Source organism: Impatiens glandulifera, chromosome 1 (genome assembly GCF_907164915.1).
Source record: "Impatiens glandulifera chromosome 1, dImpGla2.1, whole genome shotgun sequence".
Classification (NCBI taxonomy): domain Eukaryota; kingdom Viridiplantae; phylum Streptophyta; class Magnoliopsida; order Ericales; family Balsaminaceae; genus Impatiens; species Impatiens glandulifera.
This window is the reverse complement of record NC_061862.1, coordinates 152,937,177-153,043,469: the sequence shown is the minus strand read 5'-3', so window position 1 is coordinate 153,043,469 and position 106,293 is coordinate 152,937,177. Positions and strand designations below refer to the sequence as shown.

General features: G+C 32.0%; 11 protein-coding genes and 1 non-coding gene across 12 annotated transcripts; 5 read left to right on the top strand and 7 right to left on the bottom strand.

Annotated features, from left to right (window-relative positions):
• Positions 1-24,451: 24,451 nt before the first annotated feature.
• LOC124915925 (CST complex subunit STN1-like) lies at positions 24,452-25,036 on the top strand. Its single transcript, XM_047456675.1, has one exon. The coding sequence runs from the start codon at positions 24,500-24,502 to the stop codon at positions 24,968-24,970; it is 471 nt and encodes a 156-aa protein (XP_047312631.1). The 5' UTR covers positions 24,452-24,499; the 3' UTR covers positions 24,971-25,036.
• Positions 25,037-42,624: 17,588 nt separating this feature from the next.
• LOC124915914 (CST complex subunit STN1-like) lies at positions 42,625-43,241 on the top strand. Its single transcript, XM_047456665.1, has one exon. It carries the CDS (start codon positions 42,664-42,666, stop codon positions 43,132-43,134), a length of 471 nt encoding a protein of 156 aa, XP_047312621.1. The 5' UTR covers positions 42,625-42,663; the 3' UTR covers positions 43,135-43,241.
• Positions 43,242-47,105: 3,864 nt separating this feature from the next.
• LOC124920208 (protein trichome birefringence-like 11) lies at positions 47,106-49,651 on the top strand. The gene is made up of 4 exons (XM_047460643.1): positions 47,106-47,835; positions 47,905-48,294; positions 48,372-48,530; positions 48,600-49,651. The coding sequence occupies exons 1-4, from the start codon at positions 47,441-47,443 to the stop codon at positions 48,961-48,963; spliced, it is 1,308 nt and encodes a 435-aa protein (XP_047316599.1). The 5' UTR covers positions 47,106-47,440; the 3' UTR covers positions 48,964-49,651.
• On the bottom strand, positions 49,105-49,509 carry LOC124920210 (antifungal protein ginkbilobin-like protein). Its single transcript, XM_047460647.1, has one exon. It carries the CDS (start codon positions 49,507-49,509, stop codon positions 49,105-49,107), a length of 405 nt encoding a protein of 134 aa, XP_047316603.1.
• A 7,070-nt stretch (positions 49,652-56,721) lies between the features above and the next one.
• Positions 56,722-57,873, bottom strand: LOC124920209 (protein FANTASTIC FOUR 2-like). Its single transcript, XM_047460644.1, has one exon. It carries the CDS (start codon positions 57,636-57,638, stop codon positions 56,868-56,870), a length of 771 nt encoding a protein of 256 aa, XP_047316600.1. The 5' UTR covers positions 57,639-57,873; the 3' UTR covers positions 56,722-56,867.
• A 2,987-nt stretch (positions 57,874-60,860) lies between these two features.
• LOC124920204 (probable transmembrane GTPase FZO-like, chloroplastic) lies at positions 60,861-68,451 on the bottom strand. Its single transcript, XM_047460640.1, has 11 exons — positions 67,822-68,451; positions 66,996-67,546; positions 66,814-66,882; positions 65,483-65,680; positions 64,391-64,522; positions 63,457-63,543; positions 62,892-63,329; positions 62,621-62,785; positions 61,890-62,123; positions 61,366-61,481; positions 60,861-61,248 (listed from the first exon to the last, which is right to left on the bottom strand). The coding sequence occupies exons 1-11, from the start codon at positions 68,327-68,329 to the stop codon at positions 60,966-60,968; spliced, it is 2,781 nt and encodes a 926-aa protein (XP_047316596.1). The 5' UTR covers positions 68,330-68,451; the 3' UTR covers positions 60,861-60,965.
• Positions 68,452-68,539: 88 nt separating this feature from the next.
• On the top strand, positions 68,540-70,287 carry LOC124920207 (chloroplast stem-loop binding protein of 41 kDa a, chloroplastic-like). Its single transcript, XM_047460642.1, has 6 exons — positions 68,540-69,000; positions 69,085-69,206; positions 69,278-69,380; positions 69,463-69,601; positions 69,680-69,957; positions 70,029-70,287. The coding sequence occupies exons 1-6, from the start codon at positions 68,608-68,610 to the stop codon at positions 70,209-70,211; spliced, it is 1,218 nt and encodes a 405-aa protein (XP_047316598.1). The 5' UTR covers positions 68,540-68,607; the 3' UTR covers positions 70,212-70,287.
• Positions 70,288-70,302: 15 nt separating this feature from the next.
• LOC124920205 (ARM REPEAT PROTEIN INTERACTING WITH ABF2-like) lies at positions 70,303-78,652 on the bottom strand. The gene is made up of 19 exons (XM_047460641.1): positions 78,315-78,652; positions 78,032-78,186; positions 76,254-76,426; positions 76,060-76,180; positions 75,900-75,974; positions 75,725-75,819; positions 75,519-75,594; positions 75,327-75,434; positions 73,807-73,935; positions 73,618-73,686; positions 73,412-73,471; positions 72,803-72,926; positions 72,560-72,699; positions 72,184-72,247; positions 72,011-72,090; positions 71,712-71,776; positions 71,227-71,344; positions 71,011-71,135; positions 70,303-70,629 (listed from the first exon to the last, which is right to left on the bottom strand). Exons 1-19 carry the CDS (start codon positions 78,631-78,633, stop codon positions 70,536-70,538), a joined length of 2,190 nt encoding a protein of 729 aa, XP_047316597.1. The 5' UTR covers positions 78,634-78,652; the 3' UTR covers positions 70,303-70,535.
• Positions 78,653-87,706: 9,054 nt separating this feature from the next.
• LOC124915906 (probable inactive patatin-like protein 9) lies at positions 87,707-88,896 on the bottom strand. Its single transcript, XM_047456656.1, is given in 1 exon segment — positions 87,707-88,896. A coding segment is annotated over 1 exon segment (1,155 nt). The 3' UTR covers positions 87,707-87,741.
• Positions 88,897-90,535: 1,639 nt separating this feature from the next.
• Positions 90,536-90,609, top strand: TRNAV-AAC. The gene has a single exon. It is a non-coding gene; the product is annotated as a tRNA-Val (tRNA).
• Positions 90,610-91,159: 550 nt separating this feature from the next.
• On the bottom strand, positions 91,160-92,695 carry LOC124915897 (fatty-acid-binding protein 1). Its single transcript, XM_047456646.1, has 4 exons — positions 92,262-92,695; positions 91,733-91,964; positions 91,561-91,652; positions 91,160-91,470 (listed from the first exon to the last, which is right to left on the bottom strand). Exons 1-4 carry the CDS (start codon positions 92,692-92,694, stop codon positions 91,331-91,333), a joined length of 897 nt encoding a protein of 298 aa, XP_047312602.1. The 5' UTR covers position 92,695; the 3' UTR covers positions 91,160-91,330.
• Positions 92,696-94,548: 1,853 nt separating this feature from the next.
• Positions 94,549-95,170, bottom strand: LOC124911623 (transcription repressor OFP12-like). Its single transcript, XM_047452130.1, has 2 exons — positions 95,087-95,170; positions 94,549-95,001 (listed from the first exon to the last, which is right to left on the bottom strand). The coding sequence occupies exons 1-2, from the start codon at positions 95,168-95,170 to the stop codon at positions 94,549-94,551; spliced, it is 537 nt and encodes a 178-aa protein (XP_047308086.1).
• Between the last annotated feature and the right edge of the window lie 11,123 nt (positions 95,171-106,293).

Here is a 106,293-nt window from a genome sequence, read left to right as displayed (position 1 = left end):
TTCTGGTATCTACCGTGACATTAGAAAACGCAGATAATATCGTAAAAATTGAAGCAAAAATAAATAAGAATGAGTAATCCGAGGGAGAGGATATGTATGTCATCGGTGGATCATTTTATTAGTTAAGGCTTGTTTGAGTAGTAAGTTATCTTCATTATAATTTTGTGATCTTAAAACATTTAACAAAGGAAACTGACAGAAGAACATGATTAATATAGGGAGTACATCAGTCATATCAGATTCATTTTTAACTAGATACTTCACCAAAATTTAATAAAGAAAGTAACAACGATTTAGGCCCAATATATAATTGCCTTATTCAAACCTTCTAAAATCTACCGAAAGAATTAGACATCACCCACATAATTTTAGTCATGCTCAATGTAGACTCCAAATCTCTGTCCTCCCAAGCCAATATAAAATAATGCGAGATGTGACACGTCTAACTAATCATAATACAATAAATTTTCATGTATCTATCGTAGGTCAAAATCCCACAATTAATATCATTTTAGCCAAAATAATGAAATCTTTGAAAGAAACTTAGACTCTCACAACTTTTCCCAATAGTAATCATACGGAGACAACCCAACAAACAAATTATAACAATTCTTCCACATGGAAAAAAAATCATGTTTTGCCACTATATTATATCATTTTAGGTTTGTGTCACCTCCTTGCACCTTACAATTATCAAAACTTTAAAGGTTCTATCCTTCTATATCTAACGCAAATAACTAGTTCCAGGATTGAACTGTTAGAAATATTTTCAAATTAAAATTGTTTTAATGATTTCAAAAAATTATTATGAACATTAAATTAAATAGAGGAAGCGTGATTGGATTGAGCATTTACCTCCAGATATTGTCGATTAACCTTAGCATTTCTCCGACGAAGGACGTCTTTAATGCAACGTCCAAATTTTTTAGAGGTTCTTCTCTTCCTTAAATCATATTTATAGAATTATTGTCATCAAATAACTCTAAAGACTTATTTGTATAAAATAAACTCAATAGACAAGAGGTGGATAACCCAACCTCTTTGAGAGGTCCTGGGTTCGAGTCCGTCAGACATCAAGTTCTGCGTTTAGTTAAATGGTTAAGTGTGATTGCGAGCTATGTGTTTAACCCCCTTGTGGCCACATTTTAATCCCCTCTTATAGCATAGTAGCAACAAGAGTATGATATCCTCAGTCTCCTTGAGAGGTCCAGGGTTCGAGCACGTCAGGTGACAAGTTTGTGCATAATTAAATGGTTAAGTGTGTTTGCGGGTTTTTGCTTAACCCCTTGTAACTACATTTTTTTAAAAACTCAATAAACAATATTTTATTTAATTCCATTAAAACGTCATTATGGAGATTATTGTAACTATACAATTCAATGTGTAAATTTAATTATAATGAATTAAAATACATTAAATATTATAATGGAGAATAATCTCGTACATTTAATGTGTAATTCCAAATGTTGCAATGTACAAATTATTCCAATGAATTAATTTGTACACATTATCAAATAAAACAATTTATACATTAATGTGTATTTATATTTTATTTATTATATTTAATTAAATTTTACACAAACATTTCTTTAACTGTGACATTCGTGTAAATGGCAATAGACACGAGCTTAGGAAATGTCATTATCATTACATTTAACCTCGCACTAGGCATCGTCTTAGAGGGTATTCGAGTCCCCATCCCTCACATTGAATCTAGATATCTTGCGATAACTCTTTCATATGGATATATTATACTACAAATGTTGTTATAACAAAATGAGTGAGAATAACATAAATAATAAATAGGTACAGATTTTAACATAGTTCACTAAGATAAAACTTGGTTATGTCCATCTAGAAGAGAGATTGTTACAGAGATAATGACATAAGAAACTAGGGTTATAATACAAGTTTATATAACACTCGGTCCCCTAAAACCCTAATATAAAAACCTTAATAAATAGAGAATTGGGTCGACCTATTAAGAAAGCCCAACTATTCAAGTTTATTCAATAAATCTCCACATTGACATGAATTCACTTAGATGTCTCAAATGCATTAGTCAATGCCCATATAGCCCAGATGCATTCGTCGATGTCGGATGTCCCAGATGCATTCATTAATGCTCATATATTATATCTTCTCTCTCTTCTAGAGTTTCCCTTAGGGCAACTTAACTATTTCTAACGTTAAGCAAGTTTAAATAATATTGGAACTTGCAATGAGGAACCAACTTGGTGAACATATCAACAAGATTGTCAACATTTCTTACCTTTTTTACCTTTATTCTCTTCTCACTCCTTAGAAAATGATACTTCATGTCAATATGCTTAGTCTATTCATGATGAACATAGTCCTTGGCTAAGCATGTAGCACTCAGACTGTCACATAAGATAATTGCCTGATCATGATGTAGGCCTAGATCAGTACTAATCCTTTCAACTATATTTCTTCTTTAGTAGCTTTTATTAATGTCATTTCTTCTATTTCTGTTGTAGACAAAGTCATAGTAGGTTTTAAACTCACCTTCCAACTAATAATTGAATCCCCAAGAGTAAATACATAACCAATCATAGAATGAGGATTTACAATGCAATTCGAGTCGAGTTTGAGTAGTATGACACTCGACTCGACTCGACTCGTTTACACCCCTACCTCCATGTATGAGACCAACATTAGATGTTCCTCGCAGATACATGTATATCCTTTTTACAACTTTCTAGTGCTCCTTCCTTAGTTGTACCATAAATCTGTTCACAACACTCACTATTTGTGTCAGATATGGTCTTGTACAAACCATATCATACATCAAACTCCATACTCGCTAGTATAAGGAATTTGAGACATATACTCCTTCTCCTCATCTATTTAAGAAACAAACAGTGTAGTAAGATTAATATTAATAGCACAAGGTGTATCTATAAGTTTAGCTAACGATATCCCAAAACCTTGACAACACCTTTTCAATGAAACTTTTATGTGATAAGAAGAGTTTCTTATGACCTCTATCTCTAAAACTCTACATTCCTAGAATTTTCTGAGCTACTCCCAAATCCTTCACCTCAAACTCAATATTTAGAAGATCTTTATCTTCTGAACATTTATTTCGCTCTTTGTTGATACCAACATGTCATTTACATACATGACTAGGTAGATGAAAGAGTCATCCTTCAACTTGTTGTAGTGTATAACAATCATATGCACTTCTCTTTTAGTTAAGAGACGCCATAAAACTGTCAAACCTCTTATACCACTACCTTGGAGATTACTTAAGTCCGTATAAAGACTTCTTCAACTTGCAAACGCATTTTCCTTTCTTGAAACCTGTAAATCATCTGACTGAGTCATGTATATAATTTTCTTTAACTCTCCATGTAGAACGGTTATTTTCACATCAAGTTGTTCGAGCTATAAATCTTATGTGTCACTATTATTAACAACACCCTGATGGAACTATTTTTATTATTGGTGAGAAAATCTCGTTATAGTCTAATCCCTCTTTTGATTGAACCCCCTTGCAATAACTCGAGCCTTAAACTTGACTCCCTCAACAATTTATATTCCTTCCTTTTTCTTGAGTACTTATTTGCGAGTAATAACATTTTTTCCTTTAGGATACGACATTAGAAGATTCGATGGGATAGATTATTTCTTTTGGAGGATGCAGATTGAAGATTATCTCTATGGAAAGAAGCTTCATGTTCCTTTGAGTGAGAAACTAGAGAAGATGGATGAAACTAAATGGAAACTCCTTGATAGACAAGTTTTGGGAGTTGTCCAATTGATGCTAGCCAAAACGATTGCTCACAATATAGCAAAAGAGAAGTCCACCATGGGTGTGATGAAAGCTCTTTCTGATATATATGAGAAACCATCTACTAACAACAAAATACACTTAATGAAAATACTCTTTTACTTCAGAATGGTTGATGGTACTTTTGTCACTACTCATTTGAATGAATTCAATACAATTGTGAATCCATTTCTATCTGTTGAGATTGATTTTGGGGACGAAGTTAGTGCCCTGATTTTATTAGCATCTCTACCAAATAGTTGGGAACCTATGAGGGCAGCAATTAGTAATTTAGTTGGAAATGCTAAACTGAAATTTGTTAAATTTAGAGATTGTATTCTTGCTGAAGAGATTCGTAAAATTGATTATAATGAAACATTCAAAGGTTCTTCTCTAAATGTGGAAAATAGGGGCAGAGATAATGATATAAATTTCAATCGAGATAATAGTAGATCTATGTCGAAGAGCAGAAGGAATCAGTCCAAGTCTGGGAAGACATTTGAGTGCTGGAATTTTGGTAAACAGGGTCATTTGAAGAGGAACTGCAAAGCACCAAAGAGAAATGGTGATGATAAAAATGATGCAGCCAACGTTGTTATAGAAACTATCATTGATGCGTTACTTTTATCTATTGATAGACCGATAGATTAATGGGTTTTGGACTCAGGAGCGTCTTTCTACACAACTGTCACAAAGAATTAATGGAGAATTATGTGGCTAGAAACTGTGGGAAAGTTTATCTCGCAGATGGTGAGCCATTGCATATTGTTGGCATGGGGACATAAAATTGAAGATGGAAAATGATTCTGTTTGAAAGATTAATAAGGTGAGACACATTCTAAATTTAATGTGCAATCTGATTTCTGTTACACAACTTGATGAAGAAGGTCACAATTTCAGTTGTGGAAATGGTGCATGGAAGGTGACTAAATGAGCAATAGTTTTTTCTTGAGGTCACAAAACTTGAACGTTATACACGACTTCAACTTGTAGAGAAATAGTTGCTACTGTAGTTGATGAGTCGAAGAACAGTGAGTTGTGGCATTGTAGATTAGGCCATATGAGCAAAAAAGAGATAAAAATTCTTTTGAAGAATGGACAAATTCCAGAACTGAAGTCTGTTGAACATCAATTATGTGAAAACTGTATTCTTGGAAAATAGAAATTTGTGAGTTTCTTAAAGATTGTGAAGGAGCTCAAGAAAGAAATGCAAGAGTTGGTACACACTAATGTGTGGGGACCTGCACATGTTTTTTCTATTGGCGGATCACACTACTACATGTCGTTTATAGATGATTCAACGAGAAATGTATGGGTATATTTTATGAAGAACAAATTTAATGTATTTGTGGTTTTCAAAAAATGGAAGGCTTTGGTTGAAAATGAAACAAATTAGAAGGTTAAATACTTGAGATATAATAATGGAGACAAGTGCATCAGTTCAGATTTCAAAGAATATTGTGATGTAAATGGGATATGTATGGTGAAGACTATTCCCCGAACGCCTTAAGAGAATGGAGTATCTGAATGGATGAATCGAACATTGAACGAACGTGCTAGGAGCATGAGATTACATGTCGGGCTGTCTAAAACTTTTTGGGCAGAAGCTATCAATAATATTGCCTACTTGATAAACAAGAGACCCTATGTTCCTCTTGAATTCAGAATTCCTAAATTCTTGAAGAAGTTTGAAGCAATAAAAAGGTAATCTTTATTATTATTTGAAAGTGTTTGGTTGTTTATCATATGTGCATATTAATAAATGTGATAGGAGCAAGCTTGATCCAAAGTCTAATAAATGTGTTTTCATTTGCTATGGTGATATCGAGTTTGGTTATCATTTCTGGGATAATCAAAATCAGAAGATCATTCGTAGCAGAAATGTTATATTCAATGAACAAGTTCTCTACAAAGATTGTATTGGGAAGACATCAGATGGTGATTCCAAGTTAAAAGAGACTGGTATGGTCGATTTGAGAGAATTTCCAGCTGAATATATATCAACTATCGAAGAAGACCAGTATGTTGTTGAAGATGAAATCGTTGAGAACGTGAACCTAGAGGCAAATCAGCAAACACCGGTTATATAGTTGAGAAGATCGTTAAGGAATCATAAGCCAAATGAGATGTGATCTCCATCTCTGAACTATATCTTATTGACAGATAGAGGTGAACTTGAATGATATGAGGAAACAATACAATCTAATGAATCAGTTAAGTGGGAGTCTACGATGAAAGATGAGATGTACTCTTTGACGTTGAATCAGACTTGGGAGTTCGCTAAGCTACCAAAGGGAAAGAAAGTACTTCACAACAAATGGATTTTCAGGATTAAAAAAGAATATGATAAAACCATGAGGTATAAGGCAAGATTGGTTGTGAAAAGATTTCAACAGAAAGAAGGTATTGACTACAATGAGATTTTCTCTACATTAGTTAAATTGATGACAATCAGAACTATTTTGAGTTTCGTTGTGAAAGAAGACCTTCATCTTCAACAAATGAATGTCAAAACTACTTTTCTTCATGGTGATTTAGATGAATATATTTACATGCGACGGCCAAAATGATTTGAAATCAAAGAAAAATATGAGCTTGTGTGTAAGCTTCAGAAGAGTCTATATGGTTTGAAACAGGCTCCAAGGCAATGGTACAAGAAGTTCGATAGCTTCATGAAAACTAACAATTTTCTGAGGTGTGAAGTTGATCATTGATGTTATATCAAGAGGTTTAATAAATCATACATTATTCTGTTCATCTACGTTGATGACATGTTGATTGCTAGAGAAATCTTGTATGAGATTAACAAGCTCAAGAAAGAGTTGTCTGAAAAGTTTGCAATGAAGGATTTAGGTGCTGTAAAACAAATTCTTGGGATGAGAATTTTTAGGGATGGAGAATTTCTCAAGCTTTCACAAGAAGAATATGTGAAGAAAGTTCTTAGCAGGTTCAACTTGTATGATGCAAAAGCAGTTACTACCCCCTTAGCTAGTCACTTCAGACTATCTAAAGATCAGTCGCCTTCAACAGAGGAGGAAAAAAATTACATGGTCAATGTTCTGTATGCCTCTTTCATTGGTTGTATTATGTATTCGATGGTTTGCACAAGACCAGACATAGTATATGTAGTGGAATTTGTTAGCAGATTCATGAGAAACCCGAATAGACAACATTGGGAAGTAATAAAGTGGATACTACGATACTTAAGAGGAAGTACAAGTCTTACTTTGTGTTTTCGAAAGTTTAATATGGGTTTGGAGGATAAGTATATATGCTGACAATGGTGGTGATGTTGATAGTAGGAAGAGCACAACATGGTACATTTATACTCTAGAAGGTACTACAATCAATTGGGTTTCAAAATTGCTGAAGATTGTTGCTCTTTTTAGTTGTGAGGCAGAGTATGTTGCTGTGACAGAGACTACTAAGGAGATGAAGTGGTTACAACTTTTTTGCGAGAATTGGGTCAAGACTACGAGGGAAGTGTGTTGCGATGCAACAGTCATAGTGTCATTCATTTGGCAAAAAATTCAGTTTATCATGGAAGGACAAAGCATATACAAGTTCGTTATCATTTCATCCGGTTAGCTTTAGAAATGGAGTATTAGCTCTTGAGAAGATTTCTAGGAGTGAGAATTCAGCTGATATACTGACGAAAGATGTGACAAATGAGAAACTGAAGTTGTGTGCAACTTCAGTTGATCTTCTTCGTTAAGACACCGGATGGAGAGTCGCTATCGATCGAGAGATGATGAAGTTAGTCTCCAAGTGGGAGATTGTTGAGTTATGGAGCCTACACTTATAATGAACTCTAAAATTATTAATTAGAGTTTATTGGGTTTGTATTTAGTTTTGGGTTTGGGTCTGACCAAGAGTTATTTAGGTTTTATTACCTGAATGTTTACCCTATAAATATGTGATCATTAAGGGTTTACAAAAACAAAACATAACTCTAGAGAGATAAAGTGTAAGGCAAAAACTCTGTATTCTTTCTTCTTCTTCATAATGAAATTTGATGACGGCTGAAGTGGACGTAGCTCAATTTGAGTGAACCACTATAAATCTGTGTCTTCTTGTGTTATTCTTTCTTGCATTTTTACAGATTGTTTCAAGTATGTCAAATTTGGGAGATACAAATTCTAACAACGTTAACTTCGATATTTCTTAATTCTATCATAATAAAATTGAATTAATCTAGGTGTTCTCTGATTTGCATACCTTTCTGTATTTGTAGGGTGAACAAATATTACTTCAGAAGCAACTTGATGGTGAGCGATTTCGTCATGTAGAGTCTCTCCAACTTCAACCATATCCTAGTGTCATTTTCCTACTTTGAGACCTCGATGATGACATCATCTACAAGGAACAACATTATTGTTGAATGTGCATTCTCCTCCAGAATTTTCATCTTAGCGGTTATATCTGCTATGCTCTATTTGACACTTCCAACACCCCATAGGCCATATTGTATTAGTAAATCCCACATCTTAATCTTCTATAAGCTAAAATTGTTTCTCCCCGTGAACTTGTCGGTTTTAATATTTACTGTTGTCATTTCAATTGAAAAAAAATAAACAACCGACTTAACCTAGCTCTAATACCATTGTTATAACGGAATGTATGAAAATAACGTAAACAATAAATAGACACGTATTTTAACGTAGTTCACCAAGATAAAATTTGGCTCGGTCCCTAAAACCCCAATATAGAAACATTAATAAATAGATAATTTGGCCAGTCCATTAAAAAAGCCAACTATTCAAGTCTATTCAACAAATGTTACAATCCACAATGCGATTAGACTTTTTATTTTAAATCATCCATGTAATGATATTATGAAATTACTTGTTATTTAAACACAACAACAAAACCATAATAATTGTAGAGAAAAATAAAATAAATAAATAGAAATTAATGTGTGCGAAGATCCTCCAAAAGAGCAATGAGATCCCGATTGAATTTATTGATTTTCCAAATCGAATCTCATATAATATCAAGATGATAGCATTGTAAAATATTCACAATGAGCGGTTTAATATTGCTGAAAGTTCTATGATTTCCCTCTAACCAAATTATCTAAAAATTAACAAGTATTAACCTTTTGTGAACCCTCTAAACTAATATTGACCATATTTACATATAGTCATTGACGCTCAAAGATTATTTGGCTTTAATGAAAATTTACTTCCACCACCTTGAGAGAAACTATCTTTTTTAAAAGAAATAAGATCCCGGATACATAGACCCTCATGATTCTTGCATCGTTTGACTTTATCTCAACTGACCAAATGACTAAACGAGAAATTAGACGATCCCTAAAAGATTTACACAAAATTCTCTCCAATTGTACCCAACATACATTTTGAGAGAACAAATAATGATCATATAGGTTGACATCATATATGAATTTTTGTGTTTTTGAAAAATATTCATTAATATTATACAAATGAGAGTCGTTTAAGACTAACAATAAAAATACTACAAAATCATGAATTCACAATTTCACAAAACACACTCGAAACCTAACAATATTAACTATTTTAATAAATAAAAATAAAAGCATAAGTCAAATATTTATAACGACAACTAACCCAGAACTTTTGGGGTTAGTTCTTCTCAAAATAACATATTTATAAAAACTAAGACACCAAGTACCCACCCATAACAGAATTATTATTAACCATAAATATTAGGTTTAGCTTCAAGAAAGAAAGAAGGGAATTTCTAGAAAACAAAATTAACAAGGAACGCATATATGGGGATTAGTGTGAAGCTAGAAATTGCCATCGTCCATCTCTATTTTTATTTATGTTCAACATCATGGATTGAGGAAATTATGGAGGTGCACATACTTTTTATTCACTCATTATGAAACAACACATTATTATAATACATGCTTGCTCTTCCAAAGTGACGCGGTCACAAAGGATCACAAAACCCTAGCTAGCTAGGTGAAACTCAAACACTAGATCTGATCTTGATCCTCTTGCTGCTGCCTTTTCTTGTGCTGATATTGCTCAGAGGGTCCCTTGAAGAAGAAGTCTTCGGGTTGGCTCTCGAACACTTCCCTGATTTCTTTCTCCTGTACCCCACCGAAAGACAACTCCAACGCCGCCTTCTCCAGCTGCATTATTATATTCCTCCGTCCAGCTAATGTATATTTCTCGTTCTTCAACCGGCCATTCACTTTCAGGAAGAGACGTTCCAGGTTCTGACTTCCATGACTAACCGTGATGACAGGATGTTAAGGTCTAAGGATTCTTGAGTAAAAGAGAAACCTTTTGCATGAGAATATTTGTCCTTATTAGTACATTTGCGCTGCATGCCAGATTATTTCAGAATTTTGTCAATGTTTTGGAATGAGATACTTGAAAGTACTTAACCAGATAATGATTTTTCCGACCCAACATTACTGGCGCATAATCTAGCGTCGGAAGAGCCATAATATGGGAGCGACACTTCAATTTGAGCCGGTAAAATTTAAATACACGCAGGTAAATTTATTTTACCTTACTATTATTTTCATGGTTATTATTTTATAAATAAATAATGTTTCAGCCAATTTATTTTAGCTCATTATTTTATTTTGTTTGTTTTAAGTTTTTTTTTCTTAGGGATCTATGCCATTATTATTATTATTATTATTATTATTATTTAGAAAAAAAAAAAGAAAGAAATTAATCAATCAAAAAACTCAAAGAAATACTTATTTTTTTATTGTCATCATTTAAATTTAGTTACCCAATTAAAGTGACCCGGTAGAAATAGTCGACTTAAGAGATCAAAGCATTGTTTTAAAACCCGGCCCGATCATCAACTAGGTGAAGAGACTGGTTACTGGTTCAATCAGTGGGTCAACTAATTCGATCAGTGGGTTTCATATAATAATAAAATAATACAAAAGTTCATCAAATTGTTTATACAATAATAGTCAAAGTAAAGGTCAAAATTCAAAATATTGTTTCGCAATTACAATCTGTTCATTGCCTATATTAGGGACAATACAATTAAAATAAATACAAACTCTTAAGTCATGGATTAACACAATTAACATAAATATCAATTACTAAATATTCACAAAACGATCACACCATTCACCAAAATTAGTCTCACCAAAATCATCAGTCACTTCATTGCCTTTAATAGGGACATCAATATTGTTCCATTCATCTTCTTCTCCGGTATCTAATTCATTCAAGTTTATAATCTCAAAATTTGCATCTACAACAAAATTTACAAAATGAAATTTTAGTTCCTTGTATTATTGATAAACTAATAAGCAATACAAGAAAAAAAATTAGTCACAATTATGTCAAGAGAATTCAATGTTGCATTCTACTAGCTCTTTATGAATGTCTCCAATTCATCTATAGTTAAAATTGGGGCTCATCTTCCAAAATCTAATCTTAAGTTAAACTAAACTCCTCCCAATCAATTGTATCGTAATTTCAAACTTTTACATTTTTAACAACAATATAAAAAAAATATCAAGTATAATCATTAAAACTATATATAATCAAAATGTACAAATTAATCAACCAAAGTTGGGTTAAACTCTGTCGGAGTTGGCCGAGTTTAACTGGGTTGATTACATTTCCAATTTTTTTCATCAACCCAGCCTGATTTGATGACTGGTTCACTGGGTTTGTCGGTCTGACCTGCGGGCTGGACTGGATTTCAAGACTATGGATCAAAGAGTCACAGTTCAATTCTTATCGGAATCGCCTTAAATGGAAGAAAGAATAGTTCTAAATGACAAAAATCACAAATTAATTTTCAATTAAAACTGAAAGTTAAATGTGGGTTATGCTAATTCCTTATACTAAACAAAAATGTTTTAAATTATTTTGTAACTTTGATGAGAAACTGATTAATAAATATTATAAAATTTCAAACACATAATGAACAAATTGAAGTATAATACATATTCATTAACCAATCTATATCAAATAATTTCTCCCCAAATCCCATGATGCATTTTTCTTAATATTCCAAATCAGTTAAAGCATTTTCTAATATGGCAAGTCAATACCTAGATACTTAATTTCATAGGATATCTAACCATTTTTTAAAATGGAAAAACTTTTCATTAATCAGTTTTGAGGAACACTCCATTACAATAAAAAAAACAATGAAATGATTCAAGATCATGAAATTGACAAAAAGCAAAAGAACATAAAAAAAATACAATATTACTAAGACATCAGTAATAACTTGTTATTAAAGATGTATATCATTCTTACTTTTTTTCTCATTTGTCTCAATTTGATTTACAGTAAAATCATTCTAGATAGTCTTGATAGATTGATTCTGATACAATGAGTCATTTTATTGTTGTATTTTCATGATATGATCGAATTCATCATAGCTAATATATTCATCTTCATCAAAGAAAGATGAAATATATGCATCTTAGTAAGATGACCAGTAGAACAATGTTTATTTATATAGCATGATCTCTTCTTCGAACAAAATTTCTTCTCAGTTCCTTCCTTCACATACACCCAAATGCAGGAAAAAAAAGTAGCATCTCTATTTTATTTATGTTCATGAAGATCATGGAAGATTACACATGTGTAGAGAAGCTTTCATCAACTAAGAACACACACCACACCCTCTTTATGATTACATTACTACATAGGCTTAAAGGAAAGATCACAAAACCTTAGGCCAAACTCAAACTGATTCATTCAGCAGCAAAACCATCTTCCTGCTGCATCTGCTGAGATTGAGATGGTCCCTTGAAGAAAAACTCTTCGGATTGGCTCTCGAACACTTCCCTGATTTCTTTCTCCTGTACCCCGCCGAAAGACAACTCCAACGCAGTCTTCTCCAGCTGCCTTATTATATTCCTCCGCCCAGCTAATGTATATTTCTCGTTCTGCAAGTCGTTCACTTCGAGGCAGAGAAGTTCCAGGTTCTGACTGCCATGACTAACCGTGATGACAGGATGTCCGGCAGGTACTACATAGATGACACCTTTTCGCAGCTGCCCTTTCACTCTTTCGTAGTGCTGTTGTTGTTGCTGTTGCTGTCCAGATTTGGACAAGTGAGGGCATGCCATTTCGAAGTAACCTTCACCACGGATCACTAAGACTATCTTTGTGGCCTTGGAATTGTAGAATGGGGCTGTCATCGATCCTTTGGTGATGTGTGGCAAAGGATACGCCAACGTTCAGTTCGCGCAAGTCTTTGTTGTCATCGGCAGCAACCTCAACAACTGTCCATATTGGTTTGATTTAGATTGAGAGGCATAAGCCTTCTCGAACAGATTGAAAGGACCCTTCGATCCTTCTCCGAATGGCCAGATTCCACCTGACTCGTGCTGTGACATGGCTTTAATCTGCTGTTCAGAAGCTTTCACGATCACTCCTTGGTTCTGTTTTTCAAACACCCTCTGGATTTTCTCCCTCTTTACGTTGAAAGCAGATTCGAGCAATTCAGGACTGAAAACGTTGAAAAAGGATTCGGGATCTTTACCTCCGGGACCGGTGAATGACTCGTAATAGCCTGGGGTTGAGACGGGCTGGTACAGCTTGACCACAACGAGTTTCTGGTTTCTAGCTCTGTTTATCATGTAGACTGTTGTACCGGACGGGATTCGGATGATATCTCCCCTCTTTAGATTGAAACTCTCCCGTTTGTCCTCACGAACCAAGCTTATAGTTGCTTTACCCTCGGCTACGAAGAAGAGGCCGTCGGCATCAGTATGGTATGGAGCTATGAAAGTGCTGGGATTCGCTTCGAGGATGGAGACGCGATGGTTGATGAGGCCGACGAGAAGCTTAGACCTTTCTGCAAAGTTTTGAAGAAGCCTAACTCTGCCATGCTCTGTCTCGAACTTGGTCTGAAAGTGTTGATCTTCGAACACGTATGGATTCCTCTCCCTCTTATCTCCTTCTCCTTCCTCTTCCTCTCCTCGGAGAGTTGGGTTCTCATGTTTGCTCCCGGCCTCTTCCTCCTCTGCTTATCGCACCGGATATGGCACAGTTCAATGTCTCTCCCCTCCTTACTTTTGCACTGTTCGATACACTCCTTGTACCTATATATTGAAACAATTACAATTAGAATTATGATTAGAGATCTGTCTCTGTATCTATCAGAGTCAGACAACATGCAGATATTATGATCAAATCAGAGAGTACCTTTTTTCGGGTTCCCTTGTGGGATGAATAACATTAAACTCTTCTGCATCGCTGCTGCTGCCGCCGGCATGTTTCCTTTTTCCTGTCGCTTGTAATCCTCCCAGCACTGGTCTCTGCAATCATGACGTTGTTGATCAGTTTTTTCTCTCGCATGTTTGACGACACTCGCTCAGCTTCTCCGCTGGGCTTTTTCTGTTTCCCCCACAACAAGTCATCATGGCTACTACCGCCGTGTTTGCGTCTGCTGTAATCTTCACATTGGCTTATACCACCGTTCCTTTCTGCTTCTGATCAAACCCCTTTGGTATTGGCACTTCTCTCTGCACTGCTGCAGCTCAGGGTCTTCCTTGGCTATAGCTAGACTAGCTAGCGCCAGGAAGATGAAGAAGAAAACAAAGGGGGATAGCCTTGCTTTTGATGTCATTGGTATTTTATCGAATAGGTAGTGGGTGGGTGATGAATGATTAAGAGTGAATGAAGCTCTCTTATTTTATACATAAAAAGTAAAGAAGGATAGGGATGAAATATAAGATAGTACACGTAAGGGTGGGGGGTTGATTCATGTAGAAGAACGGGTGTCATCATGCATGTAAATTAAGGAGCGATCGCCGCGTATTGAGTGAGATAGGACAAACAAAGAATTCAACAGATAATATCGTAAAAATAATGTTTTCTCTAGTATCTACAGTGACAATAGAAAACGCAGATAATATCGTAAAAATTGAAGCAAAAATAAATAGAGAGTAATCCATTCTCCCTCTGCACCGCTCGGCGGATTATTTTGTCTGGTTATTACTTGGTTCGGTGGATCATTTTATTAGTTAAGGCTTGTTTGAGTATAATTTATATGAAGGATAGTAATGACCTACACTTTAAAAAGTTATTTAAAGTAAAATCAAATTTATTATCTTTGCTGAGGAGTGATAGAGAGAGGGAATGAGAGAGAGAATAACTTGGCATCACCATTGGTTGAAAAAGGGTAAAGTAGAAGGAAATAGAGAAGAGAGATAAATATTTAATTTTTTCAGCCAATCATATTGTCGCCACGTCATTCCCTTCTTATTCCCTCACCAAATTCCAGGCCCCAATCATTTCTCATCTTTGTTTTCTTAGAAATCACTCCTACAATAGTAATAGTGGATTAATTAATAACAAATTCTATTAAAGAAGGGAGTAACAACTTTTACAACTTAAATCTTTAATTAGAGTTAGGAGTTAATGATCTCAAGGATCGAGTAGAAAAAAAAGTGATCAAAGTGCAGCGAAATAATTATGAGAAGAAGATTTCAATATTATAGAAGAAGAAGAAACAAAAATGAAAAAAAAAGAATATTGATATTTTGAATCTAATCGTCCAAGACAAAGAGCCAAATCAGATAATAAATAACAATTGGGATTAAGAACTTTCACAAGGTTTTTCATTCATATCGCATTGGGGAAGTGAGTTCAGCATATATATCATTTGAATTTCTTAGAATATTCAGTTACACTTGCTTAAAGAGGGAAAAGTGATTTAACAAGATGTGGTTTGTTAATAACAGAAATTGAAACAAACATATAACCAACCAAATTATCCAGAATTGTAGCATTATCTCCCCTTCAAATATTCGTCGAGGACGACGAAGAGACCTTGGCCTGGTCAGCCTTCAATGCCCATCATCCAATCTCAAAAGATAACTCTTTTATCTTGTTGTTCTACCACTTTTTAATGAGGCTCTGAGATATTTTCAGCATGGCCGTAAAGGGTCGACCTATGGAACCATAGCCTTTGACAAACATTTGATAACATCTTTTCAATTGTTTTACTGGTTGCGGAACTGGCCATTTTCTCATTGTCTTTAGCTTTTCCGGGTTAGTAGTCACTCTATTTTATTCGATATATGGTCCAAGTGAAAATTTGTTTGCACCCTAAGCTACATTTTCTTTTGTTGAGAAATTACCTTGTTGTTGTAATGTTGTCATCACTAGGTATAAATATAAAAAAACTCCTTCCAGCTCCGACTATACACTAGGGTGTTATCGAAAATTCAGGACAAGTCCTTCCGGATCAGCACCACAGGGGCAACAAAAGAGTCATGGCTTATAATTACTCCCCTATACAATAAATCATTGACTAATTGCTCAATTTTTGTCTTTCGCAAGACATGGTACCAGTATGAGCACGTGCACATAGCTTATGTGTCTTCTTTTAATGGGATTCGATGATGTTGTTCCCTAACTGGTGGCAGGCCTTTGAATTGCTGGAATAGAGTGTTGAAGTCTTCAAGCAATCGCTGGAGATCCTCATAAATCTCTTTAATGTCATTGTGGTGAGTGAAACAAATTGGCCTTCATGTTTATTCTTTATTTGCACCATGGCAACAACACTTCATTTTGTAATTACTTCTCCAACTGGTTGCCTTGTATCAGGTTGATTTGTGCACAAGGTATACCCTGTAGGACCGTGATTCTCCTTTGCTTCTCATAAGAGAGGGTCATTTTTTTAAAATTCTAAGATGAAGGGCCTAAAGAAATAAATCACTCAATTCCTAGAACAATATCGTACACGTTCATAGTAAGCACCTTCATATCTATTTAGTAATCATTTCCCTCCATTAACCATTTCATGTCTTGGAAAATACTGGAGCATAATATGTTGGAGGCATCTGCCACTCAAACTGACCGCACCTGGGTGGGCATGGTATTCTAGCTTATTTTCTTATAATCCTACTATTTATGAAGTTATGGGTGTTGCCTATATCAATTAGGATCAGAACTAGCAAGTTCCCGGTCTAACCGAGGATTTGGAGTGTTTGAAAATTATTAGAATCGGTCAATGCATGCAAGGAAATGGCAGACTCTTCCACTACATCAAGATGCAAAGGAGTATCATCAAAACCAGCTCTAGAGTGGTTCTTAGAAATATGGTAAGACTTCTTGGTCATTAGCCGAGACCATGAATAACTTTAATTTACACATGTTGTTGGGTTCCCACTTTCCACTACAATTGTAACATAGGCATTTCCTCCTCTTTTCATCTATTATAATCGGGTCTATTTGCTTCATGTAGCCTTGATTTATGTTGGAAGAAGACGCATGGGAAGAATGCTTGAGGTCGGTAGTCCGGTTTGTGCTTGGTCAGACCATGTTAATATTGGATGGCTTGGGCATCAGCGGCAGTTCAACGTTGTACAAGTTCCCGCTGCTCAACAGGGACCTGTATGTAGCTTCTTGGACCTTGGCCATCGATATGATTTCATTCAAGATTCTGGGAAACCATAGCCTGATATAATTTGTAATTTCCTCTCTCAACCTAGACAAGTAGTAATCTATAACATACTCCCTTAGCATACTATATTGTCTTTGGGAAATTGACATGTATTGGAGATTGTATTATTGGACAGAACTGACATGTTTCAGGTTCATCAATTGTCTCATGGGGGTGTTATGTATGGAAGGCCCAAACTACAGCAAGATGTCTCTCTTGAACACCTCTCATGTCATAGTTTCTCTATGGTTGTGTTGCTGCAGATATGACCCATACCACATTTTTGCTTCACTAGTGAAGTGAATGGGAGCAATGTTTAGTTTAATTGCATCATTAGTCCTATCCACCCTAAATAACAGCTCAACATATATAAGTCAGCCCTCCACATCGATCCCATCGAACCGAAGGAAATTAACATTTGTGAGACGGGTTGGAGGAACATATTGCTGGCCAGGATAGAATGGCCTATTCGAGGGAGGGTCATGGTAAGAAGAATCATCATAGGGTCTAACATTGAGATCTTAGACAATACCAGACTCACCACCTTCTATGAATGTCAATCTTTCTTCTGTGGCATTGAACCTTTTATCCATATTATTACTCAATTCGGTCATGTTCTGTTGTAGGGCAACTTGCATAGAAGCTGATTGTTGGATCAGACCTTCGATTAGGGATTTAGGAGAATCCATTTCAACTTGATGTCGAGTTTCTATCATCCAAGAATAGAATGGCTCTGATACCAAGTTGTTACGACTTAAATTTGTAATTGGGGTTAAGAGTTCTTGATCTCAAGAACTGAGTGAGAATTTGTGATCAAGTGCAGCGGAAGAACTATGAGAAGAAGATTTCAAGATTACAGAGGAAGAATAAACAAAGATGAGAAAATAATATTGCTAGTATATATATCTAACAGTCCAAGACAAAAAGCCAATTCAGAAAATACAATTGGAATTAAGAACTTTCACAAGGTTTTTCATTCATACCCCATTGGGGAAATGAGTTCAACATATATAGCAGCTGAATTCTCTCAAAATATTCAGTTACAACTGCTCCAAGAGGGAAAAGGGATTTAACAAGATGTAGTTAGATAATAACAGAAATTGAAACAAACATATAACCAACACTAACTGTTCAGAATTGTAGCACAAACATCCATAATCGACTACTTGCAATTCATGTTTGTGTCTCCTCTAACATCCACATGGTTTTGATTTGCTTTATTAAATGTGTTATATCAATTAACCAATGATTTTTATCAATACGGTTGAAAGCGAATTGGATATGGTTGAGTAGCTACTCAATAAAATCGGTTTTCCAAATAGATTTCTGAGTACACCAATTTTCCTATCGATTACTCATGTTCAACATGGACAATTGCTTGCGTCTTACAAACAAATTATTGTGTTATCAGAATAACTGTGCATAATGTTTAAAGTCTTATTTTATATTAATTCAGCTAGAGAAACAACCACTAGACAGGAGAATTAACACTGTAATAATTGTGGACATTGTCTACATATATCAATCGAAACAAACTCATGATAGCGTCGCAGATGCAGATAAACTTTTGACACTTACATACCAATATCCGTTCTACAAAAGCTGAGTGCGATAAATTATATTCCAACAATGAATTGGACTCCTCGCAAAAATATTCACATATAATACGCATTTAAACGATTGCCCCGAAAAATGCATTTTTTGCAAATTAGCAAATAAATATAAGGATATATAGATATATCTTTTTGAAATAAATTAAATTAAATCAAATCGTGGAATTGATTCAAAACCACTTTGTAACTTAAGAGTCGTCATCTAACTTTTCTCGCAAAATTAGTAAAATTAAATTCTTAGTGTGTAGAACAATAACACCATCGGAAAGAGATTTCTTAGGGGTTCGGTGAGTTTACACATGAGAAATGACATCGACGTTGTCTCAGACGCGTTCACGCTCTCTACTTTTAATCTTTTGTCATTTTTAAAATAATTTACACTTGTTTTATTCCGTTTATTTGTCAACTCATATCCGGTCTAAAGTATTTAAACTATACCTTAAGACTAAATCTAGAGGTAATAGTAGTTGTTTAGTATAATAATCTTTTAAGTAGAATAATAATTATTTACAATCAAAACATGAGGTAAAATATGTTTCAAGTATTTTTACAGTTTTTAAAATTTTAAAATCGAACTATTCAAAACATTTAAATATAAAAAATAAGAAAATAAAATAAACTAAATAAATAAAAGAACACAAACGGGTTTTAGGTCCAATGGTCACTTCAAGCATTGGTGCCTAATCAGGGGATTGGGCTGCATTAGGAATTTGGTTTCGCTTCAGTGCCAGGGTTATGGCTCAGGGCCTAGGCTCACATGCGAGTGAGTCAGATCGTGAGTTGACTCGCATGGTGTAGTAGGGAGTGAATCACAAACTCAGACTTCACCGTCTTCCTTTCGATGGATTGTGGCGCACATCAGCAAAGCTTCGTGGTTCAGCTATCTCCTTCATTATGGGACAAACTCAAATGTCTCTCTTGACATGAGGCTTGCTAGTGGTGCGGTAGTTGGTGTTGCAAGGTGTTTTCAGGTGAACATCAATTTTTTTTAATTTCTCCAATACCTAAAAAATAAAATAATACACATTAATAATAGATTAATTCATTAAATCGGACCAAATTAATCACTTATTAATTATTTTATATATTGTAGTTTATTCCATTAGTAGAATTACTTCCTCCGTCTTTCTAAAATACCTAGAAAATAAATAACACTAATTAATAATAGATTAAATTATTTAAATTACACCTATTCACTAAGTTATTTATTTATTTGTGACATTTATGGTTTTATTTTATTAAAAATAAATGGTTAGTTTGGATTTAGCTGATACGATATTATTTTTTCATAATAATTTTATTTTCTAATTTTCGTGCAATTAGCCCGTATATGATTTTAGAAAAATATTTTTATAGACTTGGAATTATTTTAAAATATAAATGGGGAGTTAAAATGAGTGTCTACAACATAGAATAAAATATCTTTAATGTTACACCCAACTAGATAATTAGACATTTTGGTGAACCAACGAAACCAATTTTAACCATACTTACATATATCGATGCCCAAAGACTATCCGATAATATTGCAAATCTACTACGTACACAATTTCGATAAAGAGCCTTATTAAATTAAATAAAAACTAAAATATTCAATCCTTTGTGATCTTTAAAACGTTTAACCTTCTTTCAATTAACTAAATGACAAAACAATAAATTAGAATATCTTCATAAAATTTTACACATTATTCTCTCTATTTTCATTGCACACTTTTGGAAGAATGAATAAAGACATCATATAAGTCGGCATAAAGGATAACACACTCTTAATGAGAATTAGTCGGCCCTTTCGAGATTATTTTTGTTTTTACATCTAGATAACTTACATTACATTTTAGTGATAATCGGGTTCTTATTAGGTTCTAAAAGACCTTGGATCGTAATTTAGCATACAATGGAATACCAAGATAGGTTGACAGAAGAACACAATTCTTAACTCCAAAATATTTGTCAAGGTCATTATTCTCCTATTTTAAACATAATATAAGAAAAAGATATTTGACTTAATAAGATTAACTCGAAGACCAGAACAGGCATTAAATAACCATAAAATATTTCAAAGATACTTAAGATTATGTAGGTGGCTAGAACTATGCAAAGCATGTCGTTAGCAAAAAAATAAATGTGACTATGAAAAATAATATGTTATTGTCTCACAACTCGCGCCACGTTAATTATATGCATTTTCCGACGAAGGACATCATTTTTTAGGAGGGCTTTCATAACAATAGACTCATAACAATAACGAACAAGAAAGGAAAGCGTTGATCACTCTCGCTAAGCTCTATAAAATCTCTTAGAACTCTCATTTACAATTTCCAAAAAACTTACAATTGAGATCCAAAATCTAATATAGCCTTGGATCATTTCACCCAATAATTTAAATTTATTATAATTGAACATTTTTAATTATTTTAAAAAATAAAATATCCTGATTTTAAAATATTTATTATTTATTATTTTAAAGTTAAAATATATTATATAAAGTAATTAATTTTTAATGATTTTGAAACTTATGTGCCCTATTTTAAATTCGATTTTTTTCAATAAGAATAATTCTCATTAAATTTAAATAGGAATAACATATAAAATTAACTAGTAAATAATACAGAGATAATAAATTAACTAGTAAATAATCAAACAATGCTTCATCAATTTTCTTAGGCTCAATTTGAGAAATAAAATCAGAGTTTGCAAATTCATTCATTATTGATTTCTAGCTAAGAGGTGGCATTAGGATTATCTATTATTAGTTTCAGGTGGGTTGTCCCAAGGGTCAGTTTGTCTGATTAGCTGGTTCAGCAAAATTCAAACAGCCTGCTGACTTTCAATTTGGCTGTTTGGTTGAACTTCAACCAGGTCACTTGCTGATCAGACGGAAAATTTCTGGTAACCTGAAGTTCATCATCACTATCAGGATTAAGGTTAGTTAATTTCACATGTTAGCCAATTAAAATGATTTCATTAGGTTATTTTCAATAGATTATCAAAAAACAATATGAGTTGATTCTTCAACAGTTAATGTTTGTTTTAAAAACTCTGTATGATTGCTACCGAAGAATCACCTAACATCATACAACATCTGATTTGGCTCAAAAGCATCAGATTAGTTTGCATTGTTATGAATAAAGCATTTACAGCCTGAAAATCATGAAGTATGAATTTTAGGAATTTTGCCATAGAAAATTTCATAAGATATTGTAATTAAAACGTTTATTATCATTGATCTATTTTGAGTGAGAGCATGTTGTATTAATGGCTTCTACCCACAGCTTTTTGAGAGACCTAGAATCACCCGAGCTCTCTGATAACGAGGGAGTTTAGTGTATTGTTTGCGTTTTCCTAACTCTAATAGGTTTGTCGTCATCTCGTAGGATTCCAAATTCCACATAATTTTGTACGAGCTCGGTGTTTTCATTGCCCAATCTCACTTCTTCTCCTCCTCGAACACGAACATCTCTACTCTTACGAAGTAAGCTAGATCAAGAAACCTATGTCCTTGCTTCCATCTTCGAATTTCATATGTCTAGTGATCTTCTCGTCGAGCATCATTAAACTTCTCTCAATGGCCTCGTCGTATGGTTTGTATTGCTCCATTGTCAAGGTACCACAACGTTAGTGCGATTAATACTCATCGCCACTGTGCGAGGAGGTTCATCATGACTTTATCTTCATTGAGCAACACTACCCTCTAGTTTCTCCTTAGACGGTTCTTGCACGAACGCTTTGAAGTTTGTCTCCTCGTTTTCTAGAAAAAGTGTTTTGTCACCGTAGCGATCCCTTAGTAAACATTAAGGTTGGCTCCTCATCATGGAAACTAGTGAGATTTACCTCATTGTCGGGGCCTGTTTGTTAGGGCCACTCGGTCGCGTAGTGCCCGTACTTTTGATAAGAAGGATGTTGCCTGACTTTCTCCTTCAGTGAGCAACACCACCTATGTTCCTCCTTGGACGGTTCTTCTGCACAAAATCTTCGAGGTTGTCCTCGTCGTCTTTGGGAAAAAACTTTTTTACACTCCTTACAAATATTAATGTTGGCTCCTCATCATAGAAGTTGGTGAGGTTTTCCTCATCATCGGGGCCTTTTGTTAGGGCACTCGTCGTGTAGTGACCGTACTTTTTCAGCAGAACATTTATTGTACTCTTGTCTTTGTGGGTTTAGTGTCTTCTTGTTAAGGTGAGATTTTTCCATGACCTCGTCCTCAACCTTGCCCTCATTCTCGTCCTTTTCACTGCCTCTGGTTATCTTCCCTTATTGCCTCTAACGACTCGACGATGCCAGAAGAAAATTTTGCTTTTCCGTTTTTTCTTCAGTCGTGACATCCATTCATCATGTGTGAACAAGAGGTGTTTCTCCTCCTCTTTGTCTTCGATACCACAAGATCTCTCCCTCATGAACTTTGAGTACGACCGATGACTCCTCGATGGTCATATTCTTGAGGTCACCAAATTGCTTGATCCGGTAATGATCTGTATGTATTTTTATGTACAGACTCTAAGGAGTTCTTAACGATAGAGATATTTCTCCACCTTCTCCACCAGCGAGCGAATACCAGTCACGATGGATGTCAATTTCATGACGAAATTATCCACTGACTCCCTATTCTTCATGTGAATTGCCTCAAAGTGTGTCTTCAAGGTTTTCACTTTTGGCTCATCAACTCTCTTCACTCCAACATTCATCGTCTTTAACGTCTCTCGCGCTTGCTTGGTAGAATCCTTCTCGACCACCATGAGAAGGACGTTATCGGGGAGCACTTGTTAGATGACAGCGAGAGTCATTTTATACTTCCGTTCGTTTACCACGTTGAGCATCACAGCTTCCCACACTCATTGTGCTTGTAAGTTTACATGCATCTTTAATGCTCACACCGAGTAGTTATTCTTCGTGAGTAATGGATATGAGAGCATCACGTTCTCTTCTCTTCCGATCTTCATTTTCGTCGCATCTCTAGTTGATTTTGTCGACGACATGTTCTTCAGATAGACTCTGATACCAAATGTTGGTTCCGATTATCGGATTTTCTAATAACAATGATAAAAAAAATAAAAATAAAAAAAATTTGAGAAAAACAATGATAATTATGTTGAAAAGGAAAAGTTGTAGGAGTCTTAAGTGTTATGTTTTAACATTTACAATAGATTAGTTTAGAAATCAAAAACTACTCATACATAAACCCAAGTGTATTAATAATTAAATAAATCATAATTGTATAAAAGATAATAAAAACCAATAACTTTTAAATTTGTTGAAAATCAATGCTTAGACTCACACCTTTAAGAATGTAATATATAATCGTAATTAGAAAGAAAAAAGATAAACTAGATTGACGGAAAAGAAAAGAGAAGATAATAGATAGACAAAGAAAGATAAAAAATAATATTGATTAATCACGACCTAAAAAGACTAGAAAATATTTTAGTACAAAATATCATATACATAGTGTGAGGTTATATAATATTCTTATAATGGTAAAATAATAATAATAAAAGACAACTAAATAAAATAAAATCAAATAATAATAATAATAATAAATAATGGGACACAACAAAGTTAGCTGATTTGTTTGTACAGGCCTGAAGATTGTTCCTTTACAAATCACTGTTATAAAAAATGGAGGCCCAGCCCAACCCAAGTTACCCAACCACTGCAATTTGTCTAGGTCTACTTTCTCTTTCTCTCTTTTACGCATACTCCATCCATGGATTCTCTTTACAACACATACGTAAAGCTTCTCATTTTCGACCTCCTTTCTCTCTCTCCAACCTCCTCTACCTCAACCGCCTTCTCCCGCAAGGGCAAACTTCTCTCCCGCGCCGAAACCCTAGGAATCGTCACGACTCGAGAGATCAAATCCGGCAAATTCATCAAATTTACCGTCGACGACGGCACCGGCTGTGTTACCTGTGTCCTCTGGCTGAACCATCTAAGCTCCCCTTACTTCTCTCGTCGAAGTCCGTCGGATGTTCAAATCCTGGCCGATATCGCCGCTCGGTTTTCTTCACAGATTCAACTCGGGGAGGTCGCGAGGGTGCGAGGGAGGATCACTTCGTACAAAGGTATGATCCAAATTACAGTTTCGGATGTTTTGATTGAGAAAGATCCGAATATTGAGATACTTCATTGGCTTGATTGTATTAAGTTGGCTCGTAAGTGTTACGATGTTGTTTGATCTTCTTCTTCTTTGACCTAGACTAGATAGTGTATTTATTGCTCTTCTGAGATTATTAATGTCTAACATTTCTCTCTTCTTACATTGTCGCGGCTTTGATTCATTGGTTTTACTGAGCATAATATGTTGGAGTCATCTACCACTCAAATAGACCGCACTTGGGTGGGCATGGTATTCTAGATTATTTTATTTATAATCCTACTATTTATGAAATTATGGGTGCTGCATATATCAATTAGGATCACCACTAGCAAGTTCCCGGTCTAACCAAGGATTTGGAGTGTTTGAAAATTATTAGAATCGGTCAATGCATGCAAGGAAATGGCAGGCTCTTCCACTACATCAAGATGCAATGGACTATCATAAAAAACCGACTCTAGAGTGGGCTCTTGGAAATATGGTAAGACTTCTTAATCATTAGTTGAGACCATGAATAACTTTGATTTACACTTGTTGTTGGGTTCCCATTTTTCACTACAAGTTTAACATAGGCATTTCCTCCTCTTTCATCTATTATAGTCGGTCTATTGTTTTCATGTAGCCTTGATTTATGTTGGAAAGAGACGCATGGGAAGAATGCTTGAGGGGTCGGTAGTCCGGTTGGTGCTTGGTCAGACCGTGTTATATTGGATGGCTTGGGCATCAACTGCGGATCAGCGTGTACAAGTTCCCGCTACTCAACAAGGACCTGTATGTTGCTTCTTGGACTTTAGACATCGACATGGCTTCATTCAAGGTTCCGAGAAACCATAGCCTGATACAATTTGTAATTTCCTCTCTCAAACTTAGACAAGTAGTAGTTTATAACATACTCCCTTAGCATACTATATTGTCTCCTGAAAGCAGAGATCGATTGACGAGCATAACACACTCAACACCCACGCATAGAGAGAGAGGGAGAGAGGGGATGGTTGTTCCTCTCTTGCTCTGGCGAACGGCGAATTGAGTGCAGAGAACGGTGGTGAGGAAATAGCGAGAAGAAACTTCGAATATGCCTAAACCACAGCAGCCGCCGCAGCCGGAAAAGCCAAGAGGTGTCGTCGCCATTGAAGAGAAGGAAGGAGCGATTTGGGAATTTGACCGACATTCACTATTTACAATATATATTTATTATATATAAATATAAAATAATATTATATTTATTCTAAATTAATATAGAATAAATATATAATATACATAGACGTTCTCTCTTCACATTCACACATTTCTCTCCGATCCTCTTCTTCCAAACCTGCAACCGGAAATCAGCCGCAGCCGCCGGAAATCAGCCGCGCCGCCGGAAACGTCTACCCGCCGCCGGGATTGAGGTATTTCAAGTAATCTCTTCTGGTTTTCTAATTTTACCTCCGCCCGCAGCCGCCGCAGCCTAAACCACAGGCAGCCGCCGCAGCCTAACCACAGCAACCGCCGCAGCCGGAAAAGCCGCCGAAACCATCAAACGCGGATCGTTCTTCAAGCCGGAACAAGGTATTTATTATTTTGTAATTAGGGTCTATACTTAGGGTTTTGATACTTAGCTGAGTAATGATATTATTTCAAAATTGATTAGTGTTTGATACTTAGTTGAGTATAGGGTTTAGATATTATTTCAATAATTAGGGTTTGATAGAGTATACTATGATATTATTTTGGATCTATGTTTTTGGATTAACCCTCCTTATACAATTTTTTGGCTCGATTTTCTATTTTCATCATAGTTGAGTTTATTTTAATGTCCGGTAGTAGTGTTGTTTTTTTATGACTTATTTGAATTTTGTTCAGATAAATCTTCCAACCGGAAAACACTTAAATTTTAGATAATTTTCCATAAAAATGGAGAATAGGTCTACTAAGCAGGTAACATAATGTTTTTTTTAATTTGTCGCTTAGGGTTAAAATTTAGATTTAATTTTGTGTTTCTTATTTTAGATTTCTACGCGCAACCACCAAGTCGAATTATCTAAATGGAATGTCGATAACAGAGTTTTGTTAAGACTTAATGAAAACCCGGATGTGAGAACATCCATCATATGCACAATAAATGATGAGAACGGATTTAAACCTGTTTTTTGGCTTTAATACATGTTATTCTTTAAAAGATAACATCTTGTTTTATTATCGAGGTAGTCGTATAGTGCCTACCTTAGAGGATGTTGTCCCAGAATTATGGGCTGTCCGGATTGATGGTGAAGCCGTTACTGGAAAAGACTTTGGAAGAATGGAAACAGAACAATTGTGCAATGAATTTTTAGGGGGATACAGGTATATTTCAGGCCGTAGTGGCACTGAAATATCATGAAAAGGGTTTGAGAGAAACCTGCAGAATATCCCCATGAATTTTGAGGATATTGACATATACGTGCGCAGCCTATGTGTTGCACGTAATAGGATGTCTTGTATGTTCCGTCTATGAATCCTTCTGGTGTTTCATCAATGTTTCTCGGTCCTTTGAGAAACGTTGATGAAATAAAAAATTTGCTTGGGAGCCGCTTTCTTGGCTTCAATCAATGAACCATGTTCGTCATTTGAAGACGAAAATTGATTCCGCTACAACTACAGGAGCTTGTATTCCGTTTTTTATGGTAAGTTAATTTTTATATTTTTTTAAATATAATGTTTATTATTTAAATATACTAACAATTCTTTTTGATATTATTGTTATTGTAGGTGTTTTTGTTTGAACACGTTAATGGGGCTAACAAATGCCTCAATGCGTTTAAACCAAATGCCTTTTGAGCTGCCAATGCAATTTCCCCTGCTTGTATCTTGGTCATCTCTTTTGATTAGTAAGAGCAAGAAACAATCACGGAAGCTGGCCGCTGATACATTTGTTAATCTTTTTCAAATGAGTGAGGTGTGTTTAATCATTGTTTTACTTTTTTCACATTTAAATTTTATTTACTAACAATATATTTTTTTTAACTTCGAATAGATTATACCAAGACCATACGATCGTTTGAATGTTGAGTTTTTACCTCAATATTTAAGATCACAACTCCATATCGCATACACACATACTGTGTTGATATGCTTTGAACAACTGGCGCATCACATGCCGCATATCTTTCCGGAGTTGATGGGATTAAATGAAAATGACATTGGCATTATTCGTACCCTTCCAAAAGCCAAATCCAAGCACCGAAAATCTTCTGAGAAGCCTGACTGGGGTTCAAAGTTTCAAAAGCATGTTGACTTTTGGAATAATAGAACTAGTCATTTAATATGCAGCTATGACAAGCTTATTGGTAAGAGATTAATATAGTATATTTAAATAATAAACATTATATTTAAAAAAATATAAAAATTAACTTACCATAAAAAAACGGAATACAAGCTCCTGTAGTGTAGCGGAATCAATTTTCGTCTTCAAATGACGAACATGGTTCATTGATTGAGCCAAGAAAGCGGCTCCCCAAGCAAAGTTTTTTATTTCATCAACGTTTCTCAAAAGACCGAGAAACATTGATGAAACACCAGAGGGATTCATAGACGGACATACAAGACATCCTATTACGTGCAACACATAGGCGCGCACGTATATGTCAATATCCTCAAAATTCATGGGGATATTCTGCAGGTTTTCTCTCAACCCCTTTAATGATATTTCAGTGCCACTACGGCCTGAAATATACCTGTTATCCCCTAAAAATTCATTGCACAATTGTTCTGTTTCCATTCTTCCAAAGTCTTTTCCAGTAACGGCTTCACCATCAATCCGAAGCCCCATAATTCTGACAACATCCTCTAAGGTAGGCACTATACGCTACCTCCGATAATAAAACAATGTTCTTCTAAAGAATAACATTGTATTAAAGCCAAAAACAGGTTTAAATCCGTTCTCATCATATTGTGCATATGATGGATGTTCTCAAATCCGGTTTCATTAAGTCTTAACAAAACTCTGTTATCGACATTCCATTTAGATAATTCGACTGGGTGGTTGCGCGTAGAAATCTAAAATAAGAAACACAAAATTAAAATCTAAATTTAACCTAAGCGACAAATTAAAAAAAACAATTATGTTACCTGCTTAGTAGACCTATTCTCCATTTTTATGGAAAATTATCTAAAATTTAAGTGTTTTCCGATTGGAAGATTATCTGAACAAAATTCAAATAAGTCATAAAAAAACAACACTACTACCGGACATTAAAATAAATTCAACTATGATGAAAATAGAAAATCGAGCAAAAAATTGTATAAGGAGGGTTAATCCAAAAACATAGATCCAAAATAATATCATAGTATACTCTATCAAACCCTAATTATTGAAATAATATCTAAACCCTATACTCAACTAAGTATCAAACACTAATCAATTTTGTATCAAAACCCTAAGTATCAGACCCTAATTACAAAATAATAAATACCTCTGTTCCGGCTTGAAGAACGATCCGCGTTTGATGGTTTCCGGCGGCTTTTCCGGCTGCGGCGGCTGCTGTGGTTTAGGCTGCGGCGGCTGCTGTGGTTTAGGCTGCGGCGGCTGCGGGCGGAAGGTAAAATTAGAAAAACCAGAAGAGATTAATTGAAATACCTCAATCCGGCGGCGGGTAGGCGATTTCCGGCGGCTGCGCTGATTTACGGCTGGCTGCGGCTGATATCCGGTTGCAGATTGGAAGAAGAGGATCCGGAGAGAAATGTGTGAATGTGAAGAGAGAACGTCTATGTATATTATATATTTATTCTATATTAATTTATAGAATAAATATAATATTAATTTTATATTTATATAAATAAATATATATTGTAAATAGTGAATGTCGGTCAAATTCCCAAATCGCTCCTTCCTTCTCTTCAATGGCGACGACACCTCTTGGCTTTTCGGCTGCGACGGCTGCTGTGGTTTAGGCATATTCGAAGTTCTTCTCGCTATTCCTTCCACCACCGTTCTCTGCACTCAATTCGTCGGTTCGCCAGAGCAAGAGAGGAACAACCATCCCCTCTCTCCCTCTCTCTATGCGTGGGTGTTGAGTGTGTTTATGCCTTATTATATTCCTCCGCCCAGCTAATGTATATTCTCGTTCTGCAAGTCGTGTCACTTCGAGGCACAGAAGTTCCAGGTTCTGACTGCCATGACTAACCGTGATGACAGGATGTCCGCAGGTACTACATAGATGACACCTTTTCGCAGCTGCCCTTTCACTCTTTCGTAGTGCTGTTGTTGTTGCTGTTGCTGTCCAGATTTGGACAAGTGAGGGCATGCCATTTCGATAGTAACCTTCACCACGGATCACTAAAACTATCTTTGTGGCCTTGGAATTGAAGAATGGGGCTGTCATCGATCCTTGGTGATGTGGCAAAGGATACACCAATGTTCAGTTCGCGCAAGTCTTTGTTGTCATCGGCAGCAAACCTCAAACAATTGTCCATATTGGTTTTGATTTAGATTGAGAGGCATAAGCCTTCTCGAACAGATTGAACGGGACCCTTTGATTCGCCTCCGAATGGCCAGATTCCACCACCTGACTCGTGCTGTGACATGGCTTTAATCTGCTGTTCAGAAGCTTTCACGATCACTCCTTGGGTTCTGTTTTTCAAACAGCCTCTGGATTTTCTCCCTCTTTACGTTGAAAGCAGATTCGAGCAATTCAGGACTGAAAACGTTGAAAAGGATTCGGGATCTTTACCTCCGGGACCGGTGAATGACTCGTAATAGCCTGGGGTTGAGACGGGCTGGTACAGCTTGACCACAACGAGTTTCTGGTTTCTAGCTCTGTTTATCATGTAGACTGTTGTACCGGACGGGATTCGGATGATATCTCCCCTCTTTAGATTGAAAACTCTCCTTTTTGTCCTCACGAACCAAGCTTATAGTTGCTTTACCCTCGGCCACGAAGAAGAGGCCGTCGGCATCAGTATGGTATGGAGCTATGAAAGTGCTGGGATTCGCTTCGAGGATGGAGACGCGTTGGTTGACGAGGCCGACGAGTAGCTTTGACCTTTCTGCAAAGTTTTGAAGAAGCCTAACTCTGCCATGCTCGGTCTCGAACTTGGTCTGAAAGTGTTGATCTTCGAACACGTATGGATTCCTCTCCCTCTTTTCTCCTCTTCTCCTTCCTCTTCCTCTCCTCGCTGAGTCGGGTTCTCATGTTTGCTCCCGGCCTCTTTCCTCCTCTGCTTATCGCACCGGATTATGGCACGGTTCTATGTCTCTCCCCTCCTTACTTTTGCACTGTTCGATACACTCCTTGTACCTATATATTGAAACAATTACAATTAGAATTATGATTAGAGATCTGTCTCTGTATCTATCAGACAACATGCAGATATTATGATCAAAATCAGAGAGTACCTTTTTTCGGGTTCCCTTGTGGGATGAATTACATTAAACTCTTCTGCATCGCTGCTGCCGCCGGCATGTTTCTTTTCCTGTCGCTTGTAATCCTCCCAGCACTGGTCTCTGCAATCATGACGTGTTGATCAGTTTTTTCTCTCGCATGTTTGACGACACTCGCTCAGCTTCTCCGCTGGGCTTTTCTGTTTCCCCCACAACAAGTCATCATGGCTACTACCACCATGTTTGTGTCTGCTGTAATCTTCACATTGGCTTACACACCGTTCCTTCTGCTTCTGGTCAAAACCCCTTTGGTATTGGCACTTCTCTCTGCACTGCTACAGCTCAGGGTCTTCCTTGGCTATAGCTAGACTAGCTAGCGCCAGGAAGATGAAGAAGAAACAAAGGGGGATAGCCTTGATTTAGATGTCATTGGCATTTTATCGAACAGGTAGTGGGTGGGTGATGAATGATTAAGAGTGAATGAAGCTCTCTTATTTATACATAAGTAAAGGATAGGGATGAAATAGTACACGTAAGGGTTGATGCATGTAGAAGAACAGGTGTCATCATGCATGTAAATTAAGGAACGATCGCCGCGTATTGAGGGTGACAAACAAGAAAACAAAAAATGTTATAATAATATGAAAAATGATATATTATACCAAAAATAGCGACTCGCACAGCGAAAGAAACATTCCTGTTATACAAAAGGGACAGGACTGTTATACAATAGGAATCTTGAGTTGGCGAAGTCCCTTTTATATAACTGTAAAGGTCCTTTTGTATATTGGCTGTGCGAGTCGGGATTTCAAAATAAAAATAGATATCATTTCTCTAATAATATGTATGTACAGTGACATTAGAAAACGCAAATAGATAATCATAAAAATTGAAGCAAAAATAAATAAGAAAGAGAGGATATGTCTGTCTTTTCTGCACGCCGGATTATTTTGTCTGGTTTGTACTTGGTTCGGTGGATCATTTTATTAGTTAAGGCTTGTTTGAGTAGTAAATTTATATGAAGGATAGTAATGACCTACACTTTAAAAAGTTATTTTAAGTAAATATCGAATGCATTATCTTTGTTTTCTTAGAAATCACTCCTAAAATAGTAATAGTGGATTAATTAATAACAAATTCTATTAAAAGAAGGGAGTAACAAACTTTTAGACTTTAAATCTGTAGTTGGAGTTAGGAGTTAAGAGTTCCTGATATCAACGATCACAGCGAAATAATTATGAGAAGAAGATTTCAATATTATAGAAGAAGAAGAAAACAAAATGAAAAAAGAATATTGATATTATGAATTTAACTGTCCAAGACAAAGAGTCAAATCAGATAATACAATTGGGATTAAAAACTTTCACAGGGTTTTTCATTCATGTCGCATTGGGGAAGTGAGTTCAGCATATATATAACATTTGAATTTCCTAGAATATTCAGTTACACTTGCTTAAAGAGGGAAAAGTGATTTAATAAGATGTGGTTTGTTAATATCAGAAATTGAAACAAACATATAACCAACCCAGATTATCAAGAATTGTAGCATTATCTCCCCTTCAAATATTCGAAGAGACCTTGGCCTGGTCACCCTTTAATGCCCATCATCCAGTCTCTAAAGAGAATTCTTTTATCTTGTTGTTCTACAACTTTTTAATAAGGTTCTGAGATATTTTCAGCATGACCGTAAAGGGTCGAGCTATGGAATCATAGCCTTTGACAAACCTTTGATAACATCTTTTCAATTGTTTTACTGGTTGCGAAACTGGCCATTTTCTCATTGTCTTTAGCTTTTCCGGGTTAGTAGCCACTCTATTTTTATTCGATATATGGTCCAAGTGAAAATTTGTTTGCACCCTAAGCTACATTTTATTTTGTTGAGAAATAACCTTGTTGTTGCAATGTTGTCATGACTAGGTATAAATATAAAAAAAATGCCTACCAGCTCCGACTATACACTAGGGTGTTATCGAAAATTCAGGACAAGTCCTTCCGAATCAGCACCACAGGGGCAACAAAAGAGTCATGGATTCTAATTACTCCCCTATCCAATAAATCATTGACTAATTGCTTAATTTTTTTCTTTCGCAAGGCATGGTACCAGTATGAGCACGTGCACATAGCTTATGTGTCTTCTTTTAATGGGATTCAATGATTTTGTTCCCTAACTGGTGGTAGGCCTTTGAGTTAATGAATAGAGTGTTGAAGTCTTCGAGCAGTCGTTGGAGATCCTCGTGAATCTCTTTAATGTCATTGTGGTGAGTGAAACAAATTGGCCTTCATGTTTACTCCTTATTTGTACCATGAAAGCAACACTATATTTCTTTAATTACTTCTCCAACTGATTGCCTTGTATCAGGTTGATTTGTGCACGAGGTATACCCTGCAAGACTGTGATTCTCCTTTGCTTCTCATAAGAGAGGGTCAATTTTTTGAAATTTCAAGATGAAGGGCCTAAAGTAATCAGTCACTCAATGCCTAGCACTGTTGGGAAAACCCTAACAGAACCACAAAAGAAGAAAACAAAAGAAAGAACACACTAACAGAATTTGATAACGGAGTTCGGCCAAAATGTTGCCTATGTCTCTAAGCACTAAGGCTATCAATTAATAAGGAAGAAGAGATACAAATTTGGGTGCAATAAACCAAAGAGGGGAGAATTTCTTTTATACACTAAGAAACTTCCCCAACTCCCATCATCTTCCGATGTGGGATTTATGCTAATTGTGAATATAGTTTCTTTTATATACTAAGAAACTTCTTTCACTCTCATCATCTTCCGATGTGGGATTTTAATTGTGCCAAAAACAACAAATCTCCACCTTGGCACAATATCCAAATACTAATCTTCAATATTAAAAATAAACCTTCAGTGCTTCCAATTGGCGCTCTTCAGCGCCGACTCAAACGCGGAAGATGTTTACCAAATCTAAACAATTAGATTTGGTTTTCCCCATGTCTTTCATCTCGAACTCTTTACCCAATTGAGCCTTCAATTTATCTACTTCATATTGACTCTTTGATGCTATCAACATATCATCAACGTACAAGAGTAGGTAGATGTAAGACTCATCTTGCAATTTGCGCAAATACACACATGAACTGAATTTGCTTCTTGTGTACTTGTGCTCCATCATAAACTTGTCAAGTCGTTTGTACCATTGTCTCGACAATTATTTCAACATGTACAATGATCTGTTCAACTTGCAAACTCAATTTTCTTTATCAGCAACATTGAATCCATCTGGTTGATAAATGTAGATTTCCTCGTTCAAATGACCGTGTATGTCTGCAGTCTTCACATCTGGTTGAGCTAGCTCCAAATTCATCTGCGCTACTAAGGCCAACAAAATTCTAATGGAAGAGTGTTTAACAACAGGAGAAAGTACCTCATTATAATCACCTCCTTCCTTTTGAGCGTAGTCTTTAACTACCAATTTTTCCTTGTAGCGAACATCAAATTTTTCAGGAAATCCTTCTTTCTTAGCAAAGATTCATTTACAACCAATAGCCTTCTTCTCTTTTCGTAGATGCCTCAACTTGCATGTCTCATTATTTTGAATAGATTGCATCTCATCTTCCATAACACCTCTCCTTTTTTCCATTTTTAGTACTTCGACTGACATCTGAAAAAATGGATGGAACATCATCTACGACTAGAAGTGCATAGGCCGCCATGTCAACAAACCGGCCTGGTTTTTGAATAACTCATCTTGGTCTATTCACAGCAATTGATTCACTTTGTTTTGAAGGTTCTTGGGTCAGAACCTCTTCCACATTTAACTCTTCGTCTGTCGTCGGAGAGTCACTTCTAGTTGGGCTTATCTTTATCTGCTCAAACTCCACCTGTTGCGGAGTACAATCAATCTTGTCTGGTGTTACCTTATTCAACATTGAATAATCATCAAAAGTAACATCTCTACTGATAATGGTTTTCTTTGCATCCAAACACCGGAGGCGACATTCTTTAACTCCTGTAGTAAATCCCATAAAAAGAGTCTTCTTTCCTTGTGGATCCAAATTTGATTCAACTCCATGATAATATACAGTAGAACCAAAAATATGCAAAGAATCATAATCAGTTGCAGGTTTTCCAGACCATACCTCTAATGGAGTCTTGCCACCAAGTGCAGATGATGGTAGGCGATTTACCAAATGTTGAGCGTATGACACAGCTTCTGCTCAAAATTTCTTGTCTAACCCAGCATTAGACAACATACATCGAACTTTCTCCACCAATGTCCTATTCATACGTTCCGATACTCCATTCTTCTGTGGTATTTTTCTGACTGTGAAGTGTCGAACTATGTCACACTCTTGGCATAACTTCTGGAATGGATCATTCTTGTATTCTCCACCGTTATCAGTCCGGAGAATTTTGATCTTTCTTCCTGTCTCGCCTTCAACTTGAGTTTTCTATTTAAGAAAAATCTCAAACACTTCACATTTATTCTTCATAGTAAACACCCACACTCTTCTGGAAAAATCATCAATAAAAGTAACAAAATAATGTCTACCTCCAAGAGAAGGAGTCTTGGCAGGTCCCCAGACATCTGAGTGCACATAATCCAAAATACCCTTGGTATTATGCATAGCAGTGCCAAATTTTACTCGCTTTTGTTTTCCCAGAATACAATGTTCACACAAATCTAACTTACAAACTTTTGTACCTTTCAACAATCCTTGCTTGACAAGAGTTTGCATAGATTTCTCACCAGCGTGCCCCAATCGCATATGCCATATCTTTGTTGCCTCTAACTCCTTAATGCTCCCGGAAGTTGATACACATGATGTCTCATTAACTGTACTACCTTGATAATAATATAAATTATTACTCTTCCTGATAGCTTTCAACATCACTAGCGCTCCAGATATTACCCTAAGAACTCCATTTTCCAATTTCACATGTAGACCTTTCGACTCCAAGGCCCCCAAAGAAATGAGATTCTTTTTCATATTCGGTATGTACCGAACATCTCTAATAATTCTGGTGAATCCATCAGCATTCCTCAGCTTGATTGAACTTATCCCTTTTATTTTACATGTATTAGCATCTCCCATGTAAACAACTCCACCATCTAGCTCCTTAAAGTCAAAGAACCACTTTCGAACTGGTGTCATATGATAAGTGTAGACTGAGTCCAATATACACGCATCAAGATGTGATGTTGTGTGTGACATCGATAAAGAGTATTCTAAATATGCATCACCTTTATTTTCTGCAACATTCGCATCTTCAGAATCTTTCTCTTTCTTTTCAACTTTGGGCAGTTAATCTTCCAATGTCCTTTCTCACGACAGAAAGCACATTCATCTTTGGCAACTCTACTTTCAGATCTTCTTCCTTTCCCTTTTGATTTGCTCTGCTGACGGCCCCTGACCATCAATGCTTCATCTGCTGTACCTACTTTGTTTTTCGTTTTATCCTGCTTTCTCAATTAATGACTATATAAAGCAGAACTTACAGCATCAAGAGAAACATTTCCCTTCCCATGAAGTGACGTTGTTTCTAAGTGTTCAAATTCATCAGGAAGGGACAATAGCAACATCAACGCAAGATCTTCATCCTCAAACTTAACGTCAAGGTTTAACAGATCTGCTACCAATTCATTAAACTTAGTTATATGCTCATTCATAGTAGTACCTGATTGTTAATAAAACCGGAACAGTCGCTTCTTCATAAGGAGCTTATTCTGACCACCCTTCTTCATAAATTTGTCCTCCAATGCTTGCCACAGTTTCTGTGCAGAAGTTTCATTCTTCACAGCATACTTCTGCTCTCTAGACAGGCACGACTGAATTGTTCCGCACGTCAACCGATTCATGATACTCCACTCTTTTTATTCTATATCATATGGCTTTCCGACCTCAATAGCAACATATAGACCCTTCTGAAAAAGATAATCTAGAACATCACCTTGCCACATGCCGAAATTCCCAGTTCCATCAAAGATCTCCACTGCAAACTTCAAATTCGACATCGGTGTCCTCGTCCAGGATGACGAAGGAGTTGACGCCCCTTTTGAAGACTCTACCATGCCAAGGACGAACCTTCGGCTCTGATACCACTTGTTGGGGGAAACCCTGACAGAACCACAAAAGAAGAAAACAAAAGAAAGAACACACTAACAGAATTTGATAACGGAGTTCGTCCAAAATGTTGCATATGTCTCTAAGCACTAAGGCTGTCAATTAATAAGGAAGAAGAGATACAAATTTGGGTGCAATAAACCAAAGAGGGGAGAATTTCTTTTATACACTAAGAAACTTCCCCAACTCCCATCATCTTCCGATGTGGGATTTATGCTAATTGTGAATATAGTTTCTTTTATATACTAAGAAACTTCTTTCACTCTCATCATCTTCCGATGTGGGATTTTAATTGTGCCAAAAACAACAAGCACAATATCGTACACGTTCATGGTAAGCACCTTCATATCTATTTGATAATCATTTCCCTCCATTGACCATTTCATGTCTTGGAAAATACTAGAGCATAATATGTTGGAGTCATCTACCACTCAAATAGACCGCACTTGGGTGGGCATGGTATTCTAGATTATTTTATTTATAATCCTACTATTTATGAAGTTATGGGTGCTGCATATATCAATTAGGATCACCACTAGCAAGTTCCCGGTCTAACCAAGGATTTGGAGTGTTTGAAAATTATTAGAATCGGTCAATGCATGCAAGGAAATGGCAGGCTCTTCCACTACATCAAGATGCAATGGACTATCATAAAAAACCGACTCTAGAGTGGGCTCTTGGAAATATGGTAAGACTTCTTAATCATTAGTCGAGACCATGAATAACTTTGATTTACACTTGTTGTTGGGTTCCCATTTTTCACTACAAGTGTAACATAGGCATTTCCTCCTCTTTTCATCTATTATAGTCGAGTCTATTTGTTTCATGTAGCCTTGATTTATGTTGGAAGAAGACGCATGGGAAGAATGCTTGAGGTCGGTAGTCCGGTTGGTGCTTGGTCAGACCGTGTTAATATTGGATGGCTTGGGCATCAACTGCGGATCAGCGTTGTACAAGTTCCCGCTACTCAACAAGGACCTGTATGTTGCTTCTTGGACCTTAGACATCGACATGGCTTCATTCAAGGTTCCGAGAAACCATAGCCTGATACAATTTGTAATTTCCTCTCTCAACTTAGACAAGTAGTAGTTTATAACATACTCCCTTAGCATACTATATTGTCTTTGGGAAATTGACATGTATTGGAGATTATATTCTTGGACAGAACTGACATGTTTCAGGTTCATCAATTGTGTCATGGGGGTGTAATGTATGGAAGGCCCGAACTACAGCAAGAGGTCTCTCTATAACACCTCTCATGTCATGGCTTCTCTATGGTTGTGTTGTTGCAGATATGACCCATACCACATTCTTGCTTCACTAGTGAAGTGAATGGGAGCAATGTTTAGTTTAATTACATCATTATTCTTATCCACCCTAAAGGACTACTTAGCAGATATAAGTCAGCCCTCCACATCGATCTCATCGAACCAAAGGAAATTAACATTGGTGAGTCGAGTTAGAGGAACATATTGCTGGCCAGGATCGAAGGGCCTATTCGAGGGAGGGCCATGGTAAGAAAAATCATCATAGGGTCTAACATTGGGATCTTAGACAGTACCAGACTCACCACCTTCTATGAATGTCAATCTTTTGTCTGTGGCATTGAACCTTTTGTCCATATTATTACTCAATTCGGTCATGTTCTGTTGTAGGGCAACTTGCATAGAAGTTGATTGTTGGATCAGACCTTCGATTAGGGCTTTAGGAGAATCCATTTCAACTTGATGTCGGGTTTCTATCATCCCAGAATAGAATGGCTCTGATACCATGTTGTTACAACTTAAATCTGTAATTGAGGTTAAGAGTTCTTGATCTCAAGAACTGAGTGAGAAATTTGTGATCAAAGTGCAGCGAAAGAACTATGAGAAGAAGATTTCAAGATTATAGAGGAAAAAGAAACAAAGATGAGAAAAGAATGTTGCTAGTATATATCTAATAGTCCAAGATAAAAAGCCAATTCAGAAAATACAATTGGGATTAAGAACTTTCACAAGGTTTTTCATTCCTACTCTATTGGGGAAATGAGTTCAACATATATAGCAACCGAATTCTCTCAGAATAGTCAGTTACAACTACTCAAAGAGGGAAAAAGGATTTAACAAGATGTAGTTAGATAATAGCAGAAATTGAAACAAACATATAACCAACACTAACTGTTCAGAATTGTAGCACAAACATCCATAATCGACTACTTGCAACTCATGTTTATGTCTCCTCTAACATCCACATGGTTTTGATTTGTTTTATTAAATGTGTTATATCGATTAACCAATGATTTTTGATCAATACGATTGAAAAGTCGAATCGATAGGTTGAGTAGCTACTCAATAAAATTGGTTTTCCAAATAGATTTCTGGAGTACACCAATTTTCCTATCGATTAACTTCATGTTCAAAAATAGACAATTGCTTGCGTCATACAAAAACAAAATTTTGTTATCAGAATAGCTTTGCATAATGATTAATTTATTTTTATATTTAATTCGGCTAGAGAAATCACTAGACCGAGAATTAAACATGTAATTAATTGTGACATTTCTACATATATCAATCGAAACAAATTCATGATACGTCGCAGATGCAGATAAACTTTTGACATTACACCAAATATCGTTCCAAAAACTGATCGAAAATTAATATTCCACAATGAATTTGGATTACTCGCAAAAATTATTCCACATATGTACGCATTTTAAACGACTGCCCCGAAAAATTCGTTTTTTCAAATTTAGAAATAAATATAAGATAGAAATATATATTTTTCAAAATAAATTAAATTAAATCAAATCGTGGAATTGATTCAAACCAGTTTGTAACTTAAGTGTCGTCATCTAATTTTTCTCGTAATATTAGTAAAATTAAATTTTTAGTGTATAGAACAATAACACCATCGGAAAGAGATTTTTTAGGGTTTTGTGGGTTACGCATGAGAAATGACATCGACGTGCGTCCGTTAAAAACGCTCTCTACTTTTAATATTTTTGTCATTTTTTAAAAATAATTTACACTTATTTTATTCCGTTTATTTGTCGACTCATATCCGGTCTAAAGTATTTAGACTATACCCTAAGACTAAATCTAGAGGTAAGAGTTGTTTAGTAGAATAATATTTTAAGTATAATAATTATTATTTACATCAAAAAACATAAGGGAAAATATTATTCCACCTATTTTTACAGTTTTTGAAAAAATTTTAAATCTATCTATTCAAAACATTTAAATATCAAAAATAAGAAAATAAAATAAACTAAATAAATAAAAGAACACAAACAGGGTTTTAGGTCCAATGGGTCACTTCATGCATTGTGCCTAATCAGGGGATTGGGCTGCATTAGGAATTTGGTTTCCAGTTCAGGGCCAGGGTTATGGCTCAGGGCCTAGGCTCACATGCGAGTGAGTCAGATCGTGAGTTGACTTGGCATGTGTAGTAGGAGTGAATCACAAACTCAGACTTCACCGTCTTCCTTTCGATGGATTGGTGGCGCACATCAGCAAAGCTTCGTGGTTCGGCTATCTCCTTCATTATGGGACAAACTCAAATGTCTCTCTCGACATGAGGCTTGCTAGTGGTGTGGTAGTTGGTGTTGCAAGGTGTTTTCAGGTGAACATCAGTTTTTTCTAATTTCTCCAATACCTAAAAAAATAAAATAATAACACATTAATAATAAATTAATTCATTTAAATCTAACCAAATTATCACCTTATTAATTATTTTATATGTTTTGATTTATTTTATTATTATCATTATTTCCTCTTTTTCTAAAATACTTAGAAAATAAATAACATTAATTAATAATAGATTAAATTATTTAAATTACACCTATTCACTAACTTATTTATTTATTTATTTGTGACATTTGAGGTTTTATTTTATTAAAAATAAATGATTCTAAATTAATTATTTTGGGATTTAACTGATATGACATTATCTTTTTAAAATAATTTTATTTTCCAATTTTCGTGCAATTAGTCCGTATATGATTTTAGAAAAATATTTTTAGATTTGGAATTATTTTAAAATATAAATTGGGAAGTTAAAATAAGTGTCTACAACATACATACAATAAAATTTCTTTAATGTTATACCCCACTAAATAATTAGATATTTTTGTGAATCAACGAGACCAATTTTAACCATACTTACATTTATCGATGCTCAAAGACTATTCGATAATATTGCAAATGTACTACACAATTTTGATAAAAGAGCTTTATTAAATTAAATTAAATTAAATCTCAAATATACAGTACATTGTAATCTTTAAAACGTTTAACCTTCTTTCAATTAACTAAATGACAAAACAATAAATTAGAATATCTTCATAGAAATTTACACATTTTCTCTCTGTTTTCATCGCACACTCTTGGAAGAATTAATAAATACAATGAGAAGGACATCCTCGGGGAGCGCTGGTTAGATGACGACGAGAGTCATTCTATACTTATGGCTGTCGACCTCGTCAAGCATCACAGTTTCCCACACTCTTTGTGCTTGTAGGTTCACATGCATATTTAATGTCTACACCGAGTAGTTACTCTATGTGAGTAATGGATATGAGAGCATCACATTCTCTTCTCTTCTGATCTTCATTTTCGTCGCATCTCTAGTTGATTTTGTCGACGACATGTTCTTCAGATAGACTCTGAAACCAAATGTTGGTTCTGATTATCGAATCTTCTAATAACAATGATAAAAATAAAAATAAGAAAAATTTGGGAAAAACAATGATAATTATGTTGAAGAGAAAAAGTTTTAGGAGTCTTAAGTGTTATGTTTTAACATTTACAATAGATTAGTTCAGAAATAAAAAACTACTCATACACAAACCCAAGTCTATTAATAATTAAATAAATCATAATGGTATAAAAGACAATAAAAACCAATAATTTTTAATTTTGCTGAAAATCAATACTTATACTCACCCCTTCAGAATGTAATATATAAACATAACTAGAAAGAAAAAAGATAAACCAGTTTGACGGAAAAAAAGAGAAGATAATAGATAGACAAATAAAGATAAAAAAGAATATTGATTAATCACGATAAAAAAGACTAGAAAATAAAAAATATTTTAGTACAAAATATCATATACATAGTGTGAGGTTATATAATATTCTTATAATGGTAAAATAATAATAATAAAAGACAACTAAATAAAATAAAATCAAATAATAATAAATAATAATGAGACACAACAAAGCTAGCTGATTTGTTTGTACAGGCCTGAAGATTGTTCCTTTACAAATCACTGTTATAAAAAATGGAGGCCCAGCCCAACCCAAGTTACCCAACCACTGCAATTTGTCTAGGTCTACTTTCTCTTTCTCTCTTTTACGCATACTCCATGGATTCTCTTTACAACACATACGTAAAGCTTCTCATTTTCGACCTCCTTTCTCTATCTCCAACCTCCTCTACCTCAACCGCCTTCTCCCGCAAGGGCAAACTTCTCTCCCGCGCCGAAACCCTAGGAATCGTCACGACTCGAGAGATCAAATCCGGCAAATTCATCAAATTTACCGTCGACGACGGCACCGGCTGTGTTACCTGTGTCCTCTGGCTGAACCATCTAAGCTCCCCTTACTTCTCTCGTCGAAGTCCGTCGGATGTTCAAATCCTGGCCGATATCGCCGCTCGGTTTTCTTCACAGATTCAACTCGGGGAGGTCGCGAGGGTGCGAGGGAGGATCACTTCGTACAAAGGTATGATCCAAATTACAGTTTCGGATGTTTTGATTGAGAAAGATCCGAATATTGAGATACTTCATTGGCTTGATTGTATTAAGTTGGCTCGTAAGTGTTACGATGTTGTTTGATCTTCTTCTTCTTTGACCTAGACTAGATAGTGTATTTATTGCTCTTCTGAGATTATTAATGTCTAACATTTCTCTTCTTCCATTGTCGCGGCTTTGATTCATTGGTTTTACTGTAAATTAATTAGGAATTGTGAGATGATGGAGATTAATTTTGGTTTTCAAAATAAATTTATTAATATATTATCTCATCTAAATTCATATTTTATAATTTATATTTATTTATATCATTTTAAAAAATAATTTGAATATTTGGTAAGATCGTCCCCCAACAAAGATATTGTTCATGAGTTTGGTTTAGGGTTATTCAAGATACTTAATTCGAGTTTCTCGGATTTTTATTTTTTTAAGTAATATAATTGAAATTTGAATTCGGTTTATTCAAATTCGTTGTTGAATTCGAATTCGGTCAGATTTTCAGTTCAGTTGTATTGTTTATTACCTAATTTAATATATAATTATATTTAATAAAATGTATAATAAAAATAAATAATAAAAAATGAGTTTGAATTTTGAATTAAAACTCTTAGAGGGGTGAAAAATTATCGATATTATAGGTATATTAAAATTGTAGTACCACAATTTATCAAAAATATGAATTTTTAAGGTATACCGAAAAAAATGTAAGGTATGGATGAATTTTTAAGGTAAAAAAATGTCCGATACCAAAATTATTGGTACTACCCAAATAGTATTTATATATTAAAATATATATATATATATATATATATATATATATATATATATATATATATAATACTTTTAAGAAAATAATATTCAGTATAGAGTATTATCTCTACCTTATTGTTTATATTGATTTTTTTAATTTAATATGTTTTTTTAGTTATTAAAAGTATAATACCATATCGAAATTATAGTATATCGAAATCAAGATAAGGTAAATAGAATTTTTTGTATATCGAAATTTTCGGTAATATATAAGGTATTAATAAAACATTAAGGTATACCGTATCGACCCACCCTTAGAAACCCCAACTCAAAAATCAAATCAAAATCGTATTTGAATTCGAATTGGATTAAAATTTTGATGCGAAAATAAATTTCGAATTCGGTTAGACCAAATATTCAATATACCCTATGAGACAATAAAAGTTAAGGAGAATTAGAGTTGCGATGAGAATATCTTTGATCTCGAATTGACACGTTATCATCCTTAATGATCTACATAAAAAAAATTAAAAAACAAAAAGAAAATATTCTTTCAAAATTTAGCATTACATGATTTTTTAATTTTCTTTTAGATCCTTGCCCCAGACTTTGGTTAATGTATTCTTAAATTGCAGATGCAGTCATATTATTATATATAATATATTTTTTTAATTTTAAGAAGACCCTTTTTACTTTAAGAGTATAATTTAAAAAGTTATCATCATGTAATTTCATACAAATTATCCAAGAATAAAGAACTTGAGGGCCAAAAATATAATAACCAGGCTTTCTTTTTTTACAGAACTAAAACAAGGTTTCAAACTCAATTTCATCTAAATTTTATGTTGTGAATTGAAAAGTCAAACTTGATGATTTCGTCCAGACAATAATTTTGTCCAAAAAGATTTTTAACACCTTAAGCAAGTTTCAGACATTTTAAATAATTAAATTTTATTTTAAAAAATAATAATTTTGACAAGGACACTGTTTATTAGTTTTCAATTTGAGCAAATGTGAGAAATTTTAATTATTTGTGGCTTAACAAAAAAGCAGACAAATCGCCTATGACAGTATAAAATAATATTCTATGTCATCTTATTTAACATTATATAGTCCCTTTTATTACTAAAAAACAAAGCTGTATTTAAATTAATTGAATTGTCATTATCTATCTATCTATCTCATTTTTTTTTTCAAATTAATGGACCCTTATAAGCCGTCCTTACTCCCTCATCATAGTTGTCGGTTTGAAAAAAAAAAAAATTCTCCCTTTCTCATTCTAATAATATAATATAATATATTTCTCCTATTTTATTTTATAATTAGGCTGGCATACCTTTAGTATGACTTCTATTAATTATTATCAATATTTAATCTTCACTTTACAATATTCCATAGTCTTCAACAACTTTATAATTTCTTGGGTTTGATCTTTTTGAAACTGATTTTTTTTTTTCATAATCTCAATTTGATAGAAAAATAGAAAGAAATACTGAAATGATTGGGTCAACCAACGTTTTCATATTTGCTGTCCATTCTTTAATTCTATTGTCAAAAATATCTATATTAATGGTTTCGTATATAAATAATTTTAAAATTGGAGTTGAATTTATAACCAAAAAAACTGTCTATATAACTTAATTAAACATATTTTATTGTATTCATTAACTTATTTATAATATAAATTATATACAGTTATTCATATGTTTATTCCGTTGCCAATTTTTATTTCAATATTTATAAGAAAATTTTATTAGGCTGTTTATAATTTTTTTCAATTCATTAGCTCAAATATTTCACAAAAGTAATTTTTAAATGAAAAATCATAACTATAGGTCTTTCTAAACTAAAAAATCAATTTTTATTTGGAATTTGTTTATAAAATGTTGCAAGTCATTTTTTAAAAAGAATATTTTTTTTTCAAATTTACATATAGATTAAATTTCAAAAAATATTTTTAAATAAACTATTTTTTTTTTATCATGCTGGTTACAATATGATTCTATGAATCCATTTGATTGAATAAGATACTTATTTTGAACACTTAAGTTTTTCTTTGAAATAAACTCTCAACTTATGCTAGTTACCAAAAGTGAACCTTCAACTTTATTTATAGTAATGTGAATTAATTGAGATATTTTTTCTGTTTTTTTAAAACTATTTGAAGTAAAATAACTCAAATCTCAAATGGATGAGTATATGAACAGTCCAGCGAACAATTTCATTGATTTTTTAATTTTTAGTTAATATTTACTCCATGTTATTTATTCATGGTCATAAACTCAACTATTTTATAATAAATAAGTAGTTTAATTATAGTTCGATTTCCAATTCGAACGTTTAAAGTAGATGTCATTGTTATTAGGTTGATTCTAGCTTCAAACATAAAAATAAAAATTACTTAATTAAATTATAATATATATATATATATATATTGTAAATAAAAAAATACAATCAAAAGGAGAAAAAATCAAATAAATTCTTAGATCAATTATATTTATTATGAGACTAGGGTGAACATTTAAATTTAAATCGGCCTTTCTAATCATTGTGTTAATTAATTAGTTGATTAGATGGGCAGATATACAATTTTATAAAAAAAAATTAATTTACTAGGATTAGATATAAGGTTTATTTAAATAAATAACCAACCAAATATACATTTAATATATTAATTAAGGTTATGATCGGGCAAATAAAATTTAACATTTATACTAACTTAATTCTTGCATTTTCTTAACAAAGAAAAAAAATATTATTTGAAGTTATTAGTATATCAATATCCTAATATTATCAAAATTGATAAAATATCTGATAAATCCATGAAATTGATCAAATATCTGATAAATCCAATTCCACCAATATAAAGTTAAATGCATGGTCCTGATTAAATATAATCCGATGTGACAAATTTAAATATATTCAAAACTTACTCTCCACAAACCACAATAATCCCTATTTAACATCAATTCATTCTATTTTGTTTTAAAGAATTAAAAAAAGAAGAAACAAGTACATTTTTTTTGTGTATCTTCTTTGGATCTCCTCTTAATAATCGTTATGTTGCGTTAAATTTGATAAAAGTGACATGAATAATGTAATATTAGTCAAACTAAAAATATTAATTTTTAAATATAACTTAGAAATCAAAATGAAAGATCAAGGATCAGTTTGATCATTCCTTCATTTTCATGGGGGCTTTCTACAAATTAATGCCCACTTTCCCTCTTTCCCACATTCTCCATTAGTCCCTCAACTGGTCCTACTTCCTCACTACCAAGTGCCAATTTCTCTCTCTTCCAGAAATGCGAATCATTCTCTTTCTATCTCATTTAATTTACTGATGAACAGAAAATAGAGCATAGTTATGGAAGTAGTGAAAGTCTGAAAGAAGAGAAAAGAAGAAGAAGAACCCACAAAGGAAATGAACAATCTTGAATAAAACAAGATTTGCTTGAAAGTTGCAGGTTATTTCCTCTCTCTCTCCATTTAAAATCGGACCCAAAAGGATACTTGAATGTCCCACTACATCTCATTGGCCTCTTCTTTTATTCATTCTCATCTTGTTCACTGTTTCTCTCTCTACCTTTACTAAATTGAACTTAGTGCGGTTCTAAGAAGAAGCTAGGATTGGGCAAAAATGACTCAGTTTGAAAATTTGAAGAAATTAAAGCGTCTTTATCTTCTTGAACCCTTACCCAAGATTCTTGGTCTATTCTTTCTCTCTTTATGCATCATCTGCTGTTTCTTTTTCTTGGATTATCGAGAAGCTATCTTTAATGGGCAAGAAGTTTCAATCCGATGGGCTGGTTTGAATGTTTCGTTGTTTAAGAACCAAAGGCCGAGCTTTCTCGAACAGGGCGGAAGTTATTGCAACGTTTTCGATGGGAATTGGGTTTGGGATGAAAGTTATCCTTTGTACAAGTCTGAAGATTGTTCCTTTTTAGATGTCGGTTTTCGTTGTTCTGAAAATGGAAGACCTGATAATTTCTACACTAAATGGCGATGGCAACCCAATAACTGTAACTTGCCTAGGTAAGAAAACGAGTCTGTTTTCTTTATTTTTCATTGAAATTTAGATTGTTGATTGATTGAAAAAAACAGATTTGATGCGAAGAACATGTTGGAAAAGCTTAGGAATAAACGGCTTGTGTTTGTTGGAGATTCGATTGGAAGAAATCAATGGGAATCGATTCTTTGTATGCTTGCTTCTGTAATAACTGATAAGAGTTCAATTTATGAAGTGAATGGGACACCAATTACAAAGCACACAGGCTTTTTAATTTTCAAGTTTCGCGATTTCAACTGTTCTGTTGAGTATTACCGGTCCCCGTTTCTTGTCGCTCAGAGCCGGCCTCCTGCCGGAGCTCCGAAACAAGTTAAGGTTACTTTAAGGTTGGATAATTTGGAATGGAATTCTCACCAATGGAGAGATGCAGATTTTCTTGTTTTCAATTCTGGTCATTGGTGGAATTATGAGAAGACCATTAGAGAGTATGTAATAGTAATAATATCTATAATTCAAATTTGAATCAAAGAATGTATGAAATAATTTGAGTTTTTTGATTCAGGGGATGTTTTTTTCAAGAAGGAGATGAAGTTAGATTCGAAATGAGTGTAGAGACAGCGTTTAAGCGATCAATTGAAACGCTTGTTAAATGGATAGGCGATGAAGTTAATCTCGATAAGACCCATGTCTTCTTTCGAAGCTACGCCCCTATTCATTTCAGGTTTGAAAACCAAATCCCTTTTTCATATTCATTTTTAGTTAGTGTATTGATTTCAATTACTCAAAACAGAGGTGGGGATTGGAGGACTGGTGGAAACTGTCACCTTGAAACGCTGCCTGATTTCATTTCACCCCAGGTTCCTCAAAACATGTCAAGTTACTTGAGGATTGTGGATAAAGTGTTAATGTTATCTATTCAATCGCGGAAGAAGAAACTGTTGGATTTGTTAAACGTGACTGATATGTCATCGAGGAGAAAAGATGGTCATTCATCTTTGTATTATTTGGGTTCGAAGAAGGTCCCTCTTCACCGGCAGGATTGCAGTCATTGGTGTCTTCCCGGGGTACCAGATACATGGAATGAACTTCTATATGCTCTATTCTTGAAGAAGGAATTAAACCATAATAATAAATTCAGACATAAAGATCATTAATAGAGTAATCAATGCATATAAATGAGATATAGATCATACTCTAATTGTACAATGAGAATTCAAACACTTGAGATGTTATTGAAAATGAAATTGTTGGTCTTCAAGATTGAGTTTTTATTCTGCATTTGTTTGTATTCTTTACTAATCATCAAATGGGTATTGTTCATACCTCATGGTGCAATCAACAAGAACAGCTCGAGCTCCGATCCGGGTGACACAAGTGGTGAACATGGCGGAATTAGCTGCCCGGAGACAATTTGTGCAGTCGGAGGCTGTGAGGTTGTTTGTACAGGCGGCGTGGCCGTAAGCGAAGGCGTTTGGATAAGGTGAGATATTGTGGAAATCTTTTTGAGGATGGGAAGGTGTAAGGGATTGGAGTTCTGATAGGATGTAGTTTAGGCTGATGGAAAAAGGGTCGCCGGCGGTGAAGACGCCGGAGTTGCAGAGGACTGTTGCGATTTTGGTGTTGGGTGTACTAATTGTTGCTGTTAAATGTCCGATTAGTATAATCAGGAGAATTTGTTTCGTTTTTTCGAGAAAACCCATTTCTTTCTCTCTCTTGATGAGTCTGTTCGGAGTCGACTGTCTTGAATTCTTGATACAGTTTCACACCATTGACTCCATCGACGATGAAGAAGCAAGTTTGTCGTTTTATATATATATATTATATTTTATTTTATTTTCACTATTTGTTAATTGGGTCGGCCTGCTTAGATTTTAAATTTTAAAATTTTTGACCTTAATAAAAAAAAATGTATTTTTTATGTGGTTTGTTGACTTGGAGCTTGTTTGATTTTTTTTTTTTGTTTTTTTATAAAACTTGTTTGATTTTTTTTTTTAAATTTAATAACTATTTTGTCTTTTAAATAGATGAGAGAATAATGAAATAAAGAGAAATATTGAACTTTGAATAAAAATTATAATATTAAAGAACACATTCTTAATGAAAAATAGAAACTAAATATATTTTTCGTGTCTCGAAGTAGAAAAATTATTGTTTGAAATGTTTGTGGGTTAAATGATTGTGTAAAGAGAGGTATCATTAAGTCACTAATGAGAATTCTTAGTTTTTGTTTGTTTTTTTTAATAAATGAGAGCTAGCATTACACCCACAACCATGACCCTCCGCTTAGGCGATATATATTGCTTTAGTGAGACTAACATTTGGAAAATTGATCAATAGATCGTTAAGAATCTATGTAATTGGCGGTTGTGTGGTTGTGAGGTTTTTGATTAAGGGCACCGGGTGTAATTCTTGTGGCATGGAAGAAAGACATATATGATAAAATAGATGTTAATTTGGGTAGATACTCGAATAACATTCAATTAAAATATCGGGAGGATAATTTTCTATGGGTAATTTCTACGTTCTATGGACCGATTCTATCATAATTTAAAACAAAGTTCTTTAATGAAATGAAGAACGCGGTGAATCTTTAAGACTTACCAATTGTTTTTGTAGGCAACATGAACGAAGTTAGATCCCCGTCTAAAAAGAAAGGGACCAATAGGCTTAGTAGCTTAATGCACGAGTTTTCAAAGACAATTGAAGATCTTGAACTTATCGACTCGCCTTTAGAAGGCGGTCAATTTACCTTTAGGAGAGGTAATAACAATGGGGGTTAAGTTCATTCTCGTATCGATAGATTTCTAATTAATGAATCTATTTTCGAGGGTTTTCTAATATATTTCAAAAGGTCTTTCCATGAAGTTGTTCAGATCACCGACCGATTTTGATGGAACGTCGTATGATGGAGAGAACATGTCGACCATTTAGATTCGAAAATAAATAGTTGATCAAGGAACACTTTATATCGCGTGTCAATCATGGTGTGTGAGTCAGACATCAGTTGGTTTTTCGTCACGTAAACTCTTTGTGAACTTAAGGAATCTACATAAGCTTCTCAAAAGCTGGTTCGTGGGAGATTGTGCTTTATTTTATGCTAAAATTAATGATTTGTATAATGAAATTAATGTCATTGACGGCTGAAGAGATTTGTGAACTCTTCGCTAAGGAGGTTAGTTCTCGGATTCACATTGTTAGTAAGTTGCTCAATATCTGTAAGGAGAAAAAATTGGGGCACGCCAGCAAAGTAGAGTTATATGGTTGAAAGTCGGAGATAGAAATACTAAAATTTTCCATGGAATCTCTAAAGCGCAAACAATGAATAATGTGATTTATTTGATCTTGATCGAGAAGGAAGTTCATGATACCAAAAATTTCTACGAGTATTGTTAAATTTTATAAGGATTTGTTAGCCATTTAAAGTCAGACCTAAATTGAATGATATTATTTTTTATTCAATTAGCTTAGCGCAAAAAGATATGTTGGAGGCTTGGTTTTTGTTGGAAGAGGTTGAGAAAGCCATTAAGGGATGTAAAAGTGATAAAGCGTCGGGTTTACTTTTGCATTTTTTAAGAAGGCCTGATTTTTTCTTAAGACAAGAATTATGGAAGCAATTGATCATTTTTTTTTTATCATTTTTCATCCTTTGATAAGAGTTAGAACTCTACTTTTATATGTCTTATTCATAAAGCTCTAGAGACTATTGATGTGAAGAACTTTAGGCCTATTAGTCTCGTTTCATCTTTCTATAAGATTGTCGCAAAATGTTTGGCCAACAGATTGAGAAATGTATTAGAGACTAGTCATATCTAGTAATTAGATGACATTCATCAAATGTCGTCAAAAATATGATGTTGTATTAATAGGTAATGAGTGCATTGACTCAGCTAAGTCAAGAGGTGACAAATGTACTAAGTCAAGTTAGACATCGAAAAAGCTTATGATCACGTAAATTAGGAGTTTTTGTTTGATGTAATGGACAAAATTGGAATGGGTGCGAAATGGATTGAGTGAATTAGATTTTGTCTCTCGACGCCTAAGTTTTTTGTAATTGTTAACGGTAGTTCTCAGGGATTTTTCGAGAGTTCCTGAAGGATTAGACAAGATGATCCATTTTCTCTTTTTTTGTTCGTTATTGTTATGGAATCTCTTTAAAAAATAATAGCGTTCGCAAAAATCTCGGGACTCATCCGTAGAGTGAGTTGTGAGTTAAGAAGATATCATTTTCCTATATCAAATTTGCTTTTCGCTGATGACTTTCTATGCATGGTTCATGTTACATACAGAAATTTTAAACACCTTCAGAATATTTTATGGGTATTCGGTGTATGTTCCGGTCTTCAAGTGAATCTTAATTAGTCAAATATCTTTTTTTCAGATCCTGTTTCAAATAGAAGAAGGATGATGTTGGTAAATATGTTGGGGTTCAGAATTGGTGATTTTCCATCAACATACCTTGGCATGTCATTGGGTGCTTACGATTTAAGGTCTCTTGAGATCCGATTATCACTAAAATTGAATGTAAACTGTTTCGATGGAAAAATAATATAATCTCAAAAAGGGATCGGTTAATCCTCATTAAGAGTGTGTTGTCATCTATGTCCACATATATGATGTTTTTATTCATTCTTTCTAAGAGTGTGGCGGTGAAAATGGAGAGAATAATGTGTAAATTCTATGTGAATCCTCTAACTCATCATTTTATCCTTTAATTAGTTGGGATAATATTAATTGTAATAAAGATCAAGGAGATTTGTAGGGAATGGTTCTTCGACCAATTTTTGGGACGACAGTTAGTGTAGTGTCAAAAGTCTTGCTACGACATATCCTAATTTCATTACTATATGTAGAAATGCCACAATTAATGACATGTTTGATCCTCAATCTTGTGGTTTAGCTAGCCGAATTAGATATATAATGAGATTAAAAGTTATGGAGAGTTCATCTCATAATAAATTTTACTTTTGGTAGAACGCAAACAAGTGTCACCGTCTAAACAAGACATTATGCGTTGGAAACATTGATAGTTTTAATGTGATGCATTGTTATAATTTGTTCGCTAAGAATAGTTCATATAATTTTTATTGGGAGAAACTTTGAGAGTCAAAGATTCTATCCAAGATCTCGTTCTTTGGATGAAGCGTTATTCACGGTAGAATTCTTACTGATAATATGTGCATGAAAAAAGTTGTATTATGGTTAGTCGTATGTGTTACGAGGAGGTTGAATCAGCAACTCGCTTACTTTTGAATTGTCGAAAGGTGATTAGTATCTGAAGTCTTTTGTGGAGTATCACTGAGATTCATTGGGTGATGCACGAGTCTTTGGATAGTTGTTGAGAAATTTAGATTGATGCGGCTAATATGGAAGAACTACATAATTGGGTTACCATCCCAATTATTTTTTTGGTGGACTATCTAGTTGAAGAGAAATCGTCAAACTTTCACTGATCGTAGTCGTCCGATGCGTATAATTTATAATGTTTTTATTATGATGTTTTCTAAGATTCATTCCGGAAAACCGGTAGAGTTCGTCGGGGAGTTAATTGTTCTTCTCGAGGACTTACGAGCTCGATAACCTATTAAATAACGTTTTTTATTTTCTTTTTCTTTCATGTCATATTTTTGTCGTTGTGTTTAAACGATTTTTATCATTTTTAATATACATGGATCTTTAAAAAAACTAAATATTTAAAAAATATACAAATTATTATCTTTAAAAGAGGAATAATTAAAACGAAAAAAATGATTGGAGAAATTTGAAAGGGCAGGATCTACTATCCAAGGCATGTCTCATTCTTCAAACCACTTTAAAATTCTTCTCTCTCTTGATGAAAAGTTATTCTCTCTTTATATAATTTTAAAGTGTTTTGAAGAATGAGATATGTCTTGGGACAGCAGATCCGTTTCATTTGAAAGAAAGAAAATGTAAAGAAATGACGTGGCGCAATCTGATTAATTAAAAAATAATAAAAAATTTCTTTTTACTCTCTTCTTCTACTTTTTCTAACTAATAACGTGATGTCATGTCATTTCCTTCCTCAATCACTTCTCAATTAAAATAATGATTAAACATATATCTGAGTATATATCTGAGTACGAGGTTTTTTTTTTTTGTTAACCATGTCTACCTTAAAAAATTAATAAAAAATTTATTTTTAATAAAATTTGAACCCAAATTAAATAAAAATTATCAATTTTTATTTTGAACCACAACAACATTTTAGGTTTAAAAAAATCTAGTCTCACATAATAATAATAATAATAATAATAATAATAATAATAATAATAATAATAATAATAATAATAATAATAATAATAATATTATTATTATTACATTAATTATTGAAATATTGACACCATGCATGGAGAATTGATAATTATTTGTTTTTGTATATATAGCTTTATGTTTGTGTATGATCAAAAGAAAAATGAAGATATATAGCTGTAAGTATGAATGAGGATTCCCATTTGTAGAGAATTAAACCCAAAACAAGATTACTAACCACTATGTAATTAAATAAAATATCAAAATTAGTTAAGTATTTTTTGGGCTGGACTGCACAGATTCATCTTGCTGATATGGGCCTCTTGAGAAATTTCCTTTTCAATTATTATTATTAACCCACTTTTTATTTAGTTCAATATACTGTAAGTTAAACCTTCAAAGTTAGGCAATTATTATATATAGGCGCGTTCTCAAGGTATTAATTAAATGATGTTTTGATAAAAAAAAAAGAAGAAGATGTAATGTTTAGGATAAGTAGCATAATATTGTGTTAGAGTTAGTTTTATCTTTGATTTTTTTTGGGTTTTTACTGTTTTTTTCCTAAACAAAATCTATTGGACCATGAATATCTGATTAAATTTTTAAAAAAATAGGATTGAGTACTTTTCTCTTTATATATCTTGAATGAATTAAAAATAATTAAATAAAGATTTTGATATTTGATAAATAGAAGAGTGATTTATATGAATAGATGAAAATAAAGAAAGATAAGCCCATAAACTCATATATTGGACCATGAATATCTGACTAGTGTTGTGTTAAAAATTGGAAAACAATAAAAAATCGCACCGTAATTGAGCCGATCCGATCTGATCTGAATCGATTGGATGCGGATTTTCGGTTTTAATAGGATCGGGAAATATCGAAAAGTTATTGACTGGAGATAATTATTTGCCTGGCTACGATTTTCGTTTCAAAACTGTCTCTAACACATAGAATTAAAATAATGTAATTATATATATACATATATTTATATTCTTAGATGAATAAACATATTTATATTATAACTTTCAAAATAAAATTAAAATGAAAATCATAAGCTAGTTAAATCTTAGTCTATCTAAGTATCTAACTTAAGGAAGTGACTGAAATCATAATTCATAATAAAAAAATAATATAATAATTTTCTCTACATCCATCTATCTACCAATCAAAACTAATTTAAGAAGATTTAGACAAATATTTCATATCTCCTCATTTTCTTTTCCATAATATTTGTATTTTTTAAGTTCATCAATTAAAATTAAATAATATATTTTTTTTATCAGCTATTCAAAGCAAATATTAAAAAATATTTATTTATGTCATTTAAAAAATAATTCAAATATTTGGGGAACTCGAGGCAAAAATGAGTATATATATTTTTTATATTAAGAATATGACTTTACATTATGAAAAATGTGATAGTACAATTCTTAACTGGAGTTGTCATAAACTTATCCTAAAAACAAAAAGTAATATAAATTGATATCGATCTTAAATTTCAATCAAATTCTTAACTAAGAGAGTTGAAGAAACTTGAACATAAAGATTCAATACAAATCATAATAAAACTATACTTGGATCATAAAATTTAACAACTTATTTTCCAAAATCATAGTTGATCAAAAGAAAATGGTCCTAAAGCATGTGACTTATAGAGACAAAAAGATGCATAAGCATGTTAGGGTACTACACATGACACAACAAATGAAAACCTTTAACGAATGGAAGCCCTAACTCCACGATGAGACACAACCACCACCCTTCCATCTTTTGTGGGAGCTAATTGCCCACTTTCTCAATCAAGTTGGTCCATTTACCTCATTTCCAACCCTTTTTTACCCCTTAAAAGGGATATTCTAGCCAGCCTTCCTCAAGAACAAGTTGCCCCCAACTTTTTATGTCAAAAGACCTTCTTGCCCTCGTTTCTTGCCTAACTATTAGGGTATTATTCACTGCCCACGGTGAAAAGGGCAAATAGTAAAAAAAGTTAAAAAGCCAGAATCTTGGAAAGAGGCTGGTTAGCACATGGACTTAGGCTTCATGTTGTGCTGTGTTATGGGTCCTACCCTTGATTGCTACCTGGCGTAAGTACTCCATTCGTACACTTTTCACCATCCACTCCACTTGTGTCTATTTTTTTTTTATTAAAATAAATTCAAAAAATATATCTAAATTAATGTACTAGTTTCAAGATCAACAATGAGTTAGAACTTCTTAGTTGGTTAGTTTTGAATTATGATAAATACAGCTCAACCTTAATGATCATAAACTCATCACCAAATACTTTATTTAATAATAAGATGTATTATATCTTACCCACCACAATAAAATAATTTATTTACACTACATTATTTACATGTTATGAAGTACTCGAACTCTCGTGTACTCACACAACGAGTATATGAGTTAGCGGGCTCTAAATTTTCATTATATTTACTTATAATTTATCGCCATAACCATAAGAAACAACCCTTTGATAGATAAACTATGTACTTGACATAAACTAAATGTAAATATGTTTGAGTGGAGGGTACAGCACATTTCTTGGTGGATCAATAATAAATATGATAGAATTGTGCACTTTTCAATGACCCATTGCAATATATATCCAATACTTCATCTAGTTCATCATATATCTATCCAATAACCATAATAACTACCCATAAGTTGATCTGAAATATGAGAATCCAAATGGAACATTAACATAATTAAGCAACAATAATAGTAATGCTAGCTAATTCTTCTTAATATAACTAGCTAGGGATAGAAGAATTGGTCTTCTTAATTAGGAAATGGCCACCCGAATTGGCCCCCACTTTGACATCTCATTCCCACCTTCCTTGCACCTGCTCAGCCTCGAAATCTCTCCTATCCCACCTTCATTAATCCCAGATTCTTCTTCTTCTTCCTTTTCATCTCCATCATCATCATCATCATCATCATCATCATCTTCATCTTCTTTGAAGAGAAAGAGCCTAAGCCGCCCATCACAACGCTCTGTCTGAAAATAGCCTTTGTTTGAATTAACAGTCACTGCCTTGATCAACAATCTACCCCCTTCCCTATGAGGCCTCACTTGAACACTTTCTGACCCTCTTATGGAAGATAGAGGAGGAGGAAAGCTTCCTCTTTGGACACTAGCCTTTTTATTAGTGACTAATTTAGATCTCTGAATCACTGGGAAATTTGAACTAATAATTAGTTCTTCAATGCTTTCGCCGGTGTCACTTCCCGTTTCACTCCCCAAGCTCTCGGTGCACATTTCCAGGCTCTTCTTACTGAGAGTTGAAGAAGAATTCTTAGTCATGGGATGAATGTAGATTTTTTCAGCCTCTTTGATTTCTTTGGGTGTTTGTGATATGTGGGTTAGAGCTTGAATGAAGCTCCAACCACCCAAGTTTCCATCTTTGCCGCCTCTGTTTTTGTTATCATCATTATCACCATAATAATCTTCATTTGAATTGGCGGAAAGGTTGGATCTTGATTGAGCAAATTTGTTCTTGAGAAAAGGGGGCTCGAGACAAGATTGCAAACCTTGAGAGACAGTTGTGGACATTTTGGAGGGAAGAAATGGAAAAAGGAAACAGAGGAGACTAGAGTCTAAGAAGGAAAGAAACCCTTAATGCATATGCTTCAAGAATTAGAGAGAGTGTGTGTGTGAAAGCTTAACATGCATGAGAATGGGGAGGAGAGGTAAAAAGAGTATGCATTTATAGGTGCAAAAAGTGGGGGGTAAAATTAACTAATAATAAATAAAGGGTCCTTCTCCTTCCTTACACACAATTTTTTTTCTTTCTTAAGAGACTGTACTATGTATTTGGCTATACTATGTATTTGGCCCCGAGAAAACATAATACTAAGAGTGCATGTATATTCCCTAAAATCTTATGGTTTATCTAGTTTAAATATTGTGTTTGATATACAATCTATCTTATTTTTAAATTTAGAAAGTAAGTACCAAACTCGCAATCATGAGTTTTAGTCTTTTAAGCACAATTTTTACCGCTTAATGAGTTTGATATACAAAATATTTATACAAGAAAATAATAGAAAAAATGATTACTAGGTGGTAACTAATAAACAAACAGGTTAAAAATTGAAGAAATTCATGTTTAAAGAAGGAAACGTAATATTGAGGAGTTTAGTCTTGTTGTGGAGCCGAAATGCAAACCGATTAGGTGACTATTGATAGAATGGATGAAAGAAAAAATCTTGAGCTTCTTATCATAGTAAACTACTAGAATATTGGGTTTTAATCATCTCTTTTTATTTTTTTTATGTTTCTTTTATTGTTTCTATTTGAGTTTTCTTATCAAAGATCTTTAAGAGAGTTTCATTTATGTTCTATTTAGTATCTACTTAGTATTGACTTAATTTTGTTTATCTTACACGTGTCGCATTGAATTTGCACAAGTTTAATTTTTTCTATCAAGAAGAATTTTATATTAATTTTAGAAAGAAAAAAAAATTAAGAGAAAAAATATTAGGTGGTACCTAAAAAACCTAGAGAGGCACTCTTTTTGCCACTAGAAAATGAAAGGGGAGGTAAAAAGGGTATGCATTTATAGGTGAAAAAGTGGGGGTAAAATTAACTAATAAGTAAATGGTCTTTCTCTTTCCTTACACAATTTATTTATTTTCTTCTAACAAAGAGATATTATAACTGAAAATTAAAAAGAGTTGAAGACAATGTGTTGATCTTTTTGGAATAGTAAGTTTAAGAAGGAAAGAAACACACTCATAGAAATAAATTTGGGATGTTAAGGAGTTTAGTCTCGTTATGGAGAAGAATTGAGAGTTCCAAATATAACGACGATTATATTCTTGAGCAGAAAATGGAGGCGGTTAAGGATCGTAACAAGGTAAACTACTATTTTTTCCATTTGAATTTTTTAATGTCAAGTTTATATTTTTATTTTTTGTTGCATGTCATTAATGCAGTTTCTTTTAAAAAAGAAAATAATAGGTGTACCTAATTAAACTTCTAGAGAGATTATTTTTTTCCATTAGAGAATTTTCAGGTACTGCACTGGTGCCACACATAAATGGAGTGGTAAAAGAAAGAAGCTGTAAATAATGAATAATTTGGAATAATAGGTAATAGTGATTGGTTTATTTTAAGGAAGAACAGCTAAAATTGATTAATCAGGCAGTCATGCATTAGGCCTATTATTTATTATTCCTTGCCAAATGTATATTATATTGACCAGAAACAGAGCACACACTAAATATAATATACACAATCTGCAGCATGCCTCTTTCAATATCTTCTTCCCCTTCATAATTTCTAACTCTTGTGGCAAGAGAAGAAGAATCTCTATTAAATCTTACACATTCAAAAATATCTATTTTTTTATGGCCAGGATCGCTTAACATTGTCGAAATGGAACCGATTTGAACCAACTTAGTTCGAATCGATTCACAAATTCATATTTAACTCTATATATATAGCTAGGATAACTGTAACCCAATAAAGAATGATATCATTTAAAAAGGGAGGGAAGAGAGGTGGGAGACAAAAAGTTTAAAAAAAATAAAATGAGGGTTGAGTTTAGGGTCTAATTAATTACACATAATCTTTTGATTGTTTTCTTTTAATCATGCATAATTAAGATATGGACCAGATGATGAGAACTGTAATCAGACATATACAGTCAGTCAACCTCTAATTGTAGTTAGGAGGCAAACAAGGAATCAAAAACACTGTTAAATCTATTTTATTAATTAAACATGTCCTTGGAATTTTTAATTTTTTTAATTATATATCCTACTTTTGTAACCTGATTTAAAATAATAATTGTATTCATGATGCAAAACTCCTAAGCAACCATCACATAAATTATGTTATAATTTTTCTGATTTTCTATGTTTTTCATATTGACCAAATAATAACTCAAATGATTTAATGGAGTCTTGTCTCTTGACCAATCTAGGCTAGTACAAGTAACACAATCTAAAGAATTGATCTCCTCTCAAGCAACAAAACATCAATGGAATTCCCATTAACAAAGGAGAAAAAAAATGACAAGATTTGTCGCAATGGCCATAACCGAACCTTCAGTTATGATGATGGCCATATCCACTTTGACTCAACTACTAGGGGCGATGAGTGGATAATGTCGACACAATTATGAAAACCCTAAATTGCCATTTGAAAATGGGACAACAAATACCCAACCAAACAAACACACTCTTAAGTGCGTGCAGTCTGAAGTAGTGATGTTCTTATTTCTGGTCATTCTGCTGCTTTATTTTAAATAGCCTAATAATAGGATGATATGATACTTTGTTCACCTTATTCTTTCTAGCTATCATATCATAGCAGACAAAGTTTACTATTAACCAACATTAAACAAATTAGCAGCCAGACTGTAATAACCAAGAATGTGATGGATTTCCAACTTGGCTTAGCAAATAGATAGATAGATAGCCATAGAGCCCTAAAACTGAATCAAGAAAAGAGAGATTTCAAATTACCTTTTTCAAAAAGCCCTTTTTCCCACAAAGCAATCCAACAAGGAATCCAGTTCCATTGCTGCCAAAAGCATATGCCCTTGCACATACATTTACACAAACCTTTTGACCATGATGGTCTGTTCCACCATTTTTGTGTTCAAACCCACCCTCTCTTCTACTTACTTACGTGTTGAAACCCCACTGAGACTGCAACTTTATACTTCTGTATATTTTCTTAACTTCAACTTTAATCATCAGTACATCCAATATGCCCAACCAAGAATCTAACATGTAGAAACCAAGAAATCTAAGATACCGCTAATGAGTCTGGAAAAGATATATTTATATATATTTTTTGTTACAATAATGTAGGGAAATAAATGAAGGCTTCAAAGAAGAATAACATACAAGTCACTAATTAATTATATCATGAAATATGGAGATTTTGGATTTCAACCTGCAATGTTTTGATCTTATTTGCGATATCAGTCAACTTACCTTGAGTCTCCAAAAACTTATCTAGTCTACTTTGTGCTGCTTCCTGATACGGTTTGCCAATCACTTTTACAAACTCTTCAACAGTCTTACTGCTCTCCACCAGATCCTTTTGCATTGCGTCTTCAAGTTCAATGGTCAAACTGTTGACAACTTTTTTTACTTTGTCTACCATCTTCTGTCTACGGGTGGGAAAATTTGAAATCGATAACAATCTGAACAAAAAAAAAAACAGAATTCTCATCATAAAGCAGTTCACAAAAAATTCACCACAAGATGACAATCTACACAGGTAACCAATTGTCTTAGACATGTTAGATAATGTAATTTACCCTCCAGCAGAACAAAGGGCAAGGGCAAGAAGATCTTCCAATGTAGTTGGTAGAACAGACGTCAGAAGGGAAGCAGACAAACCAGCTGCACCTAGGCCTCCAAATGTTTCTAGAAACTGAAAGGAAGAAAGATAAGCTAGAATCCATTAGAATCATGTACAAAATACCTCCACAAAAAGGATCAAAAATATCATCTTGATGATCTGCATTGATATTCAGAACTTAATGCTTCCTCTACAAAATATTATGAGACCCTATTTGAAAACACTTTTTGTTTTTGTTTATGTTTTTGTATTTGGATACATTTCAGATACAAAAACATTAAATAAATTCCTCAATCTGTCACTGATTAAATTACGTTCTCAAACTTTTCTTAATCTGGAAACAGATCCAGAGTAAATAAATCCAAAATTCAAGTCCATTTTTAACTAGTTTAGCATTGTGGTGTCAAGCTTTAGTGAGGAATCATCCTGAAGATAGATAATATGTAAGCTCTACCATCCATAGAAGAACCATGAACTTACCACTTCACGGATTTCTTGCTCAAAGAGTTTTGAAAGGACGTCATCACTAAACTTCCTTATAACGTTTATGCTGAGTTCATAATCTCCCACAAGCTGCAGCCCGCCAGCTTCAATTTGAGTACTTCCATGTAGATCAACAAATGAAGGCCATCTTTTCTCGAGTGTTTCCTTGTATAACTTTTTTTCTAGAGAATTTTTTGATTCTAGCCATGCCACATATTCTCCAAGCAATTTCTACAATCCATAGGAAGATTCAAAATAATTCATGATAGAAACTGTACTGACATTGTTACTGGGAGAAGTGAATTGTTTCATCATGGCCAAGAAGGTTTAAAAGACCATATTGTCTAACCAAAAAAACAAAGTCAAGCTAGTACGAGACAAAAAACAGAAAAAAATTCAATCTCTCAGTCACTATACATTTCTTGTTAAAGGATTTCTCTTTTAAAACCATGGAAATTACTTTTTAAATGGAAAAACTTTTCATTTGAAAAACAATGGAAATTAGTAAGTCATCACTATGTATATATTAGTTACATGTTCTTATAATTTGAGCAATTGAATATATCATATGAATATTAAGGAAAATAAATTATGATTTTATTTATCATGAACATTTAAGTAGACGAAATCATGATTTGATGTTCTACCTTTTAGTTGAACTACTGGGAAATAGAAACAAATATACAAGTAATGATGGAACAGAACAAAATTTTAAAAAATTGGCCTACTTGTGCATCAGATATAGCAGGAGCTACAATATCATCTTGGAATCTTGATGTAACTGGCATTGGAGAAGATGTATCTCTGAAAACATATGTTGTGACGAGATTAAGATTTGAAATTTGTAGAGTGGATTGTATAAGCTTCAACACCCGTTCCTGAGTACTCGTAATCTGCAAAATCAAATGAAATTAATATTTTGAGGAAAAGAATAGGCCATGCTTCAAACTTGTCTATTCTAGACAAAAATAAATAGTTGATTATTTCCAATGAACAAACCAGTGATGAAGCTTGTTTTTTCCAAGACAGGCTCTCATTTTCAACATTCCTTGTATAATCTTTCACTCCATCAATTAATTCATGTATTGAGTCCAAATCCTGCTTGGCATCTTCAAATTGTTGATCTACAAGATTCTGACAAGCACAGAGTAACTGTTCTGCTATACCAATAGGAGTTTCTAGCTTAAGTTTCATTCTTTCGATTCCCGTATCAGTTGACCCGTCTAAAAAGCTGTACAAGAACTTTTCGAGTTCAGAAAAGCTACTAACTCTCCAATCGGGATTAGTACTCAACTGTTGGCCATCTTCATGATCTAAGGAGGAAGCTAAGAGCTTCGCTTCAAGAGCAGACCGCGCAGATACAGGATACAGTATTACATCTTCTGTGTTCAACAACTTCCGGGCATTCTCCTTTATGAAAGAAACAGCTTCCTCTAGCTGCATCAAATGAAAAGGCGGGGAGCAAAACGAAGGCAAATTTCAGATCCTTAAATCTATGGGATAATAACTGAATCATATAAAAAGCCTGAGAAAACATTACAATTGTAAACTGAAGAAAACAAACCTCACTAGCATTCTGGTAAAGATCAGATTTATTCAGCACAAACACAGATTTCTTCTTCCACTTCTGAGTATAGTGAAGAAAGTCAACCTGAAAAGTATCAGGATGGAGCAAACTTGTGAGACACAGGATCATGTCAGATTATTATTCTTTTGTTAAATGGTCCGAATATGAAGACTCAAACTCATGACCTTGAATGCATGAATTCTTGCTCTCTACCACTGAGCTAATGAGTTTTTAACTATACAACAAATAAAGATAAACAGTATACTCTTTCAAGTTGATCGCCACATTATTCCTGGAGCAAGTTACCAGATTGTAAAAAGCCAATGGTCAGAATATTAGTCTTATGCGACTTTTCACATTGAAAACATAATGAAAGCACAAAGAATGTAATTGTCCAGGTAAATAAGAGCAAAATAAATGCAGAACAGAAAGCAAAACCCTTTTATGTTTCCAATAGCTATGCAACCAAGGTCATCAAGCTTGTTTCCATGTTTACAAGAGTTCAGCTTGAAAAAAACTCTGTGTCACCTCAAAGATGAGCTAGACTCATGTTGGCTTTTACAATAATTGAGCCAATTTTAGACTTTGGGAGACACCTGATCTCCACCGACTTACAGTTAACATAGTAGTTTTCTAATTTTCAACCATATTCAGGAAGTCTATCATTTCTTTCTCTACGAGCTAATAAGAACTTCTTAATAAACTGGAAAACTCATATATCTGGTCAAGCTAAGAAATAAAACATGCAAAACAGGTGTAGAGAAACTTAACAAAATTAAATTTGAGCAACTAAAGCCCAGAACCATACTGATAAATTTAAATCAGATTATAAGACTGGAATATAACATCGCAAGGGATCATAGTCCAATTGTCTTTCAAGACGTGACATTTGAGAGCTTAATATGTCATTCAAGCTTCCATAGAATCATACCTCGCTTTCAGTTAGAGGGCGATCAGCAGACATAATAAAAAGAAGCAAATCTGCACGTGGCACAAATTCCTCAGTGAGGCGCTGTTGCCTTTGAAGAATCACATTTGTTCCAGGTGTGTCAACTATATTCATCTGACCAAATGAAGTAAAAATATGTTAGCCATATGCATAGATTTCAGGAAAAGGAGACTTTTAACAATATGAAAATAAACTCCAGATCAATTGATAGTTAAAGAGATATGCAATCACTTACAAATTTGATTTATTGCCAAATCATTAACCCCTTCTTCCAAGAAAAGGAAAGGAATGACATAAATAACAAAACAGAAGTACTGAGTGCCAAGACAGGGTAGCACTAACTCACTAAGGTAGCTCAAGTGACAAGGGTGGTATCTAAGAGACCAAAGGTCGCGGATTCGATTCCTACTTAGAACGCCTTAAGTTGAAGTGGAAGTCATGGTTGTGGGGTCATGCTAGCTTCCAACATTCAAAAAGAAAAAGACAGGGTAGCACTAATTCCGGACTTTTCGATAACACTAACTTTTTATAGTAAAATATAAATTAGAGATCCACATTTAAGTGGTATATCTATTCTAAGAGCCAAGTTGACTGAAAGTTTCTTATATTGGTAATACTCGGTGATATGAAATCAGCACTTAACATTAATTAATTACTGTAGTTTGACCACTATTTCTTAAAATACATAATCTTCTAGTATGCTTTCAGTTGTACACGTTAACCGAAAATAAGGATCCTATCTATCTTCAGTATAGCCACATATCATACAATAAGGTAAAAACAAGCAATTGAGTAGCAATATTAACAACAATCAGATGACGAAAACATGTAGTAAAACATACACCAAGGCGATTTTTTAGGAAAAAAAGTGCACAAGCCTGCCTTATATGCATATTTCTATCAATTACTTAAACTCAGGTTTGAGAAGCAAAGAATCAACTTGGAAATAGCAAGCACTATTAAAGTATTAAGGGGACTATTAAAACATAAAATTACTTTTTAAACCACCTTAGTTTTAGATGCTCGTGACAGTGGGATGACTAATATAAAACTAATTAAAGGGAGAAAACTCACATCTTTAAGAATAAGTGCAGGTAAGTAACAGATTAGTTGCCCATCTGGATGCCTTTCACAACGTTGTTGATTAGTAGACTCACTTTCAGAATAATTCAAGAACATGATCTCATTTGTTGTAGGAACAACTCCATCTTCCAAATATTTGTTCCCAAGAAGTGCATTAATTACTGTTGATTTTCCAGAATTAAATTCTCCCTGATAATATCAATCGAAAAGCTAAATTAACAAGAATACTTTCAGTAAAGATTAGTGATAAAAAGATCGACATCAAAATTTTCATTGAGGGATGAAATACATGATTGCCTACAATTCTACAAAGAGCTATAGTAAGAATCTAAATGCAAAATAAGCATGCAGAAAGAGAAGAAACTCCACCCAACATTAAAAAAACTTCAATGATAAGAACACAAATAAGTTACATATCTGAATGAATGCAACGAAAGTGAAGCTGATACATAATGCTTGTCCAATCCATGTCATTTTAAAGGAAAAAAGATTGTAGTACTAAACACTCATATATTCAAGGTTATTTAAACTCTTTCTAATGCCCTGTAGCTAGTAAAGCCTCTCTGTGTCAAGAAACAAGAGAGGATTATCCAATAAAGAATTGATTTCTAAAAAGATACGTTTTCCTCATCTATTCAAGGTTATTTAAACTTTTTCCAATACGAGATTTTGTTTCTTCCATTACTTACATGTATGTCAAAAGTTCACATTTTGTTCAGTCTCAAGAGTTTTGATGTCTAACAATTCAATCCACTAGTATATAAATGCAACTACTTCAGAGTTTGCTGTAAATCGTAAACATACCATTTTTGCCAAAGCATTATTATCGGCAGGAAGACAAGATTGCAAGCACTCCCATGTTAGCCTAACAACAAATTTCCTGTACCCTAAATGGCTTTTGTCCAAAGGCAACGAAAAACCTATAATTCCCTTCTAAATGTGAATTATCTGCAACAAGTTCCCTATTTGTATCATCAAAATATCTCAACTATTTTCCCACATTGTCACTAATGTTTACTATATTTACCATCCAGCGTATATGCTCAACCATAATTTATCTTTCTAGTTCTCCAAAAAATTAAAGATATCCTGACGCTAAATCCTGTGAAGCATAGGAGATGAAAACGTCAATAATACATTGGAGAATATTTGAGCACCATGGGGATATCGGAACACTAGATGTCAGAAAATGCATGTGACAGACAACAAGTCACTTGTTACACGTCAACGATTTAGAGAGATAGAGTCATTAGAAATTAAGGAGCTAATACCCATGCATATCCGTTGAACCAGAATTTTGTCGAAATTCAGCACACAATTACCACTATAACCAGCAAAAATGGCTCATCCAGCTGCGAGACAGCATCGATTAGAAGTGACACCTCCCCCATCTGCAGTCATGATTCAAGTCCCCCATAATGAGTTAAGCAAAAAAATAGATATTTCTTGAAAACAACAGTGAGTCTATTACAATGACTAACAGACACTAATATAGAAAGATCACCAGTGGTGCAGCTCTGCGGATTATATCTGTTGCTTCAAGCAATACCAGTTTCTCTTGTTCTAGAAGTAGTTTTTCGTTCTCCTCTAAGTTACTGAATCCAGCAATACCTTTTGTCATTGGCAACCCATTTCCCGCATCCAGCAATTTTAGCTTATCAGAGCTTTCAGGAAGTTCTCCTTTATTTGATGGATATGTTGATAGAAACAAACTATTAAGCACCCCACCAGACAAAAATTCTAACTCAAGCAATGACACCACAAAACCGCTAGCCCCTTCTTTGAGCAGCTTAGCTCCCTCGGAATGTAAAATATCAACTCCAAATGAAGCACCAGCGACAAATATTGGAACATTTACACTGTTCAAAACAGACTTAGCAAGCTCATCAGCTTGATTCTGTGCATCAATACTATATATGAGGAAGTCTGCCCCTTCAGCACTAGAAGCTCTTAGAGCATCACTAGAAGTCTGCACAGTTCTCGCCACCAGAGGAAGAACAACCGACCCGGATCTTGAATCCAGCATTGTTTTCCTCGCCACAATAGTGGGAAGACCTATTGAAGAGAACAAGATGAAATCATTCACAAATTTAGCTTTAATAGGCAAGAACATATACAAATGAATTGCCACAAAGAAAGCTTGATTGTGAACTGATTGAGAAGTATTCACACGAATACCTTCACATGACTTCTAGCCAAATGTTATATGATTCTTGAAATTGCATTCTTTTTGTGAGTGTTAAACTATCACAACTATGATCATCTTCAAGATGAAAAACAAAGAAAATAATGATCATTTCACCAAAAACAAAAGCAACAAACATAGAAACCTTGATCAGAGAGCACAACCCCACTAGCACCGATAGCAGCCGCTATATCAACTCGTTCGTTAATAACCAGATACGCCCTATCCCTAATCACCGACTTGAGCAAACACGCCGCCTCATATAACTTCCCTCCGCTGCTATCCCCTCCATCAAGCAGAACAACCCCAACGCTGCTTTTAGCCACCGCTTCATCAACCTTATCCAATGCAGTCTTATCCTTGAGTAACTCATCAGTGCTCAGTTTCAGCACGAGGCTAGGAACTTTGATCTCCGGCCGCTTATAACCTCCGGGAAACAACGTTCTCAGATTCTTCGAACTGTCGTACTGAACCTTAACATTGGTTTGGAAGTAACCATTTTGATCGATAGAGAACACATGGACATTACTTCGTCGGTGTCGGAGTCTGAATTGAGAAGGCAATCGGCGACGTGGGTAGTCGTGGTTGGGGTTGAATGAGGGAGAACAAGCCCCGGAGTAAACCGTAGTGGATTGAACACATAGCGATAACATGTGCTTCGTGGATTTGCCTGATTCGTAGTTTGCGTTTCTGGGAGTTGATGAGGAAGAAAGAGGAGAGAAGGAAAGACGATTTTATTCAGTGGTTTGGGTATTGCTTGTTATCTTCTCGTTATCCTTCTTCAAATGGCGCCCACCAATAAAGGGTCTTGTTTTTTTGTTTTCATAAAAATGCTACCTTTTATTAGTAAAAGAGTGAAAATACCAGTTGTGAGGATTGCCTAAATATCAGTTGCTTGGTTCTCATAAGGATCAAGCTTTAGTATCCAACAATGGCCACTCATGCTTCCCCTTCCTCTCTCCTTTTCTCTTCTCCGATCACCTCCAGCCTCCGTCGACCATCAGTCTCTCTTCCTCTGTTTCATCTCCCCTGTAATTCCTTCAGTCAATCATCTCTCTCATTCTCCCTTTCCATCTCACCCTCTTTCTCTACCTGCAACACTGCTCCATCCAGGCGCCTATCTCTCTCATCCTTCACTGTCAAGGCCAGCAGCACATCGGAGAAGAAGAAGATTCTGATAATCAACACCAACAGTGGAGGCCATGCCGTAATTGGGTTCTATTTTGCTAAAGATCTTCTTACTTCAGGCCATGATGTTACAATTCTAACCGTTGGTGAAGAAGGGTCTGACAAGATGAAGAAGACACCATTCAATAGATTCAGTGTTAAGAATTCAAAGTTTTCAATCCTCCATTAGCTAAAAAAAATTAAGTACTAAACAGAACTTTTTGTGGGTCTTTTTCTTCAGGAGATTGTGAGCGCCGGTGGTCGGACTGTATGGGGGAACCCTTCTGATGTCGGAAACATTGTGCAAGGTGAAACATTTGATGTTGTATTGGATAACAATGGCAAGGACTTGGATTCTGTCAGGTTTGTCTAATTTAAGGATCCTAAATGATATTTTTGATGAACAAATTCAAATAAATATTTGTCTCTTTTAGGCCAGTGGTGGATTGGGCAAAAGCATCTGGAGTTCAACATTTCTTCTTCATAAGCAGTGCTGGAATCTACAAACCAACTGAGGAGCCTCCCCATATAGAAGGGGTATTCATGCAATAAAAAAAACAAAAAAAATCTACATAATTTTACAAAAAGTTCTCAAGTTTTCTTTTTTAAAATTGGCCAGGACGATGTTAAGGCGAGTGCGGGTCATGTCGGTGTGGAGAAATACATTTCCGAGGTTTTCACCAGTTGGGCAAGCTTCCGTCCTCAATACATGATCGGTTCGGGCAACAACAAAGATTGCGAGGAATGGTTCTTCGATCGTAAGTGTTTCTTACATCAGTTTTGCATTACATAACTCATATTATTGGTCATTATATAAATTAAATGGAATGAAATAGGAATTGTTAGAGGAAGACCAGTTCCAATCCCGGGATCTGGATTACAATTAACAAACATTTCACACGTTCGAGATTTATCGTCAATGCTTACTCTGGCAGTTGAGAACCCATCAGCTGCAAATGGTAACATTTTTAACTGTGTAAGCGATCGGGCAGTGACACTCGATGGAATGGCCAAACTATGTGCTAAAGCAGCAGGTCTCCCGGTTGAGATTGTACATTACGATCCCAAAGCTATTGGAGTCGACGCCAAAAAGGCTTTTCCTTTCAGGGACATGGTAAGAATAAATTCCGAAGTAGGTAAGAAAGAATGAAAGAATGTAACAGTTGTGATTTGTTATTTTTGCAGCATTTCTACGCAGAACCGAGAGCTGCGAACGATATTCTTGGCTGGAAAGCTACAACATACCTTCCCGAGGATTTGAAGGAACGATATGAAGAGTACTTGAAGATTGGAAGGGATAAGAAGGCTATTAAGTTTGAGCTTGATGACAAGATATTGGAGTCACTGAAAGTACCAGTTTCTGCTTAATTTGTAACTTGAATAATAACATTTTCATCATTTTCGCTTTTGCGATGAGGTTTTATAAAGAGCATGTCTTCATTGATTGAGAGTGAGTTTACAAAGTCTCCAACCATTGGCCCTAAACCCTAATTATAACATCCTTTTTACATCCTTACAAGATTACATCATAGTTAAGGCTAATGCTTGGTATCGTATGACCCATACCAAAATCCTGAACTCAGCTCCACAGAATTAAGTCTTGATGATGCTTCTTGGACATAACTGGCAGATATATTATATACAGTGTGAGTTTGAGTGATGCCATACCACTTGACCAAGGGCTAAGAAATTCTACTGATGCGGTTCAACTAGGACTCGTCTAGTTAGTGCAGTTGCAAAGTAAGTTCTCATTTCTGGTAAAATGCGGTGAATGAGATGAGGGTACCTGCACGTCAAGATTTCAATATTGTGATCAACTGCCAGGAGCTCCAAATGAATCATATGAAAAGATTTGTGACCTTTTACACAAATTTCATGATTTATACCACATACCAATTCTACTACAGGAAATAAGTTCATTTTGCTTTCTCAACGGGATCATTTTGCTTTCTCAACTTTTTAAAATGCGCACAAAAGACTTGAGTTTTAAGTTTTAAATCATCTCTACACGATTTCTAAAATTCTCTTTTAATGTGCGTATTGACGAGACAATAATGGAATTAACCAAGAAATAATGAGCGGGAAGTGATTTGAGCAATTTTTTAAAGTGGAGGAAACAAAACAAGTTTTTAGTGCAAGTTTATAATTTAAGAGAGGATCTACATACCATGGCAAAGTGCATAACTTGTCAAACTTCTCCAGCATGAAGAGGATACAAGCATGCTCTAGTGATGTGGCATTGAATGCTTCTGACAACTCATACATGAGTGAAACATTCTCTACAGAAATGTCCTTCAGATAAAATATTCAGAATTTGAATCAGAAAGCTCTTCTATATGATAAGCAAAAAATATATTGCACATGGAGGCATTCATTTAGTTACCTGTGCAATAGCATACTCACAAAGGCGTTTGAGCCCCTCTAAAAGATACTGGTCAGCAGCTCTAAGAAGCTCCTGTGCAATATCTGCATTGACATCCACTGAACCTGTGTATATGTATCTGCAGCAAAAGAGAATAAGGTCGAACATAGTTCAGATCATCAATCCCATTCCAACTGTTGTAACTGGACGCCTGTTTGCTATTAATGATAAGAAGTTTCAATATATATATGGTATCATGATTCTTCATCTTAATCATGATAAGAAAAATCTACAATTGATGTTTATTTTTAAATCACAATCCTCTAAAAAAAATAAAATTGGATCATGATTTTATACCAAATCTAAACAAAATTTACACTATTTATAAGTTAGATCATGATCTAAAAAATATATCCTGAAAACAATCTTACACAAACAAAAAAAAACATTTTCAATTTCACTTTGGCTATTTTCCATTGGGGTGATTTTCCAAATAGGTTCATTACCTCATCATTAGCTCAAAAACATCCCATCTGATATTTGGGATCTCTATATCTTTAGCATCTTTCTCCTGCAAACAAGTTTTTGTAAGCTTCTAAAATCATTGATACGAGTTGGGAAAAGGTACACTTACAAACAGATCAAAGATAGACCAAATAAATGGTTAACCTATCATTATTTTGCGTACCAATGAACAAAAATAACCAATACAGTGTAACATTATGACACAGATCTATACCCATCAAGAAAAGTCACATAAAGAAATGAATTGTGAACGGGAATATAAAAAGCAATTAAACTTTACCCTGTAACCACCATCAAACATTGCTCTGAATGTATCAGAAGAAGCAAGGAGACAGATCCGATGAGCAAAGAACCGTTTCCCTGATGAGAAAAGAGCCTCTAATGAGCTCAGGGAGAAAAATAGAAATAAAATGTATAACTAAACTCAACACGAAAAGGAATGCTATAAATCACCTTCAATTAAAAATGTTACATCAGAAAGTGTAGGATTATTTACATACTGCTCACCCAAATATACCTGCATTAAGCATTGAATAAATCATATCAAGAAAAAAAAACATTCAACTTCAAAGAACCAAAACTATTTCTTAGACCAATGAGAGCATGACTATTCTTCTTGAGTACGACTAAAGGTGCATTTCATAAGTAATTTTATGTGCCGAATGAGTTAAGTCCAAGGGCTGAATAAATCAAGTTGATTTGAACAAATGTGGAACCAATGTCTTAAAAATATCTGAAGATTATTTACCACGTAATTTTATTATTTTTCATGGGTTAAAAGTTGTCTTTTTTACGCCTTTACCAGATTACCAAGTTAAGTCATTTATACCTGAGGTGTTGGCGACGGGGGAGCTGCATCTACAGGAGAGATGGAACAGGGTTTGGTAGCCAATTTGTACAAAGCTACTGAAGCATCCCGTTGCTGCTTCAATGTAGTTGATTCAAGAAGCTCCAAAAGCAATTCCAATCCTATAGAAACAAATCATTATCTTTAAGGCTCCATTGAACAACTTTGTGAAATCAGAGCCAGCAAAGATTGGAAAACTTAAAGCAAAGAGAAAAAGAAAATCACCATTATTATCCATAAAAATAGCTTTCTGATCATTAGGTGAACAAAGATGGGCAAGGGCCAAAGCAACTCGTGTTTGAACTGCCTTCTCTCCAACACACATCAGGTACAATAAATGGCTCAATACCTGCCAAAGCAATAGCAAAGTTGATAGTGAGGTGATAATACAACTAAAAGAATTTTTTGGTAAATTTTAATATGTATTGACATATTTATATATCATACTTACAAAAGGTTCATTAATTAAGAGTTTTGTTTTGAAAAGGTAAAACATCAACAAAATCATAAAATAAGGTTCATTAATTAAGAGTAATGAATTGTGTGTCAAATTTATCAAACCATGAAACTACTCTGTTTAATAGAGTAAATCCCCATCGCAATAGAATAAATCCCCATCTTCACTGAAAGGAGTTCTACAATGCAAGATTCCGCTCACCCTAGATTGGTTGGAAAAGGTCTAATAAAAAAAAAGGACTTGATTTTGAAAAAGAAAAATATTTCTTTGCTCGTCCAAATAGAATATTTGGGTTTTAATGTTATAGAAAATTAACAATGAAACAATTCAGCTATGTTCAAGTAGGTTTCAATATGAGATGAGAAAAACAAACTCACCCGTCCATGGATCTTTTCCTCTAATCTTTTTAGAGTCTTCGCCACACAATCCCTTGTTGGCTGCAAGTAAAATCATGAAATGATGATAACAAAACAAATAAATGAAGACAATCATTCTTAACCATCTGCTTACTTAAAGGATTGAAAGTGTTCCAGAAATATTTATTGACTACTCAGTAGGTATGAGACTATAGTAATGGAAGTACTTGGACAATGAATTCTCCATCTTGAAGCTTCTGAACACCCCCAACCTTAACAAGATCAGCAACATTATCCTATCCACAACAATTTTCCTCAGCATAATTGTTGTATCAAATCAATAGATCATTGACAGTACTAAACCAAGAATATACCAACAAAAAGAGCATCTTATAATATCCCAATTGAAGTTATACCTCATTTTCTGCAAGACCGTAAAGAGCAAATGCTGCATTATGCTGCAGTGATCCATTCTTTGAATCAAGAAGCATTAGCAATGGCTCTATACCACCACTGTGTGCAATCCCAGCTTGATTGTGATTATCCTAAAAGCAAATATGCATTTCAGAGTATGTCTGTAGATAAGCGGTATCCATGACATCACTTAAAAAATAAAACTATAAAGGCTTTGGTTAAATATATCTCAGTGCTTCAATTGAATACTAATTACATAGACAACAATCACACTAGAAGAACGTTGCTAGTCTGATTGAAAAACAGATCGACAAAAAAAAAAAGCAAAGAACATAATAAACCCAAAACATTATCCAGACTATCAACCAACCATGATCTAGCAGTGCATCCTAAAAGGAAAACAAGGTTGGACATGGGCATGAAGATGTTTTGCAACCCCCAAAACTATAAAGGTTTTGATTAAATATATCTCAGGGCTCCAACTGAATACTAATTACATAGACACCAATCACATTAGAAGAACATTGCTAGTCTGATTGAAAAACAGAATAATAAACCCAAAATATTATCCACGGTATCAACCAACCATCATGATGATCTAACAGTGCATCCTAAAAGGAATACAAGGTTGGACATGAGGCATGAAGATGCTTTGCAACCCCCAAAACTATAAAGGTTTTGATTAAATATATCTCAGGGCTCCAACTGAATACTAATTACATAGACACCAATCACATTAGAAGAACATTGCTAGTCTGATTGAAAAACAGAATAATAAACCCAAAATATTATCCACGGTATCAACCAACCATCATGATGATCTAACAGTGCATCCTAAAAGGAATACAAGGTTGGACATGAGGCATGAAGATGCTTTGCAACCCCCAAAACTATAAAGGTTTTGATTAAATATATCTCAGGGCTCCAACTGAATACTAATTACATAGACACCAATCACATTAGAAGAACATTGCTAGTCTGATTGAAAAACAGAATAATAAACCCAAAATATTATCCACGGTATCAACCAACCATCATGATGATCTAACAGTGCATCCTAAAAGGAATACAAGGTTGGACATGAGGCATGAAGATGCTTTGCAACCCCCAGCACCATATTTTTTTCATAAAGCATGAGAAAGGGAATGTATCTCCAGAGGAAGGACAAGGCTGAAAATAAGAGAGAATTTTCTAAAAGGTTTAATCTTCATAAGATTTCATGTTTCACATTATTTTAGGAGTTTGCAAGTTTTGCATTTACATGTTTGTACATTCCTGTGGTAAATATATTGGAGATCATAATCATTTTACAGCAATCAAGCTAATATGGTATACTAGTTTTAGTTCCCTGACTCAGCACATTGATCGTCTGCCATTCCTGGTTACCTTTCTTGTTTTTAACAGCATAATCGACTTATGGAGGAAAAAGGAAATCTATAACAACACTAAGATTGGAAAGTTGGGTAGCCTAGTTTCCACTACTTAATGCGTCAAAACTAAATGTACATAAAGCTAAAAGTACCTGAGCCAGCCTTCCAAGAGCAAAGGCTGCCATCTCTCTAAGCTGTGTGTCAGGAGACTGGAGCATCTCAATTAATGGAGGCACAGCACCTCTTTGCACAATGTGGACCTACAATAGACCTTTTACTTGATTAGATGGCACATAGGAAACCAAACATCAGTTACAAGATTGAACTATCACTAATTCCTTCACCTTGCAATCAGAATCAGTAGCAGCAAACTGTCCAAGTAGCAAAGCTGCTTCCCTTTGGCTCTCTGTGCAGCAGGAACTGCGAATCACAGGTAGTAAATTAGCACAGAATTTTTGCAGTATCTTAAGCAAACTAATTAGCAGTATTCATGCTTCAAATAGACTTGCTAAAACAAATGAGCATTGAAATCAACTCAATGGACTAAAACCTCAGCAATTCTATGACTGGTTGTAACGCTCCAGCAAGCAGGACTTCTTTCTTTATTGAAGGTGAGGAATGCACCAAATTCCCAATGACACCAACCTAATGGAAATAGTCAGATGTCAGTGTGGAACATAACAAGAAAACAAAACACGTAAATTCAAGTAAGAAGGCAGGATAACCGCTTCATAGTGTACACCAGGATCCTCGGATCGGAGCATTAGAATAAGAGTAGGCAGAGCATTACACTCCACTATCTGCAAGGTAGCAATAATAAATTGTCATCAACATGGTGAAAATGATTCCCTAAATAGATATAGTCTTCAGATAACACCAACCAACCTGATTTTTGTTCTCATCATTTTTGAAGGCGAGAGTGCGTAGTGCCCCAGCAGCTGCTCTCTGGACCTTTGGATCAACAAACTCTAGCAATTTGACAAGGGGAGGGATCCCACCTTCCATTCTGTATCAGCATTGAGAATGTTACGAGACATTTCTATTAAGGTCAATGTTGGAGAGTATGAAGCGTGACAAACCTAACACGACTTTTAATGATATTATTTTCATGAGCAAGGTTGGTGATAGCATCAGCAGCCCTCCTGATAACACCAGCGACTGCTCTGGAGTTCTGGTCATCATTATGTCTCTTCAATAGATTGACAAGATGGGATAGTGCTCCAGCTTCTACTATGAGTCGCTGATGTTCTGGCTGTTAATAAAAAATATACAAAACCAAGTGTGATGAAGAAGAACTGTCAACAATTACACTATTTCTTGGCATTCTCAGAAAAATCCCTCCTTATTCTAACATCCAAGACTTTAAAAAAGGAAAATACTTCACCATAACCTTAAGAAAAATAATATAGATCAACATATACCTTATATTAAATTGCACCAGAATTAATGACCTAGCATAAAGTAATCTACACTTCAGCAAAAATATTTGATCAAATCAAGCAACTCTTAATCAACAAAATAGCCAATGCTCCCAGCAAATCAAGGGGAAATAAAAGGAGCTAGAAATACATGCGACTAATTAAATATCCAACAATTAATCAGCCTAAATAATTTTTTTTCCATAGACATGTTACTTTGAAGTTGTCCCATGTTTATAAAGAAAAATTCCCAATCTAGGAAGCATGAAAATGAATAGAAACACACAAAATGTATGACCATACAAGTACAACATAAATATGATACACCACATAGTTGATTGCTTATTGGTAGCAAGATTCATTAGAAGTCCTATGTAGCACAGATACTCCAAAATTAATTTTTTTGGAGTATCGGATACGGCAAAAGAAGTATCGTTGACTTTTTATGTAGTTGACAAATCCAATACGGTTTGGATACGGCTTGGATACATTTTTGGATACGTTTTGGGTAATTATTAAAAAATACAAAATTTAAGAGGACTTGAATGTTTAAAATAAAACTAACCCTAAACTAACCTTTCCTCCTCTTGACTGAAACCTCCCCCATCTTACTTTGTCTCTCTCTGATGTACTCCTTAGATAAACAAGATAAACTTAAGATTTACGTTAAGTTATTAACTAACTCTTAATATATTTTAAATTATTTATTTATTATTTTATATATATATTTTAATAATATGCGTATCTTAAACATATCGTATTCTATATTTTTAAAATTTGCCGTATCGCCGTATCCGTATCGTATTTGATACGATACACGTATCCGTGCAACATATTAGAACCCTTTTTCCAAATTAGATGCATCTAGCTCAATAAACAATGCCAAAATGACCATATTTTATTATAGATATTTTTAAATGATCGAGTATAATTCGACAAATTTGATGCCACTATTCAAACGTAAGGTGGAAATGTCTCATAATCAAGATAAATATAATGGTTCAATTTGAATTTGATGGCAAATATAATTGAGATTCATTTCAAATCTAATATTCACAATAAGTAAATGAATGGTGTTGGGAATGATGTGTCAACACGTGATTGATCCTAAATCTAATATGAGAAAGAAATTCCATTTTCCATATACAACCACATCATTCATAACACCAAATTTCCGCTCTATGTCATTACTCATTCACAATATCTAATTAATAAATTCCTTAAAGCTATAGCATGAATTTTCCTTGAGTAGTCAAGGACTTGACTAGTATGGAACTATAGATAAATTCATATCATACATTTTTAAGGTAGCACGATCTGTCAATTATGACCAGACTATGAGATACTTTAGGTAAATATATTAGGGCAATATAATGAAGAATTAAGACAGTAATGATGAGACTAAGGAAAAGGAAAATGCAGTATTGCAAGACCATTACTTTTACAGCAAGAAGCCCAAGCGTGAAAGCACACCCTTTCTCAACTTCATGCTCGTAAAACACCAAACCTGAATCATTTAACCGGGGCGGAGCATCGAGATGCCATACCAGCGCCGGCACCGCTCCACAATCAACTATTGCATTCACAAAATCTTCTGCAATAACACAAATTACTTAAACACAATACCTCTAAAGACCAAAAATCAGAGAACTGCAGCTTCAAAATTCGAGAACAAACTAAGGTCGATGGTAAGATTAAATTGGGGAATCAGACAATTCCTACCGTTTTTAGCAAATTCGGAGAGGACATGAATAGCGCGCTTAAAGGATGCTCGATTTGCTTCGACCCAAGTGTAGTTGGAGTTGAGGATCTCGACCTGAGTATAAACCTCTTTGAAGAGATCTTCCACGGAATTTTGGTTCGAAATTGAAGCGATCTTGCGATCCACGTCGAAGTCTTCTTCTAGCTTCCGTTTGAGGTTCTTCCTTGCAGAGCTCGTAAGTTGCTCATGGCGTTTTTGATTCTCCATGAAAGTGACAGAAGAAGGAGGAGTGAAGATGGATGGATGGATGGATGAGGAGAGAGAGAGAGAGAGGTGCATGTGACTCGTGGGTAAGGAAGGGTAGTTTAGAGAAAGAACGTGGTTTGGGATTTTGGGTTTTAGGGTGCGAAAATTGATTGGTTAAATTATATTTTATCTACATTAAATTTTATGTCATTGTTAACTATAATTTTCGTTTATATTTCGAAAACTCCCTAAGAATCATAAAAGGTGATCCACTCTCTCATTTTTTATTTGTTATTGTTATGTAAGCTTTCTAAAAAATAATGATTTCGTATGAAATTCGGCACTAATCCATGGAGTGAATTATTGGTAAAAAAATGTCATTTTGACATATCACATTTGTTCGAATAGAAGAAGAGTGATGTTGACAAAGATGTTGGGGTTCAAAATTGGTGGTTTTCCATCAACATATCTTAGTATGTCATTAGGAGCTAAATTACGATTCAATATATTTAGGGATCCAATTATCATTTTAATGGAATTTAACTATCTAGATAGAAAAGTAAAATAATCTCAAAAGGAGGTTAAACTAATCTTTATTCAGATTGCGTTGTCATATGCCCACATATATGATTTTTTATTCATTCTCCTAAGAGTTTGATGGACCGATGGTGAAAATGGAGAAAATAATGTATAAATTTCTATGGGGATTTTCTAACTCATCGTTTTGTCATATAGTTAGTTGGGATAAGGTTAAATGTTTTAAAGATTAATGAATGATGACTGGATATTCGAGATCTTATTTCATTTAATAAGGCTCTTCTATCAAAATGGTGTAATATATTTGCAACGAAGCCGAATAGTCTTTAGACATCGATGATCAAATTTAAGTATGGTCATAATTGTTCTGGTTGGTTCACCAAAATGTCTAATTATCCAACGAGTTTTAATATTTATATGAAAATTTATTCTATAAAAAAGTTTTCATGAGCAATAATTGTGGGATGGTTCTCCGGTCAGTTTCTTAGACAATATTTGGTGTAGTGTCAAAAGTCTAGTTGTGACGTATATTGAGTTTGTTTCCATTGCTATATGTAGAAATGTCATAGTTAATGACACATTTGATCATCAGTTTAGTTATTTCGCTAGCCGAATTAGATATAAAAGGAGATTAAACATTAGGAAAAGTTCATCACATAATCGAGTTTACTTTTGGTAGGACGTAATTAAGTGTCCCCATTTGAACAAGACGTTATGCATTGACAATACATTGATAGTTTCAATGTGGATCATTGCTACAAGTTGTTCTCTAAGATTATTCCATATAATTTTTGTTGGGAAAAACTTTGGGAGTCAAAAATTTCATTCAAGATCTCATTATTTGGATAAAGCGTTATTGACAGTGGAATTTTTATGGATGATATTTGCATGAAAAAATGTTGTATTATGGTTAGTCGTATGTGTCACGAGTATGTTGAATCGACAACTCATTTACTTTTGCATTATCGAGAGGTGACTAGTATATGAAACAATTTGTGGAGTATTACTGAGATTCATTGGGTGATGGTCTTTGTAATTGTTGTGAACTTTTGATTGATGTGACTGATATGACAGACCTATATATTTTGGTGCACTATCTAGTTCTAGTTTGAGAGAAATCGTCGAACTTTTAATGATTGTAGTCGTCCGATGCGTATCATTCATAATGATATTATTAATACATTTTCTAAAATTCATTTCGGAAAGTCAGTAGAGTCCGTCGGAAAATTAATCGTCGTTCTTCTAGATGACTTACGAGTTTGATAACTTATAGAGTAATATATATTTTTTCATGTCATTATTTGTTGTTATATGCTTAAACCATTTTTATCATTTTTAATATACATAGATATTTTTCAAATATATATATATATATATATATATATATATATATATATTTTATCTGGATTCATGATTGTTCTAGATAAGAAATTGTTAAAATAAATATTAGAATATATAATTATTTAATAAATTTGTATGAGTTAAATATCTATGATTAAAAAAATATGTTAATAAGAGTTTAATTTGTCATATTTGTTAGTTATTAACAAATATGGACGTTTATGTTGTGAATTGCGCTTTGGTATAATATTTAAAATAACAATTTTTTTATTAAACTTCTTAAGCCTTGTATATTTTTAAATGTGTTAAATAATATATTAAAATATAAGAAAAAACAAAATAAAAAATAAAAAATAAAAAATAAATAAAATATAGTATTTTAGATAATTTTATTTTGAGTTCAAAATATTTTTAAATAGATCTATTATTAGTTGATAATGTACTAATTTATTTTATTATATTTATTTGAATTTTATGTTGTGAATAATATTTGAGCTTTAGATTTTTTTTATTAATAGGCCTATTGGTTTCCAACTATGAGCAGTTACAGGCCCATTATAGACAAAATGATTGACTAATGATTTTAGTTGCATGAAAATCTTTGGGAGAAATAAATCATTGAAAAACATCTTCTTTTTCTATAATCCAAATGAAAATGCATAATTATGACAAAAAAAGGTGTTGGATAAAAGGAATTATATTTTTTAACATATAATAAGAGATTAAAAGCTATCAATTTAAATTCTCACTAAAAACGAAGTGAGGTTGGTGTTAACTTTTTAATTAAAAAAATCTCTTATTTTCAAATAGGATTATGAGGTAATGTTAATTATCCAAAAATAAAATCCGATTAAAAACATATAAAAAAAGATAAATTGTTAAAATTCATACTAAAAGAAAAAAAAAAGTAACCTGATGAAAAGGAGATAATAAGAAATTTCGTGTTAAACAAAAATCTTCAGTTAATAAATTAGAACTTCATACCAGAGGTCGGTTTAAATGATATATATTATATATAAATGAAATATTATATTATAATATTAAATAATTAATTTTTTTTAATTAAATTAAATTCAATATAAATTATCAAACAATTAACAAGAGAGACCTCTTCTATTTTATTACGAACTTTTAATTGATTTATTGCTAAAAATAAACAAATAATACATTTAGTTCAAGAAATTTTATGAGTTTTTATAAAACATACTTACTCATCTATAGCTTATATTAATATAATGTGATAGAATTATTCTTAAAAAAAGGTAAATTATACACAAAAATTTGTTTAAAAAATATTTTGATTAAATTAATAATTTTAAATAAATTATTAAACTTTATATATCTTCCAAAGTTTAGTTCTCTACCCATCTAATGATAACATCTAAATAAATATTTTTTAATAATAAAGATTAAATAAATCGAAATCATCAAACATATAATGATAGGTAAACAATTATAATAAGTTCTCATGTATTAGTTTATTTATCAATTACCAATCTTAGGCTTGACATACATTTAAAGATGATATTCTTATTCTAAATTGATCATATAAGGTTGATCTAAATAACAATTTTTAAAATTTATTGTTACTTCAATCCTAAAATGTACTTGTTGTATTTAGATTTATCAAAATTTGAGTTTCAATAAATTATAAGTTCTAAAAAAAGTTAATAGGCCCTGAAATCTTAGCCAAACATTTTGTATTCTTGAAAGAAGAATGTTACATTTTATGTCATAATATCAAGTTGCATAATATTCATAACAAAATGTTTTAATTTTAGTTGCAAAACTTTCTAATTCAATGGTTTAGAAGCAATCTTAATTCAAAATTTCTAAAATAAGCCTTTTTAAACTTTTTCTCAACATAATAATATTACATTTAAGGTTGCAGTTTCTTTTAGTTGAAATTTGAAAAATTGTTTAGTTGCAAATAATTTTTTTTAATTATGGAAGTTAATACGATTCACAATAGTAACATGTGGTCCATGTACGATTTTTGTAAATTTTCTCACCTCAATTCGGTGTGTATTTTTTGTTTTCTTTGTAGGTTAACTTTTTTTTTTGTGAATTCTTTACTAACCATTTTTTCGCGAAACATGAATACTCCTAATAATTGAGTTTTTTCTTTTAAATATAATATTTGTTTTTTCCTCGTTAGATAGTTAGATGTCATAACATCTTTCATTACATTCACTCTAACAATCTACGAAATATAAAACCAACAATTAATGCCTTTTTTAAATCAATAATACCTCTTCCCCAATCAATCCAAGATTCCCTAGAGCCTGAATAGGGGAAGACATGACCCATGTGTAAGATCAAAAGATCACCCAAAAAAGTGTAATACCAAATTGGTCACAAAGTTTTCATACTTGAGATCTATATATCGAAGCATCAGTACCTAGTGACAATAACGATTCATTTCCTCGTGATATAGTATCGTTACTAAACTAAAGAAGCCCACACTTCAATCTACAAAAATAAACCTTGTAAGGAATCACATCATTGACAATAAGAGAAAGTCTGAGTCTTAGGTACGAAGTAAAATTTAGAAAAGGATATACTTTGATGTAATATAAGCTGTAAAAAAAATGTGAGTGAAAAAAGGTACATAGTATGGTAAAAAAAAGGGGTAATATTTTGATTGGAGGAACGTCAGTAATGGAAATCAGCTAGAATTGATCAGTGCATATATTGACCGCCCTATTTTGGTGAATCGTCGCCTGGATCACTACTGGCCAAGTATATAAGAATCAGTACTTAAGTTGGGACCAATACATATATATATGCATGGTAAATGGGTAAACCCTAAATTTATAGTTTTGACTGCTCCTTTTTTTCTTTTTTTGAAAGTAGAACCATCTCATTGAACATGTTATCATGGTAAAATTGCTATTATTTAAAATAAAATAAAGTAGAACATGGTTTAATCAATAATCACATACAAGATATTATGTTGTGGCAATAAAATGATAGTTTTTATGTGGGACATTATTATAACATATTTGCTAAGTTATATATTCGATGAGTTGATGTTTCTTAAAAAAATAGTTATATAATTGGAGTGTTATTCATAGGTAAATTTTAATGGATAACAGAGTTATGAAAAAGAGAAGTAGTGTGTTAATCGTTGTGTCTTATGAAAGTTGAATTAATGTCTCGCATTCTTCTTCATTGTTGTGTGGTGACGGATCTTTGAAATCTCTTGGTACAAATAATCTATGACATTATTATTTTGACACGTTTAGAGATTCGTTAAAGAAATTGATAAAGTCGTTTAGAGAACTCATCTCTCTTTTTAGGACTTCGTACTCGTTAATTTATTGATTTTATGCATTTTAATTTTCTATTCGTTAATATACTACTTAGTTTCATTATACTTAAACTATATATATATATTTATTGATATCATTAAAATAATAAAAAAAACTATTTTTTCAAAATTAAACCCAAATAATTAATGTTTTTTAAATAATTCAAAACTTTCAAACAAAAAAACAAAGCTAAGATGGAATATATAACTATTAGCTGAGCTCGTTTGAATTGGAATTTTTATTCAAATTTAATTTCATCATTTCTTTACAATCATCAAATTAAGAATTCATCAACTAAAATAATAAATTTTAAACACGAAACAAAAACTTTATAATAATTCAACTAATTAAAAACACAAATAACAATTACTTTTTTGATCAAACAACAACCTTTAGTAAAAATCTATTAAAAAAAATTCAAATAACCAACATCAAACATGCTCTAAGGGTTTGATGAATTAATTACTTGAATGAATAAGATTCAGTACAAACTGATTGTGAGATGAATTGCTTATGTTTTAGTGAAAGAAAGTAGATGATCATACTTCTAACTAGCTTTTCTCCATCTCTATCATACACAAGTACTCTTTAGTAGGCCCCGTTTGTTTTTTTTGTTTTTGTTTTCTTACAACTACATTTTCATCCATATAATTGCTAGTTACCTATACATGTATATATATTCATTCAAAGGGGTACATTCTAATTAATGATCAATATTTTTTTCTAGTAACTAATAGTTATGTCATGATAAAAGAGGTGGATATCCCAAGTCTAACCTTTTTAAGGTTATGTTCAAGCCTTTCAGACGGTAAGTTCCGCTCGTCTGATTAAATTGGTTGAGTATATTTGCGGGTTATGTGTTTAACCCGCAGAGATTAGTCGACGCACTCTGAAAGAGAAACGGACCCAACGTTCTACAAAAATAACTATACTTAGTCTATGATATTTGTGATCTTTATTGAACATTAGTCATTTATCCATATAATTATATGTAAAGTGAAATTTTTTACAATATGAGTATAGCACTATAGTGAGTGGGAATGAGAAAGTTGTAGTTATTGAAGAAAAAAACATCTGCATGAGATCGAAGGAAGAAGAATCTTTGCTTTTAACTACATAATATGTATATGAGTCTGATTTTTGGAGGCTTTTTCAGTTAAAAAAAAGAAGAAGACAAAAGTTAAAGATCAATTCTTTATTTAATTTACTCCATCTTTCCATCTTCATCATGCATGTAATTCTTGCTGAAAATATTATTTGTTCAAAAACCCTTTATTCAGCATGCATGCAGCTTGTAACAATTTATGAACCATTAACGGTGATGTATATCCGCGAACTTCTTAAGACGTTTTTAAGTAAGAATTGAATAATTCTTTAGTATTTTTATTTTTAGGTTTGGATATTTGCATGTATAATTATTAATGTAATTGTACATACACACTGACTTGATGATATCATCAACCAAACGCACCAACCAAAATAAGTGGATGACAATTAACACAAAGAGAGTTGACAATTTCGGAAAAGCAAAAGAAATTTTTTCTAATTCAAGTAAAATACTTGTGCATTTCTGACTGCAGACTACGGATTAATTAAAAACCCTTTTCTTTTTATTTATTTATTTATATTCATAATTCTATTATTGTTATTATTTCTGTTATGATTTGATTTGATTTTTATTCAATTTGAGATTTTCTTGTACGAAGTGGGTGCGGATCAAACTGATGTCTATCTATATGAATTTATCTCCCCTTCGACTCAAACATTTCTTGTCTTCCTAGCTAGCTAACCTTATCCTATTGTTTTTTTACTATAAAATATTAATCATTATATATATAAAACAATCAAATTGTACCTTTCCCTATTAAAAAAATCTTGTTTATTTTTTAGAATATTGAGACATTAATTTTATAAATTTGTTACAGAATTAATATAAGTTACTTTATTCATCCTTCTCCTAATCCATTTATATCAACTTTTCAACTAATGCGATGTTTTTCTATTATATTTTTTTTAAGAATAATTTTTTTTTATTAATCTATTTAATCGTGGAAATCACAAATCAAATTGTAAAACCCATAAAAAAAAAACATTTCACTGTAAGTTAGGACATTAATTATCATAAATTATTCAAATAAATAGGATCGTTTGGTCCTCATCAAGTGTGCATTGACATCTATATCTCACTTTTATGATATACTTATTTTTTTATTTCCAAGAATGTGACTATGAAGATGAAATTTTTTTGTGCAAATTTATTTGTAGGGATCCTTCGAGTCCTCATTTGGTCATTTCATGAGTTAGATTAAAGTGAAGAGATTTAAGGATCAATGGTGCTTGAGAATTAGAGTTTTGGATTCATTTAACAAAATTCTCTTGACAATTAATGGTGCAACATCTTCTCTTTTGAGCCTAACTATTTATGGGATGATATGATTAGAGGAAATATGGAAATGATTGGTCTAGATGCAGGTTTACCAAAGTTATTCCCCGACCAGATAGTTGTAGCGCTTTGAGATATCTACTATATATGTGGAAGTCTTTTCGTGGACAATGCAAATTTTCGGTAGGCGATGGCTCATCGGTCGATCAACTTCTGGGATGATATTTAGTGCAGTGTCAGAAATTTTGCATTGCCATTCTCAATCCTTGTTTCGGTCACGGTTTGTAGAAATGTTTCGGTAAAGGACATGTTTGATTAACGTTCGAATAGTTTTGCGAATAGAATTAAATACAAGAGAAGACTTAATGATAGAGAGGTGACCTTACATGAAATGATATGTTGCTCTTAGTGGGGCGCAATATGGTAATTTCTTCTTTGCGTGATATCTTACGTTGACAACATATGAATTTCTTTAAGGTTGGTCATTGACACGTTATTTGCGGAAATTACCACATATAACTAATTACGGGAGAAGTTGTTAAATTTCATTCAAAAATCTCATTTTTTTGGATGAAGGGTCATGCATGGAGAAATTTTGATGGATGATAGATGCATGCAAAATTTCTGCATTATAGTTAGTCGTTACAGAATTAGTCGCGAAGAGGTGGAGTCGACACTTCATTTGTTTTTTTATTGCAAAGGAGTGAGTCGACTACGATTTAGAGTCTACTTTGAAACATGATTGACATTGAGTGAGTGATGCATGAGAGTCAATCGTTAGTTGTTTAGATATAAAAAATCACGAGCTCGGTTGGATTGAGTCGATGAGTCCCTATTCCGATTTCTTTTGTGGACTATTTGGTTCGAAAGAAACCGTAAGACGCTGACTGATTGCAGTCGACTAATATTAATGTGTTTACTCCACAACGACATTATTATGACGATCTGATATATCTCTTTTAGAAAAGCGGTGGAGACAGTCGATGAACTCATTAATCTTCTAAAAGATCTCTCTGCTGGTTAATGTTAGATTTTATGTTATATTTATTCGTTGATGAACATTTTTTACTTATGTTTTTATTGTTACTCTCAAATGATTAATCTCGTTATGTTTAAGATGTATTTGATAACAACATAAACACTCGTGTTTTTTACTATTTTTATCGTATTAAATGGACATTAAAAAAAAAAAACTCAAAACACATCTAAATGAAATATAGTACATTTAACCACATACATTTTACACTAGTAAGTTTATATCAGTACAATTAGAATATCACAAAATTAATTTATTATTATATATTTAACCTGAACTCCCACGTTTGTATTTCTTTTTTTTTTTAAACATTTAAAGTGGAAATTAATGTTTACTATTAAAAACAAAACTATAATTGAGAGGCAATAAAGTTATATTAATTAATTATCCTAGTTGAAAATAAATATATAATTTTGTTTATATATATATATATATAAAGGATATAAAAAAGGCTAAAATTAAGATTGATATTTGATGAAAATGACATACAGATCGAAACGTGCTTGGTCAGTCATTCAGTGTTATTGGATTTATTATAATAGATAAAACAACAAACCGAACTATCTAACGTCCGTTAATCAAACAAACGCCTAACGTCCTTTTCCAGTAAACCGTTTCACAAAGCACTCAATCCTCTCTCCGTTTGTCTCCGTCAGTAACTTCTTCCCGCCAAACGGTAACGTTTCCATCCCTTTCTCCGTTATCATTCTCTGCTCCTCATCACCACTCAAGCTACCATAGGTCTGCATATATTTTACCATATCAAATTAAAATTATCTGCCTGACGGTAAATAATAATTTACCTGAATTCTAACGTAGTCAAGTTGATTCCAGCCAAAAGCGTTTGCGATCATTTGATCAACCGTCTCGGATACTCCGTCTACTGCGATATCCACGATCGCCGACGTCAAGCAATCGCCGTTACGGTTAAGTTTAGGTTTACCTGAGTGATTGCTCAAACATCCATTACCTAAAGAGAGAATCGCGAGATCTTCCACGCCGTTAACTGACGGAAAATCGCGTTTGTTATGTAAAACGTGAGTGACGACGGCGGAAGTTGGATTATTCATCACAATGCCGCCGTCAACGGCGAGGCAGGAGGTTGTTCCGTTGACGGACGTCAACGGAAACGGTTTGAACATTGACGGAGTTGCTAACGTGGCGCGAATTACCTTCCATAACTCGAAGTCGTAACTCGGAGATTGCGACGCATCGGCTTTCGAGAAAACGAAAGGAGCCGAGCTGTTGAGATCGAAGCAAGGAACGAGGATCGGCTTACACGTGTTCTTTAAAGTTAGTAATTCACCTTCTTTTGTTCTTAGAATCTCTTTCAGCAATGTGGACATACTCTTTCCGGAAAATCTCCGCCGGCGTTGAAATAAACCGGCGGTTTTCACTTTGAAGAGTTCGGATTGCTTCTCCATGACGAAATCAACTACATCTTTAGCATTCTTGAAGAGAGCTTGTCCGTTTTCCTCATCAGCAGCTAGTAGAGTTGCGAAAATTGCGCCGATTCCTGTACCTGCAATGATATCGAAGAAGTTTACCATACGAAAGTGAGGATCGTTAGTTCTGGAGCGAATCTGGTCTTCTAAGTAGATCAGGGCGGCGCCGGCGACCGCGCCGGTGGTTCCTCCACCATCAATACTGAGAATGCGTGTCTTAATTTGATTTCCGGCGCAATGGTGAAGCCAGTTCTGCTCCAGTTTAGTGAAGATTTCTAGTGTGACTTTATTGAGCTCCATTGTAGGTGATGATGTTAGAGAAGAAAATGAAAATTTTCACAGTTTTATTCCCCAAAATCAAAGGGTGTGTTTGTTTTGTCGTTTAGTTTTTTTTTTCCGTTTAACGATTGTATAATAATCTGCTACAATATTTTTTTTATAACAAACTATAAAAATAAATAAATTATAAACACATTTTATATTTGAACTATCAATTTTCTTTGCATCTATCCAATTAGCGGAAACAAATAAGATAGGAATAAATTTATTATAAGAAAAATGTCATTAACTATAAAAATTGAAACTTTCTCGTGGACGATTTTTCTCCAGTTTGACCGGTAGTTGACCGGAGATAGGCGTAGATAATATTTGTGTTTTTTGCTTCGACCCGTCCCGATCTCACCACAATTTTGTCCCGAACACTATAAACACAATTAAATATATAAAATATCAATATATTTATTTATTCATTATATTTTATAAAAAAATTTAAATTAAGTTTATTATAATAATATAAATTTTCAATATAATACTATAATATATATTTTTTTTTTGTAAAGTGAATAAGGTATAAACGGTTGTCACAAATATTCCTCAAAACCAAATAGGGCAGAAATGATAGTAAAAATTCTTGAAATAAAAATGAAACAAGTATAATATATAAATAAATTTTCCGCCCAGAACCATTTTATTACCATCTCTAAATATCATCTCCATCTCTGTCTTTTATTAGTAATGTTAATTTGGAATAATCATGAAATATATGAAAAAAGTAAAAGGTATAAAGGAAAAAGATTTTTAACACAGTGGTATGGATATGAAAGAATATTTTTATTTAATTATAACTGCATGCAGGATACAGCACTAATTCCAACAAAATAACACAAATAAAATGATTACAAAAATTACCACTACCATGCATGTACAATAAAATTACCAATAATTCAATTAGATATGGTGCTGATATTTATTAACTTCCAAAATATTAAATATTCATTCACATTCCACAAACAGCTCAAACCATCATTATTTATATTCTTGGTTAAATCATCATGAACTGTCAATATTTCTCACTATTATAGGTGGCAATAAATTCTTTCTTGCAATCATATTTATTTATGTTAAAGATTTTAAATTTGTGTATAAATTAAAAACAAATTGTCTCTATACATGTATTATTGAACACTTGAATGCCAAATGTTGAAGTGTTACATGCATAAAGAAAAAGCTCATAAACCAGTTGGCTACAACTACTCTTGATAAATAAAAATATTATTTTATAATATATATATACAATTAGATTACTTTAAATATGAGTTTGAAAATCAAAATTAAGATTTTTTTCTGGTTCCTATAATTTAAAATAAAATATTTTAAAGCAATAACGATATTTTGATTTTTTATTTTTAATAATTCAAATTTTTATATAATTTTATTTATAACATGAGATGCGGTAACATCCCTATTTTAAAAAATAAAATTGTAATCTACTAGTACACCAGGAACAATTTGTGGTCGCTCCTACAAATGAACTAGGTAAGAAATGTGATTATTTTTCTTAAAACCATAAGTTTTTTTATTTTATTTTTTATTATATATATTTAAGTGACACTCAATTTTTTAGTTTCTTTAATTCTAAATATAAATTTGTTCAACAAATGGTTTCGTGGTGTAGTTGGTTATCACGTCAGTCTAACACACTGAAGGTCTCCGGTTCGAACCCGGGCGAAGCCATCATTTTTTTCAATTTAGTGTCTAAATCATCAATGATTTATTACTTTATTTTAATTAATTTTTTATAAATGTCACTCAATTTAATGAAAATTATAGCTCAAGTCACAATTCATATAAATAATTCTAAATATTTGTTTATCAAAAATGTTTTTAAGCCTAGCAGTTGATAAAACTTCCTTTTTACTTATTTACTTAAAAGTATATACACAACTTAGTTATTTCATGCATAAATTTGAAAGTTTCAACTAATATATAACTAAACTATTTCCTATTTTGTAAAAAAAACTAATATTCATAAGGGTCAAAATAATTTCATGTGTTGTCTATTACTTGAAGACCTAATTAAGATATTTATGTTTTAATTAATTTGGAGTTGTAGTATACTTAGTTAATATTTGAGTATGTTTTAAGTATTGTTCTACACTAATTGTTATTGTACATTGAAATAACAATACTCCAACATAAATTTCATAGGCTATGATCGAAATTTTTTATAACATGTCGAATTTTGACATTATATAAACTAGCTATTGGCTACAAGACATTATAATTTGTCAATTTGATATTTGATTTGACAAAACATTGAAATAACATTATTCAGAGTTGAACTACTTTTCGAAAAGTTCAATAGTAGTTATAAAGGATCACAATTCACAAGCTCATATAGCTAACATAAGTGCCGGTTTGTCCAACTAATAGACAAAGCATAAGCCTTAACTTACTACTTTTGAACGAGGGAAGCCAAGCTGGTTTCGACATCCTTCTTAGCTTTCTGATCAAACGGGTCATCGCCAATATATAGATCAAGTATCGAACGACATAGCAACTGGCTCTGAATGCTTCCAATCTCGTTCCCATCAACTGCAAAATCCAATAAACAAAATTTAATGATCTGCCCACAACATAAACTAGATACCTAGGAATAAAGTATATCATATTCTGATTAATTACTTGTTGTGCGAAGCACATTGCCTTTTTCTCTCGAGATATCAATGATTGATCCTTTGGGTATCTTGTATTCATCTTTAAACTGAGATGTGAAGCTGCAAGGAGAATGAAATAGCAAGAATGATTGAATTCATTTAGATTAACTTCATTAGAAAAGGTATGAACTATTAAGTACCTGTTAAGCAATTCTTTGTTATCTGATCCACCAAATTTCTTCAGTCTATTTCCAACAGATTCGGCAAATGCACTACGAACAGAACCAATGCTTAATCTTCCATAAACTATTTGGAGTCTAACAGTCGTCCTGATATCATTTTCCATTATATCCTCAATCAATGTCTTTTGTCCATTCACTTGAGAACCAGATGCAAGAACTTCCTTTATATCTCCATCATCAGCATAAACCCCTGTAAGATCATACTATTTCTTTCAAAATTTAAGAAAAATTCTAGCAACTGTGTGTATAGTAAGATGACCAAATTCAACAATAATAACAATTTTGATTCAATAATACCCAAGAGAACCAACATCATGTCAGTTTTTGGGGTTCTTCAATTACACCCACAAAATGCAGCATTCAAAGGTTTCATCTTGATTCAATTAAAGCACAAATCTAGCCTCGATGATTCTCTATTCATCAGGAAGCAGAAAATCCATGAAATTAACAAAATTCCAAATAACCAGCAATTTAAGGAATGTCATACCGAATGAGTATACATCGATGTTCTTCAATCCCATGAGACATTTCTTCCTCATCCCAACTCCAAGGAGTCGCTGAGAATTCCCAATGACCGACGGAAATGCCATTCCTGTTCTGGTCTGAGTGACAGGCGGGGAATCTGAAGCTAGGGATAAAGAGCCCCACCCATATGAAACAGGGTTGTTGGGAGAGAAATTGGAGAAGAAGAAGTTGAGGGTATTTTGTAGAATTGGATTAGATGAGTTCTTGGAAATGGAAACTGCAGCGACGGCGACTGTGCCGGCTCCGACGAGGGTACAGGCAACGACGGAAGAAGAGAAAGAGGGAAATCTGGGAGGTGGATTCTTGATCGGGGGCTGAGAAAACAAGAAAGGGAAACGCAAACCCACCATCTCTATCCCCCTCTTTCGCAAATCTAAAATTGGAAGATAAAACATATGTTGTTGTCTTGGTCACGTGGTGGGTGGTGGCACGTGCAATGTTTATTTTCATTATTTGTTTATTTTAATTTAATTCCATTTATTATTTTTTCAATCATATAATATTTGTTTTTCTAAATCACAATAATAATTTCATGTAAACTCACTTCTACTCCAAACGATGAATTTAATATTTAATCCATTCATTAAATTTCTTAAACCATTATGTGAATATATTTATAACAAATTATTAATTGCACTATAACTTATAGACTATGCAATTTATATGTCATTTGGATAGTTAAATTGAGATAAATCTTATTTAAGAGATTTTTTTTGAGTGAAGTTGGGAATATGAGAATTGAGATTGTCTTCAATTTTTCAAATAAGATAATAATCGAAACAAGCTTATATATTATACCTTTTTCTTTTTTAACCTAATATTAACTTGAAATGTTTGAAGGAGATATTATGACTTAAAATTTTATAATTTAATTTAATATTATTTTTTTATGTCAATGCATCAAATGCTTTTTATTTGTTTATTTACTTTTGTTTAAACTTTTGAGACACATAATCACCATGGATAAGGATGAAAGTTTTTAATAATTTTTAACCATGGATAAGGATGAGAGTTTTTAATAATTTTTAAAAATAATTGAGAATATTGTTATATATATATATATAATTGATATTAAGAATGTATATGATTTAAATAATTTCTTTTAAGTAAAAAATAAATTAACAAATAAATTATTATTTTTTATTTTAAATTATGTTATTCATAATTTTGTTGATTTTTTCCTTATACAAATTTTATCTTAATCTATGACGAAATAAAAAAAAAAATTCATGAAAGGCTTTTCTCCACTCTCCAAGTTTGCTTTGTAATATTTTTTTTTTATAAAAAATTGTTACCGGCATTCAATTTTTTTAATTATTTAATTATACAAACATGAGTAAATTGTGATTGCATAATAAGTTATTAAAGTAGTTTTTCGAATAAGGTATCGCATAAAAATAAAATTAAACATGTTAAAGGGTATAATTTGACATAAATAAAAGAATAAATTGAAATGATTAAATTTGTTAACCACATTTAACATTATCGATTTAAATAAATTGAGTACTATATTGTGTTTAACTAAACTTCTTATAATAGATTTTCTAATATGTATGTATATTTTTATTTCTATATATTCTTGATTCTCATAATAATTTGTTATCAACTTATATTTAATTATTTCAACTTAAGAATGGTGCAACTTTTAGTTAAACATAGATTTATATGAAATTTGTCTTCCTATTTAGTACTTTTATTTAATCTTCTTTACTTTTATTTTATTTATTTCATTATTCATTTATAAAATATATACAACTCAAAATATAATAATAAAGTTAAAAAAATCTTAGTGTTTTCAATGCATTTAACCGGCTAACCAACTTTTCAATAAGTGTTAGCCCATTCATCAAAACGAAACTCTATAGATGACATTGAAATAATATAGCAATTCAAGTGATCGAATAAAATAACATAACCTATCAACATAGAAAATAAAACCTTGAGCAAAATTTGTGAAGTTCATTGAAATTAAAATTAATATACTTAGAAAGTATATTTGAATTCCAAATTCTTAATATAAGTTTTAAATGATGATACAAGCAACAAAATTAAAATTACTCAATAAATTTTTAACTCAAACCACAATTTATAATTTTTTTATAAATGTTTAAGATTAAATGATAACATTTCAATGATATCACAAACATCTTTTTATTATAACTTATTTATTTTATAAACTTAGAAAATTAACATAACCGACATTTATCATATCCACTTCAACTTAAAACGATCATTGTTGCGCGTCATTGTCACATGAGAGTAGTGAGTAAGTCGGAGAAAGCATGGACGATAAAACTGTGGGTAGGTTTGGAGTTAAGAACAAGATAACAGAGTAGGAGCTCGTGCAAGTATTCCCAGTTAGACCTGACATCAAACAAGTTTCCGGCCACCACCATCTCTTCCATGGATCGCCTGAAATCCATATATGGTTGGTCCGAAAAAATCGACACGGCCACGCCGCCTCCTATGACAGTACCATCCAATCCTCCTGTCGGGTCAGGAACAGGTAGAGGTGAATTTGAAGATGTGGCCGTTAACATGAAGGAAAATGAAGACTCCATTATAGAGCTTGTTCGGCCAGGATAGGAGAAAAAGAATCTCTCCGTGGAGAAAACATTGACAAGGTCGAGATGATCATGAATATCAGTGGTTGCGAGTGGTTGCTCAAAGTCGGATGAATTCACTTTTGTTGAAAAATAATTCTGAAAAACACATAATAATCACATCATTAACAAATGTAAGTGTTACATAAATTGCTATATATAAATATATATTTATAAGACTGACTGCTTTCTTTTCTGCAATGGGAATAGAACGTTTGAATTTTGAAAAGCATAGATTAACTAGGTTTCTTCTCATTATTCCCCGCATTGTCAGAGAGCTAGAGTTGTAGTTATGAAATATGAAATATGAACTCGATCGAGCCTATCAACATGTTTATAGAGAGATATGATAGAGAGACTTCATCACTTCTTTCTTTCTTTCTTTCTTTTTCTTTGTGGGGTTTACTATAATAATTGTTACTATATATGTGCCTTCTTACATTTACTTATTTGGATAATAATTTGAAAATATTTTTTTTAATAAATTTTGTTATAAAAATATTAATAATCTAAAGCACAACATAGGTAATCATAAATAAAAATTGGAAGTTATATCCATAAAAACCAAGTGATTAATAATAATAGAGTTGTTAGTGTAAATGATATTAGTATATTAATTAATTACTTTTAAAAGGTCAATTTTTCAATAGATAGGAAACATGAATGATGAAACCATACATTTTCGTTTTTTTAGGTTGTTTAAAAAAAATTAAAAAATGTTATTTCATTTATTTTTTCTTAGTCAAATAACCATATTATGACACCGGTGAATTTCTTGTAATGAAATAAATTAAGGTGTTGGTTCATCGATTTAATTACCCCATATTAAGGGAATGTTCCTCTCTAAATATGAGTCTATTTTTTTTTCTAATAATGTTTACTTTCATTCCCATAATATTCAATTTCTCTCTATTTTTTAATTATATTACTCACTCTTTTATAATTAAAATAATAATAATAATTTTAGTTTATTTATTAAAATAAATTATTTAATATTTAATTAATATCAATAATTATTTAAAATAAAATATAGTTAATAATAATTTTAATAAAATAAAATTTTAATAATAATTACAATAATTAATAATAATATAGTCATTTTTATATAATGAAATTTAAATATTATATATTAATAATAAAATTATAATAAATTAATTAAAAATAAATTTTAAAAATAAAAGGAAACATAATTATTTCATATAAACAAAATTATTTTAAAAAAATTAGAAAAGTTAAATATGATTTTGTTTTTACAAAAATGGTTATAAAAAATTATAACATGTTATAATTATTAGATAAAAGTTATATTTAACTTAGATGTATTTAATCTACTATTATTATATGATATTTTAAAGGTTTTATCTCATATTATTTATATTTTTGATTGATAATTTTTTTATTATATATTAATAATATTTAAAAAAATTGTAATCCTAATATAAAAAGTTTTAACAATCAAACTCTTTTTGTTTTAAAAAAAAAATTAATTAATATGATAAATTGATATTAGTTGTTTATATTTTTATTATTTTATTAAATTATGCATTTTTTATATTTTTATTTATTAAGAAATGTACATTATTTCGATTTTTAAACCATAATTGAGACGTAGTTTGCAAAAGTATTGAGATAATTATGTTCGGAAAAACAAATTGTCTTATCTTTCAAAATTAAGTTCGTGTTCATCCAACACAAACTAATTAAACATTATTTTATTTTATTTATTTATTATATTATTTAATTAATTAAATAAAATATTAAAATATTAAAATATTTTTATTTAAAATTATTATTTTTATATTTTATTATTATATATTATTAATATATTTTAAGTTGATTTATTAAAAAAAATTATCACTAATAATTATATTTTTTCTGTATATATAATATATATTTTAAACTCAATTCAACTTTGAGAACATAAGAAAATATTATAATATAAAGTACTAATATAAATAAATAAAAAAATCTTCAAATAGATAATAACATTCTTTTTTTTTCTTGGTGGTGGTTTGATATTGGTTTTTTTTTTCTTATTTGAATTTTAAAAATATATTAATCATATTATTTAATTATTAATTTATTAATTAAAGTATTCTTATTTTTTAAAATTAAATTTTAAATATAAAAAAAACATTTTAATATTTTTTTTAAAAATAATTACTATTCTGTTTTATCATAAAAAAAACATACTAAACAAACACCTTTCTTCATTATTTAGATAATCAAATGTTTAAATAATTAACTAAAATATTAAAATATTATTTTCATATTTTATATTATATATATTTTAAAACTATTATATATATATATATATATATATATATATATATATATATATATTTTACATCATTTTGTTTTCCGTTAAAATAATTACAAAAACATAAAGATAAGAACAAAAACAAAAATAAGTCGCCCAATATATTATTGAACTCGTAAATCTTCTAAAATGACGAATAATTACTCGACCGAATCCATCAAATTTTCCAAATAAATTTAAAAAAACGTATTAATAATAACATTATAAATTATACGCATAAAACAAATACGAACATTAAAGTTCGACGATTTATTTTGAACTAATAATTAGTGCACTGTCAAATAATTGAGATAATTACTAAAATAATAATAATAATAATAATAATCTAAATTTTTGAACAAATATTTAAATATTCGGACATCCCCTAATTTATGTCGGTTATACTGAACAAAGATATTCTAATTTAAATGCAACAATATATATTTTTTTTCAACCGGTCCCAAAGTTTGGATGACCCTGCTGACATTTCATCAATATCTTTATATGGACGTTGAGAAAAGGGATAAATTAGCGAACTAAATCGGAAAAAACTTATTCAGATTCCTGGGGACATTTTTGTGAAAATAATTAATACATATTAAAATAGGGATAAATAAGATATTTTGTTACATATTTTTTAAATAACCCAAATTGACAATAACTTGCTTTTGATTTTAATGTTTTTTTAATTATTTCTGTAAATAATAAAATGTATAAATAGAATATATTAAATAAAAACAAAGTTATTATATATATATTTTTAACACACTCAAGTACAAGTGTCACAAATACTCTTTTAATAATACAAATTAAAAATAAACTAGCATAAAAGTTTAAATCCTAAGACCTTGCTCTCCTTGTGTTATTTTAAAAACTTTTACCAAATCAATTTTTCAATCCATTACTTCTCACCAATCACATCACTCATTTTATTAACTAAAATATCATTTATATTAAATTATTATTTTTTATTTTATTCATATATATTAATACCCTTTAAGTCTTTTTATTAAAAATAATCATTACCTCCTTAAAATCACCCCATCATTTATTTTTTCTCTCTCTTGGTTTTAAAAAACTAATAACCGAACAAGACCCAATAATACTGACTAAATAACAAATATGAAATGGGGATCATTATACTAACTTATTATTATTTTATTTTTTTTGATAAATGACTCTTTATTGCCTTTTAATAAAAAAAAATTGTTTTTTTAAATGACCATAAAACCTAGAACCTACCCTCATAAAAACAATAAGTTACCTTTTATTACTAAACATGCTTGGAACAATAAATAAAATATTATCATTTTAAAAATAACAACAAAATTATAATAAAAACAATAGTTTGAGAATAACATATGTATTTTCCTTAGTTAAGCCTTGTTTAGAATGAAGTTATTTAAATATCATGAAAAATTAAGTTATTAAATGAAAAAAATGAAAATGTATTAATTTAATTTAGAAAGAAATAAATGAAAAAAAAGAGAGTTAATAACTTGGGTTATTCAAACATTATTTAAATAATTCCCCACCTAACAAATAAAAGAGGTGAAGGGAAAAACAAATGTAAGCAGCCTTTAATGTAGGTGGTTGTGATTTGTGAATACCATTGGCCCATGGGCCTTTAAGAATATGTCTTCAAATTTGTGGGGATAAAATAATTATTTCTAGCTTAATTGCTCAATTTATTGCTTGTTAAGTCAAGTTTCAACATCAATTTATATTTTATATATTTTTTTAATTTCATAAACTAGCATGACCCACAATCATAAGTGTTAAGTTTAGTTCAAAATTATTTTTTAATCAGCCAAAGTATTTGCAAACATATACTTTAATTTGTAATATTTCAATTTGTTGGTGTTTTGAATATATAGTTAGTTAATATTGTCTATTGAACTAGATAAGATAATATAAAAAATTTCAGTCAATAGTGAAGACTATAAAAAAAAGTGAAAGAAAATTATATATAATAAGTAATTTTATTGAATGAATACTAATGTTATAGGTTAATTTAATATACACAGAGAATTAAGTTAACCTATTTTTAAATTAAACTATTTTTTTTTATAAATTTATTAAGTTAACAAAATCTCATATTCATTTATGCCTCTAAACTAAACTAATCCTTAAATAAAAATAAAAATAACTTAAATATAGGGAAATAATAGTAATACAATATTATTAATTATCTAAAATAATTTATAAACATATATAAAAAAAAATCATGTTTGATGAGAACATATGAAAACCGTGTAAACACAACAATACAAGTATAAAATGAGAGAAAATAAAATGAAAAAAAGTTACTAAACCTGAAAAAAAAAATACAAACATGTCCCCAATAAGATTATCGAATTCGTTGATTTAAAAAAAAATGATTAACTACTTAACCGATTACACCCGTTTTCTGAACGAATATAAGAAAACATCATAATAATATAATTAATAATGATACGTATTAGACGATTGCGATAATGAAAGTTCAACGATTTCTTTCTAATTAAATAGTTCGCTGGAAAATAATCGGGATGATTTAAAAAAATTATAAGTATGTCATATAAAATAAATTACTCACGTATAATTCATTCAAATTTTAAATAACTTGTACTATTATCACATTACATAATTCAAATTTTTATAACTCTAAAGTTGTATTATATTTATAATTTTGAGTATATATATAAATATTTTGTAAAAGATTTATTTTATTTGTCAAGTTAATTATGAGTTACCAATATCATTTACACTCTCATATGAAGCTTAAAATAGTTGTTAGCATGACTTAATGACTTCCCATCAACCTTTAACATTAATATATATATATCCACGCATGTCAACCAATGTATATTTGAAAATTTTAATGTAAACCTATATTGGTACAAAATACCAAAATTTGAACATAATTTGATCATTAAACATTTGTAATTATTAAATTTTATTTATAATTTTGTTTATGTTATTTATATTAACTTACGAGTTATTCATATCTATTTATATTTATAATAATATTTAAATAGTTTCAAGCGTGTGATTTAGTGACATTGTTTTAAACATTATTATATATTTTGTGTATGAATATATAAATGGTAATTCACATTAATATTAACTCATATATTGACCCACATATTACCTATAGTCATTTATACTGTATTAAAAATCAAAATAGTTGTGAGTGTGACTTATTAAATATAAATTAAAATATACGTGGATTATTTCTAACAAATCATTCATATATATGTATATATCCAAATCATAGTGAATACAGACCTGGTGATCTTACGTTAACTATTATTATATATAAATTGAAATGATATACGAGTTAACCCGAATACTAAACTACTGTATCGCCAAGCTCATTTACACTCACATAAAAATCGGGAATTTGTTACATTCAGTTAAATATTATTATTATTATGGTATATATACAAATTTTATTTAAAGGAATTTTTATTTTAAATTATTTTTTAATAAAAATAAATAAAGATTTAAACTTATAAGCAAAATATACAAACTTTGTTTTAAGTAGAATTTGAACTTTGATGCTTATATTAGACTTTACAAACTTTTATACTTAATTTTATTTAACGTAGCAAATAGTGATTTCATGAGTTTAATTTTCCTTTATATTATCACTTTTATATTGATCAAGGTCACAAATTCTTTATATTGATATATTATTGCAGGTCGCGAGATAAAATATATATTTACCATTAGTTTGATAATGACCCTTAATCATTTTTTAAGTTAAACAGTATATAATAATATATGTATATGCTCTTGTACTAGGTATTATAAATTTATAATTGACATTGTCCATCAATCCTTTCCAAACCCCTTAATCTAGTAAGGTGATTGTGATGCATCAATAAATATACAAAATATTAAATTTGTATGCCTACCACAAATCATAATTTTCATAAATTTCTCCCATGTGTTCCTCCATTTTCAACCCCCTTTATTGTTCTAAATGCATATATCCTTTAAGATGAGTTGTCACAATCAATTTTCATATTTGAAAAATACATTTTTAATAAATTTATAGTTTTGGTCTCCTTACAAAATATTTATTAATTTAAATAAATTGTTGCCTAACCCAAACTCTTACAAAAATTAAACTTATCCAATTATTTATAATATTAACTTACGTACAACAAATAAAGTGAAATTAATTAAATAAATTATTAATCAATAAAAGTAAATATTTATTATATTAAGAATGAAGCCTTTACTTAAGAATGGATCATTTGAAGAGTGAGCATCACCACATTAACCTATCTACCTTATATTTTCTCAAGGAAATACAATACACCATTGAAAAAGTTAACATTTAGACATATAACATGGGTTGTTTAATGTATTATGTTTTTTTTTTTATGAATTTTATCTCAAAACTTAACTATCATTTCACCTAACATTTTAATAATCTAATTAATTTTTTCATATATTTAAATACCAAAATTATCCTTTATTTAATTATATAAAATTATTTTATCTTTAAAATATAAAAGATATTGTTGACTTTTAACCATAAAAAACTTATTTTTAAAATTTTAATCAAACATGATTTTTTTAGTAAAAGAACAAAAAAATACAAACCAATAACCATTCCATCAAACAAAAAGCCCTTTTAGTATTGTTAATACATTACAATGAGTTGAATCCAATCTTTATTATACAAACTTAATTTAAGTGAACATTTTTATTTCAAAATTCAATTATCACTCATAACATTTTAATTTAAATTAGATTTTTCTAGACACCTAACAATAAATTCGATAATAATAATAATGACAGGTATTAGTAATTAATATATTATGAAAAAAAAAAAAACAAAAAAAATGAACCTAAAGTCCTAGACCTAGACCTAAACCCTAATGACCTATCATAGTCACCTTTACTCTATCCTTATTTTCAGCTCTTAAGAGAGGTTAGATATTTTGTTACCAATACTCCTCTACTTCCCATGTTCCCTCTCACAGGAAGGGAGGGGCAAAATAGTTTTTTTTTTTTTTAAAGAAAATTATTTCACTTTTATCCCTCCCTGAGCCGTAGGAGTATTGATAACAGAGAACCCCCGTGATCCTAAAAAAGCCAATAATCCCCTGTCAAGTCCTGCCCATTACGATCAAGCCCTAATCCCACCTTTGCTATTTGTTTTCTAAACTTTACTCTAAAAACATTTTAGATTAATCTTTGAGTTATAATTTATAAACTTATAATCTTTATGGTACTTGTTGAATACTCATATGTCATTGGTAAATCATATAAAATTTATGCCTTTAAAAATTAATTACTGGTAGTTGATAAGTAGTTACTTTTAGTGTTGTTGCATTATCTTTGAAGTTTATATTTGATACTAGGACCAAATAAAGCATGAGAATATAAACACTTAACATTGCAAGGTTGTAGAAGAGTACTCTTGTAAGTAGGTTTGTTTAGATTGTGATTTTAAAATTAAGTTATTTAAAAAGTAATGATTTGTGATTATTTTGAAGAGAATAATTTTTTTTTTTGGTAAAATGTATTAATATATAATTATAAAATAAGAAACAATAATTTAAAATAAATAGTATTTTAATATTTTGGTTAATGAATTAAATAATCATATAATGGACGTGACGTGGAGTGAAATATGTTTTTCGGATTGAGTAATTTAAATAATGGAAACCGTTTCCAAACAAACCCTTAGTTGATTGCTGGTAAATATAGTTGGGGGTTATTGCTAGCTAATTCATGTTTTGGGACCGACATAAAATAGTAGGAAGGCGAGGGCTATTGCCTGCTGAAAATGACCTATATTTGAAATATATATCATTAATATTTGGTATATATCTTCTATGCAAAAGAAAATTAATCTCTAAAATTGACATATAAGGAAACTAACAAGTTCCGATTTCTTCGCTAAAATGTCGTAAGGAATATTTGACGTGGGTTATTTGAATTCTTTTACCGTAATTTACATTTCTTTTCAAGCATTCATTCATTTCGTTTATCAACTAAAATGTTTTATTTTATTTTTATAAATTTTTATATATATAAATTTTAAATATAAAAATATTATAGAATTGAACCAATTAAAGTATAAATAACCTACTCTTTTTTTATTATAAAATATTAAAAAAAAAAAATCCAAATAACCAAAATCAAACAAGGCCCCATATGTCTACCTTAATAGAATAAATTTGGATAAAAGAAATATAGTAATCTATAAGTAAGATTTCATAACAAGTGTTATAATTTATTTAAGAAAAAAATAGTGTAAATGATATTAGTATATTAATTAATAACTTTTAAAAGGTGAATTGTTCAATTGACAGGAAACATGAAACCCATACCCTTTAGGAGACAAACATAGTTCAAATTGAGTTATGATTTTAGTTGTTAAGGAAACAAATTAATTAATATCAACAAAATATCCAAAACAAAATGTTATATTTGTAATTCTACTTATATTGTTTCTTTTTGTATTAATACAATTTTCATCCGGCGGATAAAACTGAAAGTATTTTTTATTTTTTCTATTTGAGATTTATGAGTTGTAATTGGTTATACTCATTTACGTGGGTACAAATTAGATTGAAAAGTATGTTATTTTGCAAAAATAAAATAATAATAGTTTGGGCTATACTAAAGAAGGTCCAAAACAAAACATGAGTAGGTTTATTAGAATGAACGTCTTTTTTTTCTTTTTTTTTTCTAGTTGAAAAAGAAAAAAGAAACATTTGATTTGATTTGTATTTGTTTCTTGTTAAACAAATGACAAACTATTATTCTTAACAAACACAGTATTAACATGTATTACTTAAGTGAACACAGAATATTACCTAATCCAATATTGTAATCGAAATTAATTTTATCTACTATACTTTCAATTTTATTTTCTTAACAAATAAATTTATTCTAATTCATTTTTCGTATTCACAATATAGCGTTGATATATTTTACTTGAATAATATGATCATTTAATAAATATGGATTCATTTAGCACGTTTTTTTACCCGAAAAATATTTATTTGACCTGTTCAATGTGTTTTGGACTCATTTAATATATGATTGTCTTGTTTAACATGTTTTTGGACAGATTAACAAGTTTTAAATCGTTTAACACGATTTTGATTTTGATCAATTAACCCATTGGTTATCAAATATGAAAAAAATATATTTTTTTTATAATTTTAATCACATTAATATAAGTAAGTTTAGTTTTTTATATATATTTTAAATTTATTATGATTTAACTAATGTAACTATTGTTTATTTTAATTGAATGTGATTAATATTATATTTTATAAATTATAAAAATAAATTAAGTTAAAATATTATTTATATAAATTATTATTCGGTTCATACCAAATATTCAACATCTATAACATTTAATTCCCTGAATATAAATAAGCACAAAATTAATTGCAACCTAAACGTAAATTCATAATAATTCTTATTTAATTTGTTAAAAATATTATTTTTAATCAGCACATGTTATATTGAGATATATATAGTACAAGCTATACAAGGTTTTGACTTTCTATTAGAAGTTGTTTTTCATATACAAGCATATAATACAAATTCATTTGAAAATTTCTTATAGAGTAACCAACCCATATTATTAATTTTGTTAATATATATATAACTAAAAATAATCACAAAATATTATTTATCTAAATCAATAGATCAATAAGATATTAAAAATAAAAATAGTTTTTAAGTAATTTTTTTTTAATCCAAACCCAATTCCATCTCCTCAGCTGAGAATTTCAAACAGGGTCATTTTATATTTGATATAAAATTTTAACTAGTTTCCTCATTCGAATAGTTTTATATTGTTGGAATGGAATGATTGACAAAGTGGTATATGAGATATAAGCTTAGCTAATAATTGAAATAACTATGATAATGGAATCGAACTTAGTGCCTATCGCATGTGAAAGAGAACCAATTCTTGTTGTACCCACCTTTCAAACAATTTTTCTCAAACTATCCACATTTCCATTCACTTTCCCAAACTACTCACATTTCTCTCTAAATCATTAATTATCATTTTAATTACACATCTTCTACACTAATCCACTAATTACTCTATTTTATAAATATAAATATATAAAATTAAAATTAATAATACATATATTAAATAAATTATATTACATTAATATTAAAATAATATATATATATATATATATATTTTTTTTTTTTACTTAATTTTATAAATATAATAGATAATTTAAAATAAACATTATAAATTAAATAATTTAAAATAATATTATAAAATGAAATAAAATATATTACATACACCTTTAATATTATATATTAAAATAAAATATATTATATTATATAAATATTAAAACAACACATATATTAAAATAATACATATATTATATTTGTACTTGATTTTATAAATATAATATATATAATTAAACTAAATATACTAAATTAAATAATTAAAATAAATATTATAAACTAAAATAAAATATATAACATAAACCTAAAATAAAATAAAATAAATAAAATTTTAAAATAAATTACCTAAACTTTATAATATTTATAAAAGTAATCAATTTAAAAAACCTTAAAATAAAATAAATTTTATAAATTTTAAAATATTTATAATATTTTACACCTTTACTTAAAATATAAATGTTATTTTAATAATAATGTAATATATGTATTATTTTAATGTTTATATAATATAATATATTTTATTTTAATATATAATATTAAAATTTTATGTAATGTATTTTATTTAGTGTATATTATTTTATTTTAGTTTATAATATTTATTTGAATTATTTAATTTATAATGTTTAATATTAATTATATATATTATATTTATAAAAGTAAAAATAAAATATGTGTGTTATTTTAATATTTATGTAATATATGTGTTATTTTAATATATAATATTAAAAGTTTATGTAATATATTTAATTTTAGTGTATAATATTTATTTAAATTATTTAATTTATAATATTTAATTTTAATTTTAATTATATGTTATATTTATATATATGTGTTATTTTAATATCAATGTAATATATTTTATTTAATATATGTATTATTAATTTTAATTATATATATTTATATTTATAAAATAT

Excerpts from the sequence above, each read along its gene's own strand:
- LOC124920208 (XM_047460643.1), top strand. The coding sequence starts at position 47,441 with ATGACTCAGTTTGAAAATTTGAAGAAATTAAAGCGTCTTTATCTTCTT. Across the intron at positions 48,295-48,371 it reads TATGAGAAGACCATTAGAGA|GGGATGTTTTTTTCAAGAAG; the intron begins GTATGTAATAGT and ends TTTTTGATTCAG. Across the intron at positions 48,531-48,599 it reads TACGCCCCTATTCATTTCAG|AGGTGGGGATTGGAGGACTG; the intron begins GTTTGAAAACCA and ends TACTCAAAACAG.
- LOC124920204 (XM_047460640.1), bottom strand. The coding sequence starts at position 68,329 with ATGTTATCGCTATGTGTTCAATCCACTACGGTTTACTCCGGGGCTTGT. Across the intron at positions 62,786-62,891 it reads AAAAACAAGCTTCATCACTG|ATTACGAGTACTCAGGAACG; the intron begins GTTTGTTCATTG and ends TTGATTTTGCAG. Across the intron at positions 61,249-61,365 it reads GCCCTTTGTTCTGCTGGAGG|ATTGTTATCGATTTCAAATT; the intron begins GTAAATTACATT and ends TTTTTTGTTCAG.
- LOC124911623 (XM_047452130.1), bottom strand. The coding sequence starts at position 95,170 with ATGCGGGGAATAATGAGAAGAAACCTAGTTAATCTATGCTTTTCAAAA. Across the intron at positions 95,002-95,086 it reads CCATTGCAGAAAAGAAAGCA|AATTATTTTTCAACAAAAGT; the intron begins GTCAGTCTTATA and ends TGTGTTTTTCAG.
- LOC124915925 (XM_047456675.1), top strand. The coding sequence starts at position 24,500 with ATGGATTCTCTTTACAACACATACGTAAAGCTTCTCATTTTCGACCTC.
- LOC124920205 (XM_047460641.1), bottom strand. The coding sequence starts at position 78,633 with ATGCACCTCTCTCTCTCTCTCTCCTCATCCATCCATCCATCCATCTTC. Across the intron at positions 75,595-75,724 it reads CCAGTCATAGAATTGCTGAG|TTCCTGCTGCACAGAGAGCC; the intron begins GTTTTAGTCCAT and ends TGTGATTCGCAG. Across the intron at positions 71,777-72,010 it reads TGTTTGATGGTGGTTACAGG|GAGAAAGATGCTAAAGATAT; the intron begins GTAAAGTTTAAT and ends ACTTGTTTGCAG.
- LOC124920210 (XM_047460647.1), bottom strand. The coding sequence starts at position 49,509 with ATGGGTTTTCTCGAAAAAACGAAACAAATTCTCCTGATTATACTAATC.
- LOC124920207 (XM_047460642.1), top strand. The coding sequence starts at position 68,608 with ATGGCCACTCATGCTTCCCCTTCCTCTCTCCTTTTCTCTTCTCCGATC. Across the intron at positions 69,207-69,277 it reads AAGGACTTGGATTCTGTCAG|GCCAGTGGTGGATTGGGCAA; the intron begins GTTTGTCTAATT and ends TGTCTCTTTTAG. Across the intron at positions 69,958-70,028 it reads CTTTTCCTTTCAGGGACATG|CATTTCTACGCAGAACCGAG; the intron begins GTAAGAATAAAT and ends TTATTTTTGCAG.
- LOC124920209 (XM_047460644.1), bottom strand. The coding sequence starts at position 57,638 with ATGTCCACAACTGTCTCTCAAGGTTTGCAATCTTGTCTCGAGCCCCCT.
- LOC124915897 (XM_047456646.1), bottom strand. The coding sequence starts at position 92,694 with ATGTTTTATCTTCCAATTTTAGATTTGCGAAAGAGGGGGATAGAGATG. Across the intron at positions 91,653-91,732 it reads AACAAAGAATTGCTTAACAG|CTTCACATCTCAGTTTAAAG; the intron begins GTACTTAATAGT and ends TTCTCCTTGCAG. Across the intron at positions 91,471-91,560 it reads CAATGTGCTTCGCACAACAA|TTGATGGGAACGAGATTGGA; the intron begins GTAATTAATCAG and ends TGGATTTTGCAG.
- LOC124915914 (XM_047456665.1), top strand. The coding sequence starts at position 42,664 with ATGGATTCTCTTTACAACACATACGTAAAGCTTCTCATTTTCGACCTC.